General features: G+C 39.8%; 2 protein-coding genes and 1 pseudogene across 6 annotated transcripts in view; 1 reads left to right on the top strand and 2 right to left on the bottom strand.

Moving 5' to 3' along the window:
* Positions 1-36,584: 36,584 nt before the first annotated feature.
* Positions 36,585-124,211, bottom strand: PIKFYVE (phosphoinositide kinase, FYVE-type zinc finger containing; the record flags this gene model as incomplete). Of its 3 annotated transcripts, none has more annotated exons than XM_080933372.1 (41): positions 36,585-39,576; positions 40,085-40,159; positions 40,535-40,796; positions 41,833-41,961; positions 42,656-42,759; positions 43,772-43,948; positions 44,499-44,558; positions 46,475-46,639; positions 48,985-49,082; positions 49,883-49,966; positions 50,992-51,087; positions 53,452-53,572; positions 54,609-54,746; positions 55,516-55,576; positions 56,880-56,970; positions 57,465-57,619; positions 57,722-57,830; positions 58,187-58,300; positions 59,813-59,991; positions 62,444-62,615; positions 63,253-63,324; positions 64,616-64,716; positions 67,511-68,667; positions 68,912-69,038; positions 69,795-69,935; positions 78,568-78,675; positions 81,333-81,407; positions 82,013-82,193; positions 82,605-82,734; positions 84,796-84,855; positions 91,766-91,913; positions 92,862-92,973; positions 95,381-95,538; positions 105,113-105,251; positions 112,437-112,526; positions 114,979-115,186; positions 117,795-117,966; positions 118,729-118,847; positions 121,840-121,872; positions 122,106-122,255; positions 124,040-124,211. In XM_080933372.1, the coding sequence occupies 41 exons, from the start codon at positions 124,209-124,211 to the stop codon at positions 39,461-39,463; spliced, it is 6,159 nt and encodes a 2,052-aa protein (XP_080789498.1). The 3 variants fall into 3 exon arrangements, with proteins under 3 accessions (XP_080789498.1, XP_080789497.1, XP_080789499.1); XM_080933371.1 differs by lacking the exon at positions 121,840-121,872 and adding an exon at positions 91,096-91,263; XM_080933373.1 differs by lacking the exons at positions 36,585-39,576; positions 40,085-40,159; positions 40,535-40,796; ... (28 more) ...; positions 118,729-118,847; positions 121,840-121,872 and adding an exon at positions 91,085-91,263.
* Positions 76,270-78,182, bottom strand: LOC308432988 (NADH dehydrogenase [ubiquinone] 1 beta subcomplex subunit 4-like; annotated as a pseudogene). Its single transcript has 2 exons — positions 78,132-78,182; positions 76,270-76,609 (listed from the first exon to the last, which is right to left on the bottom strand). The product of its transcript is annotated as an NADH dehydrogenase [ubiquinone] 1 beta subcomplex subunit 4-like (transcript).
* A 9,298-nt stretch (positions 124,212-133,509) lies between the features above and the next one.
* The window catches only part of IDH1 (isocitrate dehydrogenase (NADP(+)) 1), a 17,665-nt gene continuing 6,995 nt past the window's right edge, over positions 133,510-144,179 (top strand). Inside the window, exons 1-5 of one of the 2 annotated variants that reach the window (XM_080933276.1) lie at positions 133,510-133,602; positions 137,266-137,403; positions 139,523-139,814; positions 142,330-142,435; positions 144,092-144,179. The exon at positions 144,092-144,179 is cut by the window's right edge and continues 90 nt beyond it. In XM_080933276.1, the coding sequence (XP_080789402.1) occupies positions 137,282-137,403; positions 139,523-139,814; positions 142,330-142,435; positions 144,092-144,179 (608 nt within the window). In that variant the 5' untranslated portion in view covers positions 133,510-133,602; positions 137,266-137,281. The remainder of the gene's footprint in view (positions 133,603-137,265; positions 137,404-139,522; positions 139,815-142,329; positions 142,436-144,091) is intronic. The other variant, XM_080933277.1, reaches the window with a different exon arrangement.

Raw genomic sequence — 144,179 nt, 5'->3', positions numbered from 1 at the left:
AAAAATCCTCAGTCATTAACTTGTAGCTTTAGAAAATGGAATGAAAGGGAAGCCATAGCAAATCTTAAAGCTTCTCTATTGGGGATTAGAGGACATAACTAATAAACACAGTGCCCACGATAAAGCCTGAAGAAAATTAAAAAGTCAGACAAGTGTGCATTTGGCAGACCTCCCTTGAATCCATATCTGCCCTAACTTCTGAAATAACAAATGCCTTGGGTTTGTTTCTTCAGTAATTATGTAAGAAATCTCTGTTGCTGGCTAACAAGCCGCCCAACACCTCAAGCTTGCTCCCCTCAGAAGGCCTCCTTCTACCTGTTGTTTCTTCTTCGTTCTCCATCTATAGTTTTCAAATATGTCCTCCAAATCCTCTGACACATACCTCCCCCCGCTCCCGGCCCCCGAGAGCTGGTAGTCTGAGCCTGCTCCCTATCTGAGCTCTTAGAAACTGCAGTAGAATTTAGCTCAGCCATAAAAAACCATCAGCTTCCAAGTTGAACCTTTAGGGTCCACTTTCATGATCAGACTTTCATGACCATGCTGTAAGAAAATGGAAAATGTCCACAGAGAAACCGAACAGAGGCAACCAACGTCCTCATATCTCCATCCTACTTTCTGTGGGCTAGAGTAGAGAGGCGGCTCAGTGGTTAAGAACACTGGCTGTTCTTTCATAAGACAGGTTTAGTACCCACCTCCCCTGCAGGAGATACAGAACCCTCTTCTGGCCTCTGAGGGCACCAGGCACAAACGTGGTACACTTCCCTATATGCAAGCAAAACACTCATTCACATGAAATGACTCAAAATGAAAGGAAATTGATCCTCTCGTTCAAACTGAACAGCCTCAACTAATGCCAGTGGAAGCATCAGTGCTGCCCGAATCACAGGTGTTTGAGCCCTGTGAAGTTTGGAGGCTGTATGTTGTAGAGACATATCTGCTCCTTACAGTATTTGGTGTATTTAATGAAGAAATTGGACATCTCTACCTCCAGGTGAGGTATGCTTGTGGCTAGGCAGCCACTGGGCAGAAACTGCCTATCTCATCTGCAGACTAATTCTGTCCAGAAAGGGACACATTGTGCAGAATAGTCGACTGATAATCTTTGCTGAGCCAAAATTATCAGCCCTTCAAGATTTCTACATTTCAAAGTCTGTCAGTGATCCCAACTGTTCTGGCTGCTTTTGTGTCAACTTGAGACAAGCTGGAGTTATCACAGAGAAAGGAGCCTCAGGTGAGGAAATGCCTCCATGAGATCCAGCTGTAAGGCATTTTCTCAACTAGTGATCAAGTGGGGAAGTCCCAGCCCATTGTGGGTGGTGCCATCCCTGGGCTGGTTGATCTGGGTTCTATAAGAAAGCAGGCTGAGCAAGCCATTGGAAGCAAGCTAGTAACTGACATCCCTCCATGGCCTCTGCATCAGCTCCTACTTCCTGACCTCCTTGAGTTCCAGCCCTGACTTCCTCTGGTGATGAACAGGGATATGGAAGTATAAGCTGGATAAACCCTTTCCTCCCCAACCTGCTTTCTTGGTCATGATGTTTGTGCAGAAACAGAAACCCTAAGACACTGAGCCAGAAGGCTGAAGACTTGCTCTCACAGGTTACTAACAGGGAACTGTTAATGGAGATTTGTCTTTACCACCTCTCTCAGTTCTGGAAACTGTGTTAGACATCCTATGTTTTTAGATATTTGGCCATTCTCAGCTTTCTGATGGAGTTGAAGACTAGTTTTATAGCCTACCCAAGCTAATTAACTTTGAGAAAACATAGTCATTTAGAATATTTTCAAGTGGTAGTCGTTGTGCACAGCTTACATTTGAGGTTTTTTTTTTTTAAGTAATCAGAAAGGGTGATCTGTAGGTTGCTGTTAAGTCAATACATGATTGGAGAGTGGAGAGGTAGATGGGGGAAAGGCTAGGAAAATGGGAGAGGGGGAGAGGAGGGAGATTCCGGGAGAAACAAAGATGGAGGCAGATGTTTATTTCTCTCTTGGTGTATCTCTAGTTTAATGTGGTTGCAATTATTATTTTTAAGTATCAAAATACCTGATCCAGAGTCCTTTGTATTTTTTTTCTCTCTCTGCTGTTCAATTCAGAACACTGTGGTCCTCTCTGATTTTTTTATTCCCAGAGAGGGGCTTCTTCGGGTTGTAGCTGCCAGTGCTTGCTTGTGTGCTGGTCTCGGGCAACCTGCAGTCCGGAGATCCAGTCTGACTGTCTGTTTCCCATGTAGACTGGCGGGGGGGGGGGGGGTTAATATGGAGCCACGAACACAGCAAGGCTTTCCAGAGCGTAGATGCCCAAACCTGCTCACTGTGTCTGCTGGACTGCTGGAAGACTACCTCACAGGCAGTTGTGCCCCCAGGTCTCCTGTCCCTCCCTGCAATTCTTGATGCTGCCCCTGGCTGTAGCTCTCTCCCTGGGGTTCGGGGTAACAATCCTTTCTGCAGTTCTCTGTAGTCCTCTTAGATCCACCACTGCTCCTGCCCAGATCCCTGCCAGAGCCCTATGTGGGGGCAGGGAGAGCAGTGAACTTTAGACTCAAGTAGGTGAGTTCTAATCCATAGTTTGAGCACCAAAGTCACTGGAGACAGAAGCTAGAAATGACGCTAGAACAGGAATTCCTTAAGTTTATAGATGAGTCTGAGCAACAGAGAGATAAGCTTAACTCTTGACAACATGGCCTAGAGGAAACACTAGAGCTAAAGGTTCAGGACTTCATAGGTCAAAATAAGCAACAGAAAGAGGAGAGGGGGTAAAAAGACAGAGCTAAAACACATGGCCTAGAGAAACCACAAGCTATAAGAGATCTCATAGCCTGGGAATAGAGTAGTATAGTGGTAAATCTGCCCAATCTAGATGTACAGCTTGTATTTATACTGAGTTGTGTTTTCATTGAACAGGCTTATTCATGTTGGAGAGGTTACAACAACACCCATAGGGGCTCATAGAGTCTGAACCTTCAACCAGGGAGCCTGCATGGGACTGACCCAGGCCCTCTGTACATGTAACAGTTATGTAGCTGGTCTTCTGGTGGGACTCCTACCAGTGGAAACAGGAACTCTCTCTGACTCTGTAGCCTGCTTTTGGGGCCCTTTCCTCATCCTGCCTCAATAGAAGAGGTGCCTAGTCTTACTATAACTTGATATCAATGGTCCAGAGGCCTGCCTTCTTCTGAAGACAGAAGGAATGAGTTGGAGAAGGGGAGGAAGAGGGAGGTTCTAGAGAGGGATTGGGCGGGGGAGGAAAACTAGTGGCCAGAAGAAAGAAAGGAAGGAAATAAGGAAGGAAGGAGAGGTGTGTGGTCTTATTGGAGGAAACATGTCACTGATGGTGCACTTTGAGGACAGTGCTCAGCTGTCAGTCTGGTGCCATGAACGCACTAATGGACTAAGCCTCTGTAACTGTAAGCCAGCCCCACTTAAATGCTTTGCTTAATAGAGTTGCCTTGGTCACAGCGTTTCTACACAGCAGCGAAACAGTGACTACCACGGTTTCCGAGAGGAAATGGAGATGATTTGAAAGGCTTCTCAGCTGGTGTGCTAAGGGAGAGCATTTCCCAAAGAGCTTGAGTTCAGCATTGAGCCTAGTGTAAAAAGTGTAAAAACAGAAAGGCAAGTTCCATGTCAGGAAGAACAAGATAAGAAGTAGAAAAGACTGGAGGTCCCCCACTGCCTGGCCAAGAAGGAACTTCTCTTTGTAAGAAAGTCTGTTCTCTTTGCTCTTGTAGACCAGATCTAAGTGGAGCAGAAGCAAGTATCCAAACGAAGGAACTGTAATCATGAGCACAACACAGCAGAAGGAGAAGGTGCCTGTTCTGTCCCAGTGTGCCTGCAAGAGGGGTCCCTGGAAATGGTGGGCATCCTTTTACCCCTGTGTAGGTAAGAGAGAGGAATTCCAGAGGAAATATCAGAACTGAATATAGACAGTGGCTATGTGTGGATCAGTGGATCCTGAAGAAGCCTTCAAGATAAAGGGAAGAGCATTTGCAAATGGAGAACTTGGGGGAACGTGATGGACTCTGAAATATCAGTTGGTCCAGAGGAGGAAAGGCAGATGTAAGCTCTGAGGATAAAGATAAATGGAGAAAGACAGAAAATGCTGAAAGGACTGGTCTGGCTGGTATTGGAGGTCAAAGGATGAAAGAAAGAAAAAGAAAAAAACCAAGATGAGACTTTAAACCTGTGGTTAGTCTTTATACTGTCTTAGCTTTATGTTGTTTGACCATGACCAAAAGAAACTTGGGGGCGGGGGAGACGATTTTGTGTATACTTCCATATCCCAGCATCATTAAATGAAGTCAGGGCAGAAACTGAAGCAACCAGTGAGCTGGGCCCTCACACATTAATTATCAATCAAGAAGATTCCCCACGGGCTTGCCCAAAGGCCAATCAGTGAGGTTACATGAGGCCATTTTCTCAATTAGGGTTCTCTCTTCCCAGACGACTCTAGCTTGGGCCAGATATAAAACTGTCCAATGAAGACACCAAAATGAATGCTAGTGGTGTCAACTATGTTAAAACAAGTGCCACTGCAGGACAAGGTGTAATCTCTACAGGGCACAAGCTCTCCATAACCTGCCTCCACACACTGGCCAAACTCAAGAGGACCTAAAGACTAAAGAGATGGCAAAGTTGAAGACTGGGGGCTAAAATAGATGCTCAATAAAAATTTTGGAATTTTGGAATTGATCGTGAGACTTTGAATAAGCTCTTGAATGAAAGAATATGGGTGATTCCCCCATAAATATATATGCACATATATCTAAAATTTCATACCATAGCTTCTTCTAGAGCACAGCACCTAAGTGCTGGTTTGAAGTTCAATGAGCTAAAGAGTATAATGTTTATGAAGCAGGTCTCCTAACTGTATCAAATCCAATTGATTTCTATTCTCAAACTATGAGGTTAACTATTGTCAAATACCTGTTAGGATCCATTGTGAAATTTTCTTCACAAATAAAACTTTTCTGATTATAGAGACACATTTAAACTGTATAAATTCCATAATACCAAATCCCCTGACAAAATAGCTTACCTAGTTAACAATAACATACATAAATTGTATCTCCAGAAAAATATAAATATAGTTTAGAAATAAAAGAAATGATGCCTAGAAATTATAGATTGAAATCTTACTGACATAACTGCAAAATATTTCGATTAAATGAGTGATTTTTAGCCATGGATAGACGCAGTCTCCCTTGGAAGCTAAAAAAAAAGAAGCAAAGTGAATTTCAGACCAACCCGAACTACACAGGAACCTTCAGGTCAACTTAAGCTATATAGCAAGGCCCTGTTTCCAAAAAGAAAGCAAAATAAATAAAGCAACTTTTGGTTGACGTTTCCATTTCTAAAGTAAGTTTCTCTGGGTTAAAAGGAAGCAATGAAAGCTGCTTTAAGCGTAATAGGCATGCTCGCTTCAGGAGCACATATACTAAAATTGGAATGACACAGACAAGATTAAAATGGCCCCTGCGCAGGGATGACATGAAAATTTGAGAAACATTCCATATTTTTAAGAGAAAAAGAGTAATAGGCAACATTTTTTTAAAAGACCAAAATAATCACTAATACAATCTACTTGAACCCATCCCTTAGTGATCTGTGTGGCACAATTTTTACTAGATTTCCTAGTTAAGATAGGCATCTGAGTAGATCTCCTGAAGGCCCTTCAGTGCAAAGAGCTGCTGCTGTGCCCCCAGACAGAAGCACAGAGCACTGAAGAGTAGGTGGGTGCATGGCTCCACTGAACATAGTCTCAAAGAGAGATACCGATGATTAATTCAATAAATGCAATGTTTCAGTGATTCTCATGACACAACGGCAACCTATTGAAAAAGAGAAATGTCTGTCTGTAACAGCCAACTCCAGGTGACATTTGAGGGGTGGAGGCATTGTTGTTTAGAATTCACATTTCCTTCTGTTTTCAAAAGCAGAAATGTGTTGCTAGTTTAGAATTCACATTTCCTTCTGTTTTCAAAAGCAGAAATGTGTGCTAGTCTCTGGGTGTATTAACCATGATATCATGTTAATGTCATTAAGCCATTTTCCAGCATCATCTGCAAAACCACGAGTCACGCAAGACGTTGGGCTTTAGGAAGAGTTTGATTTTTTTTTTTTTTTTCAGGTAATAAAACTGAAAGCCGAATGAAAATTTTTATTTTCCTCAGAACCATTAAGGTAGGTTTAAGCCTCCCCTGAAGAGGCTTAAGCAAATATGAGGAGCTGGAAGGGGGGCAGTATTGGCATAGACATTTGTAGTTCCACTGTCTAATGGGGAGAAAGGGAATGGGGTGGGGAGTGACCTCAAATACATCGCTCTACAAACATTAAATATTGGGAAGGCCCAGGACTACCACTTGCAGTCTGGGTGATGAGCAAGAACTCGGGAGTCAGCAGCTCCCTCTGATTATGCTCAGCCATGGTTCATTGCAGTAAACGGTGTAAATTAAATGCAACATGGGAAAAGCAAGCACATGGGATGATCTACTTGCCTCTGCCTCCTGAGTGCTGGGATTAACTCAGCCTAAACTCACATTTTTAATGGGACACCTAAGGTGATGAACTTAGTCTTAATGCTTGATTGGTGTGGCTTAAAGAACATTAGGAATCAAATTCCCAATCAATTCCTACAAGAGGATATTTTCTTGGCTGGATGAATAAACTGCTCTCTGGTAATACATGGAATGCATCATTACTCTTCATTTTACATGAGCATCCTCTGATATACCATATGTGGAGACCTAGGAAAGTGTGGACCCTGCCATAAGTAATACTTATAACGAACCACTCACTTTTCTAACAGATACCTGTTGTGACAGATTCTTGGCTAGGATGTAACCAAACAGTAGTTAACACAATGTGTAGAGGCTGCTCCATCAGCTCTTCTGAGCCTAGCACGGTACATAGGCAGAAGGACCGGAATTCAGATCCCTCCCAGCTATTTTTAAAGCTGATGACAATTTGCATCTTTACTAGCACTGGAAGATGAGAGAGGTCAATGACAGACAGGACTCTGCAGCTACTGCTGGACAGCTAGCAAAGACAAGACCATGTGTTCAGGTTCAGTGAGGGACTCTGTTTCAAAAAATAGGGAAGAATGGTCAAGGAAGACACCCAATGTCACCTCTGGCCTAAACACACAGACATATACACATAGACATATACATATATTCTTCTCTCTTCTCTCTGTCTCTCTCTCTCTCTCTCTCTCTCTCTCTCTCTCTCTCTCTCTCTCTCTCCCTCCCTCCCTCCCTCCCTCCCTCCCTCCCTCCCTCCCTCTCTCTCTCTCTCTGTCAGTTGAAACATCTTCCTTCAAGGACCTTAAATCCTTAAATTTTCTCACATTAATGGTTTATGATAAAACATCTCATACTTGGTACCCTGTTTAGAAGGTTAGCCATGATTCACAACTTTCCTGGAGGGCCACACGTGTGCACAGCAGGGAAAGACACCATCACAGGGTGTGCACATTGATGAAAACCTTCCAACGCAAGATAAATTCAATTTATAGGCTAGAAATTAAAAGACGCATTTAATTATCAGTCCTCCAGCACTTCCATTATCTTTTGGCATTTTTGAAGATTAATAAAGTGCTATGTTTCTGCAAATATAACTGGCAGTAATCCACAATTGATCGAGCTAATTAAGCGTAACAATCGTCAAGAGCTAAAAATAATGAGAAGGGAGAATTTTAATGAAATGGTGAGTAACACCAGAGAGCTGTATCAAAAAGTATGGGTAATCTAGAGACATTCCCCAAATTGACTGTGTGTGTGCGTGTGTGTGTGTGTGTGTGTGTGTGTGTGTGTGTGTGTGTGTGTGTGTGTGACTTTGCTTTTAATACATCATTCTAACAAGGTATGGAATACTCTAATGCTCTGAGCAACAGAAAACAAGCTGTGAGAAAATTATTCTTTTCCACTCACTCAACAAATACTCTAATACTTAAACTCAGATATAATAAAGATGTCCTCACAATGGGAACACATAATTATTATTCCTCAGAATCAGTTCTGAGAGGGGAACAGAGATTTGAGTATTAAAGTCACTTATTCAAGTCAATACATTCATGAAAGGTTTAAATAATCTTCCATTGCTTTCTTATACATGTGGTCCAAGAAGCTTGTGGAGCATTTGCTGCTTACATTGGTAAGTTCTTAATGAGCATCAGACACTAGTATTCTCTCCCCTGGTACATTGCCGGTTAAAATTGCCTGTGAAGAGACTGCAGCAGCCTGCACGGGTCTGCACCAGATAAGGACCTAGATCTAAAAGAAGAAATGGACACACGCCCCATCTCTAGCCCAGAAACAATCTCCAATTGATAACCACTTGCAAATGAGAAAAATAGTTTCTCCAAAGCAGTCTCACTGAGGAGACAAATTACTCTTAAGGGTAGGCTACATGCCCAGAAAAAAAAAAAATCAACAGCATCTTGGAGGTTCTTCGTTTCATAAAGTTGTGTCAGGGTAATTAACCTTACAGGTTCTTTGCATATACATATACACACACATGTACACATACATGTACTTATGCATACTATCTTCCAGTTTTATGCTTTTATGGGATTTCTGTGTGTATCTCTGTCTCTGTATCTGAATTTATCTTATTTACCTGCTGAACTTCTTGTGCTTTGTTTTGTCCTCTGCTGATGGGCTTGTTTTTGTTTTATCATATTATGTTTTATTGTATTTTATCCCTTAGAAGTCTGTCTGTTTTCTAATGAGAAACAGAAAAAGGTGGATCCAAAAAGGAGAGGGAGGAGAGGTGGGAAGGAACTGGAAGGAGTGGGGGGATCATAATTATGCGGGGCCACCAGACAGAAAAACTAATAAGGTTGAGTTAGCACAAAATCCACGAAGCTCAGAATTGAGTACTGGCTAGGTGTGGGGCCAGCTCCCTGCCAAACTCTACCAGCTCTGAAACACATAACCATGACACCGCACTGAGAGGACCATGACTATTAGTCAAGTAGGGAGTGGACCTGAAGTCCACTCCCGTGCTAATAGAGCATCACTAGCATCTCAAACTGAACCAATGGGAGAAGCATCTACCCCTGGACCCCACCCTATTCCTCCACATTTATAAAGTCCCTATCTACATACATCTAAGAGCGTCTGCTTTACTGAGTGATAACCCTTTGGGCAAGAAGTTTTTTCTCTCGAAGCATTCATCACTGGACCTTGGACCCTCCTGGCAGGCTAGGCTCATGCCCCTGTGACCTCTGTCACTGGCATTGGTGCTGCCATGGCAGTGAGCGAGATCTGGGACCCAGGGTTCCCTCTGAAACCTGTAATGCTTTGGCCTTTTCCAGCAGGACAAGAGACCGACAGAATCCCTGGTTCCTCAGAGGACAACATGATTAGAAAATATTGCATGAAAAACAATTTTTGGTTAAAAATGAAATAATGAAAATAATAAAATTGCCTGTGAAGGTGCTGGGTGAGACATGATAACCAAATATCAGGGGAAATGCAAATATTGGGAATTAGGCAATGAGCCAGTACACCTTGCATCCTTATGACCAGGCGCCTTGACAGATTTCCTTAAGTTGTACTCTCGCTTTTTTACTATTTACCTATAATAATTCTTATCTCAACATATCTTTTTCATAGTAATTTCTAAGAATATAAATCTATGACAATGTATTTAATGTAAACAGAGGATTTCAGGAGTCATAGTATATCTGTACCAAGGTTGAGAAGGTCAACGAGGAGGTGAATATGGCCTAGCAAATAATCTCCAAGTCTTTTTTTTTCTCTCTCTCTCATTAATTTATTTATTCTCTTTAACCCCAATCACAGCTCCCTCTCCTCTTGGCTCCCTCCATACAGCCCCTCTCCTACCCCTCCCTGTCTCCTCTTAGAACGGGGAGGCCCTTGTGGGTTGTATCACCCCAACAAGTCACTGCAGGAATAGGTATATCCTCTCCCACTGAGGCCAGACAAGGTGGCCCAATTAGGAGGACAAGATTCACAGGGAGGCAACAGATTTAGTGACAACATCCACCCTACCACCACCCTACTGCAATTGTTGGAGGACCCACATGAAGAGTAAGCTGTATATCTGCTACTTATGAAGGTGGAGCTAGTTTCAGCCCATGTATGCTCTTTGGTTGGTGGTTCAGTCTCTGGGAGCCCCCAAGGGTCCAGGTTAGTTGACTCTATTGGTCTTCCTATGAAGTCCCTGTCCACTCTTGGCCCCTCAATCCTTCCCCCAATTCTTCACAAGACTCCCTATGCTCCATCCAATGTTTGCCTGTGGGTCTCTGCATCTGTTTCAGTCAGCTGCTGGGTGGATCCTCTCAGAGCACTCCTGTCTACTAGGCTCCTGTCTGCAAACTTAACAGAGCATCATTAATAGTGTCAGAGATTGGGTCTTGACCATAGGATGGGTCTCAAGTTGAACCAGTCATTAATTAGCAATTTCCTCTGTCTCTCTGCTCCATCTCAGTCCCTGTACTTATTGTAGGTATGACAAATTTTGGGGCAAAGAGATAGCCCTCAACTAAAGAATGGATAAAGAAAATATGGTTCATTTATACAGCTATTAAAAAGGACATCATGAAATTTTCAGGCAAATGGATGAAACTAGAAAATACCCTGAGTGAGGTAACCCAGACCCAAGAAGACATGCATGGTATGTACCCATAAGTAGTTATTAACCACAAAGCACAGGGTACCTCTGTGTCTCAGTCAGGGGTTCTATTCCTGCACAAAACATCATGACCAAGAAGCAAGTTGGGGAGGAAAGGGTTTATTCAGCTTACACTTCCTCATCGCTGTTCATTACCAAAGGAAGTCAGGACTGGAACTCAAGCAGGTCAGGAAGCAGAAGCTGATGCAGAGGCCATGGAGGGATATTACTTTCCGGCTTGCTTCCCCTGGCTTGCTCAGCCTGCTTTATTATAGAACCCAGGTCTACCAGCCCAGGGATGGCACCACCCACAGTGGGCTGGGCCCTCTCCCCCTTGATTGCTAGTTGAGAAAATGCCTTACACCTGGATCTCATGGAGGCATTTTCTCAACTAAGGTTCCTTTCTCTGTAATAACTCCGGCTTGTGTCAAGTTGACACAAAACCAACCAGTACACCATGCTATAATCCACAGGCCCGAAGAAGCTAATTAACAAGAAAGAAACAATCAAGGATGCTTGAATATCACTCAGAAAGGGAAATAAACTATCTCCAAGTCTTGATGGGTGGGATTCAGCAGTAGTCACACTAGAAGTGATCCCCTGTAATGTCTGGAGTGTGGTGTGGTAGACCATTTGAAATGAGACATCTCTGGAATATGGGACTAATGTAAGTGGATAATGGAATCTAAAACCACTGTTCATTCTCTCCAAAGACATCTCCAAAGAACCATGGTGTGCCCTCTCTCCATGGAAGCATGGTGCAATATTTATGGACTGCAATGGCTTTGAATAGCAGTCAAACTAATCTGTCACTGCCCGGATCCTCTGTGGTTCTGAAATACATGACTCAAGAATACCAATTTCCTGCTCCCTTTAAAGAAGAAAGTGGAGGCAAAAGAAGGGGGGTGGAGAAATTGCTCAGCAGTGAAGAAGGAGTACCACCTGCTCTCCCAACAGACCCTGGTTCGATTCCCAGCACCCACATGGCAGCTCACAGCTGCCTGTAATTCCAGTTCTAGGGAATCTGGTGCCCCCACACAGATATACATGCAAATGAATAAATCTCTTTTTTTAAAAAAAGGAAAATTAATGGTGTGCCTATAATGGAGTTAGCCATAATGATGTAATTTCAGGCAGATGTGATCTTCACCCTTTAAGGATTAAAGGATCAGCACCTTGATAGATTGTATCATCTGTAACAAAGAAGCACTGTAATCTAGAAACACTGTGACACTGTATAACCCAAGGCGCAATCACTTTCTCAATGGACAATGATCATCTGGTTGTAAAAACAGGGCCACTATTAAAGGAAAGGCTAATATTACACCCAGTTAAGCGACTTTTTTCTTGCAAGAGTTTACCCCGAAGAAATCACAGTAACAAATCAGGCAAGTATATAGACAAAGAGGACGGAGTGGCAGAGACTGAGCAAAGCCCATGATCGCTGAGTATGGTAGTGAGTGTGCTACCTACTGGGTGGATCATTGTGATGGCCTTGGGTGAAGATGCCTGAATGTGCATTTGGCAGCGCAGCCCGTTCACCGAGCACTTAGCACTGCTGGGTTCTAGACATAAATTATGAGTCTCCCTGGAGCTTATCTGTAAAATAAATTATTCATAAAAGGTGTTTTGAAAATTCAAATTAGGTATTGCATATAAAACTGTTTTTAAAATGTAAAATCTTATCTCTGGAAACAAGGTACTTGGATACCCATGATGCAATGGGGGCAATGAAGGGGGAATATTACAAAAGTTTCTCTTTAAGATTTAAAACAGAAAACATGAAGTGCAGTTAAGTTTATGTTTTTACTATTAACAACCTCTCGTATAGAAAGCAGATCCTTGAGACTTGAGAATGTCACTTGTGTAAATGACATGTGTGTCCTCATAGATTCACATTGAAGCCTTCATCCTCAGGGCACTGGACTTTGGACACTGAACTGTCTAGAGATACGTCATAAAATCCTCTCATGATGGGATTGGTGTTTACGAAAAAAGTGTTTTTGCTTGCACACAACATGTCCCTCCCTTTGCACTCATGGGAGGAGGCAGGATCCGCAAAGACCAAGAACAGAATCTGCTACGTGTGACCTCGGACTTCCGTAAGTGTCTCGGTTTAAGTCATCCATTCTATGGAATTTTTCCACCAGATCCCAAGGTCCTTCCCATTCCCTGCCCTTGTACAGGCACAACTGCTGATTCACTGCAGTGTCCCAGGAGCGCTGAAAGTTTCATGTGCATATTTACCTATTTGTGTCTACAATGCAAATATTGATATAGGTACAGTCCAGATATACATGGAACACAGATGAGATTATAGCAGCACACTGTAACTACATCAGTGTTCTAAGTGCGGCCATCTGCATCACGTGCGTATGGATGTACGTTTGTGTTATCTCTCATAACACAAACATATTACGACACATATGTGTTCAGAGCAATGTGAGATATCTGACTATATCTTAGGGCTTAAGTGGCATCAGCAACACATTACAACGACAAGCTAAAGTTAAAGTCTGACTCTCTGCAGCATAAGGATGTTGGGATGCTTCCTTAAGCAGATACATGAAGCTAATTAAAGTTTAATGATCCAAATATCTTCTAGAGTTTTTAATGTTTATAAAAATAGTGAAAAAGAGCAGAGAGTAGTACTATACCCGCTTTACAAATATTTCCCATGGACCAGCAATATGGCTCAGCCTCAGTATTTGCTGCCAAGCCTGAGGACCTGGATCCAATTCCCAGAACCACAGTATGAAAGGAGAGAACTAATTCCATAGGTTGTCCTCTCTCTGGCATCCTTGCAACATGCAGCGGGTGCCTGGACACACAAACACATTAAATATATAGTACATAGATTAGATAGATAGATATCCAGATAGATGGATAGATGGGTAGATAGATAGATAGATAGATAGATAGATAGATAGATAGATAGATAGATAGATAGATGGATGGATGGATGGATGGATGGATGGATGGATGGATGGATGGATGGATGAATAGATAGATAGATAGATAGATAGATAGATAGATAGATAGATAGATAGATAGATAGATAGATACATAGATACATAGATACATAGATACATAGATATCCAGATAGATAGATAGATAGATAGATAGATAGATAGATAGATAGATAGATAGATAGATAGATAGATAGATGGATGGATGGATGGATGGATGGATGGATGGATGGATGGATGGATGGATGAATAGATAGATAGATAGATAGATATCCAGATAGATAGATAGATATCCAGATAGATAGATAGATAGATAGATAGATAGATAGATAGATAGATACATAGATATCCAGATAGATAGATAGATAGATAGATAGATAGATAGATAGATAGATAGATAGATAGATGGATGGATGGATGGATGGATGGATGGATGGATGGATGGATGGATGGATGGACGGACAGATGGACAGACAGACAGATGAATTCAAGGACAAATGTATAAAAGTTGTTTTCTTTTTATAAATATCATTCTTAGATGTCTACATCTGAGTCAAGACAGAAGACAGCAGTTTCTTCCTATGTGTCTCAGTTGGCAGACCCATTCATTTAATAAAATACTTAAAAGTTTTTCCTCAGTTTCCCTATTATTTAGGCAGTAAGTTCTCTTGGGGTGCTTGAATCTTCTGTGTTTTATTCTGTGTCTATGACTGTGTCTATAACTTTATTCTGTGTCGATGACTGTGTCTATGACTTCAGATATGTGTGTGTGTGTGTGTGTGTGTGTGTGTGTGTGTGTGTGTGTGTGTGTGTGTGTGTGTGTTGGAAGAAGTCCCACCACCAAGTCTGAAAGTCTGATTGTGTTGCAAACCTTAAGCCCTGCTAACACATCCTAATACATCTTACCAGGAAGTTGACTGACCATGTTTAGTTAGAAACTGGAGAATGGAGAATGGAGCTGTGCGGTGGCAGGAAGATCAGGAGTCTGGAAGTAGTCCCTGGGCTACATGGAGCCCAGTCTCAGAAAACAAAAACCAAACTAACTAAAAGGATTACATCTAAGACCAGGCTTGCAGCACCCGCCTTACTGTGCCTTGCTCCAATACCTTAGCCTCAGTGTAGATTGGGTTTTTTTCCAGAGTGGCAATAAGTCTCAAGCAGCCAGGGCTTTGAAAGGTCCCTTATGCATCGTGGACACATCAGAATACTTCAGCGCTTCTGTTATGGACATTAGAAGCCCAGAAAGGTGAACTGGTTTGCAGTCCTATCCACAGTCTTCAATTTTCAAGTGTTCATTTGGGAGGCAGAGGGAAATCTCATCATTTGAACCTACATTTCTCTGAAGTGAAGGAAGCTTTTTTTTTTTTTTTTCTTATAAGGACATTTAATTGGGGCTGGCTTACAGGTTCAGAGGTTCAGTCCATTATCATCAAGGTGGTAACATCCAGGCAGGCATGGTGCAGGAGGAGCTGAGAGTTCTACATCTTCATCAGAAGGCTACTTGCTATTGGAAGACTGAATTCCAGGCAGCTAGAATGAGGTTCTTTTTTTTTAATTCATGATGTCCTTGTTTTTAATAACCGAATAGTATTCCAATGTGTAAATGAACCACGGTTTCTTTATCCATTCTTCATTTGGGTTGTTTCCAGTTTCTGGATATTACGAATAAAGCTGCTATGAGCATAGTTGAGTGAGTGCCCTTGTGATATAATGGGGCATCTTTTTGGTATGTGCTCAGGAGTGGTATAGCTGGGTCTTGAAGTAGAGCTATTATTCCCAGTTTTCTGAGATAACCGTAAGGCATTTTCTTAGTTAGTGATCAATGCAGAAAGACGTTGTCTATTGTGGGTGGTACCATCGATGGATTGGTGGTCTTGGGTTCTAGAAGAAAGCAGGCTGAGCAAGCCATTTGAATCAGGACAGTAAGCAGGACACCTATGGCCTTTGCATTAGCTTCTGCCTCCAGGTCCCAGCCCTATTTGAAGTCCTGTCCCAACTTCCTTCAGCAAGGGCCTGCAATGTAGAGGTAGCTTTTAAACACACTTAGTGATGACTTTCACTGGCTGCTTTTTAAGTGGCTTGCTCATACCTGTTAATCAAATGTTCGTTTTTAAAATAATCACAGCATGGGTACTTAATTGAATGTAAGGACGGTTTCTTAGAAGACACCTTTCCAAGTATATTTGAAGTGCTAGGTGAAAGTAATAAAACTATCCAGTCGTGAATGTAACTTGGAAACTACCAAGTGTAAATAAAATTCTACCATTGTGGAAAGCACAGACTTTGGTCTGTCCTAAGCAGGGCAGGGTGGAAGAAAGATGACTCTTAAGTGCTTGTACTATTTTTGACTATGTATTTTTATTCCATTTCTAAGCATCAGTGTGTGATACATGCATCAGAATCATCTCTCTTTGAGGAGAAACTACATTTATAGTTTTTTATGGGACTATATGATTTCTAAACTATTTAACAGTTCACCTAAGAAAATCTTCCAGGGAGCTGGAGAGATGGCTCAGTGGTTAAGAGCACTGACTGTTCTTCCAGAGGTCCTGAGTTCAATTCCCAGCAACCACATGGTGACTCACAACCATCTGTAATGGGATCTGATGCCCTCTTCTGGTGTGTCTGAAGATAGCTACATGTAGTCATACATAAAATAAATAAATTCTTTTTAAAAAAAAAAGGAAAGAAAATCTTCTAGCGATGAGTTGCTGTGTATGTAAGAAGACAACTACCCATGTAAGAGCCAGGCATGGTTGTGTGTGCCAGTAATCTCAGCTCTGTAGAACAGAGATCAGTACCGTCTGCATCTGTCTGGCTAACAAGCCTAGCCGAAACAGTAGGCTTCGGGTTCAATGTGCTCTGTTTTAAAATATGAGTTGGAGGACAAAAGGGAAATGCCTTTTGTGGACTCCACATTCCAATTCTTACATATCACACACACACACACACACACACACACACACACACACACACACACACGTGTACGCACACACAGATAAAATTATTTCAGAGAAAAATTCATGCATAATATGTGCATTTAGAGAAGGCAATATACAATAATAGCAATGAATTAATATCTTTGTACTAAACTGATATTGAGGGAATCATTCTGGGGCAGGAGCATAGAGACTGCAGTTCAAAAAGTTTTGTATAAAAGCTGTAAAATTAGCAAATGAAAGAAAGCCATTGGCAAAGGGAGAGGAAGAGCCCCAGCCCAAGCCCATGGGTAGGGCACAGGTTTCAGAGACGGGGCAGAGTCTAAAGGTGACCTAGTGCTAATCCTAATGCTAAATACACACCAGTGAGTAGAGGTTTAAGAGTCTAATGAAGCATTCAGTGCCTGAACATATGTGTGTGTGTGTGTGTGTGTGTGTGTGTGTGTGTGTGTGTGTGTACACCTTGGTATAAAAATTAAGACATTAGCACATCTAGATATACACACAAAGGAACCTTAATGAAGATATAAAATAGGCCTAGATATTCGCCAACAGATAAACAGATGGTGAAAATGTAGTATAATATACACAACGTGTTTTATCTGGCCATAAAGAAGAAATGAAATTGCATGTTTTTCAGAAAGATGAATAGAACTGCTATCATTAAGCAAATTAAGTCAGACCGCCCGCCTCAAAAAACAAATATTGCATATTCTTCCAAATGCATAATTTTTTAAAAATCTATCTCAAGATGGGTGAGATGGATCGGTGAATGATAGTACTTACTCCATGAGTCTGATGGCCTGAGTTTCCCCCCCAGAAACTGTGTAAGATGGAAGAAATCTAACTCCACAATTTGTCTTCTGACTTCCAGACTCTTGCCATGGTGCGCTTGCACACACACAGGCACAGGCACATTTGTGCACACACACACACACTCTCTCTCAGATACACACACACTCACACTCTCTCTTACATACACACACACTCACATGCATACACTCACACACATACACACACACACACTCACAGACTCACATACACACATACTCTCTTACATACACACACACTCACACACATACATTCACACACACTCACATACTCATACACATACACTCACACACACTCACACACATACACTCTCACACACACACACACACTCACACACACACACATACACTCACATGCACACACTCACACACATATACTTACACACACACACACACACACACGTGCACTCGTGCTAAAGGAAGAAGACAGAGAAGGTGGAAAAAAGAGAAGGAGCATGAGTAGGAACAGAATTCAAGGCATTCACACCGTAAGGAACCCATTAGTTTATGTTAATATTTTATTAATAAAAACTAAAAGGAAATTAGAGGTATGGGTGATACAGTAAACTGCCCACTCAGGTAATAAGGGAAGATTGAATGTGCCAGTGCACGGGTATCATTATTAGAAAGAGATCAATTTGATGGTTAGCTGCAAGCATGCTCAGCTGTATCTATATGACTCTAGCATAGTCCCTGAGAAGACATCTCTATCTGGTTTTTGTCAGTAAGTACTTCTTGGGATCAGCTATAGTGCTTGGATTTAGTGACTGCATATGTGGTAGATCCCAAGGTGAGGCAGCTTCTGAGTGATCTTTTTATGACCCCAATGAGGTTGCTAAAGAGAGAACTGAAGGAGCTGAAAGGGGTTGCAACCTCATGGGAAGAACAACATTATCAATCAACCAAATCCTCCAAAACTCCCATGGACTAAAACACCAACCTTTGTAAACACATTGGGAGACCTATTGATCCAGTTGCATATGTAGCTGAAGATAGCAGTGTCTAGCATCAATGTGAGAAGAGGCCTTTGGTCCAGGGAAGACATACTTTTCCAATGTAGAAGAATGCCAAGGCAATGGGGTGGAGAGGGTGATTAGGAGGGAGTGCACCTTTATGAAGACAAATGGAGGAGGAGGGGGAAGGGAGCAGGGAAGGAGAAAGGGATAACATCTCAAATGTAAATACAGAGTATCTAATTAAAAAATAGGAGGAGAGGCCTTTTGTCCAGTGAAGGCTCGTTTTCCCAGTGTAGGGGAACTCCAAGGCGCTGAAATAGGAGTGGGTGGTTGGGAGTAGCATCTTCATGGAAGCAAGTAGAGGGAGAGCGGAGATGGGAAAGGGAAAGGAGAGAACATTTGAAATGTAAATACATAGAATATTCAATAAAAATGGTTAAAAAAGAAAAAAGAAAGAGATCAATTGTGAAAACAATAACTTAGTCCTTACAGATCAGCCAGGCATGGGATTCAGAGTCAGGTCGGTGCAGAGGGCCTGGCTTTATAAAGTAGGGCACAGTAAGAGCATCAAGTGAACCTCGGAAAACAGTGCAGTGTGCTGGTCAGTGCTGGGCTGGCAAATCCCCAAACTGAGTTGGTAGCTGGGGTGACACACACTGCTATTCATAGCATAGAGTAATACCAGTAAATCCTGGAGCAGTCTGAATCCTACCTGTCTCTATAGACATCACTAAGAAGAGGGACCAGCAGAGGATGTCACTCTAGTTTTAAGCAAAAGAAAAGACCAGACCAAGGTGGGATGAGAAACTAAAGCCAGAGTTTCCAGTGTACCGGCCTCATCCACACCTTCCCTGCTCTCACTCACCAACCCCACACTGGCATTCTGAGGATTATTAAAGTCTCTGAGAATATCAATACATAACACCAAAAGAGTTAACAGGGCCTCTCTGTTTAAAAAAAAAAATTAAGCCTGAATGAACTATCTTGGGGAACAAACTGGCAATTTCATTAGGTTGTAGCTACACGTACCTTTGTGCCCCAGCAGTTCCCCTGTGTGTTTCCCCGGGAGAAATGCAGTCCGGAGTCTTCACAGAGATGTATAGGAATGTTTTATAGAATGTTTATTTCAAACCACTAATACAGGAATAACTACATATCTGTGAGTACACAGGGATAAGTCCACTGGGTGGATTCTGACAATATAATGCAACACAAAGCAAACAGATGCACGCAGCGGCACAGCTGCAGTACAAGAGCATTGTGCCAATTAGACAGCAAACCTGCTGGGATTGGGTCACTCCTGTAATCACAGCATTTGGGAGGCCAGCCTGGGCTACATGGTGAGGCTCTCTCCTTGGCTGTGTGTACCTCCGCCCTGAATCTGTTTTAGTAATGGGACAGAGACACTGCATACACCTTTGTTTCATGTCTGTGCTCTTCAACAAATTCCTACCCAAGATCCAAGAGTCGGTTACACGTGCTCCCGAGTGAGGTAACCAGTCCCAAAAAACATGCATTGTATGCACGCACTTATAGGTGGACATTAATCACAAAACACAGGTACCTTGTTACTCTCCGCAGATCCAAAGAAGCTAACTAAACAACAAGGAAGGGAAGCAAAGAAGCTTGAATCTCTTCGAATGGGGGCTATAGTCTCAAGAGGCAGACGGAGGAAGGGAACTGGGAGGGAAGGGCATGGGGAGGGAAGGGCATGGGGAGGGAAGGGCATGGGGAGGGAAATGGGTTTCAGGATCCAGAGCAGGAAAGGACAAGAGAGATGGCTGATGGCCGTAAGAATGAATGGAATTCTGCAACTGACAGGGTTGATGGGGTGGGGGCATCTCCAGGACAAGACAGAGACCTAGCATAAGGGAGACACCCAAGAATCAATGGGGGTGACATTTGCTGTGACACACAACACTGGGGATATGGAACCTGAAGAGGCCATCTCCTGTGGCCAGGCTCCTCCAGTAGAGAAATAGAGACACCAATTCACCCAAAAAAAACAAAAAAAAAAAAAAACAAAAAAAAAAAAAACTTTCAGCCTATAATTTACCCTGTATGCAGGCATGGAGGATGGAGCAGAGACGGAGGGAATGGCCAACCAATAACCAACCCAACTTGAGACCCATCCCATGGGCAAGCAGCAATTCCCTGACACTGCTAATGATGCTGTCATGCTTGCAGACAGGAGCGCAGTGCCCACTGAGAGGCTCCACTCAGCCGCTGACTTAGACAAATACAGATGCCCCACAGCTCCACAGTGGATGGAGCTCGGGGACTCTAAAGAGTAAAAGGAAGGATGGCAGACCCTGAAGGGTGTAGGAACTCCATAAGAAGACCAGCAGAGTCACCTAACCTTGGGACCCTTGGGGCTCTCGGAATCTGAACTCCAACCAAAGAGCATACACAGGCTGGACCTAGGCCTCCTGGATCATATGTAGCTGATGCAGCTTGACCTCCATGTGGGTCCCGAACAACTGGAATGGGGGCTGTCCAAGCCGTTTCCTGCACGGGGGATATATTCTTGTAGCTGGGCTGCCTTGTGTGGCCTCAGTGAGAGAGGAAGCACCTAGCATCAAAGAGATTTGAAGTGCCAGGGTGGGATACCCGGGGGCTCCACCCACTCAGAGGAGAAGGGGTTAGGGATGGGAGGATTGTGGGTGGAGGTACCAGGAAAGGGGCAGTGAGCAGGATGTAGAGTGAAAAAATAAAATTATATTTTTAAAATATCCTTATTATAACCACTTGGCTTTTTTTTTGTCAAAAGCTAACAAAATAAATTGTTTGTAGCATTAAAAAAAAAAAAAAAACAGACTACATTACCACCACATTTTGTTTGTACAACTTGAATCCTGGTTTTCTTATTAATTTTCAGTTGGTTGGAATGGGGGATTGTTTGGTTGCTTGCTTATGGGGAATCACATGTTTGTCTTTTATTTTTCCAAGACAAGGTTTTTATGTGAAGCCCTGGCTATCCTGGAGCTCACACTGTAGACCAAACTAGCCTCAAACTCAGAGATCTGCCTGTCTCCACCTAAGTGCTGGGATTAAAGGCTCGAGCTTTCATACCCAGACAAATCCATTAGTTCTAATCAGGATGGTTCCCCTTTGGTTGCCTTAAAGTCAACCAACAGGAATACGAGCTTTTGTGAGTCACCTTAGAATTCCACCTTCACCAACTATTCTTAGAAAGGCCTCCCTGTGCTGTGCTTGCAGACGTGGTAGTATATTGACTCACAACTGTGATTTAAAATTTAAGTAAAGAACATGTTTATTATAAAAAAAAAACTTTTAAAATCTATAAAAGTATATACTTAGCCATTAACCGTTATTTTAAAAAAAGATGTCAGCTTCTAGTAAATATAAAAATGGGTGATAATAAGCATGTAGTGTGGTGGTTTGAATATGTTTGGCCCATGGAAAGGAGGCACTATTAGAAGGCATGGCCTTGTCAAAGGAAATGTTTCACTATATAGGTGGGCTTTGAAGTCACCTAGTGCTCAAGATCCACCCAGTGTCGAAGAGAGCTTCCTCCTGGCTGCATGCCCAAGGCATCTCCTGACTGCTTTCGAATTAAGATGTGGAACTCTTTTCTTTTCTTTTATTGTTTTCTTTACTTACATTTCAAATGTTGTCCCCTTTCCCCAGGTTTCCCCTCCAGAAAACCCCTGTACCATACCTCCTCCCCTGTCCTCTATGAGGATGCCCCCCTACCCACCTACCCACTCCCTCCTACCTCCCTGTTTGGCATTCCCCTACACTGGGGCATGGAGCCCTCACAGGACCAAGAGCCTCTCCTCCCACTGATGCCCAACAAGGCCATCCTTTGCTACATATGGGCTGGATCCATGGGTCACTCCATGTGTACTCTTTGGTTGGTGGTTTAGTCCCTGGGAGCTCTGGGGGTTGGGGCTGTCAGATGTTGATATTGTTGTTCTTCCTATGGGGTTGCAAACCCCTTCAGCTCCTTTAATCCTTTCTCTAACTCCTCTATTGGGGACCCTGTTCTCAGTCCAATGGTTAGCTGCAAGGATCTGCCCCTGTATTTCTCTGGCTCTGGCAGAGCCTCTCAGGAGACAGCTATATCAGGCTCCTTCTTGGCATCTACAATATTGTCTGAGTTTGGTCACTATATTTGTGATGGATCCCCAGGTGGGGCAGTCTCCTTCAGTTCCTTCTCCACACTTTGTATCTGTATTTCCTCCTATGAGTATTTTGTTCCCCCTTCTAAGAAGGACTGAAGCATCCACACTTTGGTCTTTCAACTTCATGAGCTTCAGGTAATCTGTGAAGTTCTATCTTGGGTATTCTAAGCTTTTGAGCTAATATCCACTTATCAGTGAGTGCATACCATGTGTGTTCTTTTTTGATTGGGTTACATCACTCAGGATGATATTTTCTGGGCATATACCCAAAAGATGTTCCAACACATAACAAGGATATATGCTCCACTATGTTCATAGCAGCCTTGTTTATAATAGCCAGAAGCTGGAAAGAACCCAGATGTCCTTCAACAGAGGAATGGATACAGAAAATGTGGTACATTTGCACAATAGAGTACTACTCAGCTATTAGAAGCAATGACCTCATGAAATTCTTAGGAGCTGTAGAACTCTTGGCTCCTCTAGCACTAAGTCTGCCTGCATGGTGTCATGCTTCCTTCCCATGATGAGAATGGACTGAACCTCTGAAATTATAAGCCAGGACCAATTAAATGTTCGCCTTTTGTCTTTATCAGGGTTTCTATTCCTGCACAAACATCAGGACCAAGAAGCAAGTTGGGGAGGAAAGGGTTTATTCAGCTTACACTTCCACATTGCTGTTTATCACCAAAGGAAGTCAGGACTGGAACTCAAGCAGGTCAGGAAGCAGGAGCTGATACAGAGGCCATGGAGGGATGTTACTTACTGGCTTGCTTCCCATGGCTTGCTCAGCCTGCTTTCTTATAGAACCCAGGTCTACCAGCCCAAGGATGGCACCACCCACAATGGTCTGGGCCCTCCGCCCTTCATCACTAGTTGAGAAAATGCCGTACAGCTGGATTTCATGGAGGCATTTCCCCAACTGAGGCTCCTTTCTCTGTGATTAACTCCAGCTTGTGTCAAGTTGACACAAAACCAACCAGCACACCTTTATACAAGTTGTCTTCATCACGACGTCTCTTTGCAGCAATGAAACCCTAAGACACGTAACAGTATCTGCAAGGTTCAAATAGCCTTAATGTTTGCAACAATCCTGGTTGTCAGGCAGCATTAACTCCACAGTACAGATGAGGAGACCTGGTGACACAGAGCTCATATGTAGTGATAAAAGTTTTTAAATCCCATGTGTGGACGAAAGCAAGGTAAATATGCTAGGTAGATATGCTACAGAAAACACAAGGTTGTGTCTGAAGATTTGGGTTTCATAAGTACACAAATGAGTGACATCATGTTTCTCATCTTGGCTTTCCTAAATTGTGCTACAGCTCAAGAACACAAAGGACCCCCTTGTTTTTCTCTCCAAAATGCAGAACCAATAAAGACCTGCTCCGAAGACAAAGGCAGGACCTGTACCAGTGATGAAGCTAATACTGGATAGGGAGCTCAGGTATGCACCAACAGTGCCTAGTGGGGCTACACACCAACAGTGCCTAGTGGGGCTACACATGGGAAGGCTCATTCTATAGATGATCCCAGCACCAGGTAAAAAGAAGAGAAGACAACAAATGTGTGTGCTTTCATCAGCTCCACCATTTAAAAAGCTTGATTTATGAGTGTACCAACCAATCCAGTCCCTTGCTTCAGTTCTAAAGACAACAAAGGGGTCGAGAAAAGAGAAGCAAGAGGCTAGGGGTGTATAGGGTGTGTATTTGCTCCTGTAGAAAAATTAATGATGATTCAGATAGGACAGTGTGTAAATGATGCTTGCAGGATCTATTGAACGTATTTACAATAGCATATGAAGGATCTCCCTCGCAATCACGAGAAGACAGCTCATTACCGATAAAGTCCAAAATAAGAAAACAGCACGCCTGAATATTAAAGAGCACCATCATCGTTGGCTCACAAGAATCTTATGAACAGAGAAAAGCTTACACCATCATGGACCATACCTTCTACTTCTACCAAACCATACCTTGTCATGCTGAATGAGAACTTGTGAAAGGAGGTGCTATTCACTGGGAAGTTATCCTATGTTAGGGAATGCTACATATGAACTCACTGAGCCCACACGGCTGTCCTGTAAATAAAGAGATTCTCTGGTCACATGATTTACTCGAGTTCACACGGCAGTACAGACAGAACTGGAACATTCTAATGGTGACAGGATTGGATTGGTTGAATTTTTCCAGTGTTAGAAACTGTGGGTCCAGTAGGCTTTGTAGAGAACTTTGTACAGAACTCCTCGAGTCTCTTTGTGTGAAATTTTAGGGTTATTTCCATTACTAAAACACAAATGTGTTCAACTTCACAGATTTATCTCTTTGACAATATTCTTTCTAATGAGCAGAAAGAAACTGTGTTTTAATTACTGCATTTATTAGATAGTAACAAAAGAACAAAGAACGAATTATCCATTAAATGCTCCACTTAGTCCAGAAATCTTTAATAAGCTGTAAAGCTTTGCCCCCCGGACTGAGGAGATAACTTAGTTGAAGAAGCACTTTCTGGACAAGCAAGAGGACCTGAGTCCCATGTCCAGAAGTCATGTAGAGGTGAGCCAAGCATGGTCGTAAGACATGACTTAGGACAGTGCGTAAAACGGGGTTAGAATGAGGACTTGAGTTCAGATCCTTTAATACACATAAAGCCTGGTGTGACAGTATGCATCTCGAACCCCGGCGTTCCTTTAGCAAGATGGGAAATGGAGACAGAAGAATGCTCACAGGCCAGCTAGTGTAGCACACACAGAAAGTGCAATAAGGCCTTGTCTCAAACAACGTGAAGAAAAGCAACTTAACAAGCTAGTCTCTGACTTCCTTTGACACACATGGGTCTGCACTCACATGTATTATATGTACTTGCATATGTATTACACACACACAGAGAGAGAGAGAGAGAGAGAGAGAGAGAGAGAGAGAGAGAGAGAGAGAGAGAGAGAGAGAGAGAGACTTGAATAATTCTGGAGGGCAAAGTCCAAGATAAAGTTGTGGGCAGATCCAGTGCCTGGTGAGGTCCACTTCTGGGCTCACATCTGCCTTCTCACATAGCAGAAAGGATAGAGCACTCTCTGGGATCCCTCTCATAAGGACAGTAATGCCATGTATGAGTACTCTCTTACGACTTATCTTCCAAAGCACTGTCTTCCTAATGCCACCATCACGCTGACAATGAAGACTTTAAAGGATTTGGCACTAGGCACAGGCTTCTGTTGGAGCCAGTTACTGCCAGGCTTTCTGTAGATGCAGAAACCCATCTATCTCACTAATGGGATGAGAGAAAGAGCACAAAATAAGAGAAGCCAGAAGGACAGAACTGATATGGCAAATGGTCTTAATTAGGGCTTTGATTGATGTCAAGAGACACCATGACAACAGCAACTCTTATAAAGAAAAATATTTCATTGTGACTGGGTTACAGTTTCAAAGGTTTAGTCCATTATCATCATGGGTAGGAAGCATGGGAGCGTGCAGACATGGTGCTGGAGAAGGAGATGAGACTTCTATATCTTGATCTGTAGGAAGTGGATGCTTCACTAGGCCTAGCTTGAGCATCTGAGTCACCAAAGCCCACCCCCACAGTAACACACATCCTTCAAGAAGGCCACACCTCCTAAGAGTGCCACTTATGATAGGCCAAACATCCAAACACATGAGTCTATGGGGACCATTCCTATTGAAGCCACCATACGAGCAAAGACTATAGAGCTGCCGTTCTCAACCTTCCTAACGCTGTGACCCTTTAATACAGTTCCTCATGCTGTGGTTACCCCCAACCACGAAATTATTTTCATTGCTACTTCATAACTCTAGTTTTGTTACTGTTGTGTATCATAATGCAGATATCAGTGCTTTCTGATGGTCTTAGGTGAGCCATGAAGGGGTCATTTAACCCCCAGGAGAGGTCTCAACCACAGGATGAAAATCGCTGTCATAGAGGAAGATGGCTGAAATATACACTTGCTATTATGATGTCAAGAAATAAAATGATGTGCTATTGAGGAAAATTCATACAGGATCTTCTTCTTCCTCCTCCTTTTCCTCTTACTCCTCCTCCTTCTTCTTCTATTTCCTAATTGCCTGTGTAGGTTTTGAGTCAAGTCTAAAAACGATAGCTAAATCTCTGTGCATTCTCTCGGAAATCAACTTAGGTCTTTAAAATAAAATTCTGTTGATTAACTCATGCAGTAAGAACATAAGCCATGTTAATAGAAGGTAACAGACAAAAAAAAAAAAAAAAAGATCCCTGTGCTGTGACACAGATTGTGTTACCAGCAGCTGCCATGTGTGGCTGAGCATTCACCCCCTACCGTAGCAGGAGAGCTTGGATTTCTCAGCAATGTCCCACCCAGCCTGTTCCTCACATTTGCCAACAAAGGACGGACCTCTGAATGCTTGAAGTTCCCACAGAAGGTGCTTGGAGAGGAACACGTACAAAGCACATCTGGGCTCCTAAACACGAACAGGACCCACGAGAAGAGATGCTAACAGAACTAGCACTTAAGGGGCATGGGGCAGGCTTTCCCTTCCCCATCTGGTGACGCCTTCCCAAGATGCATCACATCTAAAATATACACGAGGAGGGTGACAACTCTCAGATTCTGGGGAGCTGGAACCGCCCAGTGGTTTCTCGGAGATGAAGTGGCATATGTTCACAGCGAAGACACTGATCAAGTTTTAATTAAAAAAAAAAAAAAAAAAAAAAAACACATCTAAATATACCCACCCAATCTTTGCTAAAGGCCATCCGATTATGTGTGGACATTCTTGGAAATGCAAGCTCAATAGCACATTTTCTCTAATTATGTTATGGTCGATTCTGATTTGTTGCTGGAAATGGCACTTCAATTAGAAGAAAACTAGATTCTTTAAAACTTGACTTTAAAATAGTCACAAATAAAGAACTATTGCTTCGCCGGAGAAAACATCAAATATTCAACAGCACATTTAAATATAAGATTTTATAAAATCCCGTTCCCACAGTGGCATTTGTGTCTGGTCACAGCATAACAGAGTAACGGGAACCAGAGTATCACCCAGTAAAGGATGGAAATCTTTCACCCCCCCCCCCCAGGAAACATTTTACTTCATGAGCTTGTCACCCTCCCCCTAGTCCCATGATGACAAAGGACTCAGCCACAATAATGTTATTGATAGGGATGTGGATCAGTGTCACAAAGAATCCAGTAAATCCCATGGTAGCAAATCCTACCACTGTGGTCATGGCGATCTTCTGGAATTCTTTTCTGTTGGGTTTGGTGCATCTTTTAACCAGCCGAATTGAGTCCTTTACAAGCTGCCGACTTGGCTCAACAAACTTACCCATGTTTGTGGGAAGGTGGTTTGAGAGGTTAGAGACACGGAGCTTAGGAGGCTTGTGCCCTAGGTGTATGTTTGCCCACAGCTACGTTCACAGAGGAGAGGAATTAGAGGAAGGCTTTATACTTCCTGGGCACAGAGACTGAGATGAGAGATCAGGCAGTTCAAGTTCACGAGACCGGCCTCTCCAGTGACAGCCAGAAGTCTGCTGGGAACTGGCCAAGTAAGAAGTGTCCAGCCTTATATTGTTGTGACAATTATCTAAGGAAACAGTTTCAAAAGAGGAAAGGTCTTATGGGGACCAAACCCACAACCCCAGGCTTTGCAAATAGTAAGCAAGCACTCGACCACCAAACCACATCCCCAAAGGTTTATTTGGGCCCCCAGTTTCACAGGGTCAGCTGGCTTTGTTGCTTCAGGCCTGAGACAAGACACTATGAGAACAGAAGAGTCCGGCAATAACTTCCCACCTCATGGTGGCTGGAAAGCAGAATGCATTGAGGAACCTTTAAAGGCATGTCCCAGTCAATTCCTTCTTCCAGACAGGCCCCCTACCTCCAAAGTCCACCACCTCCAAAAGTAGTGCACCAGCAGGGGACCAACCCTTCAACATATGAACCTAGAAGGTCAATATAAATTGAAATCACAGGAGTGAAGAAACTAGTCAAAGATTGATTTTTAAAACAAAGAAACAAAAAATGGATGTCTTTGCCCAGAAGTGGTAGTCCATGCCTTTAATCCCAGTTCTTGGGAGGCAGAAGCAGGCGAATTTGTGAGTTCAAGGGCAGCCTGGTCTACAGACAGCCAGGGCTACACAGAGAAACCCTGTCTCAAAAGCCAAAAAAAAAAAAAAAATCTGCAATGGCAGTGGGCACTTCATGTCTACAAATTCCACATCTGAGGATTCAGCCCACCACAAGTCACACTTATAATAGCCAGAAACTGGAAAGAACCCAGATGTCCTTCAACAGAGGAATGGATACAGAAATTGTGGTACATTTACAGAATGGAGTACTTCTCAGTTATTAAAAACAATGACTTCATGAAATTCCTAGGCAAATGGATGGAACTAGAAAATATCATCCTGAGTGAGGTGACCCAGTCACAAAATAAGACACATGGTATGCACTCACTGATAAGTGGATACTAGTCCCAGAAAGCTCTGAATACCCAAGAAGTAATTCACAGACTGTATGAAGCTCAAAGAGAACAAAGGCCAGAATGTGGATGCCTCAGTTCTTCTTAGAAGGGAGAATAAAACAATCACGAGGAAATAGAGGAACAGGGATTGAAGAAAAGATTCAGAGGCTGCCTCACCTGGGTATCCAACCCATATGTAGCCACCAAACCCGGCACTATTGCTGATGCCAAGAAGTGCTTACTGTCAGCAGCCAGATATAGATGCCTCCTCAGTGGCTCTGCCAGAGCCATACTGATACAGATGAGGATTCTTGCAGCTAACTATCAGACTGAACACAGGGACCTCAATGAAGGAGCTAGAGAAAGGACTGAAGGAGCTGAAACTGTCTGCAACCCCATGGAAAGAACAACATTATCAACCAACCAAACCCTCCAAAACTTCCATGGACTAAAACACCAACCTTTGTGCACACATTAAGAGACCTATTGATCCAGTTGCATATGTAGCTGAAGATACCAGTGTCTGGCATCAATGTGAGAATAGGCTTTTTCGTCCAGGGAGGGCATGTTTTCTCAGTGTAGGGGAATGCCAGGGCAATGGGGTGGAGAGGGTGATTAGGAGGGAGTGCACCTTCATGAAGGCAAATGAAGGGGGAGGGGGAATGAGAGTAGGGCAGGGCAGGGGTGGGGATAACATCTCAAATGTAAATACAGAGTATCTAATTTTAAAAAATGAGGAAAAAAAAAAAAAAAAAAAAAAAAAAAAAAACCCAAAATGGTCAACTAACCAAACCCTCCAGAACTCCCATAGACTAAAACACCAACCACTAAGTAAACATTGAGAGACCCATGGCTCCAGCTGCATATGTAGCAGAGGACAGCATTGTCTGGCATCAATGGGAGAAGAGGCCTTTAGTCCAGTGAAGGTGCGTTTTCCCAGTGTAGGAGAAGACCAAGGTGGAGAGACTGATTGGGAGAGGACGCACCTTCAAGGAAACAAGTGGAGGGGGAGGTGGAATGGAGCTTGGGGGGGGGCTGTGGGGGAGAAGGGGATAACATTTGAAATGTAAATACAGAGAATATCCATTAAAATAATTTTAAAATGATCTGTGTTTGTCCTGCTGCCATTTACTATAAGGAAACAACCTATCTACATAGCAGGCATTTTTCCTCAGATATGAGTTCCCTGTGAGTACCCTGGCATTAAAAATTAGGGCCCTGAAGAGACTGCTAACTTTTGGGGTAGGCGGTCTTGGACACAACCTCCAAGGCCACCAAGGGACAACTGTAGATGTTCCTTAACTCACACGTTTTACTGTAGCTTCATGACAGCCAGTCCTTTGAACCGGAGAGCATTTCCGTATGATAGCATCAGTAAAGGCTAACACATGGTCCGACTGCAGGTTAGAGCTAATGAAAACCAACACCTTGAGGGCTGAGCTACTGTTGTCACAATACAGCCCACTCATTCTCACACACGGCTTTGGATCTATTTCAATGCTATAGTGCCAGCAAATATAAAAATTTCAGTGTACTTTAGAATTAAAACAAACAAAAAACCTTCAAGGTAACTTTTTCTGAAATGGCTACACTTTAAAAAAAAATACAACAGTTAAACCAGCATCTGGGGTTCAAACCTCAATATAAGAACAAAAATTTGTGAGAAAAAAAAATGTTTAAGGATAAGGACTGGGCTCAACTGGATTTGAGGTACCGGCTTCCTCTGCTCTAGACGTTCCAATGAGCAAATACTAGATCCAAGTGCTTTAGGGCCCTCTAGTGGCCACTGTCTGGTCCTACAACTTCATTTTGTTGCTGTCTCTCCAACGCCCCCATACTCCTACCCTCTGAGCAGGGACAACCTTTATAGCAATCCACTGTGTCTTACAAGAGCAGACAATGCTCTAAAGGTAAAAGCTACCAATTTGAGATTTCTCTAGAAAAACATGAATAATAAGGAGCAGATGGCAACCAGGAAAATATGGTACTACAGTAAAATCACTGTTTTTATTTCTAGAGTTTAACAAATTAAGAATACTGATTTACCCAGGGTAAAGGTGAGGAGTCTTCCCATTCTTCTGTTTGCGGCTTGTCGATTCCCTTCCCTTGGGTCTCCATCTTCCATTTTAGCCTAGGGCACCAGGATTTACATCCGGCAAAGAACCTGTTCTACTGCATATAAGCCTTGGGTCTGAGCCTTTCTCTTATGGATAATGGTCACACTCAAGACCACTAATTGTTAACTAAAATGCCAGTTCTCCCTGGATTTCACACTATGCTTTTGGGTGATAGCAATATAACATCCTTCCTATTCGTAGGTGTCTGTTTTTCAAGTAATGCATCATTAAAGTCATAGACCATGTTCTGTTGCTTTAACTGGAATAATGCATGCCGAACAATTTATAAGAAAATAAAGGTTTACTCGCTTCACAGTTCCAGGGGTAGGAGAGTCAAAGGCAAGGGGCTGCCTCTGGGAAAGGGCTTCATGCTGTTTTACTCCTCGGAGTTCTGAGGTGGCAAAGGACACTACATGTGACAGAGAAGCTCAGAGAAGGCAAACGCAAGCTGGCCTGGTGAGTTATCCCAGGGCACTCATTAATCTAGCAACAGACCAACCCATTCATGAGATCTGTGCCTTTGGGACCTAATTATCTCTTAAATCCTCTCCCATCCCATCTCTTAATACCTCACAATGGAGATTAAATCCAAAATGGGCTTTGGCGAATCACCCAAAGCACAATAGTTAACATTCTTACTGCACTCACTTATCGTGTGGGGATGTGCATATGTGCAAGTGTGTGTGCCACAATGCACATGGGGAACTGAGAACCCATGCACTTCCTCCTTCCTTCCATCAGGAGCCCCGGGATCAGGCTCAGGTTGTGGGCCTGGTGATGAAACACTTCTGTCTCCTGAACCACCTCGTCAGTCCAAGAAATTAACATTTCTAAAATTCCGAACATTTTAATTATTTGCTCCAAACTTGATCATATTTAAAGAATATCACTACAAAGTATTCTAAAGACGAATATTTATATGCGACAGTATGCACTTACGTCATTCTTACAACTTCCCTTTTACAGCGGTTGGGATGATTCATCAAAACTCATTTTGGATTTAATCTCCATTGTGATTCTGCAGCGTAAGTGGAAACACACAGGGAGAATATGGAAGCAAAGCTGTTGCCTCGGCCTGTTCCCACTACCAGACCAACTGAACAGAGTGAGGGGAAGAAACCTAAAACTCTGTAAGTAGAGATAAGCCAGGAAGTCACTTTATCTCATTCAAGGTCCCCAATAGTTTGGTAGTTTCTGCAAGTTAGCACAGGCCTAATAAGTAAACACAATGTTGTATTCCCAACTTTTGCAGAAAATACAGTTTACCCTGGTCATGTTGGGAAAAGGACTTTTCCTCTTCCAACTTGGATCTGAGTGCTTGGGGTCTGCAAACTGGCATAAGATAGACGCTCATTATCAGGGAAGGAGGGAGCAGCCGACAAGGCATACCAGCCAAGGCCTCGGAGGGCAAGAAGGGACATTCCTGATCTGGCTCGTTTTTAAACAGCCAGTCGTTTCCCTGTGTGGAAAACTTGAGTTGTTTGTAAATACAGAACCTATGAGGTTCTGCTTCGAGTCAGATAAGGCTTTCTACTATGGCTGCTTCACGGATTTACAGTTTAAGGTAATTTCATGACTTTCTGGTGGGTGGTTGATCTCTTTGTTTCCTCTATTTTATTAAATACCACATGAACCTCTTCACGGAGCTATGTTGCTTGCTATGAAGACTTGAGCTAGAAGTTTGGAGAAAAGAAACCAACAAGTCAAAAAGGAAGGCCTAAACACACTGCACACCAACCCCAATTAACTTTTTTCCTTTATAAAAGTTGCCATGGTCATAGTGCCTCTTCACAGCAATGAAACCTAAGACAGAAGTCTAGCAGATACTTGTACAGGGAGACTGAAACTAGGTCAGGTTCGGCTCCATCAGTCAAGATGGCCAGGGTTTGGTTTAGTTGAGGTAAACCTCGTTCATGAGGGTAAGAATATCACATAGAAATAAAGAATAAAATAGGTTAAAACAGTAATATTCAACCCTCCTTTCTACAAATGAAAAAGGAAGATATCTGTTAAAATTTCTAGGTTAAAGAATTCTTCAGGGGAGAAAAAGGAGGTTATAAAGAATGAAAGATGGAGAAAAAGCTGTAGACTTGTGATGTTGGACAAAGTTGCCTAGTTCATGGTGACCAGGGTGAATCCAAAGGGCCATTATTTTAGTAACAGTGCATATCTCTTTCTAGAAGCTCTGACATATAGTAGTCTGCTGGCCAAAAGGCACAAGACCTTTGTCAGATGGTGAAAGCCTTGTTCTTTACACGTGTACATGAATGGCATTTGTCAGTTTTCATATATACGGGAGTGCCTGAAATCATTTACTCAAATCCCTGTAATATTCACTAATACAGAAATAAAGAGCTTCAGCATGACGGCAGGCATGAGGCAGCCAAGATTATTTCAAAGGGGTCTGTATTAGTCAAGCGTTCTCTGACAGAAACAAACAAACAAACAAACAAAAAAGCATTCTACTAGGCGGTGTGACAATGTAATTTAAGAGGCTCACTAGCGGTGGCTGTGCTAGTCCAACAATGGCTGTCTACCAATGGAAAACCTACGAATCCAGTAGGTGTTCAGTCCACCGGGCTGATGTCTCTGCTGGTCTTCACTCTACACCAGAATCTCCAGGAAGCAGGCTTTAATGACAGTGGAGGAATGGGCTTGCTAGCCAGAGTGAAGGCAAGCAGGCAGAGAGCCTTCTTCTTCCATGGCCTTTATATAGGTTGTTGCCAGGTGTAGCCCAGATTAAAGGTGGATCCTCCCCCCTCAAAAGATCCGAGCTATTCCACTTCTGGGCATATACCCCAGAGACACTTTAATACACAACAAAGATATATGCACCACAATGTTCATAGCGGCTCTATTTATAATAGCCAGAAGCTGGAAGGAACCCAGATGTCCTTCAGAAGACGAAAGGATACAAAAATTGTGGTACATATACACAATGGAATACTACTCAGCCACCAGAAACAATGACTTAACCAAATTCTTAAGAAAATGGCTGCATCTAGAGAAGATCATCCTGAGTGAGATAACCCAGTCACAAAAGAACAGACATAATATGCAGTCACTGATAGTGGGATGCTAACCCCAGAGGCTTGCACTCCCCCAGAAACAACTCACAGACTTTATGAAGTCCAAGAAATAAAGAAAACAAAAAATATACATATATTCACAAAACAAGAAGACTTTGACTATTTCCATGTTGCGTTTTGTTTTGCATGTACTTTACGCTTATTGCAACTAGTACGTTTTCAATGCATACTGTCAAGCCCTTGAAAAAAATCAAGTACTGACTAAAAAACATATTCACATGGTTTTATGTAAAATTTATTTTAATGTCTGAAAAAACAGTACTGACAAAAATGTATAATTTTAAGCAAAAAATGTTTAAAATCTTTACATTTATCTTTGTTTTGCAAAATAAAGTCGTTTAAAAAAAAAAAAAAGAAAAAAGAAAAAGCCAAGCACTGACACAGTTGTATTTGTATACATTTATGCAAAAATGTTTAAAATTTTTTTATCTTTGTTTTTTAAAATAAAATCTAAAAAAATAAATAAATAAAATAAAATAAAATAAAATAAATGGGTCTTCTCATTTCAAATGATTTAAGGGGAAAAAAATCCTCGCAGGTGCCCCAGTTGCTTGTATTTAAGTTAATTCCAGATATAGCCTAGTTGAGAATCAAGACTAGCTATCACAGGATCGACCCATGGCTCCAGGTCTACATATTTCCCGAAATTTAGTTCAGAGCTATTTTCTGTGCATACACACACTAAGGTGATCAGAGGAAATCCAGCAGGAGTGGGGTTCTCTTCTTCCGAGTGTGCATGTGTCTGTGTGTGTGTCTGTGATTGAAATTCAGGTCTTATGGGTTTGGCAGCAAGCACTGTTACTCCTGAGCTATCTCTGCTGGGTGCCCTTGCATTTCATGTCACAGGAGGCCTTAACTGGCCTAAGGAGAATTTCTGCTACACTCTTTGCTAGCTGGGAAAGGTTCCCTGGTGGAACAAGCCCTCCTTATAGAGCTGAGGCATTCTTGAGTCAAAGATCTAAAACAAGTTCAAAACAGACTTCAGAAGCCGGCTGGACAAGGAAGAACCCATTTTCCTCAACAAGTTAGCTGATCTACAGGAGGCTACTCGTACGACAGGTAATGATCCTATAGCCACTCGGGCAGCACTGAGGACTCAGTAGGTTTAAAAATATGACCCTGGGAAGAAAGATGTAGGGAGGGAATAGGGAAAGATTGAAGGGGAGGAGAAAAGGGGGTAAATTTGATCAAAGCATGCTATATGCATGTATAAAATTTCCAATAACAGACACACATTAGAGATAAAGAGAACAAGACTGCAGAACTGACCTATTTATTATATCTTGTCTCCCAATGCTGGAAACCTAAACTTTCAGTACTTACCAATTACATCACTTTGCAAACAGATAGGCTCCCAACACCAGAAACAAAATCCCCAAAGCATTAGCTACAAAGTGAACTCCATGTCCCCCAAATAGGGTCCAACAGTTGTGGTACCATCCAACCGTTGTGTGGAGTGAACAGAAGCTCCTATCCCATCTCCCAGCTCCAAAACCCCGTTTAATATATTGTTTTGAATAGAGGATGTGTTGGATATTAAGCTGGTTAACACTTGTAATAATGTAACTGAAGCATGAGAAACACGAGCGCAGCAAGAGTCACAAAATCTTCCGTACGTGGTAACTTGGGATGATTACATTCTTACGAGTCAGACGGTCGTTGCCTGGGATTTGGGAGATATGATAGTGCCTCACCCCACTGAATTTTAACTTAGAATTGTTGTAGATGGTAAATTTTGTTCTATGTATCTTACTATAGAATACAATTGCTGAGACAAAATTAAAATTCCTTAATTTCCTTAATCATTGACCCAGGAATTTCATAACTTCTAGCACAAAAGCCATTAGGTGACCGAAGACTGGAGAACCTAAACCTACTCCTTCCTGTGTCTCTCTTCCTTTCCAGGCACGTCTTCCATCCTACAAGACGAAGGTACCCGTACTTAGGTCTGTGACCTCCCTACTTCTCCACACAGCCTAGCCACTGGCATCTCTGGGGCACACTCAGTGTGAACCGTTCTACCTAGCCATTCTCAGCTTTGCCCTCATGAACCTAAGGAAAAATGAACCTCATGGCCTAGAGACTGCAACCCTGAGTACCACACAAGCCAGTATAGCATTTGCCTTCACATTGATAGAGTCTTATCCACCCACACAATTTGCAGATTCTGTACAGAAAAGGGGTTCACTTCCCTGAATACTTTATCAAGAAAACTGACCATTGGAAGGGCCATACAGCCATGGCCATTACTGGTCATGCAAGACTGAGGGCCCGGTGCACACCCTTAATCCCAGCACTTGAGATGTAGAGGAAGGTGGCTCTCTGTGAGTTTGAGGCCAGCCTGGTCTACAGAATGAGTTCAACTTCTCTCATTTTGTTAATTTCCTCAAACAGATCCAAAATCCAGTAGAGTAAGTAAATTCCGGTTTATTGTAGTCCTCTTTATTTACAAGTCTCTCAGAAGCTATAGTATCATCTTTAAATAACATGTCAATCATATAAAACGGCTGGAAACAAAGTTAGAGAAATATATACATTATAATACATTAAGTACTCTTGAGTTTTTCATATTAAATTAGGAGGCTACTGTGATTTACAATGTTATTTCCTCTAGTTTAAAACCTGTTGAAAGACGTTATGTACATTTTCTTTTACAAAACTGACAAAGCAGCATTAAACAAAACTGCTCCTGATTGTACTTTTTTTCCTATAATACACTGCACCCGTTACAAAAACAACCCCCCAAAAAAGGCATTGCACTAAAAGTTTGAATACTGCATAAGTCACTTTGGAGACTGAGTGTCTAGTAAGACTCAGCACCAGGCTTTCTGCTTGAAACCCAGCTGACTTGCCACGGGCAGATCACCTCCTTGGCAATTCCACAGAAGCCCACGGCTAATGGCTAAAGTGCCAAGAAACCATCCCCACAAAGCCACCTCAAGCCAGTGCTAATATGAATGACCCCATTGTTTACACAGAGGTCAGAGCTGGAAAAGTCCTGCTCAGTCCTTCCCTAGGAGATCTTGAGGACCTGTAAGTACTGAAGAGATCACAGAAGGGCTCTCCAGCTTTCTGCTTTCTTTACTCGGGCAGACGAGAAAAACCCAAATTCTATTTCTTAACATTTTATGTCATCAAAAAGCTTAATATTTATAAACAAGATTTTTATAATTGCAACATGTTGACATAATTTTCTCATGTTACTATCAGTTACTTTGGAATTCATATTCTACTTTGAGTATGAAATTTCTTCCTTATTCATAACTTTTCAGCATTAACATTCTCTAGGCCATGAAAGGGAGTATAAAGAGGACAACAGCCTCTCAATTCAAAGCACTCAGAACAATATACACACATATACACAACAGTTGCTAATCACAAGCAGCCGGAGTCACACATTTGTACCACCCAAAATATTTTAATTATGTGTTTCCCCTTCATCAACACCTGCCAGACATTCATTTTAAAAGAACAAAGCAAGCTTTCAAAGCAGTTAGTCACCAAAATACCCTAATATTTACTTAACCAATTCTTTAGAAAGCAAAATCGCTTTTCCATCAGGGAACAAGAGAAGATGGACATGCCAGGTTACTATCAGGAGTGACTCCCCTGGAGCTCAGCTCAGCAACGCTCTGTACTGAAACCAGAGAAAAACAGAAACACAACCCCGGCTCGGCAAGGCCTCTCTCTAGTCCTACAGAAAGCACGGGGGTCCGATAGCCTAATCAATCACTTCAAACCAGACACAAAAGCCTTTGTCCCTGGAAGCACAGAAAGTGTGTTCCACACAGTCTTCAGTCTGTCCACTTCTTTCACCATCTTTACCATCGTGGCTGGACTCTTCAGTGTCTGGTCCGACTTCCCCAGGCACAGATGGAAGACTGAAGAGGCCAAGGCCTAACATCAGGCAGACATAACCCTTGCTTAGCCACACACTCAACAGGTAACCAACAGCCAGGTACTGCCTCATTGTCTATAGCAAACCTGCCACGCTGTGTTGACTTGGGTACAGACTATCCGCCCTTTATGAATATGAATGTGCTAGTAGATGAAGTCTGAAAAAAATGGGGTCCTTTTCAACTTTATAAATGCCCAAATATCCTGTTACAGAAAGGCCAAGAGAAACACTCACATGTTATGCATTTCCTCACAGTTCAGGATTCCCAGTCACTTTTTAGATGAGACTGCTGACTAGCAAACTACTCCTAAGGAGTAACTTTACCTCTCAGCATTTCTCAGCAGCACTGGCCAGTGTGGTGGAAACTTAAAAATGAGAATATCTAGACTGAAAAACTTTTACATTTCACAAACCCCGCATAATGGCTACTATGTTGAAAGATACTTTACATTTTACATATATAAAGAGCAAAACCACATTTTTGATTCTTACCCAGTTTCTCCTTTACCCTTAAAAATCATTATTAGTTCTTCACTTAGGGCTTCATTTCCTGCTTATTTTGTTTACCCAAAATGAGAAGGAAACCTAGACTACAAACACAGATGCAGACTAAGTACTGTTTGGCACGTTACACAAATGTTTTTAACAAGCTCCTTAAAATGCTCTAAGAAAGGCTTTCAAGCTAAGGGCTGTGGGTTCTTGTCACCTGCACAGAGGGCAGAACGGGAAAGTATCAAACACAGGTGGAGAACACCGACTATGGTGGGATTCCGAACTTAAGACAAATTCCTAACAAAGCAAGCACCATCTGTTTAAGTGGCCATTAATGGAATAAATCAGATTTTTTTCCTAAATGTTTCAGATACTATAAAAACAAACATAAAGTTATTACACAGGAAACATACACCAAACCAAGGTGTCTGTAAGTACCTTCTCATAGGAAAAGTTAACAAATGTGATACCAGACAGCCATAGCCTACCAGACAGTCACAGTCTACAGACAGCCACAACCTACCAGACAGTCACAGCCTACCAGATACAGTCTACCAGTCAGACTAGCACAGTTATCTATCAGACAGTGCTTTCTTCTTCAAGTGACTGGAGTTAGTAAATATAACAACTCAATATCTTACTCTGTCTATAAACTCATCTCTAATCACAGCCCTTTGAAAAAAACATTGTATTTAACTTGTACAATTTCCCATTTTACAGGCAGATAATAGCAAATATCAGAAGCAATTCACAGGCCTTTTACCCTGCAGTCATGGGCAGTTTAAAGCCAATCTATAGATAGTCACAGAACTGAAAGGTCTTTGTGTTCAGTGGTATATATGACAAAGAAATAAAACACCATATAGTCTGGGTTTCTTTCTTCTTCAGACCCATTTTCATTTAGTCTTTTTCAAATCGTCTGTGTGATTTCAGCAATTCAGATCCAGCCCTGTCCAGTGGTCTGGCACCATCAAGAAATATTTGTCCATTGCCTCACAGAATCTAGTCCTGTACAACTCTGGAGAGACCACAGTTGGCATTTTACCTAAGACAGTGAAAGACAAAAGGAGGAGTTTTAGTTCAGTTGGGCAAATGACTAAATCAAACATAAGCTACCATAAGCTAAAGCGCTCAAAGGAGGCAGTCTTTTTGAAGATGAGTTCTCTTGAGGTAAGAGATACTAAACTCAGAAATGAACTAGAGACTCTAGAAGACACCAAGAGTTAATTAAAGACAACCTTTTATTCAAAATCTCTGGCTTTTGAAAACCTCTGGCATTTAAATCCACCATTCCTTACTTATACATTTCCTTATATTAAAGTCATTTTAGAAACAACAAAGTCACAGACACATTGGGCTTATTTTGTTTTGTGTATATGGACAGGGGTCTTATGTACCCAAAGCTAGCCTTGACTTCATGACACTCCTACCTAGACTCCTAAGCACCGGGATTACAATATGCCACCATGCCTGGCTACCATGCTTTAGGGTCTTACATAGTCAAGGAATATATGAGAACAGTGTTAAAGATAAACAAACCAACATTTCCTCACCTTGTCCTCCTAAAATTCCTGTTGACTTCACAACCATCTCAAGTTTTTTGTCCCATGTAAATGTTCGAATGTAATCTAGGGACAGAAAGAAGGCAATATGAACAGAAATGCTGTTGTGAGCATAAGCCAGATCAGCAGCAATACCTATTACTACTTAGACAGCATCTTTACAGTGCTGCTCCAAAGGCTCTCCCCACATTACTGCTTAATTCTCACAACCACGACAGTGTCTCTTTTTAAAGTAATTATCATTACCTTTTAATTGATATATTTTTAGAAATGAAGAAACTGAATAGAAAAGACTAGTATGAAAACTTGTTAAAATTACAAATGAAAACCTCCAAAAATACTCATTTTTGGATTATATCAATAAACCAATTCAACAGAATCTTTGAAACTCTACTCTGGTTTTAATCCTGAGCTGTAAACAGGGCACCACTATTGACGTACCTATGATTCCAACCACTAGCTCATTGCTAGTGTCATCTCGGCCAACCAGCAAAGAATAGTCTATAATAAGGTGGCTGGAAAGGAAGTGGGCGTCGCTGTGGATGGAGGTTCTCAGCACAGATTTGGAATGGGAACGAATATATAGAGGGTTGTCTCGAACCATCTTTAGGAGGTTTTCATCCAGCAGAACCACATCGCAGCTCTCCTTCCCAGTGTCAGTCTTTACATTTCGATTCCTAAGTGAACCCTTCAAGTCAAAAACCTAGCAAAACAAAAATTCTTTATTATTTGTGCAAATTTGCCCAATGGTTAATTGGTGCAATTAAAAGGCAAAAGGATTCCTCGTAGTTACTGTTATAGTATGTACTTTTACTATATTTTAATTTCTTTCAAAATTTAACTTTTCTAATTTAAGTCATAAGCATGCAGCAGTGTAATTATATAATACATAAAATACATGGTATATGATACATTAAGTTTATGGTGATACAATAGTATCATACAAAATATTACAGTTACTCGTTATTAAAACTGTTCAGAAATAATCTGTCAACTTAACCAATTTTAAAATATATTAACTCTATCATTAGATCACCCAACAGTATTAAAGAAAACACAACACTCTTAGAAAACTTAAAATGCTAAAACTCTATACAATCACTTAAGGCACTTTACAATCACAGTGAGAGCATAAATTTCAGACTATCTGGGGGTTAAGAAATGCCATCAAAGCTTGATGACCAGGACCAGCCAGCCCATCCTCAAACCAGTTAGCCGGCTCGTCCCAGTTCATGGAAATGCTGCGGCTACTGGCAGAATGTAAGGGCGTTAGCACACAGTGTATCTCAGCCGGTGCTCTCATACGAAGACATTCAGTGACAAACTATGCTGGATTGGGGGTAAGCGTACGTCTTCCTGACACAACAGTAGGAGAGGCACTTTGGAAAACACTGGTTAATGTCTGGACTAGTGCCTTGTTATCTGCAGTAGGTAGCAATGTCATGCTCACAGCATCTAGACCAACACAGAATCTAAAAGCAGACAAGTGACCGACAGACTGTAATCTCTACATGTCTCAGATAATTCGATTTTAAAAAGCATCACTACCAACAACCTGATTCTAGAATGCTGGATATGTTCAATTTTAGGATGAATTACATACCAATGTTTCTTTGTTCTAAAAATAAGTTAAATGTGCACTCCTGACTGACTAACATGTTCCTCAGATTTACTACATTCAAGAACCAAAGGACAAAAGTCCTCACAGCCAAATGCTACACATAGTGCAAGGTCCTCACCTGTGCCATCTTTCTCCCATAGAAAAGATTTTCCATGACAAGGAGATCTAACTTCTTCTCAGTGTTGTTCTGAGAGTTCTTATAACCAATTCTGTACACACCAAGAATTTTAGCCAAGGCAGTGGGCCTCTAATCAAGAAAAGAGCAAAATAAACTATTACTAAAATAAGAGTATCTGTAAGTCACATATACCTGATTTCTTGATGTAATAGCCAGGAATGGTTTTCTACTGGTATAGCAGGAACAGGCCCTGAGACTCTTCAGTGTCAGAGATTGCAGTTGAACATAACAGCAGCCGGTCCTTAAATTGTACAGTGTAATAACCCTCCACAGCTGCTCAAATCCAAAACCTTTATCGTCATAAGGACATTTCCCCCAAATATTCTGCAATAAACTATTACTGGACAACAATTAACTTGTTAATTGAGCCTACACTGACAGCTCAGTGACAAGAGCACAACCACAAGCTGCTCACTGGCTTCTCTTCTAGTCCAGGAAGCGTCTCCCACTTATCAACACATTTCATATTTTTGTCTCAATGAAAATGTCAGCAAATGGCACCTAACTTCATCTGGTTTCCATATCTTACAGTAGCTTATATATGTTTACAGGCATTATATACCAATCAAAGGCTAACTGCCTGAGGCTGTATGGCTCCTCAATAGCAGAGGTAGGAGAAATATCTCAAACTGTGCTCCATCACATCCCAATGGAGCGAGAGAGCCCGATACATGCGACCTGCTCTTACACTTCTATCAGGACAGACTGGGGATATCAAAAGCCCAGTGCACTGTGACCACAAAGCACGATTTGGGATCTCTACCTTTTGCTGAACAGCATTTGTGATGTAATTGAAGTAGTGTGGTGCAAAGTCAAGGAAAGACTGAACTTCCAGACGAGGCATTTGCTTCAAAATGAATCTATCATCTACAAGGAAGAAATTCAGCATTATTTATCACAGTACATATCATCTGTTGTTAAAATGAAAGTAAAATCATCCCAGAAACTCCAAATCATCTTTTTATTTTCAGTTTCAAGGTATTCTTTTAAACCACAGTGAAATTTTTGATCAGAAAGCAATTCTCAAGTAATTAAATCGCTAGGAGCCCTGAGGATACATGAACAAAAACATATACTTCTCAAGTCTACCCTCAAATCAAAATTCATAGCATGAATTCATTCACTTTTTAAAGCTCTCAAAGAAAATGTTTAACTTCATTTCAATGACTCATGAAAGTTACTAAAGTTTTTATCAAGCAACAAAAGTAGACTTTTTTGCATTCGGTATACATGCACAAATGTGCACACGTTAGCATTCAATAGGTATGCAAAGCAGAATACTGAACATCAGAAGTGTCCTGCTATGCTGTTTGCTATGCCTGTGTAGAAAAGTTGTTCTTCCTATATTCTGGCCAAACGTTTCTACTTTCCCTTTCTCTCATCATTTCTGCTTTAAGACGTCTTCCTTTTGAAATGTGCCTGCAGGCCCATGCTTTCCAGCTTGTTCAGCCTGGTGGAAAGGTATGGAAGTGGGTGCCAGCTGCTCAACAGAGAAAGACTACACTCACCCATTCCGGCCTCACTTCTGCTCCTGTCAGGATGTGAACGGCTATCTACCAGAGCATGCTCCCACTACCAACCACTCAGGCTGAAACATGAGCTGAAATAAGCCGTCTATCAGGTAAACTGATCAGAGATATGAAAGTAAGGAATACTTTCTACATGCATTTGGCAAACTTAGAACTAGAAAGAGCTCAGCAAATGTCTGACCTATGTCTGACCTTGTATAGTCTTTTAAGATTTCATTACTCTTCTCAGAAACAGAAACTAGAGAACTTTGTTTGCCAACAACTAGTACATAATGTCACTTCAAGTGCTTCGTGAATTGTCTCAAGGTGAAGGACAGCAAGTGTTCTTCACTGGTGAGTCAAAGAATTACCTTCGGTGGCATAGAAAGCTGCTCCTGACTTGCCTCCCCGGGCCTGCCAGGGCGATGAGTGAGAAAGGGAACGAATGAAATCTTCCTCGCTGCTGCCCAGAATCACTTCACGCATCCTATGGAACTCTCCCGCATAGTACAGTCGACAGTAAAACTTGGCATTAGCATCAGAAAACTCTACAAACAAATGGAGGAGGAGGAGGAGGAGAAGAAAGAAGAGGAGGAAGAAGAAAAGGTACATAAAGCAGAAAATCTCTCCTTCCCTCTCCAAACACCAAAGACAGCCCTTTAGGATTCTCCGTTTCTACTGAAGACCTGGCCTATCTCAACCGCGTTACGGTGGGCTTCACAGTGTCAGGGAATATCATCTAACCATCTTCTTATCTTCAAACACCTCAATATACAACTGTTCTACTTCTACACTGGCTACTATATTTTCTTCATTATACTTTAAAGCAGTTCTTAAAACACTGGCTTTTATAAGTATATGGTAGCAAGGATTTAGCCCAGGGTCAAAAATGTGCAGCAGGTAGCACTTCATCCTCAGCCCTAAATAAACATCTTAACGCTGCTTGCCAAGCTTTGTGTCTCTCCATTACATAGAAGAAAATATTTAAAACTTTAAATGAAAATAAATGTCAATCAGTTTTAATTTAAATGGTGAAAATAAATAATACACATTTTATGTATTGAATTATAGATTACATAAAACTCAAAGCATACTTACGGAGTTCCACGTGAGGATTTGTGAGTTGTTTCTTCTGTGTGTCTCCTCCATCCACCTCATCTAAAGGTTTAATGTCATTAGTAAAAGCAAAGCATTAGGTAGAAGTTCATTTTGTCCTTTTTCCAATATAGCAACAAAAGTTAGCAAATAGATAATAAAAATATCCTAATCAAATTATTATAAAGCACACATTAACCAGACAAATTGTACAAATCACTACAGTAAAAAATGTATGTTCTTTCCTGGGATTTCAACATTTCAGGCTGGATCATTTTTCTTATGCATATCCAAGTGACTTCCGTGACAGCAGTGCAGTTACCTCAGCTTCTACACCAAGATCCCCATGGCTTCTATATCCATATTTATGATATTTTTTCTAGGTACATATATAAAAATTGCTTTTTCAAGCAGAATTTAACTACAATATGGCTGCTCAGTGCTGTGTTGTTGTTCCCCTGCTCAGAACAACTGTTTCTTAACTACACCTGTCTGCTGTCCACCTGTAGCAGCTTGGTCTCATAAATAATAAAAAAATGCACTTTCAATACTACAGTCTTACTAGGCATCCTAATATGCAGACAAACAAACCACCCCCTAAGTTTAACATTTCAAAATCACTTGTTAGCCCTTCACAGCCTTCCAAGGGACACACTAAAGATGCCTACAGTCCAATGGTAACATTATTTATTAAACAGATATTTTCATTAATAGTAAAATTTTTCAGCTGCTTTTTTTTTGTTTTGTTTTGCTTTGTTTTGAAGCAAGTTCTTACCATATGACCTAAACTAGCCATGAGCTCACAATCCTCCTGCCTCATCCTCCTGAGTACTAGGATTATAGCTGTGTACCCACCAAGCCAATTTGCAGTTTTGATTTTTTTCGTTTTTTATATACAATGTATGTTGGTCATACTCTTTCTCCACCTTCAATTCCTCCATGATCCCCCCAACTCCCTACCCACCCAACTTCATGGTTGTATGTTCTCTTCCACTTTTTCAAAAAGAAAAAAGTAAAGAAGAAAAAAGAAAAAATGGGAAAAAAAAAAAACCGCAACAAAAAACCCAAAATGTGAAAATCAAGACCAAAATCTAAAACAAAGCATGCACACATACCGAGAAAAAAACAGAGTCTATTTTATGTTGGCCAACGATTCCTGGGCATGGGGCCGACCCTGGAATGTGGCTGACAAACCCAATAACACTCCACTAGAAAGAACTGATTTTCCTTCCCCACCAGGAATTAACTGCTAACAACCTCTTAGAAGTAGGTTTTTCAAACCAGAGAAGATCCCTACACGAAAAGGAAGTACAATTGCTACCTTTTTTTTTTGTAATTGCTATTTTTTAAACTATTCTTCCATGATCTAACTTCCAAGACACCAAACAATCACTCTAAAGAGTCAAATAGTAAATACTTCACTAAACTACAACTTCTCAACTGGCCAATTTAATGTGAAGCAATGAGACAACAGGAAATAAATGCATATGGTCCTATTCAGTTAAACTTTTATTTTTAACCAGGTAGCAGAAATGGTCAAATTTGCCAAATCTAAACATAATTAGGCAAACAGAGTCTTTAAAGATCAAAATGAAGGTGCATATAAATGACCACAATCTTACAGGGACAGAAAAAGAAAGAAAACATCTGGAAGGGCTGATAGGGTATTGAAAAGATGAGTACCTATGAATTATATTTACATATATAAAAATGTTACTTGGCTCTAAAAGATGTTGCTTTTCCTTCTTTATAGCTACATACAGTGAAGCTTTCTAATTCTAACACATTAAATGTAACAGTGCAGATATCTAAAGCCAGACAGACTCCAAGTATCATGCTATCTCTGGTCCATTACACTAAAGAGTTAAAACGGAAAGAATGCCCTGGCTTCAGATTTACTTAAAACCATTAAAAAATACACAAAGCTAAAGAAAATAAATTAAAGCTTAAAATAAGCACATATGGTCGACTTAACACACCTTGAGGCTCAAGGCCTTGATTCTCCATCCCCTCCTTGCCAGTCTGCCCAACTTGGTAGTACGCACTGTCTGCCCCACGTAAGGTCTCTCTCTTCTGAGAAGACAGATCAGGGCTCTTCCCCGCTGTTCCTCTGAAGAAGGACAACATTCCTGAAGCTTTTTTGGCTTAAAAATAAAGGGTACCATATTAAAGTAAGTACAGGTCACTGAAACTGAAAACTACAAGTTTCCAACCTCTTGTTGGCAATCGGCACTGTGTGGTGTCACTGAGTCTGCAGTCTGCTCTCGTTTACAGGTCTCAACGCCCACGCTGCTGCTGTCTCTAAGTACTTTTCCCACATTGCCCTCATCAAAAACAAGACAAATGTTCTGCTAACTGAAGGTTAACATTTTAAATTCTCCAGAAAGCCATTCAAAATCCTTTTAAAAGCAGTCATATTCTAAGCAGTGGAATGAATTACCACCAAGTTCTCAATATTGCAGCAGTTAAAAAACATAAAATAATTTCATAAGCTAAGAGAGTTATAGCTCAGTTACAAGATCTCTGAACCTTAGGTGTTCTGTATTAAGATTTATTCTTATTCTGTGCATGAGTACTTTGCCTGCATAAGACACTACGTGCATGAATACCTGAAGAAGCCAGAATCCCCTGGAACTTTCAAGTTACAGACAGCTGTTAACCATCATGTGGGTACTCAAAAATCAAAGCCAGGTTCTCAGGACTGCCCTGGGCCAATTAACCAATTCCTATGTTCGGCACTTTAACATGGGAAACATGGGCAGGAGAGATGGCTCAGCAGTTAAGAGCACTGACTGCTCTTCCAGAGCTCCTGAGTTCAATTCCCAGCAACCACATGGTGGCTCACAACCATCTGTAATGAGATCTGATGTCCTCTTCTGGTGTGTCTGAAGACAGTGACAGTGTACTCACATCCATTAAATAAATAAACAAAAACCATGTCCCAAATATTATATTGGTAAGGACATGATTTTTAAAAAAAAGGAAAACATTTTGTTTATAGCATCTTTCAAAAAATAGATAGTGTCATGTATCATAGAGGGCTGGAAAGACAGCACAGCTGCTAGAGCATTGTTCTGCTCTTGATGAGGACCTGAGTTCTATTCCCAGTACCTACATCACACAGCTCAAAACTGCCTGTAACTCCAGCTCTAAGAGATCTGACACCTTCTTCCTACTTTATGAACATCCGGACTCAAATGAACACACCTGTATACAGAGGCATACATAATTAAAAATAAATAGCTGCTGGAGACATGACTCGGCCGTTCAGAGCACATAGTGCTCTTCCTGCAGACTCTGCTTGGTCCTCAGCACCCACAGAAATGCCTGTAACTCTAGCTCTGGAGGATCTGACACCCTCTCTGTCCTCAAGGAAACACAGCATATGATACACAGACAGATACATGAATAAAAATAAAATCTTTTCAATAGGATGGCAAACATTTATCACTTTCAATAGAGTATCACCCATAAAAGTGATCCACTGGTGCACAGTCTTTGCTAACAAAACAGCAATTTTTGTAGGGATAGCCATGTATAGAGACCCAAAAAGCAGATGGTGATTCGTATAAACAGAAGTAACTGGCTCTAAGACTGAGTCCTGACCAGTACAACTGAAGGGCACAGATGTACTTGTTACAAAGTGAATAAAGATACCACTGTTCCTTCCCTTCAACACAAAGTTGGAACAATATGTCTTTACAGACGATGAAAAAAAGAAAAATCAAAGGAAAGGAAACCCTCTATTATCAAACAATGCTGAGCAGCTCAATCCCAGTAACTGCCTGCCTGAGACAGATGTTCCCTGGGAAATGAAACACTGACCCAGTGTCAGCAGATAGTTAAGGCAGCCATGAGTCTGAACCTCAGCTTCCTTCCTAAAAACATGGGCACACCAGATAATTCTTATGTGAGTATGGTACAGTTTAAAAAAGACAAAACCAAAAGAGTTTTCATTATGGCAATAGGAACAAAAAATTTAAAACTGTACATTGCGGTTGTTTCTTAGGTTGTGTATTTTAAACTGAAAGTTTAAAAAAAAAAAAAACAAATTCTCTTTCTTCACAAAGGGCTTCTACAAGTTTTAAATTCTGTAATTTGAATGCATATTTCAAGAAGACCCAAAGAAAAAGCAAAAGATCTTAAAAGAAGATGTTAAAAATGTTTATTTTTCAAAGACCATTTTCTTATGGTTTTGTTTTCTTCCTCAAATCATGAGCCATACAGACATATCTGAATGTGGGGACCGTGTGGCTCAATGATAACAGGCACCTGCCTCTCTGGGCCCAAGAACCTGAGAAGGACCGCTGAGCCCACTGTGGAAAAAGAGCACTAACTTCCACAACCTGTCTTCTGGTCTCCACATTCAAGCTGATACACACACACACACACACACACACACACACACACACACACACACACACACACGCACACGCACACGCACACATAAACAATGATGGATGAAGATAACAAAAGCCTTGAGTCTTACTTGGCTGAGGTTCTGCTTCTACTGCACGGTTTGTCTGTCCCCCGCTGACTTCAGGTATTCTAATAGGGCTGCTACTTTTTGGTCTGTTATCTAAAGCACTACCATGAAAAAAGAAAGAAAGAAAAAAAAAGATATTCAGATAAAAATAAAAAATAAAAAAAGCAAGTATTCTAGTTCCTAAACTACTGTATCCCTTACCTAACGTCACCCTCGATATCAGAAACCTGATTCATAATTTTGAAAAATATAAGTTAAAAAAATTTTGAAACATCAACTAGATTTTAAAAATTAAAGTACTAGAACTAGAAAAGTATATAAAAATGTTATAAAAAGAAAAGACTTTGATAAAAATTCCCCAAACTCAGAACTATAAGTCAATTACCAAAATATACCAACATCATTTTTTACTTTAGTTACAAAGATAATTCAGACTAAATCTTATGAGGTCAGTGAAACCATAGAATTTATTTCAGTAAGGATAAGCCTATGCCAATTTCTGCCTAAAACACAAAACATGCTAAGTAACTGATTTAAGTATTTTCTAAATATTAGGATCTTTAGTACTATAGAAAATTTACAAACACTTAAAATTATAAAGCCAAGCAATAGCACAAACTTTCAAATTTTTAAACAAAACAGCCACTTCTCCTTATCATTAAAAAATTGCAAGCTTTAACCTGCAGTACACAGTGACACATCACAGCAAGGTAAGACACTATACACTAAGGGTCGTGTACGTTTTACAAGACCTGAGTTCTGCTGCTCCAACAGTTGGCTGAGATGGATTATGTGACCCCTGGAGATTCTGTACTAAAAATGCTATCATAGGTAAAGTACGAGGATATATGAAACAATAACATAGCTCAATTTAAAAAGAATTTACTCAATTATGAATCACCTAGTGGTTGGAAGCCCTTCTTCAGCACTGTTCCACAGAGTTGCTTTGGACAATTCCTCTAAGGCATTTCGGTATTCTTTACAACTTAGGGCAGAAATAGGTTAAAAATGTTAAACATTAAGTTCTTCCTTAACAATAATAAGATGTAAAGTAACTTTTACATTATAAAAGCATAATCATTATATGTGCCCCCATAGTTAAACAAATACTGAAAGATACTCTCGTAGAACATTTGCTTCCAAATACTATAAAGAATGATTACATTTTTGTGCCTTTAGTATCTCTGGACTGTGATTCATCAATAAGGGAAGACATAAGTATCATCTTTATATTGCTAAAGCACAAAGAGAAAAAAATAATCACACATAGGCTCTTGTAAATAAAAGAATTCTTATCTAATGTAAACTCTAAAGTTCATGAGGCAGAATCAGATACAACCATAATGTTTACCTGGTATGTGCAATATCTATGTATCACATTTTGTTTATAATCAAGTATTTTTCAATGAATGGGATACTTTATAATCAATACATAAGAACTTTTTTTTTTATACTTTACAAGGGAAATTTTAAGTAAGCACCTCAGAGGCTATTTAAACTAAATTCACGGCTGCCATGATAGCTGTATAAGGAGATGCTGAGGATTTTAGACATTAGATATAAATATTTTTAAGGTGCACTGCTTCTTTAAGATCTTGGTAACTTCTAAGTTAAACATCCAAACATGTCTCTGGAACAAGATAGAGAAACAGCATTTTCCAAGTAGAAAATTTCAGTCAGTATGTGTGCAAAATAGGAAGAAAGTGATATTCAAATATTCCCAAAATGGGTTCACTGTTACATTAGCAACTAAATCACACAGTACAAGTTACCAGGTATAAATCAGACAGTGGTCAGCACATTCAAGGCTTAGTAGATCCTATACCAGGTCACATTAGTAACTACTTGCTTAAGAGCCATGCATTATCCCATTATTAAAGATTTTCAAATGCAAAAGACTCTCATGCTTAACAAACATACATGTTTGCTTGCATTTAAAGAGCCCTAAACAAGGCAACTAGCAGACAGACTTAAAAAGACGCAGACCAATCCAGGGGAGGCTTATGGTACCTGAGTGCAAAAGCAATGATGGAGCTGGGCTCTTTCTCACAGACAGCAATGGGCACCCGTTCATGTTCATACATTAAATAGTGTTTATCTGGATCACTGCCAAATTAATAAGAATATACTTTGAAGTAAATCAAATACAAAATTGATTAACCCAGTACAATCAAATCTCTGGACAATCTAAGATAACTAAATACTGAGCAACGTAACCATAATTAAGGACACCAAAATGTAATAAACATTAAAAATACCAAGAAAGGTTTATAAATCAACTGGAAAATTATCAGAAATAGGTTTGAGGTTTGGAGAGATGGCTGGCTCAGCAGTGAAAAGCACAAAGACCACGATGGGAGTCCTAGCACCCACGTGACGGTTTACAACTGTCTGTTACTCCTATCCAGGAGGAATCCAATGCTCTCTCTGGTCTTTCCAGGCACTAGGCACAAACCTGGTAAACAGACATACATGCAGGCAAAATACCCATACACAGAAAGTAAACGTTAAAAAAAGAAATGGGTTTCAAATCAGATGGTTCTAGAATAGTTACTCCAAAGCTTTACATACTGTCAAGACCTTAGCCATACTACTTTCAAAAAGGAGTATGCAATAAATAGTCTAAAATACATGTTCTATCTCCAACCCTCAGAGAATGCCTCCCAGTAATTATGCAGAAAGTGTGCTGATAGTTCCAGAGCAAATGACACAAAGCCACTCTACTGTCATCACGTGGAAACTATATTACTACTATGTCGTCACATGCTGACTATACTTCAACCCAACTTTTGTTCCCTGACTTCTGCTCCAACTCTGCTGGGAACCATTAGGTAGTCACTGACTTTACCTTAGATGTCACTTACTATCCAATGTAGAAGAGAAACAGTATTGAGAAAAACTCCTGTTTCAGTATTTTCCATCCATGTACATGGTTAACAATATAATGGACAGAATGAAACAGGTTAAATTTGTAGTAAACAGGGTAAAGAAACAATCCTGAAAATAAATACAATCACTCTTTGTGATAAGTACAAAGAGAATTGAAACCCTAACCCCAGTTTAACGGTATTTAGCAGACAGTGCCTTTAGATCATAAGGATGAAGACATCCTAATTGGGAGGAGTGTCCCTGACAAGAGGGACAAGTGAGCTCTCTTTCCACCGTGTGAGGACAGCTTGGACAAGGTAGGCCTCAGAGTCTACCCTACAGACATGAGCTTGATCCTCCACCTCCAGGACTGTGAGAAACATGTTTTTATCATTTATAAGCAAACCAAGATATAAAAACTCATTATAGCAGCCTAAACTAAGATACAAATCCTAACAAAACATAGAGGCCTAATTCGGCTAGTACTGGGGCATAAAAGGATCTAGTAAGTTGTCCTCAGAAAAAAAACACAACTTCCAAATTAAAAAAGATGGTGAGAACACAAAGGCCATAGAAAGGAACGAATGACCTGAAGAAACAGACATTGAGACCCCAAGTTGAGAAAAACGAGCCTTTATAAATGACTTCCAAGTAATGTATCCTAAACTGTCTGTGAGTCTCTTCCTGTCTCCTCCCTCAAGACATGGAGGGAGGTGAACAGTCACTAAATAAAAATGTAATTACTACTGAATAAAAACAAAGGTCCATATTAACAAATGAATTGGACAAACCTGTACCACCATAACAAAGGCAGCTTCTGGCCAGACAGATCAACCAGTAGAAAAAGAAACTTTTACAACCATTATGTATTTCTTTCTGGTCTGAGTGACTACAGCATCAAACAATATGAAAACATGCACAGGCCATTTTGTCTCTTATTAATATCCTGTTACAATGAATGCACTCATATATGCCCAACAACATGTCTTTTAGACAAGTGAGTGTGGACTGAAGAGGTGGCTCACATCACTAGCATCCGTATAAAAGGCCAAGTATGACTATACATGTCTGTGACCGCAGTACTAAGGGAGACAGAGACAAGAGGATCACCAGAGTTTACTGGACACCAGCCTAGCTATGGGTTCAGTGAAAGACCTTGTCTCAAAGAAATAAGGTAGAGAGTGATATGACCGAACACCTAACATCTTTCTCTGGCCTCTGTACATAGGTACCTACTTGCATCTACATATATAAGACCACACACACACCACCCCTCACACATACTGCACTCAGACACACATACACACGAGCAAAAGTTTTAAATAAGTTTTAAAAAAAATCAATGGATATAGCACATATCTTTACATAGATACATATATGTTGTGTATGTTTTCATAACTAGTGCCTTTGTGCACTAAACATTAACATTTTCTTCTTCTATTTGCTATGATATAATAATAAAGCATTCTAAAAATTACATGCCAAAAGCTGTATCTTTTACTAGGATGATATAAATTTAGACTTAAACATATTTGCAGATAAACTGATCTAAATAAGTAGGGAATAAGTAGCAAGAATGCCACTTGGTTGTGAAATACTTACAAAGGAAATGGAATGGGATTATAGCTGTTTCCTGGAAGCAAATTAGCAAAAATGGCTTTCATGGTTGATTTTTCCTTCACCTGGCTGTCTGTGGATCCCAGCAAATGCCCGTCAAATACATCTAGGATAAAACATATTCTACTTATACATTAACATTCAGGAAAAACAAAGACTAGAGGTGTCTGTTTCATTTTATTTTCTCTTCAGAATCTAGACAGATATAAACTACGGCTTCCATTTTCTGATCTAAGAAAGCAGCTCTTAGAACATGAAATGGCCAAGAGTGAAATCTACTCAACACTGGTTCAGAGTCATCGTAAGTCCTCACACCTGAAAGTGACATCATCCTGTGTCAGCGCTCTCTTCCGGCCATAGGACCCGTGAGGGAATTACTGTCTGACCATGTGTGAGCTGTCACAGCACTGCTATTCCACCTGAGGAAGGTGCGCTCTGGCTATCACACTGGAGCTTAGCAGCAATGGTAAAGTGACCCAAAGTTTAAAGTAGTTACAGCTTAACGAAAAAACAAGGAAAGAGAGAATGGGTTTTGTAATGTAAATGTTTGTTTAAAAAAAAAAACTGGCAAAAATTTCTTAACCTTAAAAAGCAATAATAATACACTTTACATACTTTAAGAAAGATGCTCCCCAAAAGGTAGATAACTTGGAATAATACTGTCTTACTAGAAAATTTACATATACAAAGTGATGCATGTCAAATAATACTACTAACAAAAGGGGGACAAAATGAAAGGCTTTGTTTAAAAAGGTACTTTAAAATACTTCATCATTTATGTGCATGAGTGTTTTGCCTGTGGGTGTATGTGTGCACCACATGCTTGACTGGTATCCAAGGAGAAGTGTCAGAAGAGCAAGTCAAATTCCCTGGAACAGGAATTACAAACAGTTGTTAGCTAACCAGTGGAATCTGGGAATCAAACCCAGTCCTCTAGAAGAGCAGCAGGTGCTCTAAACCACTGAGCCATCTCTTTAGCCCCTCAAAACTGTGCTTTAACCAAAAATAAAATAACAATTCTAAAGAATAAGGAAGCATTATGTCAAAGAAATTAGCCATGTTTCTCTTTTTCAGAGACATGTATAAAGCAAGGAATAATCTCAGTCTTAGATTCGATGAATAAAACACGGCCCACACCTTACCTTCGGAGCCACTGGCTGTATCTAGGTCTGAGGGCCCTCCCACTGACTGCTCAGCCAGGGCCTCAGGAGGAGTGGGCAGCTGGAGATGGGTGGAGCTTGTGGAGCTCTGGCTGGACAGGGTTGTCAAGAAGCGATCCTCTAAAGAAACACAATCTTAAATGAGTCATTAAAACAAAAGTCCATGTCACCGAATTAATGCTCACAATGTTTTTTAAATGCAAAATCATTTATTTCTACTTGTAAAAATAGAAATTTTACCTCTTCAAAAATTATACAGGTCATGTAACTCATGTCATAAAAATTGACACAAAAATCCAGAAAGATTATATGACTTAACCACAATCAAATTTTGGTGACAAACTATGTCAACCAATTCTGACCTCTACCCAACAATGCTACATTGTCTGCCTAAATATTACTCAGCTTAACAGAGAATGGAATTAGAACTCTACGGGGAAACTTACACGCTCATCCTAAAAGAGAAAGAAAAATTGTTAAAGTCAGCCTACGTACATTTCCCCAGCTCCAAGATATCATCAAGTTATTGAAGAAAGAAATCCTAAATCTAAAAAATAATTTACTGATGTAAAATATAAGTTAAGCATGCTAAGATGGACCTTGCCAGAGAATAGCGGGGCTGACCAGCATACGCAGGAGAGAGTTGATGTCAGGCTTTGTTCTTTTCCTACTGGCAGCCCTCAACCTGTTGTATGCGTTCCTCACATCCTAGTTTATGTTCTGATAGCACACTGTGTAACAGTCTCAGACCAGTAAGAATTATAAATGTTATACAGAAGAGGAAAATGACTATGGACAAGTGTATTAGGAAATAACATTAACATTAGCAGTTAAAAGCAGTTACAGAGCAAAAACGGTCCTTAAAGGCAAGAGCAATAGGTCACCATACCTTTTTCTCCGTTGTGAAGTCCTGGAGAAATATTCCTTGGAGATGTGTCCATTGCACTTATCTATAGAGAAATAATAAATAAGCTACTCTTAGTATGCATTTTTAAAATCCTATTTTAAAAATAATCTAACCCTGTGAATCTTGAAATTTTTGAACTTAGGATCTGCTTCCTCTAAACTACCTCTTAATAATTTAAAGTAGCTCTTACCACTGTAATAAAGCCTGAATACATTCTTAAATGGCATTTACTGTTCACTTAAAACAACTCTATTTATATAAACATACACATAAGAACTACCTGAAGAGTAAAGCTATTTTCTAAATGAAAACAAATGAAAAGCAGTAATGAAGAGTATCACTGCTTCACGTTGTCAGAATATCTTCGATGTCTGCGTAACTGTAAGACAGCTAGATTCTGTATTTACTCTGAGAAGTATTACTACACCAGCAAGCCTGGCTTTAAACAGATACAGTTTATAAAGAGAAACCGTCAGACACGGATCCATACTTTGAGAATATTGCTCTCTTGAGTTTGTCAAGTAAGATTACTCATCTCTTACAATCCATCCACTGAGCCTTCTCAGGTCCAATCACCCATGGACAACAGTTCCACAGAGAATTCAGTTAGGACTCATTTCTTATTCAGTAAAGATTACCATACCACAGAGATCTTTATTTGTACCTTACATAAATAACCCACTTTTATCACCCACTCTATCACCAAAATTCTCTTTTCTTTTAGGGTTCTCTACAATCTTCTAATAGTCAACAAATAGTCATAAATCCTTATGAGTACATGTGTTTTTCATATGACTCTGTATTTTCTATCAGTTTCTTTTTAACCAGGCAAATTTTTTATGAAATTGTTAACTATAGCCTGTTCATAAATGCATGGCATGTAACCTAGAAAAATGCCTAAACCAAAAAAGGCACTCAAAACAATTTATCAAAAGGCCGTGCAACAGAATTTCAAGTCAATTTTCTGCTTCCCAAAAGCAGATCACCAACTGGGTGATAATGTATTTTCAAGCTCAGGTCTATAGAACTATACTCAAAAAGTCTCACACTAGGCACATAAAGGTGCATATACATACATGTAGGCAGAAGCTCTCAGAACCCAGAGTTCTTCAGGTTGTATCTTCTATACTGTCTCAGGTAGAGTAGCCTTTTTACAAATGCTCAAATAAATTAATTACTACCAATTAAAATAATATGTTATAAACTATAAAAGTAATCCAGATCATGTCCCTGAAAATTCACACGAGAGAAAACTTTATGCATTAAACTACTAATCCTAAGTTTTAGAAATGGAATTAACTACATTTCTATCAATGAAACAGCAAAGACAATGCTACACTTGTTACCTTGCTTTCTTCACCTTGTCTTAGTCTCCCAGGACTGGGAGGAACCGAAGGCCTCTTTCTACCTTTTTCCTGCTGGAAAAGGTCCTGCAACCTAAAGCCACAGGCAAAAAGGACATGGTTTTGTTTTCAGTACCGTAAATTATACTTATAGACTTTAAGTTGTACATAGTCACTACTGAATTATTATGACAGCCAAAGGTCATCATGCACAGCACACTGAACTGGTTCAGTCTTACTTAGTGGCATACACATTTGAAACAGCAATGAGAGTGATTTCTGCTTATCTTAACAAACTATGTAAAGGCTGCGGTATGTTTTAAAGGATGATCAAAGGCCAAAAAAACAAACAAAACAAAACTTTATAACTAAAATAATGGAGCATCTATAACCAATAAGGATATTTAAATTTAAAAGTCTGGGATTAGGGATTTAGCTAAGTAGCAAAGCAAAGTATTTTAGCAAAGTATTTCCTAACAAATGCACTCATTGCCTTGGTTTGGTCCCTAGAAACAGAAAATAAATTTTGAAATACAATGGCAGAACAAATTTGGCAAAGCTGTCAACAAAAACCTGACAAAGCCATACCTGCTGTTCCACGCTTGGAGCACCTCACAGAGGCTTTGCTTCTTGGCAATGAGTGACTCAAAAATGGACTGCAGTTGCTGAGGGGTATCCACAGAGGAAGACATAAGCCTTGCTTGCATCTTCTCGGTCCAGGTCTTAAACTCACCCTCTTCCATCTGGAAGACAACAGATCCAAGTTTGGTAAGCTGAGACACCACAGAGACAGAAGGGTTTCTAGGAAACAGCAGCTCACAGTTTTCTATAAATGAAACAATTACCTCCTTTTGTGCAAAGATATCTTCCATCTTTTCCTCTCTAGTTTTGCTAAATGTATCTGTTTTCAGGGATGCAAGTCTTTCATCAACAGCTAGGTACACCTGTGAAACCCTAAATGTGATGGAAGAGCACCACACGTTAGGAGCTGAAGTCAAACTAGTTCACAGAAACTAGGGGGAACCACATCTTATATAAAACTGTAGCTAAACTGAATTCTCAGCAAAAATCATTTGGAATTTCGCAAAGCAAAACAAGGCAACGAAGCATTTACTTCAAATTTTTAAGCTGTTTTAGAGGTATTCACCTACATTACTTGAACTTTTCTTTTTCACACTGAGTACATACTATCTATACTTAGAAAAGAAAAATTACTCATATTTCAACAGAAGTGTTAACCTGATACTAAATTACCACGGATTACAAACATGACCAAGCAAAAATGAATGACCAAAACAACTAAAACCTACTTCTGAAAAAAGTCCTTGAGATCCTGAAGAAGAGACACCTTCAGTGGGGCTTGACGCTTAATGAATATTTTTGGTAGTGGAACACATACTTCAAGAAGCCGAATAGGAGAGTAACTGAGGAAAAACAAAAACAGTAACAGGAAAAAATGAAAACTATTTTAATAATTTATACAGAGCATATACATATGTATGCAAATGATCAATTAAATTCTAATGAGTATAAGAGAAAATAATGTCTTCTATAAAATTAAGTTTCATAACGACTAAAAAAGAGTAACTTTCAATCACCAGAAGTATCTTTCCCAATACTGAGAGGATTTTGTTTTATCCTTGCACTGTGATGCTCTTATTTCTCTCTGTGAGGAGCCATCTGCTATAAAAACAGCAGTGACTTCAATGCAAGCTTTTGCTGTGGATCTGAAGAAACATAAATAAAGTTTAAAAGGTACTGATTAACTCCCAGCTCTTGAGGGTTTTACATATGTCTTCACTTCCCTTCCACCTGAGGTATAGACCAGTAAATGCTTTACCCAACTAACCTACATCCTACATGTATGGTTAAAAGCCTTTGCTTTAAAAAGAAAATATGTTCTAATTAATAAATATTTCATGAGTATATTGTATGAGATACAGTTTTAAGTGCCTAGAATACAGCATCAAAATTACTGCCCTCATGACTTAGGAATGATGAAATGTGGCTGATAAACAACGGAAATACTTAAGTGTCTTTATCGGAGCTCTATGGAAGAAAATAATGAAGGCAGACTAAAGCACGGAGGACCTGACAGGTAAGGAAACAACAGTGGGCATCTGAGGAAGCAGCAGCTGAGAAGGAAGGATAAGTGCAAGGCTCCCAGGTGGGCACAAACCTGGCACAGCAGAGGGCAGGCCAGAGCCAGAGAGGCCCCAGCAGAATGACTGAGCAATAGGAGGTGAGAACACAGGCCTTGGGTAACCAGAGGTTGTAAAGATTTGTAAGCCAGAAAGTGGATTCTGGCCTCTACTTGGCAAACCAGATACCTGTGGAATTTCTAGAGCATAGTAGGGAACAGCTGATTTTCCTGTAACAGGGTCACTGCTGACTGCTGAACAGAGCTGAGAACCAGCTACAGGAGTAAGGCTTAGGGAGTCTGCCCAGAGCTACTGAGATAACGCCCTGCTAAAACAGAAGAGGCGTAGCCACAGTGGCAATGCCAAGGGCAGTGAGGTCTTGGCAGTTTCTGAGGACAGAGCTTGAGTCGTTCTCACATTAGACACTGAAACGGTGAGTTTGATCCCGTGAACGTGGAATAACTAATATCTCAACAAAATTCTCAGACTTTCAGATGCCAAAACAATGGCCAAGGGTGAGTCAGGAAGCAGAGAATCAACCAGTGCTCCATGATTCCCAGGGGTGACATTTCCACGGGTGAGATATACAAGATTATTTTCCTGGCTTCTAATAGAGTAACAATGCTACTTAGTTCTTGAGATAAAGGGTAACTAACACTGAAAGCTCCTAAAGTATAGCCCTCTGCTTTTGCAAGGTTAGAGAGGGGAGGACATACATGCCCACATTCAACAGTGGAAGTGCTCTATCTATAAGGAATGTGATAACACAATACAACAATCCCTTTGCCTACTTACCTGAAAGATGCCACCATCTGATTATAAGAGAAATACTGGTGATAATCATGGTGGATAGAGTGACCGCAGGGCTCAGCATTGGCTCTGCGTGTGTACTGGTGGCCATAAAATCGAAGTTCAAGGTACTTTGCGAATGACATAGACCAGGATTCATTTGAAAGAGCAACTACTGGTGTTACCTAAAGTTTAGGGGGAAAAGTAATAAATGACAGACTTAAGAATATCACCTTTGAAAGATGCATCTCTATTTTTCAAGACAAACAACATATTCTGACTGAAGGGGAAATAAACTCTTCACGCTGGATTTGACTGGGAGAATGAGAAGAGCAGCTGCAGTGGGCCCAGGCACCGCCAATCTGCCTGCACGCTGCTTACTTTCCTCCTTTAAACTTTTTAAACAGCCACAGGCCCAAGGTCACAGACTGCCCTGGTCCCGGCTGACTGGCATTTGAGAGAGATAGGTCTTCCTTATCAGCACACTCCGAAACAGTCATAAAGTACTCCCTTAGAATAAAATCAGTAATGGTAGGCAATGAATGACCCATCAAAAAGCAATGGTCATTTTACCATACTTCCTTCCAAATCAGGTGCGTTCATTTACATACTTTCAACAACAGTAACTGAAAATACCAACTCCCTCATTTTCCTACCAACCCTACCAGTTAATCATCTTTGAAATGTTATTTCTTTTTTTAAAAAGGCATTTTCTCATTTCATTTACATTTGGATTCATTTATGCTTCAACTACATTAATGAATACATTTTATTGCATATTTACTGCCCATTGTATTAAATTACTTTCTTGTCACCTTTGCCCACTTTTTCTACTACCGTGCTTACAAAATTCAATACTACATTTTCCTAAGCTAGAAGTTTTTATTATGTGTATAACACTTTTTTATATGTATAACCACATAATTTTTTAAAAAATCTTAAATGCATAAACCAAAGCATGGAAAACAGACTAAAATTTAACTATTTACTTAATTTAACTGTCAGTTGTGTCACCTTTAGAGTCACCGGAGACCACTGAAAAACACAGATATTTACATTACAATACCTAATAATGGCAAATTGTTAATGTTGTTAGGAAGCAGCGATGAAAATAATTTAATGGTTGGGGGCAACCACAACATGAGGAACTGTATTAAAGGGTCACAGCATTAGAATAGTTGAGAACCACTAATCTTTAGAGTTCACAACAAAATGGGACCAAGATCAAAAGACCTATGGGTATGAAAATAAGGCTGGGACCTAGCTTAATGGTAAAGCACTTGCCTAGCATGTATAGCCTGATATCCACTAACACACACAGAAAGTATAGAAGACTCTGATGACTACAAAGGACTACAGGCCAATAAGCCCCCAGCTCATAAAGAACACTAACGTCCCCATTCTCAAGAGCTATACGAACAAACACACTTTTATGTACAATTCTCATGCTTTCCAATCTCACTTCAAAATACATCAAAATAATAATGAAGGCATATTCACTTAAATCTGAAGAGTGTATATGTAAGGTGTCATAGGAACTGAAGAGATGGGTCGGCAGTTAAAAGAGTACTGGCTGTTATTTCAGAGGGTCCAGGGTTTGATCCAAGCATCTGCACCATGTTTCACAACCACTTGTAACTACAGTTTCTGGGGATTCAACACCCTTTTCTGGTCTTCTTGGACACTAAGCACACATATGGTACACAAACATACATGCAGGCAAACGTTCATACATATAAAAATAAAAGTAAATTTAAACCACACACCACACACACACACACACACACACACACACACACACACATCCCATAAGACTGGTGCTGGAGAGATACCTTAGCAGTTAATACTCCACATAACAACCACCTCAACTCCAGTCCCAGGGATCTAAAGCCCTCATTTATCCTACTCACGTACATACAAAGTTAGCCACACAATATACACACACAATTAAACACACATACACATACACACATGTATATATTAATTTATATAAATAAATAAATTGTAAACCTAAACCTATGCTACTTCTCCAAAGATAGATTGAGCCCACTTGATAAAAGCCAAGCAAATAAAAAAAAAAATATCACAACACTGACATCTAATAATTTTTTCAGAGTTAGAAGAGACATGCCCATGTCATTTTTGTAAGACTGATATAAGAACTTATATAAACCTTTTTCAACAAAGCCTCATCTACATTTTTTTCAGAAGTTGTTGATAAAGACTCAGATTTGTTAGGGAAATAGCTTAATACACTGTAGTTACTGCTTTATAAGTCTATTTCCTTCTCTGCAAGTCATTCCTTATTCTCTTTCTATTCCTAAGGTGCAAAATAGTACCTAGAACACAGAAAGAACTGTCTGCTAAATTAACATTTAGTTATTTATCATTATATATGTTATCAAAATATTATTTCAATATGCTTCTTGGACAAGGCATACACATTATACGTAATGCCATATATTCCTTCAGTAAAGTTTTAAAACATATTAGGTTAAGCATATAGCACAAGAAGGTTATGTGAAGATCAGAATGACAAATAACAAAGTTCAAAACCCTACTGAGTGTACATCCCCCAAAGACTTGTCTACAAGCAGCAAGAAATGTCACAGGAGATACATCAGGAGCAGCACATACTTGTTTGCAGACTCTGCACCAGGAATACGTGAGGATTGTATGTTGGTATCCAGGCACTGGAGAATCCAGCTCCTTCAGGATTATCTGTACACATCCTTGGCCATGAACAAAGCGTCGAATGTGATGCACCATGGGGGTATCACAGAACATGCTAGGACACTGGTAAGAAGACCTGGATAAACAGGAGAATCTCTCTCACATTAAATATGAAACAGTCCACATAGCAAGTGCTGAATGATCACAGCCACAACCAAGACAGTTCAGCAGCAGCTCTAGGATAACACCAGCAGTGCACAATCTGAACAGGATGCACTGCTTAGAGCTGTCTAAAACTGAAGCATGGTGACAGTTCCCACTTGTCATACAGTTTCTAACATCCAACTCCAAACAACAGTAAAACCAGACATTTCTAAGGACGATACTCCCTCCCTGCAAAAGGAGCTGGTAACAGTTAATCACTCATTCCATACTGTGAAACTTAACTGGAAACACCAATAAAACTTAAACTGGAAGTGTATAAAAATAACACAAGTGCTCCCAGTAAAGTATAAAACAGACTATGTCATTGTAAAGATGTACTCTGACATGTGGTATAAATATGAGAACCATCAATACCTGATACTCAATGCAAAATGTTTAGCTTGCAATCTTGAAGTTCAAAACTGAATAATAATCCAGCTCTTGGGAGGCAGATCTCTGTGAGCCAGACCAGCCTAGTCTACAGAGCTAGTTCCAGGCCAGCCAGGGCTATATAGAGAGACATTTTCTCAACAGCATAATAAATCATAAAGGAAGAAATCGGTTTTTACCTGAAACAGTATCTTTCTAAAAATATTCCCAGTGTAAGGTCATTCTTTCCATAAAACTCCATTGTTACAATCCTAAAAGAAGAGATGATTTCTTAAAAACATGAAACATTACCAGCAAGACCATATTCAAATTATTAAATATGCCTATGATGAAGTACTGAAGAAAAACACATCTGATGGTGCTGTGGAATAGGTTTTACCTCATCCTGTCAAACAAGTACAGACTAGCCTTAACACAGCATTGTTTCTACTCCTATTCCATTAGTATCTTAAAAATCATTTAATGAGAATGTATCAACTATAAAATAAATTGAATAAAACTGACTTGCATTAGGAAGAGGTAAAATCATCTTTCAGTTTCAATCCCTATCAACACTGGGGAGAAAAAAAATGACAGTGCCCTTCTGTCCTCTAGTCACTGAGTATGGAAAACAGTTCTCACTCTCATTAAGAGCCAATTCCTAACTGTACCTAACTCACAACTAACCAAAATTAGAGAGTCTGCACGTATGCATGTTGAAATCTGTATCCTTAGTATTACCTAAGGAAGCCATTAATTTCTAAAGGGAAAAACCTACAAATTTTCAGAAAGTCATGCTTAAAGTTGTCCTGCAACTACACAAGTTTCTAGAAAAATCTTGTTGTTGGAAAGAAATATTTTACTATGGAGGTAACACTAGCAAAAGCAAACAGACAACAGTGAGAAAGGAGTGGAGCTGAGCACCAGCATCCAGGCACGCTTCCATGCTGTCTGCGACCAGTTACTTCATCTCTAGCTCCTGGGACTTTCCCTGCCATGACAGACTGACTGTATCCTTGAACTATGCGCCAAATAACCCTTTCTCCTCTAAGTTGCTTTTGCAGATAATTTTTTAACACAACAACAAAAATCTAAGAAATGCATGTAAGGTCTTTATGACTATCATTAGAAATATTACAACATTATAAAATGTGTTTGTCTCTATAAATTTACTTAGATGTTTGTAAGAACACACTAATGAGACAAAAAGTAGGAGAGCTCAGTGACAGAACTACCAACAATAAGAAAAAAGGCTGACTGTTCTTATAAAACTTATGCAAAAGGAAAATTTGCCTTAATCTGTACATGTTATAATCAAAATGTAGATTCTGTGTCTCAAAAACCAGCTTTTGTAATATAAACATTTTTCTTTCTTCTCTCAGGGTTTTTTCATTCTTAAGATACAATTATTCATCCATGAACAAACACATTCACAGTTAACTCATAAGTTTAATATCCTATCAACTGACAGTTGACCGTCAACGTGTCAGAACTAAAGCAGGCATTATTTGTATGTTGCTGGAATTCCACAACTAGGTTGAATAGTGCAGACGAGCATCCTACCAAGGACTGACACAGGCACTGGGCGCATTGCTGGACTGGGCAGAAGAACTGCTGAAGAGCACGCAGAGCCTCTGGTGGTTAGCAGGATTCAGACAGTCTACCTGCAGAACAAGCCGCACGTGAGCATCTGAGTCGAAACACAGCACGTTCCACTCTTGCTCCTAATCTGTTATCACTGTCGGGTGCTTGTGAAGACTTACAAAAGGCTAACAATAAGAGCAGCTGGGTTTTAAACACAGACTATTTCAGAACTCTAAGCATAAAGGAACTGGGGTTGGAGTGTAACATAAATGAGGCCCTAGTTATACCAACACTGAGCTTGAAAAGGGAAGAGAACAAGTTTGTTTCTTAACAAAAACATTCCATTCTTTCAAAATTGTATTACATTTTGGAAAAACAAATTAGTTAAAATATATTCCTATGAAACAATAGGACCTGACAGATGGATATGGTATCAATCCATTATGTCTAGATATCTAAATTCTAAGATATTTTTCACCTGTGCTTTTTCCTGTTACCTGTTAAAATTCAAGTAGTAGAGGTACATAGGATAAAGTTCCTCCACCATAGATGCCACTCCATCTATCGCACTATGCTAACTATAGAGCCACTCAGACCACATGGTGGCACATGCACTTGGGAGGTAGAGTCTAGGGGATCAGAAATTTAATGTCCTCAACTAGATCTTGACTCTGATGCCAGCCTATAAGAAACCTGATTTCAAACCAGCAAATACCAAAAAAAGAAAAAAAAAAAAAAAACTACTCTTTTGTTTATTCACTGTTCAAATATACATGCATGCACAGCCACACATATTCATACATACATACACATACAAAGGTGATTGTATTTTCGTTGAAATGATACGCTACAAAAACAAATTAATATAACTTGCTTTTTTTTTTTTTGAGGACATGCTAAAATACATCCAGCCATAGTATTTTATTCTAATATAGCAAAACTTTAAAGTTGTATTTTTTTTAATCATTCATGGAATTAATTCCATTACATGCTTTTTGTAGTTCAGAAGTTATCATGGGTTTTATACAGATCATATATGGGACCAACCTATCCCTTTGACATGGGTTGAATATGAGTGATGCCCATGCCCAAGAATCCTGGATTTAAAGTCTGTTCCTCACCTGGGATGCTATATTAGATGTTCTAGAAACTATAATGTGGGGCTCACATGGAAGTAGGTCACTGGAGGAGTCTCCCTGGAGGCTATATCTTATCGCAGGCCCTTTTATTTCTCTCTGCTTCTTGTCTGTTGTGAAGTAAATAACCTCTGCCAGACTCCAGCTACCATGAATGACCATGAATGATGGAGTCAAGGAGTATGGACTGAAACCTATGAAATCATGAGCTAAAATAAACTCAAATTGCTTAATGTCAAGTATTTGTTACATCTGCATATCATAATGTGATCCTTTTAACTACAAAAAATGTATACAAAAAAGTGTTTCCACAAACACTCTTGTATATATATTCCTACAAGCAAGCATCCTCACACAGATATATTTAAATCATTCAAGAATAGAGAAGCTGGAATCCTGAGTCAAAGGTGTATAAATATACATGTAAATATTCTCATCACTTTCTATAAATTTATACAAAAGCACTCGAAATTTCTTGACTCTCACTATGGTTCTGTGTGTGAGTCTCACAATTGTTTAGCACCAACATTTAGCACTTCCTTGACTAACAGTGAAACTAGATTTCTTTGTATTACAGAACTGCATTACATCTAATAAAAGATTTCTTCATAAGTTTCAATATTAGTAATGTATACATCCACAAGTAAGTCTTCCTTAAACATCCTTAATTTCTGTCTAAACAGATATAGTTAACTAACAATATATAATTTTCACATATATATACACACACACATATGTATATATGTACATACGCACTTTCTTAAAACAAGTCCATATCCAATATCAAATTTCCATCTCTCACAATGACTATTATCAAAATAATAAAGCTAGCTGTAATAGTACAGAGCTATACTTCTAGCATTAAGGAGGTACAGGCAAGATTATAAACTCAAGATCAGCCAGGATCACATGAGACCTGTAAAGATTAGCTTGGTCACCTTGACACAACTCAGAATCAACTGGGAAGAGAGTTTCAATGAAGGGTTATCTACACTGGGTTGGAAGATGGACATATCTGAGTGATTGCCTTAGTTAAAATGTGAAAAGACCCAATCCACTATGGATGGCACCATTCCCTAGCAAAAGGTCCTGAATAAGTACTGAGAAATAGAACTGAGAACAAGCAAGCAGGCAGCATATATGCATTTCTTTCTCTTTGCCCTTAACTGTGGTGTGGTATCTTAAGTTACTTCAAGTTCCTGCTACCTTTATTTGCCTTTATTGATGGGCTGTAAGCCCAGAATTACAAGCTAAATAAACTCTTCCATAAGCTATCTTTTTGTCAGGGTATTTGGTAACAACAACAACTAACACATACACACACATACACACACACACACACACACACACACACACACACACACACACACACACACACACACACAAAACAGAAAAGAAACTAAAACAAAAACAAGACCTATCTTTAAGCACTGGGAAAGTCAAGTGCTACATCATTATCACATATAAGCAATCAGACAAAAACTTTAAACAACTACACACTTTCTCTTAGTTCAGGCACTTCCTACTTTATTACAAGTACATATTAAAATCCAAAATCCCAGTTTTGTAACCTTATGAGCCTAGTTTTCTACTTCATATATAAGCCACCAGACTCAAGAAGAACAGAAATAAACAGAAGAGGAAATATTTAATAAGCCTGTATGTAATTTGTCATTATTTGTTTTAAATCTTGCCTCAGTAATTGTTCAACAGACAAAACATTCTAATGGCGTCTTACCTTTGTTGGCCATAAGACATCATTTGGAATCAATCCCCTCTCTTCATCACTCTCTGTTTTGTTTCCTGATTTGCTACCTGAAGTACATGATGCATCTTTTGAATGGACAAAAGGGTCCAAATGTTTTGACTGAATTCTTCCTCCTCTAGCTCTGTAATCAGCTAGCATTCTACCCAAGCTCTGGCTATCACCGAGATGCTCAGCAATCCTGGTGCTCACTAGTTCATGTGAGGGTAAGACTTGAATAGACTTGGCCTGAACACTGCCATTCATGCCCTGAAGTCCAGAGAGATCTCTGAGCAGCTGTTTCTTCCTCCTGCTCTCCATTTCCTTCACCTCTTTGTTGAGAAGAGGAGACCAGTAAATCTGCTCTGGAAAATAATCTCGAGTTGAACACCTCATCCCCTTTTCAGTTAAAAGGAAAGGTTCACGGAATGTAATAACTGGAGAGATACAGAGGATCACGTCTTTTAACTCCTGTTTAAATGTCAAGGAGTAAGTCTTCCGTTTATCTTCAGAGGAGGTGACTTCCTCAGTAACATACATTCCAGTGTCATCCTGTAGAGGGTCTCTAAAAGCTCTCATCTGGCTTTTGGGATCCTGTTGTTCATCCATTTGCTGTGATGTCTCTGGCTGTTCATTTCCTACAGCATCCTGTGGATCCATATGGAGAGGCAACAATGACTCGGGTACCAATGCAAAGAGAGCACAGGGGATACCTGCTGGGCAAGTGGGGGTGGTGTAATCTTGATGCTTCAAAGAGGCCACAGCCTGTGGAGCACCTTTATTGTCCAGCTCACCCTTCTCAAGCACAATCCTTGATTCCAAGGAAGTGCTATCATCAGAAGACAGAGCATCAGGAGGGCACTCAGAATCCTGGGGAAGGGAGCTGCCACTGACCTGCTCCTGAGAAGTGCCCTCTTCCCCTCGTCCCTCCGTCAGAAAATGGAATGAAGGGCTTTGCATTAATGTTGGAGGCATAGCAAACTCATCCATAAGAAAGGAGATTTCTAGCTGAGAATGATAAGCTACACAGATCATAAATATTAGGATCTCCTTAACACGAGCCAGCTCATAATCAGAGCCTCCTCTGAGCTTGATTGTGCAGCCTAGGTGCTGTGGACAGCCTTCAAAAAACATCAGTGTTTTGGTTTGTTCTACAAATAAACAAAAAAAAAAAAAAAAATTAAGAGATTTAGATGACAATTTAGAGGACCAAATAAAATTTACTACCCACAAAAAAATCCATATAAGAATAAAACCACCTTAAATGTCTCCCTCTTATCCAGTGCTATCAGATATTAACACTTCCCTGAGTAAACAATGATATAGTTAACTAGGAGATGATTCACTCCTCCCTGAGGTCCCCAACTGAGTGAATGTATGCTAAAGATGACTCACCATTAGGCAACTGAAATATCTGCATATAAAATTTGTGGCAAGTGCCCAGGTGGGGTTTGGTGAGCAGCTGGTCCATGGACACCACTAAATCACCTTGGGTCATTCGACCGATTCTTTCTAAAACTTGCTACAAAACAGAAAAACATTGTATTACAGAATTAAATTAGCTAGGAGTAAAAATCTGAATAACCCAGTAAGTACATGAAATATTAAACAAAATAATTTTCACAATCAATTTCTTTAATTTTAATAAATTGCATGACAAATTTGTTTATTCTACATTTGGCCAAATTTTCTTGCTAAATAATCAATGTGTGGCTCAAAAGCAAACCCTGCTCATGGTACTCTTATTCAACATGGGTGTGGCATGGTGCTACACTTGTATAACTCTAGTACTTAGGAGGCAGGGGCAGGAGGGTCAGTGAAAGTTTGAGGTCAGCCTGGTTTAATAACTGAGTTCCAGACCTGCCAGAAGTACAATGTGAGACAAATTATTTTTATTCTTACTTTATTTTGTGATTATCTTTTGTTAAAAGAGCATTTGGATAGCATGTATTATCATAAGACACTTTGGGAAAACAAATGCAAATCAGTTTCCTTAAAAAGTGGCCTGTTTTATAGAATAAGGCACCAATAAGTACCTGTGGATGGATAATGACCTTTCCACCTTTGGTCTCATAAATACCCAAAAGCTAGTTTATGTAAACATAGTTACACTGTCCTCCAGTGTGAGTCTAGTCTTAATAATGTAGCTGCCACACCCGGGCCCCACTTCAATAAGTGCTACAGCAAATAAAAATATTACTGCATACCTACCACACATGCTTATTAATTTAAAAGTCATGATTTGTAAATGAGTAAAAATAGACAAATAAACACTCACTGACTTTACATTAATAACCAGAGTAATGCCATGTTCCAGTAACATGTCCTGTGCAATTCGAGACACTGTTTTCTCAACAAGAACCAATGTGGGTCGAACATCAACTATTCGCTGAACATAATTCTTCAAGAATTCCCTTTCCTAAGTAAGATAAATCAGAAATACAAAACCTGGTATTATTCAAGATTCTGACATTAAAATATGAGTCTATATTTAAGTTAATAAATACTATATTGAGTTAATATTCAATCTATAATTTTTATTCACAAATAAGCCTAACAAATTCAAATGCAACAAAAAAATTTAATCATAGTTCTCAACTATACATTTTACTTAAAAGTTTTAGGAAAAGTTCCACTCTCCAATAAATACTATTTTGAAAAACTTTCAGATCCTAATAATCTATAATTTGCCGAAGGTACTCAGTGAGACAGTACATGACAAACACATTTAGGGTCCAGGGGTTCAAATACTAGCAATAACGTGTGGGATTTAAAAAAAAAAAAAAGCAGCAGCAGCAGATGTGCACATGTGTCTGAATAACAAGCACTAAGAACACAATACGAAATATCTGCAAAGATTTTAAACTAGACTTTCAAGCAAGAAACAGCCTACTCCTACAACTAGCACCATAGAAGCAATTTTACATGTATATGATTATGAATTTTCTTCTCCATCTGTAATCTACAAGTGTATCTTTTCAGGAAGTCAGAATAATAACCCTCTGACAAGTTCTCTTAACTCCTACGTCCAGTTTCCTAACATCCTATTATACCTGAACAAATATAACTCGAGTTCTAAAACATAATGCTTAGTATTATTTCACCATAATAGCTGAGTGTGATGGCGCACGCCTTTAGTCCCAGCACTCAGGAGGCAGAGGCATGTAGATCTATCTCTGAGAGTTCAAGACCAGCCTAACCTGGCTTCAAATAGAGTTCCAGGACAGGAAGGGCTGGTTACATACAGAAACCCTGAATGAAAAATAAAAATGAAAAGAAGACTTTCACCACAATGAAAGCTTCATTTCTTCTGGTCTCCAAACAGGAGACAAGGGAAAGTGAGCATGTCTGCACTTCAACTCCATGTTTCCAAAGCATTTCTCATGCAAACCTGAACAACCATTCACACCTCCAGTAAAGGAGACTCTTACCAAAATAAGCTCCTTTTTATGAAGGACATTTCCTCTGTCTTTCTCTGTCTTACTTATAGAAATTACACATTTTTGCCTAGCAAGTTGGCATATGCCTACTATCCTAGAATGCCAGACTATGAAGATAAAAGACCTTGTATTTAAAATCATCCTAGGATATGTAGCAAAACTATTTCAAAAGCAACCAACAAACAAAAAGAAATGGCAACTATACATTCTCAAATTCTCCCTTTATTTGTAAAATAATTTTTCTTGAAATACATTAATTTCCTAATCTGCTTACTAAAATTTAAAGACATCTGAAATTATTTTGTTTGTGCAGCTCTCCAATAAAACTGAAACATAAGGTTAAGATATACCTGTAATATGAGCATTTGAAAGGCCAAGTTACTTAAAAGTCCAGGGTAGCCTAGGTTCTATAAGGTTCTCTCTCTCTCTCTCTCTCTCTCTCTCTCTCTCTCTCTCTCTCTCTCTCTCTCTCTCTCTCTCTCTCTCTCTCACACACACACACACACACACATAGTCTGTCTCTGGTACAATGCTGACAAATAAATTTTCTCCCAGGTTGGTCCTTGCTAATCCAGGAAAAACCATCAGGTGTGTCCCTAGTATGGCTTAGAGGACTACAGACCAATTATGGAGTGTAAATGAGGTCACAAGCTAATTATATCCTGTTCCTTATTTCTCATCCTTTTTCTGACTACATTTGTTTCTTTGGTGATTATTTTATACTTGGTCATGGTAGGAAAAACAGAAGAAATGGGTGGGAAAAGGGGGAGGAAAAAATTACAAATTATCTGATATTATTTTTTCAAGCTAAGAAATTTAACAGAACTGGCATTAAAGATTTAAAGAAAATGTTTGAAAACACAGATGAACAAGCTGTCTCATGTTATCAGGATTAAATCATGTTAACTACAGAAGTACCCAAACCATGACTGACAAATAAAAACAAGTTTGTTAACTAGATTCAGAGAATTGTGGATTATTATGATTAGAATATCTACAGATTTCAAATACCATGGTTCAGGAAGTCCAAGGCACAATTTTACACATTTTAACAACTTCTATAACCAAATAGCATCTTATACTCAACATGGCTGTGATTTAATCCTATGAAAGTATGCTAGTATCTGTAAAACCACCCAGAACAGGGACGCACACAGAGCAGTGTGAGCCCAAGGAGCACACACATAACTGTGCTTCCTCGGGTTCCCCTTAGGTTCACTGAAAACTCAGATTCCACATACCTGGAAATGCTTAACTCTAAACAAGATCTTGCATTTTTATTTATAAAAGCAGAAAGCTTAAAACAACAGGAAATAAATTTATTAACTAATGCAGAGAATTTCATTGACTACAACTGTGTTTTGCTAGATCTGAATGAAATATAAAGTGGTTGCTTCTCTTCTACTTGAAAAAAAATATGACTATCTATGAATGTAAAAAATATTTTTTCCTAAATATTTCTGGTAGTGTGTTATAATGCATGTGACATATATTTTGAATGATCACAAACTAAAATACCATTCATAGGAGAAAAAAGCCATAGCAAAATAAAACAAAGAACACCAACACCTGAAATCTGTGCAACTTCAGATCAAAGGCGACTGTTCCCAGGGCAACAATTAGCTGAAGGCAGACTCACACCTCTCCAACTACTCCTGAGACACTATTCCCCTAGTCTTAGCCCAGCTCTGTAGCTGGAAAGCTGCTGTGGCTTCCCTTCCTCTTTGACCCAGTCCCCAAAGGATCACAAAGACCATCTCCCTCAACCTTACTTCCCCCAACTCAACCCAATATCCTAACCTCCAACACCAGCAACCACTCTGTGAACACACCAATTCAACAGGCCAGTAAAACAAGCAAAACATGGCCATCAATCACTCTCCAGAAATCCTCTGAGGAAACAGAAACCAAGGAACAGAAAAACATCTACCCAACACCCAGAAATCAGCACCTGGCCTATAATCATCCCAAACCCAGATGCCTAGACCCAGTGCAAAAGCACAGTGACAACTAGGGCATGTCTCCATTTGAACCTCCCAAGCAAACTCTGAATGTCCCTACATAGCAGAAGCACAAGAAAGACATTAAAACCAACTGCACGAAGATGATTAGAGATCCTTAAGGAGGAAATGAGTAAATTCCTTAAAGAAATCCAAGAAAATGCAAACAGTTAAAGGATAGAATAGAAGCAGTAGAGAAAATACAAACTGAAGGAACTCTGGAAACTGAAAATTTAGGAATGTTAACATGAACTACTGAGGCAAGCTTCCTCAACAGAATACAAGAAATGGAAGAGAGAATCTCTCTCAGGCACCAAAGATACATTAGGAAAGAAACATGTTAAATCTAAAATAACCCTGATACAAAAATATCCAGGAAATCTGGGAAACTATGAAAAGATCAAACCAAAGAATAACAGGAATAAAGGAAGGAAAGAAATACAGTTCAAAGGTCCAGAAAGTATTTTCAACAAAATCAGAGAAGAATGCGAAAATAAAACTATAAAAGATATATATAACAAACACGTTGCAACATCAGGAGTAGACATTTCCTCAGGGAAAGGGGTAATAAAAAGATATTCCAAGCAAATAGACCTAAGAAGCAAGCTGGTGTATCCATTTTAATATCAATCAAAACAGACTTCAAACCAAAACTAATCTAAATAAATGGGAATGACGCTACATATTCATCAAAACCCAACAAGAGGACATTTCAATTCTTGACATCGATGCCCTAAACACAAGCACACCCAACCCTCACACAATGACAGCGATGGACTTCAATACCCTATTCTCATCAATGAACAGGACATTCACACAAAAAGAGAGAATTAACAGAACAAGCACATATAAACAAAATGGACCTAACAGATATTTATAGAACATTTTGCCAAAAAAAACAAAAACAAAAACAAAAAGAAAATACCTTCTCTGCAAATCATAGAACTTCCTCCAAAACTGAGCACGTACTCAAACACTAACTGTTGTGCCCAGATTGTAAAAACCCCCAAGAGCACCAGGAATCACAACCCAATATAATCGCATAAGGGTCTTTATTCAAGCCCATATTTATTTATGGGCCACCCTTCCTAATGGAACAGGAAGGAAAGTGCACTCCAGGTCTAAGTGAAGGGGGCTTATAAAGAAAAAAGACCACAAGCGGAGTTTCCAAGCCTGGGCATTGCATGAGAAGGTAAAGGAACGTTGGTCTTTCAGCTAAATGGTTTACAGCATCAGGTTAAACCACAAGGAGGAAGTATACATCAAAAAGGAGTACCTTGTGTGTTCTTTTGTGACTGGGTTACCTCACTCAGGATATTTTCTAGTTCCACCCATTTGCCTAATGGTATGCACTCACTGATAAGCGGATACTAGCCCAAAAACTTGGAATACCCAAGAAACAATTCACAGACCTTATGGAGCTCAAAAAGGAGGAAAACCAAAATGTGGATGTTTCAGTCCTTCTTGGAAGGGGGAACACAATACTCACAGGAGGAAATACAAGGTCAAAGAGTGGAGCAGGAACTGAAGAAAAGATCATCCAGAGACTGCCCCATCTGGGGATCCATCCCATATACAGCCACCAAACCCAGCCACTATTGCTGATGCCAAGAAGTACTTGCTGACAGCAGCCTGATATGGATGTCTCCTGAGAGGCTCTGCGGGAGCCTTAGTGATAGAGGATGCTTGCAGCTAACCATCAGACTGAGAGGACTGAGCACCAGGACCCCAATGAAGGAGTTAAGAGAAAGGACTGAGGGAGCTGAAAGGGTTTGCAACCCCATAGGAAGAACAATATCAACCAATCAGATGCCCTAGAGCTCGCAGGGACTAAAACACCAGCCAATGAGCACACATGGAGAGACCCATGGCTCCAGTTGCATAGGTAGCAGAGGATGACATTGTCTGGCATCAATGAAGGCTCCTCTTACCCATGTAGGGGAATGCCAGGGCGATGAGGTGAGAGTGAGTAGATGGGAGTGGGAGCATCTTCATAGATGCAGGGGGAGGGGAAGGGGTTGTGGGAAGAGGGGAGCAGAGAACTGCCTGGTCTGGTCTCAGTGAGAGAAGGTGGGGTCTAACCCTTGAAAGACTTGAGGCCCCAGGGGTAAGGAGGAAGAACATCCTATTAGAGACAGGTGGAAAGAAGAATGGGATGAAGAAGTGTGGGAGGGCAGACAAGGAGAGGGGCAAAGATTGGATTGTAAAAAAATTAAAAAGAAATCAGAAAAACAACACTTTCACAACAGTCACAAATAATATAAAATATGGGGTAACTAACCAAGCAAGTAAAAGACTTGCATAATGAAAACTTCAAGTCTTTGAAGAAAGAACTTGAAAAAAATAATCAGAAGGTATAAATATCGCCCACAATTATGGATGTAAAATTAACATGGTAAAAATGGCCACCTTACCAAAAGCAATCTACATATTTAATGTAATTCTCATCAGACCTTGACAGGACAAGTTCTCAGCTTCATATGGAAAAACAAAAACTGAGGATAGCTAAAAACAATCCTGTATGATAATAAAACTGCAGAAGATATGTCCACCCCTGATTTCAAGTTGTACTACAGAGCTACAGAAATAAAAAACACATGGTAATGGCATAAAACCTGACGTGTTAACCAATGGAATCAAACTGAAGACCCTGACAAAAATCCACATCATATAGACACTGATTTTAAGAAACAAACAATATAATAAAACAGAAATACACACTGGAAAAAATATAGTATCTTCAACAAATACTGCTGGTCAAACTGGATGGCTGCATGTAGAAGAATCTAAATAGATCCACAGTTATCACCCTGCATGAACTCAAGTTCAAGTGGATCAAATACCTCAACATAAAAGCAGATACAATTAATCTGATAAAAAAGAAAATAGAGGATAACCTTGAACATATTAGCACAGGAGAGAACTTTCTGAACAGAACACTGATAGCACAGGCAACTAAGATCAACAATTAATAAATTGAATTTTATTAATTTGCTCACCAAACTGAAAAGCTTCTATAAGGGAAAAAAAAAAAAAAAAAAAAAAACACCATTAATCCAACAAATCATAAACCTACAGAATAAAAAAGGATTTTTACCAACTTGAAATTCAATAGAGCACTAACATCCAAAATATACAAAAGAAGCCAGATATCAAGAAGCCAAATAATTCAATTAAAAACTGGGGTACATGTCTAAACAGAGATGTCTTAATAGAGGAATCTCAAAAGGCCAAGAAACAGTTAAAGAAATATTCAACATCCTTAGCCATCATAGAAACACAAATCAAAATAAGTTTCCATCTTTCACATCTCTTTTTTTTTCACTGATTAATTAATAGGAGATTTATTTATGCAAGAACAGAGTCATCCTTGCTTAGCTTAGTAGGAGAGGTTAAATGTTCGGTCCAATTTTCCTTCCTGGATAAGTCTTTCCTTTCTGTCCCTGTCTGTTTTGAAAACATAATACCAGAAGATGAGGGGCCCAAACGCTACCAGAGCTCCTAAAAGTGAGTTCTTGGGAGTGGGCCTAAAATTAGGATAAACATTTGCTGATCTTGCATACGTCCAGCCTTGCCTTTCCGGTCTCCAGAGACACGTCATACTCGGCAGGGTCGAGGGTACTGGGCAGAGTGGCCAGGGGCGCAGGCTTATACTTGGAAGCCAATATCTTGGTTCTCTTTCACATCTCTTAATGGCTAAGATCAATAACGCAAGTGAGGCTATGGAACAGGAGAAACACTTCTCCACTGCTGGTGGAATGCAAACTTTTACAACCACTATGGAAATCAATGGCAGTTTCTCAGAAAACTGGGCATCAATTTACCTCAAGACCCAGCTAGAGTGCTCTTAGGCATATACCCAAAGGATGTCCCGTCCTATCACAAGAACACTTGCTCAACTACGTTCACAGACGCTTTATTCATAATAGCCAGAAGCTGGAAACAACCTAAAGGTCCCTCAACCAAAGAGTAGGTAAAGAAAATTTGGTACATTTGGGCTGGAGAGATGGCTCAGCGGTCAAGTGCACTGACTGTTCTTCCAGAGGTCCTGAATTCAAATCCCAGCAACCACATGGTGGTTCAAAACCATCCGTAATGGGATCTGATGCCTTCATCTGGTGTGTCTGAAGACAGCTACAGTGTACTTATATATAATAAATAAATCTTTTTTTTAAGTTGGTACATTTATACAATAGAGTATTACTCAGCAGTTTAAAAAGTGACACCATGAAATTTGCAGGAAAACAGATGGAACTAGAAAAAGATCATCCTGAGTGAGGTAACTTAGATCCAGAAAGATAAATATGGTATATAATCACTTATAAATGTATATGAGCCATTGGTTATCAATTGATAACCAAGCGACAGTCTGGTTAGACCCAGAGAGATTAAAGGAAGAGGAGGGGTCTAATAGGGATGCATGGATTACCCTGGATGAAATAAACTTACATGTAGACTCCAAGCAGTATCAATGGCATGTTAACATATGGTGGAAAGTTTCATGAGGTCCCACCCGTAACCAAAGAACTACAAGCAACTAATGACTGTTAGAAGAAGGAGAATTAGCATTTTCCAGGTTTTCCAAGGAATGAACCCCACTACTGGTTGTCCAATGCAGAGTGGTCAGCCTTGAAATCATATATAACATAACAAAAACACTTAGCATGTTTTGTGTGTGTGTGTGTGTGGGTGTGTGTGTGTGTGTGTGTGTGTGTGTGTGTGTGTGTGTGTAAAATTCTGTGTACATATACATTCATATATATTATATAATTATACATACATAAACATCCATATATATTTATGTGTTCATATATGTCATATCTATTATATAATTGTACATACATACATGCAAAAATAATTAAAAAAAGAGGTTATCAATATGACAGTGGGTGGGGAATGGGAGGGGTTTAAGAGTAGGTAGCTGAGAGGGGCTAGAAAGAGGAAAGGAAAAAAGGAAAGTGATGTATTTGATTCTATTTCAATTTTTTTTAAAAATGTTTTAATATATAAAACAAACTGCAAGAGTAGATAGAGATGAACAGTAAAGTTCTCAGGGGCCAGCCTTGGCTAAGAGTACAGCTTTCTGTGGACAGAGCTTTGTAAGCACTTCTTTAAGCAGAGCAGAGCTAAGAGAACTTGTGCCTGTGCAGCAAAAAGGCTGAAGTTATAACTTACAGCTGTTATCCTGGTGCCCTTCGCTTGGGAAAAGCACAAAGAAACCAACATATACCCCCATCCTAAGTTAGTCCTCTGTTTGCAAACTACATACAGACTTTTTCTATTCTAGAAACAAGTATTAGAGAAAGTCTATATTACAAAATGGGAGGTACCATTAACCTGAGAAGTTAGAGAAACTCTCCCAGTAAAGCAATGGCCAAAGCATGGATGAGAACTAAACCCAAAGCTGAATTTTTACTTTCTCTTCCATACATTCCCAGCCCTTTGTTCTCTTCAACGCTCTGAAACCTTAAAGATGAGTGAAAGAGATCTGGTTAGGCTGCATGGCTCACATACTTTAATTCTGAAACGTCGCACGGTTTCTGAAATCAGAGGTGACAGGCAGCACAGAAGGTAAAGCATCCATCAAATGACGTCCTCCAGAAACTCTTACCTGGAGCACAATAGGATCAATGCAGGTAAACTTAGTTTCCTCTCTGTAGAGATACTCAATGGAGCACTTCAACAGGAGGATTTTGGGGTTTTTAATACAGGAATTCATCTAAAAAAAAAGATTGTGTTAAAGGTTTAAAATTATAGACCTTTAACCATAATTCTAATTCATATTGCTCATAATTCCTATTAGTATTATCAAACTCTAATTTATTACTTTTGGCTAATTCCCTTTTTTTTCAAAGCAAGTTCTTGAAAAATAGCTTTTTCTTATCCATTCCTCTATACTATTCATTGTATTTTTGTTTTATAATTTCTCATACTAGATCAACAACTTTAAAACTGTATTTTAGTCTTTCTAAACTTCAAAAGTAAAAAGGGAAGAAAAATTAATATTACTTGATAATTTTTTATTGGATATATTTTATTTACATTTCAAATGTTATCCCCTTTCCTGGTTTTCCCTCCATAAGCTCCCTATCCCATCCCCCCTTACCCTTGTTTCTATAAGGGTGCCTCTCAACCCACCCAACTCCTCCCACCTCCCCACCCTCACATTCCACTACACTGGGGCATCCAGACTTGGTAGGACCAGGGGCTTCTCTTCCCATTGATGCCCAACAAGCCCATCCTCTGTTATTTATGCAGCTGGAGCCATGGGTCCATATATTTGTACTATTTTGGATAGCAGTTTAGTCCCTGAGAGTTCTGGTTGGTCGGTATTGTTTTGAACATTATTCTAAGAGAATACATTCTCCAACAATCCTAAGTTGGCAAGCCCAATGGATAATAGGAAGTTAAAAGAGGAAACATAAAATTGTCAAAAGCAGAAATCCATGCCAACATTCCAATCACGAAACTGAATCCATAGACAGAGCAGTTTGTGTCCTGTCTTTAAGGTCCCAGTCTAACCAAAGTCACACAGCCCAGACTGGCAAACAGTTAAGAGGACAGCAAGTAAGTGGGGTAATACATTTGAGGCTCTAAAATTAGAGACTATGTCTAAATATAATCAGTGAGGCAAACCAATAACTCATGGATGTGTTTCTACCTCTCCTACACATGATTTTTGTCAACTGAAAAGGCATAAAATGTTTAGTCCTTCTTTTGTTTTATTTTGTTTTGATTTCTGAGATAGAGAGGCCCTTCCTCTATAAACCAGAATGGCCTCAAACTCGGAGAATCCACCTGCCTCTACCTCCTGAGTACCAGGATTAAAAGTATGAGCCACCACCATCTAGCTAAAATTCTTAGTCTTAATTCTGTAAAAATCACTTATTCTGGCTCAATGCTGTACCTTAAAAATATAATATCCTGATTTACAAGATTGTGTGTGTGTGTGTGTGTGTATACATATATATATATATATATGACAATTTTCTGAAGGCTAATGTCTTATAGTCAGCCCTCCATACCCATAATTTCCACATCCTGGATTTGACCCTACTACAGATAGAAAAATATTTGCAAACTGGGGAAAGAGTCTGTGTGTCCTATTTTTTTTTCTCACTTAAATCCATTAGGGCCTAAACAATATAGCAAAACAACTATTTATACATTTACATTGTAATAGCCAGTGTAAGTCATCTAGAGATAAATTAAAATCCACAAGAAAGTACTCAATAGATTATAGGAAAACATTAAACCATTTTATATACAGAGCATTGAGCACCTTAAGACCCTGGAACCAATAACCTGCAACAACTCAGACACAACTGTATTAGTCTATACTAGAAATAGTAAAAACAGAACTATACATTTCAACTATTTATTTTCTCAGACTTCCCAGCAACAAGTCCAGTGTCTCCTGTGATGAGAGCAAACATTCCTTAGTTTTATGTGGTTTCCTTGATGATTGTGAAGTAGAGCAAGATCTGAGAATGGTGTTATACTTTCTCAATGTGTGAAGACCAGGAGAACTCAGCGGGAAAGTGCACTTGACATACAACTGCCAGCACTATGGCAGCTCATAACCATCTGTACCTCCAGTTCCAAGACATCTGATGCCCTCTTCTGACCTCCATAACATCAGGCACACACACAGTACACAGATATTCGTCCAAGCAAAAAGACCCATAGAAAAACCATTCAATAAAAATGTATTTGAATGTGATGACCAGCAGACGACACCAAAATCTCCGCAGTGCCCACTTAAATGAGATACGACCCGTCACCCATTCATCCACCCTTCCCTACTCCCTTAACCAAATGAATGAGACAGTCTAAAGAGCTGAGGGATCTTGCCTGTATTTAACACGGTTTCCAGGAAAAAGCCCTCAGAAGTCCCTCTCAAGACTTCAATATCAAACGTTCAATATCTAACCTAACTCCTTCTCTTTGTGCTAGTGCTCAAAAGAGGCCTTGGAGCTGAGAGTAGAGGTAAAATGGGTGAGAAGCATAAGAAAATAATAATGATAATTCTGTAGGAAGACCAGTTATAGAAAGCTAAACCATTTGAAAAACTGCTGCTTGCAGAAAAACTCTGCCTGGAGACAAGGTCTAGGAAATAGGATACCAGTATCCTGGCCCTCTACTGGAAAACTAACTTTCCCCCCTTCCTTTTTGTCTTATGAATTACCATTATTCAAATTCTGACACATCATCAGCTCTAAGAGATTTCCCTGGAACTCTGAACTTTCACCTCTATGGACCTTATGGCTAGGTACCCATCACCATCTCCTTCTCTTTTATAATTAAGAAATCCCCACTTGTGAGTTTAGCACATAGCCATGGTCTACTCACTTTACTGCACAACTGAAACATTACCTTTTTATGTGCAATGTTCTTGGTACAAACAAAGCCATTGACAACCAAGGAGTCAAATTTCTTTCCACCTGGGATCTAATAAAACAAGAAAACAATAAAAACCAGTGATGTGCCCTCAGACTTCATCAGATGGTTATTATTATGACTAAGCATCTCTAACCTAAAACATAAAGATAGAAAGATCCAGAATATAGTTCATTTCATGTCATGATTATCTATGTTATCATGACTGTTTTCCTTCCTTCTACTCTCTAAGTCATATATGCTACTCTAAATAGTCACTGACTAAATAAGCTGGTATCTACGGCACTATTTTTAACATTCAATATTACAAGTAAAACAGGCATTCATTCCCAAGTTAACATTAGCTAAAGAAAGCAACTGCTCACTGCTTTTCCTCAAGACAGTGACAGCAATCTATGAGAACAGACTTTCTCATAAATGACATGCTAAGCAGCGGCATTAAAAAAAAGGAAGCAACTGTTTATTTTGGTTCTCACCACACACCCTATGCACTCTTTCCATGCACCTCTCACTTCCCATAAGAACTACCGAGAGCTCTCTGTACTGTTGACAGAGCAGACAACTTCATGGGAACAGCTCCTTTCAGAGCACCTATGAGACGGCTGTCAGGCCTGCCCCATCAGGTCCTAGCAGCAGCAAACAGTGGCAGAACTCACCTTCTTGATATGGACAAACTGACGGATATCCATGTCATCGTCCTGGTGCTTGACATCAGGTCGGACGGTCTGAACAACCTGGCAAACTAGTGACACAATGATGTCCCTCCAAGATGATGACAATGACTCATTTTGAAGCAACTGCTGGAGTAGGGCCATCATGTGGTTATGATTAGCTGAACTACAAAATGTTACAAAAACAAGTTTGTACAATTAGCACTAAAAACCCAAGAAGCACTCTTAAAGAAATAAACATTCCAATTATGGCTCACAGATAAGATCTTCCATGTCAATTTTATTCTTTCAATGTATATCTTTATTTACCATAATGATTCTGCACATAAATGAAATCTGTGAGTAGCTTTAAACTAACAAATGAACTTACTTCAAAGTGCTAAAATAGAATTTTAACACATAAATGAAATGGAGACAATCAACTTGGGACTCGGCTTTGTAAGATATTTCATCAGAACTCAGACTACACTTTAAATTAGTATTTTTTGCTTTATAAGGAAGAGAAATTATGCATATAGTCAAGTCATAGAAAACTATAAAAACTATTAAGAAAAAAAATAAAAATTGAGTGCCTTACAGCAGCCTTTCCATGGCTTGCTTCTCCTCATTCTCCTCCCGTAAGAGTTCCAGGTTGTTATGATGCCAGCCCAAAGGGGTAAAAGGCAGCTCTTTAGATTTTTCTTCTACTCGGCGATTAAATAAGGACTCTAAACATAAAATAAGTTAGTAATCATTGTCATACTTTATACCATCAACTCATATACTTAGAAAAATAAAAATCTTGAAAGATGGCCAATATAAATTATTGCTATAAAACAGCAAAGACCTGTAATCAACACACAATTAAAATACATAATAAAATATGCAATCATACATAGATGCATACATCAACATGCTAAAATACAGAAGCAGGGCTTGAGGTACAGCACTTCTCTAACATGTGCAAGACCTAGTATGGTGGAGGAACCAAGAAACAACTCTCATCAGGAAAAACCTGAGAACAATTATGAAAAGTAACCTAACCTAAGCAACAAAGACTTTCAGGCCAAAACTATCAACATGAATTCTGGAACAAACAGAATGGTATTTTTGCATCTTGCTTGCAGTGGGTCTCAACCTTCCTAATGCTGTGACCTTTTAACACAGTTCCTCGTGTTATTTTTATTACTACTTCATAACTAATTTTGGTACTATTATGAATCATAATGTAAATATGTATGTTTTTTGGCCTTAAGTGACTCCTGTAAAACTGACCCCCAAAGAGGTTGAAACCCATAGGTTGAAAGCCACTGTTTTAGAGAGTTACTAAGAATACAAAGTTTCTACATAAAATTATAGACTGAAAACCACATTCAACTGAATTCTGAATGGTAATAGTAACATAGTCATGTGGGCCCTGAACTCTCAAGAGAGAAACTCTCAGGGACATCCCTAGTCCCAGATGACAGTATAAAGTCACTCCACATAATCCTCCACTGTATTTTACACATAGGCTTTAAAACAAAATTTTAACAAAATTAACTAAAAATAAGCTATAAAGAAATTATACTAAATAAAACATAATAAATAATTTACATATGATTTTAAAGCCTTTAAATTTTCAAATGGGTGAAATGATTGGGTGTGGTGGTGCACACTTTTAATCTCTGAACTCAGGAGGCAAAGGCTATCGTATTTGAGACCAGCCTGCTCTAAGCTGCTTTGTGGGCTAAAGAAATGGTTCATAAGAGCATTTGCTGTTCTTCCAGAAGACTGGAGTTCAGTCCCCAGCTCCCAGATGAGGCAGCTTACAGCCATATGTAACTCTAGTTCCAGGAAATCCAGCACCTTTGATTTCTGTAGGGCCTCCACTTACATGTGCATAAACACATGCAAAATGCAGACAGACAGACAAACAGGCACACACACATAGACACACAAACCTTAAATGACTTAAGAAATAAAAATAGAAATTTTTAGAGGGATAAAAATGAATTAAGTAACAATGCTTTACAAAACATGCCGCTCATTAAAAATCATAGACTATGAGAGAGAGAATATGGAAAGAAATAGGTAGGAAATTTAGTACTTTCTCTTTTAAAGCAAATCAATTTCTATTAAGCATGTGTAATGGTACCAGAGGCACAAGATTGGCACTTTTCAATTACATGAACAGACATCTAACCAAAACGGATGTTAGGTGAATTTTGGTAGCCTGCCTAGCCAGAGCAGCTGCCTCCCTTGGTCCAGCTTGCCTCGCCTCCTCTCTTTTTCTAAATCTCCAGGAACTAAGAAGACATGAGAAAGACCCTTCCATCCCTTTTCCTTTTCTCCTCAGCAGCTTAAGTTAAGGTAAGAAAGGTTTGTATTCATCTACTCTTCTTTAGTCCCAATGAAATTGACAGTGAATTTCATGCTTTATTCTCTTTTGCCTACTTTTCTTCCCAGCTCTACAGGGCAAACGGCAAGTGAGGAGCTCACTTGTGAGTTCTCTAATAACAATATGTATATCAATGTTTACTATTATATAATGCCTTCAAAAGAATAAAACACAAAGTTGATTCAAAAAAACTTTAAACAATTCACTTTTACATTAAAGGTCTCATCTCAAACTAAGACCAACTGTATAATCTTAAATTCCAACATACTCCAAAGTCATTCTATACATTTAAAATCATGTTCCTATGATACCAAAATAATCAAATACAGCTAGCACTTACTATCAATCAATGTGCAAAGACCTCAAGCACACATCAAGCAGACATCACTTTCAGTACAGTTAAGATTACCTTTGATGAAGGCATCACTAATTGAGAGCTGCTGTCCTCCAGTGTCAGAAACCAAATACTCTGCAAAACAGGAAGAGAATAAGAGAAGAGGAAGGAAAGACATATGATGTCAATACGTCACCGTAATTATGCAGCAGAACACACCCACAAGGGTGTGTTACTCCCACAAAACACATCACTGTCCAGGAAGCTTTTACATATGTTCTACAAATTTCATACTAAACTATTTTCAGGAGACTTAAATTGGCCACAGAACCATTAAACAACATTCCTTGGTTCAAATGTCAGACATTTTAACAGATATTTTTCCAAATGACCTTAAGTTGCCAAAATTATTAAACTGCTTCCATGCTGAGACATGGAAATTGGAGAAACCTAAATCAATGTTCCTGGGCCATGGTCACTCAAAATGGTATCAGAATAAGCTCTCTCGTATTCCTTTAAAAAAAAAAAAAAGAGCAAAAGTCTTTAGTAATTAGCAAGATAAACCTTAAAACATTAGCTCACTTACCACTTTCCTTCATGTATTACTACACTGTTTAACAAATGACTGTCTATAGGCAAGGTACTTTATAGAAGCCAAGAAAACTGTACACAATACATGCAATAAAATAAACTCATATGGCAGAGGATAAAAATATAATTAAAGGAGTCTTTGTTAAGTTTTAAAATCACAGTGTTTGGTTTTTTTAAGCTTCTAGCTTATTACCACATCTTTGCACTAAAATAACTGGTGAACACACTCCTAATCCTTTCAAAGCATCTTAACTGTAAATGCTTTCCTACAAGTGACATTGTTTAAAAGAGCTTTCCCTGAGGAGAGCTCAGAGGGCTCTTTCTACTATGCAAATTAGCCACAGTGCTAACTGCTTCTATGTGAAGATCCCACCAAACTTTTTCTGCATTCATCTCCAAGACAATAAATTCACCCAGCCCGGTAGCAGAGAAAACCAAACTATACCATACAATACAACCAGGTATGTATGCAAGATAGATATAATTTGTTTCTATATTTCTGGCAGAAAAAAAGCAATGCCAAAATCTGTAACTCAACTAATGCATTATTATTATTTAAAAGCCCTACTTCTCATACTAAAACTTAAATATCAAATTACAAAAATTAAAGTTTTTTCCTCTCTTTATGGAAACATTTAAATCCACAAAAATCGTGTATACTGTCTACTTAAATACAGCAATTGTTGAAAACTTGTCATATTTTATTTCCAAATATATCTGCAGATGCCTCTGACGGTCCCCTGGGGCTAGAGAAGCAGCTCCAGACTTAACAGCATCTGCTGCTCTTCAAGAGGAGCTGAATCTGATTCCCAGCACTCACAGGATGGCTCCCAACTGCCTATAATCCCAGTTCCACAGCACCTGACACCTACACTCACAATCATACACACATACACGTAAATAAATTTCTACTGTAAATTATTTCAAGTTAAGCACAAAACTCTGCAAGTAGCACATCAGTATGCATTATTTTAAAACAAGGGCACTCCTCTATAGCCATCTATTATTTACATTATTGTGAAAGCAGACAATACTGTAACAATCACAAAACTGATCCATATTCAAATGTACCTGTTTGCACATTATCTTTCAAAAACTTGTTCCTGAAAACTGGATCCCACTAAGTCACGCATGGCATTTGCCATGCCTTCTCATTCTCTACTTAAACAGACTTCCTAGTTCCTTTCCACGGTAAGGAATTCTCAAAGAACCAGGCAAATGTCCAATGCAATACGCCACATGCTGGTCCGCTCTCTCCATGGACTATTTTACCTGCTCCGTAATCACGTTTTCTATGCCTGGGAAATCCACTCAAAGCACTCACAGAGACATGGCTTACACCTGTGTCTCAAATGTTAGTCTTGCTACTAACATTGAAGAACATTGCAGAATTTTGCTTGCAACATAAAATAAATTCTAATACCTGGGTTCAATTCCTAACACCCAGATGGTAGCTCACAACCATCTATAACTAGTTCCTGGGGATTCACTACCCTCTTCTGACATCCAAAGGCACCAGGCAAACATATGGTATACATAAATACATTCAGGTAAAACACTAACATACATTTTTTAAAGTAATTTAAAATGTTTATAAAGTATTTAAAGTGTCTGCAAAGTGCTTGCCACACAGGCATGAGAACAGGAGTCCAGATCCCAAGTTCTCATATATAAAGGGCAAATTTAGCAGCACAAGCCTGTAATCCCAGCACTAAGGAAGTAGAAACAGGAGGATCCCTGGGGCTTGGTGGCCAGCTAGTCTAACCAAATCAGTGAGCTCCAGGTTCACCTTGTCTTAAAAAATAAGGTGAAGAGAAATAATGAGGAAAATACTCAGTGTTGACCTTTGGTCTCCTCCATACATGCATGTATACATGTACACACACATACACACAGAAAGTGCTGAACAAGCTGACCAGAGCCATACCAAGCTCTACAGCATAATCTAAGAACATCCTCTTCTAGCTGGTCTCAAAACTGATATTAATCATTTTAGTATTTTACAATCACTTAAGCGAGCTGCACAGCTCTATGTCAACATTCATAAAAGCACTGCTCAACTCCTACACTTGCAAACACACGATGCTTTGAATACTTCCACTCAAAAAACCAGAAGCTCACAGAGAGGAGAATACCGGGTGTCAGAGGCAGCAGGAATACAGAGAGAATAGGCAAGTGCTGCTCTAGGAAGTTTTGGTTGGATAGAGGAACCGAGATGCGCTTTACAGCATGATGACTGCAATTAATAATGTGTAGTAGATATTTTTAAATTACAAGAAAGTAAATCTTGAAGGTTTTTGTCATCAAAGGACAGATGTTACCTAATTTTACTGACTCACTCCTTTAGACGCACATGCCACTGAGTCATTTTGTTCCATATGATACAATCTATGAGTGTGTGAAGAACAGCAATTAAACCCACTGTCCTATGCTATTAACCTGCTCCAGTAAGTGCTGAATCCTGACTACAGCAAAGCCCTAGGATAACTTAGGATATTCTCTTCTTACTGGCATCAAATTGATAATGGCCATTTAAACAACCATTAAAAACAAGCAACCAGTTGTTATAAAGCTAATTCAGACTCCATAGCCTGAACTATCTTTTTTTGTTCACATTTATTTATTTACTTACTTACTTGGGAGGCAGGGGACATGCCAATACCACAAGTCAGAAGGCAACTTCCTTGAGTTGGCTCTTGTTTTCCACCATGTGGGTCCCAAGAATGGAACTCAGGTTGTTAAGCTTGGTGACAAGTACCCTTACCTGCTGAGACATCTCCCAGGCCAGCACAGCACAGCACAGCTTTTAGCCAATACATAGGACCACTGACGCCAACTACCTCTTTTACATATTTCATTGTTATCTCACCCAAAAATCTAGTAATGACAACCAAATGCTTTATTAACATTAAACACACACGTGACACTCCTCTAACCTACCAACTTCTTATCACCATTAGGTGGGATTAGGTTCATTTCAAAGTGACTTATTTTAGCTAAGCAGCACAGGCTCCCTGTCACCACAAATCCTTAACACCACAGTGTACTTTACTCACTAAACCTCTTACAAATTTGTTACCTTCCAAAGCCCTATCAAGAAGCCATTTTAAATTTTATATATATATATATATATATATATATATATATATTGCACAATATATAAATATATATATATTGCACAATATATATAAATATATATATATATTGAGGGGTGGTGGTGCAAGCCTTTAATCCCATCATTTGATTTGGGAGGCAGATGCAGGCAGATTTCTATGAGTTCAAGGCCAGCCTGGTCAGCAGAGTGAGTTCCAGGACAGCCAGTGCTACATGAAGAAGTCCTGTCTCGAAAAACCAAAAAATAAGGAGCTAGAGAGATGACTAAGGGTTAAGACCATTGGCCCTGCTTCCAAAGAACCCAACAACCACATGGCAGCTCATAACTGTCCATGTAACTCTAGTTCCAGGGGTTCTAACACTCACACACAGACATTCAGGCAAAATATCAATGCATTAAATAAATAAATAAATGCCATCTAGCAATACAGCAGTCTAGACCCCCTATTCTACCGGATTCTTTAAAGACAGTAGAGTCTAGCTTCTTGATCACACATACAACTTCTTTTAATAAGGTGGCACACAATCTAACTTCATCCAGGCACAATTATTTGGACTAACCATGCACACACATTCTGTTTCCTTATTCTCTTAGGCTTCATTTCTCCTTATCCATGTATTTTCTGGATAAGATTAATTTAGACAGAGAAATACATCTACTTTTCTAATAACTTGGATTTTTTTTTCTTTCTATGATATCTGGGCTCTGTTCTCAGATATCCTTGCCCTTTACTCCAACCTTCAGTACCATGTGGATTTTACAATCCTGTAATAAGTATGCACCCTTCTCTCAGAACTTATCTTCACATGACAGTTGCTGCTCATAACTTTTACCATTTTTTAAAGATTTAAAACCAGAGTTTCCATGAAGAATGATGGGTTTTTCAACTGCAGGAACTTCCCCTTTTATTCTGCAGGACTTACACTGAGGTTGGCTGTAAGATGTCAGTTATGAAGCCTCCAGTTCTATTCCTCACCTAACACTCTCACTTAGGTTTCCTAAATAAATGTGTGCCAGCTCAGCAGTATGAATTCTGTGATCAAAGGTTCCTGTTTTCAAATTTTTCAAAACCTGTTTAACATTCCAAGAGGTAAAATCACCAGCAAACAAGTATACTTCACACCCTGCATTCAGCAAATGGACCTGCTACCTACCATGCATGTTTAGAGGACAGACGTCCTTCCTGTCACCACATATTCTACTGCTGGCCTACACCTCTATTAAAAGCCTAATCTCCTCGTGTAACAGCAGTATTATGAACTCTCACAGGGTCACATCTGCCTCACTGTCCTTCACACTCATCCAGATCGTCCCCATGGAGTTGCAAACTTCATACGAAAAGGATGCCATCACCATGTGGAGGTTAGACTCAGTAGCAGTCAAATATGTTTTCTCTCCCTCTTTCTCAATATCTTATTTCTTAAACAAGAAGCACTTTGTATTATCATGATTACATTTTATCACATCTTGATAATAGCTTACATTGACAATTCTGAGAAATTTGTTGAGGAATGTAAATGTTTCAAGTTATAAAATAAACCTAAATGTCCTTTATGTTATTTTTAGGTTTAAAGCAAAGAGCAGCAAAGAGTTAGACAAGCATTTCAGAAGCAATTCTGTTTTAGAGAGTTAAAAGTTTAAAATTCAAATTCTGGGTAAAACCATAAAATTAAGTGCTCTATTATAAAGATGTTTTGGTTATTATTATAATGAGCTGCCATAATTAATTACTCATTATATTTTCTTTTAAAAATGGTGTACTTGGGCTGGAAGGATGGCTCAGTGGTTATGAGCACTGACTACTCTTCCAGAGATCCTGAGTTCAATTCCCAGCAACCATATGGTGGCTCACAACCATCTGTAATGAGATCGGATGCCTTCTTCTGGTGTGTCTGAAGACAGCTACAGTGTACTCATATACATAAAATAAATTAATAAATCTTTACAAAGAAACTCAAAAGAAGAACTGCACAATTTTTTAATTGTGTACTTTGATTTATAATTTAAATTAGCTTATAACTGCATCTAATAACGTACAGCTCATTTTTTAAAAGGAGCAGCCCACCTATGCTGCGTCAAATGTTAAAAATGGTTTGCTGTACCTTTTACATCGTGTTTTTGCTTTGGGAGTTTGAGTTCACAAACTAAAGCATCAAATAAGACAACTAAAATTACAATGGAATTCATTGTTTACTAGAGACAAAATTTTAAAACAGATGTAATGAACATGAATGAAAAATTTCCCCCAATCTAAGTTCAAAAATCTACACTGTCTTAAAGAAACTGTTGTTGCAGAATAGCACAAGCAAAGAGGCTTTGTGATGTTACATGAAGAAAAGACAAAAGAACAGAGCAGAACGTCCATGTTATAAATGCAAAGAATTGCCACCTTGGAAGTTGCACATTATGGGAACAGCAATCAGAAGAGTGCCTTTTAAAGACTATACTTTGAACTGGGCATGGCAGTGCAAAGGGTTAAAACAAGAAATAAAAAGGATCAACCAAAAAAGGTGTGGGGAGGAGCACCAGGGAAGCGGGAAAGGGTGGAATAAAACCCACTCCAAGCCCTCAGCCTTATGGGACAGAGGAAGCCAGGGGACAGGCTGTAATGAGAGTCCAGGGCCCAGCTTTTCAGCCTGTTTGGAGTCCAGTTAGTGACTACCTCCTACCTTTTTGGTCAGCAGGGTGAGGGGGCACATGTGGGTACTTGGAGGGCTTCTTGATATGGAAGTTCACGTTGTCCAGCTCCACGTTCAGGCTGATGGAGGCGGCTGAGTCACTGTCCACTGTGGACTGGAAACTGCTGACTGAGGTGCGCTTGCTAGGACTGGCAGAATCTTTTAGTGTTGGGAAAGGGAAAGAAATACAGGGAGAGGGGAGTAAAAAATGGGTTTTATCAGGGCATTGGAGGAAAGGAAAAAATTGTTTTAATATACAAGCCCAATGTGCAATACCAAAATGGATACAGTATTTTCATGAACTTCTGGGTAGACTTAATAAATTTAAGCAGATGAAATTTAAAATGAATTTTTAAATGAGGCAATATATTGGAGGTTCTGCAGAGAGAAAGTCTGATACCACAGTGAAGATATAAGAAAGCTGCCTGCTAAGATATTAGCTGGAGTTATTTTAAGCTGCTGCAAACTACAGGCTAATGCAAAATCCAGAAATGAATGTCAGCTGACTGGCTTCTTGAGAAAATACTGTATCTAAGACAAGAATCGCTATCAGATGATTTCATCAAATGAGAACCTTCGATCATAAACAAGACAAGCATTTGATCGTACCAACACAGAAAAAAAAACCATAAAAACTAAAGCATTAGAAAGTCAAACTTACTAGCCAAATTGTCGTCACCTTCTTCAGCAATCTGTTCGGTGTCACTGTCATCAAATTTTATGTCTTTAAACCAGGATGGCTCAGAGTGTCCTTCCACAGAGTTCACCGAGTCACTGTCTGGAGAGGGTGTCTCAGAAAATTCTGTACTCTGAAAGGACCAAAGCACGGCAAGCAGCTGGCTCTCAGTGACAACACACTAGTGCACAGAGGCGGCGCGGCCTGTGTCTCCACAGCATTGACAGCTCAACAGATGTACACAGACACAACCAAGTAAGAGGAGCAGAGCAGTGTCATATTGTCATGTTCACTAACTACAGAGCTTAAGTAGCATTTTACAAATGAACATTTCTGATCCGTGTTTGGCATGGCTTCACGTCATCCTAGTTCTAAGTGAAGATAGCATTAAATGTAGACTAACCCTGACAACTCTAGAACCCCCTAAAAAACAACCCAATTTTAACTAACTATACCACACCAGTATGATGTTGTCATTTGTAGTTCACAAATATAAGTCCACAGCTCTTTAGAGTTTCATCATAAGGGTGTGTGTGTGTGTGGGTGTGTGTGTGTGTGTGTGTGTGTGTGTGTGTGTGTGTGTGTGTACATTCATGTGTTTATATGAATGTATACATATTGTTTTATACAAACTAAAAATTAAATTATATTTCTTTAAAAATCTATAAATAATTTTTATTATCATAAAGAAAAAAGAAACTTAAGTTTTTGATCACTAGTGTACAATTTGTATACCAAGAGTCAAAACCTAACTCAATAACTAATGTTAAATTTTCCAATCATTTTATTATATACACTTCACTCCCTCTTAGCTCTAAAAATACAGAGATTAAAACTGAACAGCAGTAAAATCAAACAAATAACTAAGTACCAGAAAGCCAAGTTTAACAAAGCCACAGCAAGCTAACAGTGTTAGATCCTAGAAGCAGCTAAGTCAGTGGGGTGCTTCTCTAGCATTGAATCTCAGAAGCATTAAAAACAGAATCTTTGGGTGATTGGACTACTTTAATTCCCACCAATGAAAACACAACTTCAAAATAAGCTACGACCATTCTCATCAGCAGCATCACTGCACGTTTACCTGCAGTGGTCTATACAGTGCATACTCGTCCCTGAAGAGCTGGTCGTGATGACTGACACAATCCAACCAACGCCCATCAACCATTGCTTGTCCAATTGCTATAGCTTGTGCCCTAAATCAAGACCAAGAAAAATGAAAGTTTAAAAGGTTATATGAAGTAACTGTGTAGGCACATGATAAAACACCTCTTCATTTTTTTGTCATTTTTAATCAAAGAGGAACCATCAATGGTCTTTAGACAAGTAAGGGATTTAAAAAAAAAAAAAAAGAAAATTTGAAACATACTCTTCTAGGTAGCAAAGTAGAGAACCTACTGGTAAGGTAGCCCTTTAAGTAGCTCTTGTTTTTAAACAAGCTAATTTTAATTTAGTAATTTTAATCGGTGAGCATGCACTGAGTACACAATGCATTCACACCCATTCTTAGCAAAGTAAGCAAGACTGAGAATGGCACAGTCCCTACATTCAAACAGCTTACAGTCTCAGTAAAAAGACAACACAAGTATCATGGACACAAAATATATGAATGAAACAGATAATTATAGTTTGTGATATCTCACGAATTAATAAAATACCTAGCCAGCATTATTTTGTTCATGGCTTATTTCAACACCAAACATTCCCCTACATTGAACTAAGGTGTCCAAGCTTCAAAGAAACTGAATAATTTATCTAAAGACACAAACTAAAAATGATACAGCCAAATTAAGACCCAGAGTTTCCCTGCTCAGATACTTGTTTCTTTACCTATTTAGAATGACAGGAGGCTCATCCAAGCAAATTTCAAAAACTACGAGATAGCTTAACTTGAAAGGTGTTTGAATGAGGATGTCCCCATAGGTTCAAACACTCCGACATTTGACTGTGTGGCTCCCAGTTGGTGGTGGTGTTTCGGGAGGTTTAAGAGACAAAGCTTTGCTAAAGGAAGAATGCTAATAGAGGCCAACTTTCAGAATGAAAATTTGCCCTTCAAGATGTGAGCTCCAAGCATCCGGTTCTGTCACCACGTCTGCTGCCTGTGGCATGCTATTACTATTGTCCCATTTAGAGAGTTTCTGTTTGGCTGGTTGGTTTGGTTTGTCAACTTGACACAAGCTAGTCATCTGAGAAAAGAGAGCCTTCATTGGGAAAACTCCCCCCACTCCAGTGGCTGTGGGTAAGCCTCTAGAGATTTTGACTATTAAGTGACTGGGAAGGCCCAGCACACTACAGGTCCCACCCCTTGGCAGGTGGTAAGAGGTTATAATAAAGCAGGCTGAGAAAGCCTGGAGCAAGCCAGTAAGCAACATTCCTCTAAGGCTTCTGCTTCTGTTCCTGCCTCCAGTCTTGCTTGAGTTCCTGCACAGACTTTCCTCAGTGATAGAGTGTGACCTGAGAATTGTAAGCCAAAGGAAAGGGGAAAACAAAAACAAAAAAAAACAAAGCCCTTTCCTCCCATGGCTGCTTTTGATCATAGTGTTGTGTTTTGCTTAATTTTGACTTATTTTCATTTTTTGAGATTGTTTAAATAATTGCATTATTTTTCCCTTTCCTGTCCACCCTTCAAACTCACCCATATACCCCTTCTAAATCTCTTTCAAACTCATAACCTCTTTTTCCTAATTAATTGCTGCTATACATATATGTGATGTTTTATTATAGCAATAGAAATCCTAAATAAGATACCCTTCCTTATGTACTCTAACTCCATAACCTTATGCCACAATAAATTCTTTCTTCAAGTTTCCCTAGACATTGTATCATATCACAGCAATCGAAAAGAAGCTAAGACAAAAAGATAACCGAGACTGCCTGTGATTTGTTTTATACATGTGTGATCTGTGAGACAGATTAGGTCCCTCCAGACATTGATTATGGATGCAATCTCAATACAGGTTTGAAGTTTAGATTTTAGTGACAAGAAAATCCCTTGACTTAGATTCTAGCTACTCTCTCCCATCCGCTTTTCTAGGGATGCATTTGAAGAATTGCTACATATTATGTGTGTCTGTGTGCACATGGGTGCTAACATGTGGAAGGAGCAGATGGAAGACAGAACATGGAGGGTCGTCCTCGACTGGTCTCCACTTTACCATTGAGACAGGGTCTCTCACCGGAACTGGAGTTCACCAACTACACTTAAACAAGCTCACCAGCAAGCTGAACCTCTGGCCTCTAGGCCTCTCTGGGAATGTGTGGCTGCACCCAGTTTTTTCCATGGATGCTCTGCCTCCTCTTATAGCATATAGATTCTGGATTCTGGAAATCCAACTGAGGTCATCAGGCTTGGGAACAAGTGCCTTTGCTCACTGATTCATCTCACTAACCACCAGTCCTTGTTTTTAATGAGGGAGGTAGACTGTGACCCCAATCTGGTTCGTTACATTCTCACCAAATGCAATTAAAAAACTAGTTCCCCCAAACCACCAAATCCCTAAAACAGTAATTCACAAAAAAAGTTACCTTTACACTTTCAAATATACATCCTAATCATTAATTAACATTAGCTAATAATTTCAAAATGTTTTAAAATTAAAATACCTTGTGGCGATGTGCCCATTTCTAATTAGCCAGTTGACTAATTCCTTTCCTACAATGCAGTTAGGATGTGTTCTCAACCAGTAACGATGATCCTGAAATTCCATTCCACTGGTGTGATGGCAGATTTTCTTCCACAGATCCTTTAACTGAGCACTGTCCTGCAATCACATCAAAAGCAACATTACTCCCAAGAGGGATGCTGTGTTCTGTTCCGATGCTGTTCTAAGATCATAAAGGATCTCAGTTTGGATTTCTTCACATTAGCTAACTGTGATATGTTAAATAAAAATGGCACATACATGGAAACAACTGAATTTGACTCATTACTTCCAAGCATAACTTTTTTCTCTTCAAAACAAAATATCCTAAGTCCTTTTATTTTCAATCGATGGCACATACTACTGGTCTCTTAGTTATGTGCAATATAAAATCCTTCTTTGGACACAAGCCAAGAAAGACAAAGATAGTAATCATTACTCAAACCTAAGGTAATTATGGTAGTCCACTCTGCATAGATTCTAGGCATCCTCCCCTATTCTCAACGGCTAAGTAAATGTTTCTTAAGAAAGTCTTTGTTGAATAAATTCTGGCCTTTCAGCCTCAGAACTGGCTGGGGGTCATGCTACAGTGTTGTCTAATTGTCTCTTTCCTTTTAATCCTCACCGCTGCTAGAGAACCCGGTCAGATGGCACCTCAACATCCAGCTCCAGTAAGGAGGATACAGTGAAGGGTACCACGGGAAAGGAAGGGAGTGCAGAGGGAAATTTGGGCCAGTGGTAAATAAACTCTGTAAGAATGGGGCAAGGGAATGGCAGAATGCCATTTGTATATATGCTTAAAAATATGCTAAAGGCTAGACGAGCGAAAATAAGTCAGAAACAAATTATCCAGGTTTTGGTTTTTATAGGAGAAACCTGTCCTTGGTTCCCTGAGAAAGGTACAAGAAGTTTGCAGACATGGGAAAAAGTGGGAGAAGGAATAAAAGGGAACTATACAACACATGGACCTGAAAAATATCCCATAGAGGCTTTTAGCCTTTGGACCCTAGTTAGAGATAGATACTTAAGATCCTAAACACGAAAGTATAAAATTAGTTAAGATATTGGAAGATGCTGATAGTGAAAGGAAGGATGAAACTTTTCCATGCACACCTCCTATTTCCAAGATTTTGGACAGGCAGGAAAGAGTGGTGAGCCTCATGATCCCAGAGGCAAAAGTGAACTAGAGGAAGGGGTTGCTAAGTACCATGATGAGGACTGGCCTCTTTTTCCAGATTCTCGTAAGGTATTTTTTGAAAAAGAACAGGCAAGCATATCCCAAAGACAGAAGAAGTTGAAATAAAAGGAGCTAGCTTGGCTTGTTGAAAGTTTGAGCAACTTCTCCAAGAACAAAAAGAGTAGCTCAAGTTCAGATTCAGAGGAGGACGTACCCCAAGTAGTGCAAAAAATGAGGACTTTGCCTCCTCAAGTGACTTTAATGAGTAACAGGAATGAGGGGAAACCTCCTACTTTAAATCCTAGGGTTGCTGTTATCACCTCTTCAGGCAGAACTAGAACAGGCTGTAGAGTGAGGGGAAGACATACAAGGATAAGTTTTGCAATGCCCTGTGTTTGAAGCACAGGACCAACAAGGGAATTCTGCTAGATATCACACTCCCATTCCCTTTCAACAGCTAAAGGAATTAAGAACTGCCTGCACTCAGTATGGACCCACTGCTCCATTCACCGTGGCTATGTTAGATGTCCTGACTGAGGCTCTTCCACCTGCAGACTGAAAGCAGTTAGCTCGTGCATGTTTGGGGGGAAGAGATCATCTGTTTTGGAAAACAGGATTTTTTAAAGATGTCAGCAGACAACAGAGTTAAATGCTAGAGCTGACAATCCAGTTACTTATGAGACAGTAAAAGGAGAAGGTCAGCATTAGGTTATTCAAAATGTTACAATTTAATCCGGGTATTTATGCTCAAATTGCTCCTGCTGCTTGTAGGGCAGAGAATACCTTGCCTAACAAAGGGGATTTGTCTCAAGATATTTCAAAAATAAGGCAGGGACCTGATGTAATGAGCCTTTTCAGGAGTTTGCTGATAAACTGATTAAAGTATCAAAGTATCGGGGAGAGTGTTTGGAAATGCTAATGCTGGAATGTTTTTAGTAAAGCAATTAGCTTATGAGAATGCAAACAGGGCCTGTCAGACCACCATAGGACCTTATAGAAGGATTGGAACTGTTACAGACTATATTAGATTATGTTCCAACATTGGTCTCTCTTATGTGCAGGGTGTGGCCATAGCCACTGCCACTTCAGGGAAAAACTATGCAACAAGTTTTATCTCAACAGACTAGAATAGGGAAAAAGAAAGTTAATGGGCCTCCTGAAAGTTGTTTTGGATGTGGACAGGACTTCTAGTGAAGAATGTCCAAATAAAACTAAGAAAAATAGTGAGGGGAAAAAACAGGAGTCTGTCCTAGATGAAACGGGGGGGGGGGGGGGTATGCATTGAACTAGTGGATGCAAGTCTATGAGAGATGACTTAGGAAGTCTTCTCCCTCTGGGAAATGGGAGAGGGGGCCAGTCCCAGGTCCTAAAACAATGTTATGGGGCAATGCAGTTCATTCCTCAGCAAAACAATCCTTTCAGGATCTTTTGCTAGTCACCCCAGGCAGTGCAGGACTGGACCTCAGTAATTTTAAAGAAACCATAAAGCAATATCATTGGAAAGTTTTGCCTCAATGAACGGCTAATAGCCCTATACTGTGCCAAAAATTTGTCGCTGCTTCAATACAAGAAGTCAGGACTTTGTATTCTTCTGTGTATATCATTCATTATATGGATGATATTTTATTAGCTGATCCCTCTGAAGGAGTTTTACTGCAAGCCTTTGCTCTTATACAACAAGCTTTAAAATCTTGGGAATTAGTTGTTGCTCCTGAAAAGATTCAAAGACAATATCCTTTTCAATATTTGGGTCATCAGTTATATCCTAAACAGATTGTGGAACAGAAAATTCAAATAAAAAAAGATAATTTACTTACTTTAAATGATTTTCAAAGTTGTAGATTTATGCTAAGCCAATACATGATTAGACAGGGAGAGGAGGTGGGGAAAAGGAGAGGAAATGGAAGAGAAGAGTCAGAGGAGAAGGAGCAGAGGACAGAACGGGAACAGGAGGACAGGAGGACAGCAAGTGAGAGGGATTTCTTAGGAGGGGAATAGAGAGCTTAGTGGCAAATCTGCCCAAGATAGACTGCAGCTTGCTTTCCTAATTACTGAGTTGTATTTTCATTAAATGGGTGTATTTGGGTTGAAGAGAAAAATGCAACAAATTGGCCACTGGTTTGAAAAGGATATTGCAACAAAAGTTGTTAGGAGATTCTAGTTGGCTAAGACCTCACCTTAAGCTCACCACTGGAGAACTTAAACCTTTGATGTGCTCAAGGGGGATGCAAATCCTAATTCCCCTGACAATTAACTGATGAGGGACAAATAGCTTTGCAAAAAGTAGAAAAAGCTATTAGTCAACAACAGGTATGTTATACAGACTATGGCCAATTGTTGTCTGTTTGTGTTCTTGCTACTTTCTCATGTGCCCACAGAAGTTCTTTGACAATAGAGACTATTAATGTGGATTCATTTATTTCATCTCCAAGTAAAGTTTTAACACATTATTATGAAGCTGTTGCTGTGTTAATACAGAATTGTAGGATAGGATCATGAAAATATTTTGAGGAAAAACTGATGAAATAGTCCTTATTACAAACAACAATTAAATTGGTTATTGCAGAATGCTGAAATTATAATCAGGCAAAATTGATAATCATTATCCAAAAGACAAGTTGTTACAATTTTTCCTCTAGGCATACTTTTGTATTTCCTGTAAATTTACACATGCAGCCCTAGAGTGTTTGCTGTATTTACAGATGGCTCATCTAGTGGGAAGACAGCATATGTGATCGGATAACATGTTCATTCTCTTGAGTTTTCCCATGCCTGCTTCAGCACAGATAATTGAACTATGTGCTGTAGCTGCTGTTTTTCAAACACTTGATATATTTTATTAAGCTTTTAATTTGTATACTGATAGATAATATATAGCTAATGATTTGCAATTGCTTGAAATTGTCCCTTTTTTAAATACTGCTAATTCTCAAATTTTGCAATTCTTTATGCAAATACAACTCAATTTAAGAGAACACACTGTTCCTTACTTTATAGGACATTTAAGAGCCCATACTGGATTGCCCAGACCCCTTAATGAGGGCAGTGCCACAGCATATTTGTATACCAGGCAGATTATAAGCCTTACACAGGAACAATCAATCTCATTCTTTACACCATCAAAATAGTAATAGCTTGAGACAACAATTTGATATTTCTAGAGAATGTGCACATCAAATTGTAAAGATGTATCCTGATTGTCTTCAATTTCTTCCTATCCACATAATGGTATTAATCCTCAAGAATTTATACCTCATAAATTATGGCAAATGGATGTTACTCTTATTTCTCGTTTTGGAAAATTAAAATATTTATTTGTGACTATTGACAGCTTCTCAGGCTTTCTAGTTGCAACTGCTTTAACAGGAGAAGCAACTAAAAATTTAATTAGTCATTGCCTATGTTTTTCTATACTTGGTGTTCCAAATCAGATTAAAACAGTCAAGCATTTGAGATTTTTTTTGACAATGTAATATTACCCATATTACCAGGACTCCTTATAATCCGCAAAGACAAGGTACTGTGAAGCAGGTGATATGGAACTATTAAAAGCTACATCTTCATAAACTAAAAAAGGGGGAGTTATAACCCCATACACCACACAATTATTTAAATGATGCTCTTTTTCTTTTTAAAGTTTAAAAATTTGGATGCCAAGGAACTCTGAGTGTCTATGACACCCTACAACTAGGCATACTTATGCCTAGGTGAAATGGAAGGATCCACTTACTGGCATATAACATGATCTTGATCAGGTATTTAATATGGGGAAGAGGGCATGTTTGTGCTCTTTCCTCTGCTGTAGAAACGTGCTATCTGCTAGAGTGACGGATGAGACATTCTGATGCTAGGAAAATGATGCTGACTGTCAGCTTGCCAAGTACCCTGATGATAGTGACAGGAAAGCTGTACTGGGCATATGTTCCTGACCCACCTTTGCTTTCCTATATCCCAGACTGGACAAGCTGCCTTGCTTTAAGCTTTTAGACTTTGTGGGACAGAGAACATAGAGACTGTGGAAACGAACTTCAAAAACTTAATCAAAAACTTATGATGACTCTTCTCTTTCATATGACAAGTTATTCTGACTCAATCATGGACTGGTTTAGAAATCAGTCCAATATTGGAAAAAAGGAAATGACAGTCTTCATCTGGAAAGCTGATTCTGGACATTTTCAGAGACTTATTTGGAAGTTAGCTGCAGTTCTTTATGAAGATATATTAGCAATAGATTAAATTAGAACAGAATCTGGATTTTGAACAAGTGTTAGAGCATGTGTTAAAGGTTCCCAATCTTTTACTAATAGGTCATGTTAAAATTACTTTTGTTTCTTCCACAGTATTTAATGTAAGTTGTATTGATTGTACACTTTATAATTAGTGTGTTCAATCTGGCATGTCTGTTATGGTGGTTTATCAACCAGCTTTTGTTTTATTTCCCATGAGTATTACAGGAAATGGTTCAAAGACACTCACAGGGTATTTGGCATAATACTAACACCTCTCTAGATGTTTTGACTTTGTATACTAAGATTATGAATTTAAAGAATGCTGCTTCACTGAGCTTTGATGCTGCAGATACTGCTAATAAAATTATTCATGGCTTAAAATCAATATTTCCATCTTGGTCAAGTTTTAAGAATGGCATATATAGCTTGATCATGCTAGCCCTCCTTATCCTGGGAATACTTTTGTTCCTGCCCATCGTGATAAAGCTTGCCTTTAACAACATCAATATGTTGGCAGCCAAAGTACATGGCTTGAAACTAAAAATGGACCCCCAGAGTTATTAACAGGCTGGTAGTCAGAGACAGGTAAGATTCTGCACAGAGCCTTACCAACCTAAGAAGTGCATTGCTTTTGCTAATACATATTCCAAGAGGGGTAAGGAAGGCATTCTTGTCAGAACAACCTAAGACAGACGCAGTCTTGTTTAGGAAATAAAAAAGGGGGAGATGTGGACAGCTTTTGTGGCCACTTGGCAGAAATTTGACATTGGACCAGGACAAGCAAGTAGGGCTACTCCAGGCAGGGATTTGACATTGGGCCAGGACAGCAGAGTAAGCTCAGAAAGGAATCTGATTTTAGGCTAGAACAAAGTAGGCTTCGGGCGAAAATATGACTTTGGCCTAGGACAGAGAAGTAGGCTCAGATATCTTGGTCATTCTTATAAGCCCTTAGAAACAGTGATCATGGGGACTTTGTTGTCTTATTTGTTCCTTGATTATTTGTGTTTTATTGTCTTGTTTGTTCCTTGACTATTTGTTTATTACCTTGTTTATTCCCTTAACCTAAAACTGACCGTATCACTTGCATGCAATTGAAATGGTATAAAAGCAGACTAGGAAAAAATAAATTTGCCTTTCAGTCTCAGAACTGGCTGTGGGTCATGCTACCAAAAATTAAAATAAAATAAAATAAAAATTTCCTACCCCAAAAAACTTTCAACAATGTTCCTCAGTTATAAATTCAAACTTAAACTTGTAAGAGTAGATGTTGGAACACAGTCCAAATATGGAGCTGAGTTTGTGAGAAAACTACAAGAAAACAAGGCATGAGTCTTATAACAGTTTCTTCAAAGCATTGAATTGTTCTTGGAATGTGTTTTCATGCTCCTCCCAGGCGTAGCAGATAGAACTAACTTTATTTATTAAAACAGGCTATGGTTATTTATATACCTCTATGAAAAAATAAGATTTTTGCCACATGTGGCTTGTCCTTCACATGCAGCTTGTTCTTTTGACTGTCCACTTTACTCATATGACTTTCTTAACCCTCAGAGTATAAACAGTCTGATGCTTTGAAAAAGTTGGCTCTTGCATGAGACTTTAGTCCGCTTCATTCATCACCTTCATTCTCCCCAGTTCCACCACCACCTACAGTACAGGGACCTGAAGTCAGCTCTGAGACAAGACAGCAGGGACCCTCAGAAGGAGCTGAGAATAATGGGCAGAAACCAGGGAAAGCTTCTTAGGTCAAGCTTGTACACCATTTTTAAAGTAGGGACACGAGTATTAAAGTCACAACTATTTGACCACCATCAAGTTATAACTATAATCTCTGGTTTCCAAAAGGAACTCTAGATGAAAAAATATGGGATAGAGTCCAAAACAACACTTACTCAATTAACAAATCAGGGGCAAACCCAATGTCAACAATTATGTGAATTTGATCCTTAATATAGTATATTACCCATAAGGTTTTTAAGAGCAATTCAGAACTCTATGGATTTGTCAAATTTCATTTGCAGATTATTTGGGAAAGATAAGTTATTATCCAGCTGGTAAGCTATACGCTTTCTCATACAGACTGAAGTTGTGGTTACAAAATCTGTCCACCTTTCTCCCATTCCACTGACACATACTTATTTTACTGGTGGCTCATCTAATAAAATTCAGCCCAACAGGTAGAATTGACTATTCTGATTCATCTACTACAGTTAATTCATTAACCCTTAAATATTGTTTCAGATTCTATGTTGTAAGATTATTTCCAGCAGTAGAAACTGTTTTAACTTCGTGTCACATTCTATTATGCTCTCATTGCTACAGGAACTACAAAATCCAATCCAAACCCACAAACATCTTCTGTTTATTTATTACTCATGCTCATGCACACTCTAACCTCCCTCATCTTATTGTAGAAGAAACAGGCAAACTGACTGGGAAGGGAATATATCTGTCATTACAGATGGATTTACTGAAATATTGTGGATTCCTCTTCAGCTCCTCTGGCCCAGGCCCTCAAGGGCAACACCTGAAGACAAAGTGGGAGTCACCAGAAAGATAGCAAACTTCCAGCTAAAGAGCAAAAGGATATTGACCCCATCATCTGAAGTCAAGTCGGCCCACCTGGGGTCAAGTTAAGACCCTAGCACCAAGGGAAAAGTTATTTTACACAGAGCCCTGTTTACACTGAGAATCTCTTTCTGGTGATGCTAACTGCTTTGACCTGTGCATCTGCAGTGAGTGCCTCTGAAATTATGTTATGTTCCTCAACCTCCTTGTTTCAACTAATGGATTAGATGGATCCAGTTTGGGCTATCTTTACTAATGACTCTATGTTCATGCTCAGACCTTGGGACCATAAAAGAGTCCTTCGTGCATCTGAAGACAGACTGCATTTAATTTTTCTTTGTTATTTAAATCACTTCCTATTTGCACAGGACATCATAACATCTGTGTTCCTATTAAAGGGCAAATACTATGGGGTTACATTCTACAAGAGATCAGAACTACTTCATATGGGTCTCTTTTCAAGCTACTCTCTAGATTTTTCTGATGAATATAATATAACCAATAGTAATGAACATAGTTTTGGATCCCTGTTCTTGGTGGCTAAGTATTATACAACAATACTTAATGACAACTAGATTTATCTATAATATCTCAAATCAAAACTACTCTGGATATCCTGCTATTGAAAAATTTTAAAAAGCAGAAATATCACAACACAGTCAATTATTGGGTACATTCTATGAGGTCCCACTACTCCTAGAGCAGTGAACAGAAAAACTGAATGCATTGCTTCCCAATGGGTAGACCCAAATAACTTTCCATTTTAACTGACCCCACAGATTCCAACTAAAACTCTGTCTCAATGTATAAATTATACTTCTGTCCATGGAAAATGCTTTGATCCAAAATCTGTACCTTTTGTCATATACTGAAATAAGATTCACATTCTGCCTAAGAAACCAATTTCAGCCTTCAGATTTCCTGACTCCCTCACTGTTACCAACCTTTTTATTTTTTTCTCTATGACATATAGGTGTGGTACACATTTTACAGATTTTTTTCATTAAAATATTACTTCAAAGATAGGCATAGTGGTGCACACCTTTTAATCACAGCACTTGGGAGACAGAGGCCAGGCGGTTCTCTGTGAGTTCAAGGCCAGACTGGTCTACATAGAACCAGGGATACATAGAGAGAATATGTCTCAAAAAACAAAATAAATAAAAAAGTAAAATAAAATATTAATTCTTTCACTAGTAAGAATGTTCCCATTGATCTTACTTCTACCTTTTGAATTATAACCTTTATAACAAAAGAGTTCTTTTTCATTTCTTTGAGTTGGTCTTAGAATTAGGCAAATGTTTTTTATATACATAAACTGAGGAAAGAGTGGATTATTATGTCATATAAACATAGTTGGAATTAAGTTTCAAAGTTTAGATACAACAATCTAACTTGAAGTTCAATTCTTGTGTTAAATAAATTCTGATTTGGACAAATGAAAGGAAGAAAGAAATAGTAATAGAGTGTGGAAAAAATATGCTAGTAAATAAAAGGTTAACCTAAGGATTTCCCTGTTTAACTGATATACTTTTTTTTAGGACAACATCCCACTTAGCTCAAGTTGGTCTCAAAGACAAGGTTCTCCTGCCTTAGCCTTCCCAGGTTACTTTACAAGCTTGCATGTCAAGCCCAACTGACTCTCTCATGTATGTGTCTTTAAAGGAATAAAAAGTCAGTATTCTTTACATTCAAAACTAGTAACAAGTTAGATGCTGACCAGAAGAATTTTGCGTTCATCCTCAGTAGTCTCTGTCCTGATGTAGTTTCGGTTCGCCTGGGGACTCACAGATGACTCGTATGAAGGAACCATAGGAGAACCAGACCGATCCAGTGACAGATTAGTAATGCTGGCTGATCTAAAAATAAAAACAAAAAATTAAAATCACAATTTTAAGCTCATCTGAGAACATAGTGCCCATTTTTAAATAGCCCAGGAACTAAGAAGAATCAGTTTTATAAATGAGCATTCTGTAATTAAACTGATAGGAACACTATTCGTGAACCCCAACTAAGCAGAATATTTGACTCAAGAATTTTTTTCTTCTCATTAGTATAGCTATACCATGTTCAAATATTACTATAAATTTATTTCATCAGTTAAAAAAAGTCATAGGAAACCTGTTTCCTCTCATGTAAATATTCACATGGATCCTTAATTTTGCCTCTATGCAAAGCTATCATACAACTTAAATCATATATCAATATTATCAAGCTTTATTCATTTTTAATGTAACTGGAAATTTGGTTAAAAACTACAAAAAGAACAACAATGAAATCAAATTTCTGCTTCAATGGAAAGGATGAAAAGAAACTTCACTAGACACCATGTAGTGGTTTGAATGTACTCGGGCCAGGGAGTGGTACTATTAGGAGGTGTGGCCTTGTTGGAGGAAGTGTGTCAATATGGGGGTGGGCTTTGAGAGAGCTTCCTCTTAACTGCCTGAGCATCCAGGCTTCTGTTTGCCTACAGAACTCTGTAGAATTCTCAGATTCTTCTCAAAGCCACGCCCACCTGGGTCTTGCCCTGCTTCTTCTCACCTTGATAATGGACTCTGAACCTTTAAGCTAGCCCCAAATAAATGTTGTCCTTTATAAGTCACCTTAGTCATGGTGTCTGCTCACAGCACTAAAACACTAAGACACACTACAGAACTCATTTCTGGGATAATATACATTCTTTTCACTTAATCCTCACACATTCTATGGAGTAACTATTACTAGCTCCACTTTACAGGTTAGGGGGTTAAAAATAAAAAATCAAGAGTCAGGTAAGGCGGCTCAGTGGGTAGGAGTCTTTGCCAAACCTGAGGACCTGCATTCAAACCTTGGAACCCATATGGAAGAGTAGGAGTTACCCTCTCATCCGAGTGTTTGTTGTAGCATGGTTATCGTGTGAACATACACATACAAATCATCATCATCTAAAACTTACTTTTTTGTTTTGTTTTAGTTTTCAAGACAGTTTGCCCTGTCCTAGAATTTTCTCTGTAGTTCAGGCTGGCCTCAAACTCAGAGACCTGCCTACCTCTATCTCCCAAGGGCTGGGATTAAAAGCATTTGCCACCACCACCTGGGTAAATGTAAAATAATTTTTAAATCAAGAATCAGGAATAAAGCTGGGCATGGTGGTTTAATTCCAGCCCTCGTGATGCAGAATCAAGTAGATTTCTGTGAGTTCGAGGCCAGCAGAGCAAGTTATGGTCAGCCAAGGCTAAACAGAAATCCCTGTCCTGGAAAATCATCATCATCATCATCATCATCATCATCACCATCATCATCATGGATAAAGAAATTTATCTAAAGTCAGTCCTCTAATAGTAAGAGGTCCCACTCAAAATCATAGAGATGAAAGTTCATTTTCTGTGCATTGTAAAAACAAAATCACTCTAAAATAAGAAATCATTCACAGGTTTTATTATATCTATTAACATAGAGTTAATAATAATCAATTACTCACTTCTTGATATTTTCTTTCAGTGAAAACCTGTAACTGTACCTTACTCAACTAATTTAAGTCCACTCCACAGTAAGTACATTTATTCATGCTGCCTGATTCTGTAACTGAAACACATCAGTTTCTATATACATGTTGTATGATTTCAAGTTTCTGCTCAATTTTACTGTCAAGCCAAAACTGCTACAAAAAAAAAAGAAGAAGAAAGAAGAAAGAAGAAGAAAGAAAAAGAAGAAGAAGAAGAAGAAGAAGAAGAAGAAGAAGAAGAAGAAGAAGAAGAAGAAGAAGAAGAAGAAAGAAGAAAGAAGAAGAAGGAAGAACGAAAAAGAAGATGAAGAGGAAGAGGAAGAAGAAGAGGAAGAAGAGGAAGAAGAAGAGGAAGAAGAAGAAAAGCAAAGAAAAAAGAAATCTCAGCTGGGTGTAGTAGTTCATACCTATAATCCCAGCACTTGGGAAGCTAAAATAGGAGATTATGATGTAGAAGCTAGCCTGGGCTACACAGTGAATTTCAGGACAGCAAAATCCCGTTTCAAAAATACATTTTTTTAATCTATTAACTGAATTTTTTTAATGATAGCATTACTTTTGAATGATCTTTTTCCTCAATTTATTAATGTATTCACTTTATATCCCAATCACGGTCGCCCTCCCTCTTCTCCTCCCAGTCCCATCCTCACAAATCCCTCATCTAAATATCTCCTCCCTTCTCCACAGAAAATACCCCCATGAATACCAATCCTCCCTAGATACATCAAGGTAGAGCAAGAGTAAGCACATCTTCTCCCACTGAGGCCCAACAAGGCAGTCCGGCTAGAGAAAGGGAATGCAAATGCCAGCAACAGGGTCAAATACAGCCCCCACTTAATTGTTAAGAGACCCACATGAAGACTAGGTGCACATCTGCTACATATGTGTAGGGGGTCTAGACCCAGTACATGCATGCTCTTTGGTTGATGGTTCAGTTTCTGTAAGCTCCCATGGATTCAGGTTAGCTGACTCTGTATTCTTGCTTGTGTCCTTGACCTCTCTGGCTCCCTCACTCCTTTCCCCATTCTTCCACAAGACTCCCTGAGCTCTGCCTACTGTTTGGCTGTGGGCCTCTGCATTTGTTTCTATCTGCTGCTAGATAAAGCCTTGCTGAGTCCTGCTTGCCCATGTGGAAGGGATGATGTGACATGGTTTCCTGCCCCTGAACAGAGTCAGCAGGGCATGTGACTCCATGAGTGTTGATGGTTGCTAATCATGACATTTAAAAATTGTTAAAAATATGTATATTTTACTTCATGCTCCTCCTTCCAGAAAAACTCTCCCTGCCAAAGTTATCGAAGAATATCCTCTCTGCCAAGGTTTATGACTCCATGATAATCAAAGAAAGACAACACGGGTCGGGGGTCTAGGATATGGCTGATGTCTCAGTAAAATGGTAAACACTGATACCTTTAAGACAGCCTTTAAGGCTGTGAGAAAGAACTCTGAAAATAATGAGTTTAAAAATATATAATTTCCCAATTATGCAAAATATAAAGATGTAATATGAATCGTACAAGGAGCTTCACAGTCCTTAAAGAACAGAGGCAGCTACACGGTGAGCTTGTCAGAAAGATATAAAGGCAGCCAGATTCCTGAGTTCAAGGTCAGCCTGAGACAGAGTGAGGTTAGGCCCAGTCATAATAGCAATGGCTGATCTCAGAGTGAGATCCCACCCAGTTAGCTTATTATCTGTGCTTACAAAGGCAGGCAGATCTCTGAATATTTGCAACATTTAAAAAAAAAAAAGTGTGTCCCATCTTTTTCTAAGAATCAGGGGGATGGGGCCATGGAAGGATGATTTATGGGATAATAAAAGGGAACTTCGAATAAATAACTGAATAGATATGTAAATAAGCAACTGGACCTTGGTCTGCAAGAGCTGAGCTGTATGAACAAACTGACTGGTTCTCTCCAGAGAAAACTCTCTTGAGCAGAACACGAGCCATCAGCTTGTAGCCACAATTTGACTTTAAAGTCATTCTTTTGCCACTCTCTAATATCACTTCCTCAGAACCTCTCTCTCTAAGCAAAGCCTGGTCCTTGGCAAAGCCTCACAAGAGACAGTCAGTCATCTTAGACTCCTGTCTGCAAGCACAGCATTAATAATGTCAGAGGTTGGCTCTCTCCCATGGGTTGGGTCTCAAGTTTGGCCAGTCATTAGTTGCCCATTCCCTTAATCAATGTTCCATCTTTATCCCTGCACATCATATAGGTAAACAAATACTGGGTCAAAGGTTTTGTGGCTCCGTTGGTGTCCCACTAGCTGTAGGGGGTGGCATTTTAGTCTTCACCAGCTGCTAGGTCACCCCCATAAACTCTTGAGAACTTTTCTGTCCCAGGTCTCCTGCTTGTCCCAGAGATACCCCACCATCAATTTCCATTTTCTTTCCCAGCCTATTCCCACCCTTCCCCACACCCAATCCCCACCCTTCTCTCCCACCTCCAATGTCTGTTTTATTTCCCCTTCTGAGTGAGAGTCAAGCATCCTCCCTTCGGCCCTCCTTGTTACTTAGCTTCTTTAAGTCTTTGGATTATAGCACATTTATCCTGTACTTCACGGCTAATGTCCACTTAAGTGAGGACATACTGTGCATGTCTTTCTGGGGTACCCTACTCAGGATGATATCTTCTCGTTCCATCCATTTGCCTGCAGATCTGGTATCATTGTTTTAATAGCTGAGTATTCCATTGTGTAAATGAACCACATTTTTCTTTATCCAGTCTTCAGTTGAAGGATGTCTAGGTTGTTTCCTGTTTCTGGCCACTATGAATAAATCTGCTATGAACATAGTTGAGCAAGTGTCCTTGTGCTATGGTGGGACATTGTTTGGTATATGCCCACAGTATAGCTGGGTCTAGAGGTAGAACTATTCCCAATTTTCTAAGAAACTGCCAAAATGATTTCCAAGTGGTTATTCAAGTTTGCACTACCACCAGCAATGGAGGACTGTTCCTCCTGCTCCACACATTCTCACTAGTATGTTTTTGATCTTGTTCATTCGGTAAGATGGACTCTTAAGAGTCATTTTGACTTGCATTTCCTTGATGACTAAGAACGCTGAACATTTCTTTAAGTACTTCTTGGCCACTCGAGATTCCACTGTTGAGAATTCTGTTTAGATCTGTACTCCACTTTTTAATTGGGTTATTTGGTTTGATGGTGTCTAATTTCTTAAGTTCCTAATATATTTTAGATATTAGTCTCCTGTTAAATGTAGGGTTGCTGAAGATCTTTTCTCAATCTGTGGGCTGTTGTTTTGTCCTATTGAAGGTATCCTTTACCTTACAGAAGCTTTTCAGTTTTATGAGGTCCCATTAATTAATTGCTGATCTTAGTGCCTAAGATACTGGTGTTCTCTGTTCAGGAAGTTGTCTCCTGTGCCAATGCATTCAAAGCAGTTCCTCACTCTCTGTTCTATTAATTTAGTGTATCTGGTTTTATGTTGAGGTCTTTGGTTCACTTGGACTTAAGTGTTGTGCAGGGTAATAGATATAGATCTATATGAATTCTTCTACATGCAAACATCCAGTTAGACCAGCATCATTTGTTGAAGAAGCTTTCTTTCATCAATTGTATGGTTTGGGCTCCTTTGTCAAAAATCAAGTATCCATAGTTGTGTGGGTTTATATCTGGGTCTTCGATTCTATTCCACTGATCAACCTGTCAGTTTTTATGTCAATACCGTCAATACCATATGGCTTTTATTACTATTGCTCTGTAGTACAGCTTGACATTAGGGATGGTAATACCTCCAGAAGTCCTTTTATTGTACAGGATTGCAAGACAGTCCATGATAAAACCATATTTAAACAATATCTATCCACAAATCCAACCGTACAACAGATATTAGAAGGAAAACTCCAACCCAAAGAGGCTAACTATACCCAAGAAAACACAAGAAATAATCCTACAACAGCAAATAGGTAAGTGTGTGCATGGACACATACACACACACACACACACACACACACACACACACACACACACACAAAACCACCAACACCGTAAGTAACAGGAATTAATAATCATTGGTTACTAATATCCCTCAACATCAATGGATTCAAGTCCCCAATTAAAAAAAAAAAAAAACAGGCTAACAGAATAAATGCAAAAAATAGGACAGATCACTCTGCTGCACACAAGAAACATACCTCAGCAACTGATAGATATTATCTCAGAGTAAAAGGCTAGGTTTTCCAAGCACATGGACCCCTAGAAACAAGCTGGAAAAGCCATTCTAATATCTAATAAAATAGACTTTCAACCAAAATTAATCAAGAGAATAAGGAAAGACACTTTAAACTCATTAAAGAAAAAAATCCACTAAGATGATATCTCAAATTTGAACATCTATCCCCCAAATGTAAGGGCACCCACATTCAAAAAAGAAATATTACTAAGGCTTAAATCAAACTTTGAACCATACCCAATAACAGTGGGAGACTTCAACACCCCACTCTCACCATCAGACAGGTCATCAAGACAGAAAATTAACAGAAGTTATGAATCAAATGCCCCTAACAAGTATCTATAGAATATTTTACCTAAACACAAAAGAATATACCTTCTTCTCAGCACCTCAAGGAACCTTCTCCAAAATTAACTATATACACTAGTCAGAAAGCCAGCAGCAACAGATACAAGAGAACTGAAATAACCCCTTGTATCTTATCAGACCACAGTGCACTTCAACAGAGATAACAAAGAACCTACACACTCATGGAAACTGAACAACTCTCTACTGAATGATCACTAGCTCAGGGAAGAAATAAGGAAAAAAAGACCTTCTAGATTTCGATGAAAATGAAGCCACAACATACCCAAACTTATGGGACATAAAAGCAGTGCTAAAAGGAAAGTCCATAGCATTAAGAACCTTCACAAAGAAATTGGAGAGGCCCCATACTAGCAACTTTTTTAAAAGCATATCTGAAAGAAATTACGTCCCTAGTAATAAGAACAAAACAGAAACAAAAAAGAAGCAAACAGATACAAGAGAAGCAGATGGGAGGAAAATAATCAAACTCAGGGCCGAAATCAATCTATTGAATGATTTTTTTTAAGTGTGTATTATATAAAATGTGTAGTTAAGTTTGTCTTAATGGAGACATTATATAGGCATTTATTTCTCTATTCTTAAATTTTTTTAAGTTTTACAAAGCAATTAAAAATTTTTAATTCCAATAGCCCCTCCTCCTAGAATAGATTAAGACATTGACCACCCTTGAGAGACACTCTAGTGCAGCACATTGGGCCTCTTATATTCCTGGCCAGGTGTGCTCCCTCTTCAGAAACTGCTATTTTGTTTTCTTGTGCACATTTCCACAGGAATGCCTACATGGCTCATTTTTTTACATCCTTCAGGCCACCATACTAAGCTAGAAGGCAGAAGATGATTCCAGTGTCTGACATCATCAGAAAATATCTGAAAGAACTACCAAACAAAGAAAATATAACCTACCAGAGCTTTGAAAATCTCACCATTTGCTTGTCTGTTCTTATTACTAGGGACGTAACTAAAAGTCAGACAGAGTAGTTTCTTTATTGGCAGTTTACCTGTTTCGAGCAGGAGACTTCCCAGCATCCTCTTGAACAGATACAAGCCTTGTTGAAAGAGCACTATTTGAGGAATCCGGATGAATCAAACTATAAAGAAAATTAAAATACTAGGGTCATTTCGGGCTATAATAAGTGCTTTAACATTTAAAAGCAAATAATTTTCCCTACAACAATAAGATTATATTCAGTTTATTTTCATCCTCACTTTAATGCAAAAAGTACAGTTTCTCTGGGCAGTGGTGGAGCACACCCTTAATCCCAGCAAAGGCAGATGGATCTCTGTAAGTTCAAGGCCAGCCTGATCTACTCCAGGGCAACAAGGGCTACACAAAAAAACTCTCTGGAAAAACAAACCCAAAAAAAAATATATAGTCTCATCTCTAGTATATTAAATATCAAAAAAGATAATTTTAAGCATACTGAATGTCAATAAAACTGCAAATTTGATTGGATAGGTGATTTGTAAACCTCATTCCCCTTTCACATATACAAGATGAAACTGATCTAAGTAAAAAACAAAAATCTATATTCAAAAGTTCTCTGTCTCCCCAACCCACAAGAAGAGCAGCAAAAGCAGCAAAGAGTCAGACAGACCAAGGTCCAAGTACAGCTCGATCTCTTACTAGCTGTGTGACCGCAGACTCATTAACCTTTCCAAACTTCATCACCCACATCTGTTGAAAAAGAAAATATTTCCAACCAGAAAGTGAACTAGTACTCAAGGTCTGAAGCCCATCTTCTGTCTCTCACATGCTTTCTAAATCTTACTTGTCAAGTCTGAGTTCAGACACCTGGACCATATACAAATAAAAAGCATTGTTAACTAAAGTGATTAAGAAGCTGAAAAATCTGATCTCCCTATAAGTAAATACAGAATCATTTAAGTAATAAAATGTAAGGTATGTTATACCTATAGTGCTACAAACATCAAAGGAGCCATCAAGCAACTTAAAAAAGCTCCACTACCACCATTTTCAAGGGCCTCGTTCCCCTACCTTTACCCTAATTCCAAGGAAATCATTATTATAAATTTTATGTTTATCACTGTTATGATTAATCTGAGCTGCCAGTGGCCACTGAAATAATCTCCAGGCATGTCTGTGAAGGACTGTCTAGAATATGTTGACTAAGGTGAAAGATCCATGTAAATACCAGCAGTACTGTCTCATGCACTGGGGTGCCATACTGAAAAGTCTTTAAGGTGCTTCTGTTGGGCATCCTGTTACAGCAACAGACATGTAACTAATGCTTAGCACATTTGCAACTCTGGGCATTTACCTTCATTTATACATTTCTCAACATTATACAACTAGAATCCAAGTACATATATGATTGTGACTTTCTTTTCTATGTCCCTAGGCTCACATATGCTGAATGTAGTTATAATTTATTTCATTCTTTCTAAAGATACAGTATACTTATTCTTCTCTTTGTTAAGAAGTAACTAAGAAAATCACTCAACAGAAAAACACTGAACTGTGTGTGGTAGCACAAGCCTTTATTCCAGCACCTGAGAGGCAGAAGCAGTGGATCTCTGTGAGTTAGAGGTCAGCCTGGTCTACAGAGTGAGTTCCGAGACACCAGGGACTATATAAAGAGACCTTGTCTCAGACTCAAAAAATAAAACAAAAAAAAAAAAAAAAAAAGAAAGAAAGAAAAAGATTAGTTAAATTCTAAGCTCATTAGGAATTATATATAAGATTATTCCACTAAAGAAAACTTCAGAACTGATGAACATTATATTCTAATATAAACAATTCTAATTAACTTGTAAAGAAGTTTGTGTCTACAATTTGCCAGCAAAGCATCTTCAAACATAAACTTGTCAAAAATTCCTTTAGAAGGAAAGAAAAAAAAATCTAAATTTGCAAACAAATCCAGATTTTAGAGGAGTGTTCTCCTTTCTCAAAGACAACTACACTAGGAATTACTAATATCAATTCTGTTGCCTATTCAACAAATATTGCAAGGATCATGCACATTTGTTCTTGGTTTCAATAGTGCACTTATATTTGAATGTTGTTAATGTTAGCATTCTGTCTAAGCTCCGCCCCACAGTTACCTAGCAATAGCCAGGTAGGCTCCGCCCCACAGAGTGCCTGAGGGGCTGCTTGCTCCCTCCTGCCCTCCATCTCCATGTGTTCATGACCGGCCTCTTCTCTTCTATTTCTCCCCCACACCCGGCCTTTCTCTGCCTCTACTACCCTCTTAACTCCCCTCCCCATGCCCTGCATAAACTCTATTCTACACTATGCTGTAGTGCAGCCGGTCCCTCAGGGGGAAGGGATGCCTTGCCATGGGCCAGCCAAGGCACCTCCCTCCCCCACACCTGACTACACCTCCATAGAATATATTCCCCTCTCTGTCTTTGTATAAACATATCAGTTAATATAACCACTATCCACTAACATCTATAATTCTTCTGCATGTAAACTGGGGAAGACAGTAAATTTAAAGATAACAAAAAGAAATGTTAATGAAAAAAAGGCCCCACAGGACTAAGCATTTCTCAAGTTGAAATCAAGTTATATTCATGTACCTTTGCCAGGCTAAATCATCCTCTAAGAATATGTTACGACTGGCTTTCCTACTCCCAACAGGTGTCCGAGGTTCACTTGGATCAAGTATAGACACAGAGCAAGTTGAATCTGAAAGAGCATTCAAGTCCTCCCCAATGGAGTTACTGTCTGTGGAATGAGCATAGCTTAAGGCTATTTTTCTACAATATGTGCATGCTCGGAGGTCTCCTAGGAGGAAAAGGAATAAGGAAATATATTACTTAATAAAATACTCTAAAGCTGTGTTAAAATGTACTTTAATAAAAGGAGTATCTTCAAGTAAAGCCTATCAAAAAGACATTTTAAATAAGGAAAATACTTGACTCTGCTATACATCTTAAATTATTACAATAAATTCATCCAAGCATCCCTAGTACTTCAAATACCTGTAATACATAGGAAAATTTGATCCAGTAATAGTAACATAAAACCATGGCTGTAAAAGCATTTTTTCAAAATCTTATTCATGCAGTGAGGGATCTATCAGAGTTGATGGATCCTATTACAGGAACCTAATCAAAGTTTTGGTCAAACACTAGGGCTGAAGCTCATTTGGTTTTGTTGTTTTTCCACTGTTATTAACAAACAGCAGATCAGCACCCATAGTATGACTCTCCTCAAATCAGCTGAGGCCTCAAGTACAAAGATTAAAGTTTCTAAAAGCAAGAGAATTCTGTCTCAGCACTGCACCCTGCTGACTACCTTTGGTAACTCCAGACTGCACAGGCACTTGAGTTGGTTCCTTGACTACAGGTAACTGTTGCCCCACCCACTGGGCCCACTTCTGTAGACACCTCACAAATACAGATTCAGCTTAAGAGATTCAGTACATGAAGAGTTTTATAGACACAACATCTTAGGGATAAGTTTCTGGGATTAGCTCTGAAATTGGTTCTCTCAATATATTCAACTTAAACCATTAATGAAAGGGCTGGAGAGATGGCTCAGTGGTTGAGAGCACTTGTTGCTCTTGAAGAGAATCTAGATTCAATTCCCAGCACCATCTGTGACTCCAGTTCCAAGGGATCCAATGCCCTCTTCTGACTTCTATGCACACTAGATATACAACTGGTACACATACATACTTGGAAGCAAAACACCCATACACATAAAATAAAACACAAATAAATCTTAAAAGAAATTTAAAAAGAACAATTAGTATTCTAATAGTAACAAGAAGACAGAAAGAAGTGGTAGGGAAACAGGCAAATATAAGAATATAACCTAGATATTCCTAATTGAGTATTGACAGTGCTTGGGTTAATACTTGACAAACCTGTCAAACTAACAAGTATGAGATTAGCTCACTGCTCCTTAATGAAGAACACAAAGTACAAAAATGGGTGAGCTTAAAAGTTCAAGTTCCCAGATCATGAACTGTACAAATGTAGCTATCTCTATGGACAAGGCTGAATTTGATTCCACAGCTATATCAAAATAAAGCAACTTTTAGAAGGAGGAGGAAAAAGAAGAAGAAAGAAAAAGAAAGAAGAAGGAGGAGGAGGAAGAGGAAGAGGAAGAGGAAGAAAAGGGAGGAGGAGCAGGAGTAACAGCAAAGCTTACTTTGTTACCTTGGTGACTGCTAAGCTAAGATGCCAAGAGTCTCAAACTGCAAGTAGAGATCTGCATATGAGGGCAGACAAATCAGTGTGACACACCCTGTGTGATCAAACTAGCACACAAAATGTCAACTGGAGTATGAAAAGTGAATTCAAGATAGGGAAAAAGTAACAATAAAAGACTATAGTAAAAGTAGAAGTAGAGTAATAGTAAAAGACTATAGTAAAAGTAGAAGTATAGAAATAGTAAAAGGCTAAAAATATGACCACAATTTAGCTAGAAGATTATGAGATTATGTACTCTACAGCACCTTAGATAAAATAAACAATAAGGAAGAGCTTTACAATATCTAAAATAGCATGAGAAACAGGTCAAGCACATTCTCTTGAGCTGAGGACATAACTCGGTGGGACAGTGATTACCTAAATGCAAACGGGTCTGGATCTGATACCCAGAACCACAAACAAACACAAATAAGTAAATAAAATTTTAAGCTGCCAGGGTGCTGACGTATCTGTACACCCAGCACCTGCACAAATAAAATGGGAAGAGTGTATGGTCAATACTAGTTAAAATCAGAAACAGTCCCAAACTTCCATTCCCAAGTCACTGCCTAAAGCCATTCCCCGCAGCTCCTTAAACTTTCCTCATTACCAGAACTTGACTGCATTTCCAATGAAAGAGTATAAACAGAGGACAACTTGACAAAGTGCACTCTAATGTAAGTCTGAGCAACCTTTACTTTGTGAATAAAAACTCTATAGGAACATAAAATTTAAAATCTATATTATCATGCTAGAGAGATGGCTCAGTGGTTAAGAGCACTGACTGCTTTTCCAGAGGTGCTGAGTTCAATTCCCAGAAACCACATGGTGGCTCACAACCATCTGTAACAGGACCTCTTCTGGTGTGTCTGAAGAGAGTGACAGTGCACTCACATACATAAAATAAATAAATCCTTTTTAAAAATCCATATTATCTTATATAATAATCACAATGCTACTATAGATTTTTATAATACCTATATTTTTACTCTAGTTATTTATACACATTCTCATCTCTATTATTCAAGCAAACATTTCTTGAAATCAAAGCTGTCTCTCCCTCTCTTGCTATTATACCCCACTACCTTAGATGTAAAGCCCAAAATGAAAACTGTCTAAAATATTGGCCTTCTATTTAACTATTCTATAATTTGGTTTTAAATTTATAATAACTACCATGGAAATGCATTTACCTGTATAGCCCATAAATTTTCCAGGGATTTCTTGATTACAGCAACGGCTGCAGAAAATCTGCCCACACAGTCTGCAGTGGTGTCTGCGCCTGAAGGTGGTGAACTTCTCACTGCAGTCATAGCACTCTTTGCACTGGCTGTCTGGCATCCAATACTGCTTCAGGTCACTGTCCTACAGCAAAAAAAAAAAAAAAAAAAAAAAGTGTGATGGCATCTCTAAGATAATGAGTATCAGGTTACGATGACAAATGAAATCTTAGAAGGTGTCTTTTGCAGATGACAAGCTAGTTCTAAAATTCACATGGGATGCAAAAGGTTAAAATGACCAAGACAGAGCTGGGTGGTGGCGTACACCTTTAGTCCCAGCTCTTGGAAGGCGGAGGCAGGCAGATCTCTAAGTTTAGGGCCAGCAGAGTGAGTCCCAGAGAAAACCCTGTCTCAGAAAAAAAGAAAGATCAAAGCAATGTTGAAGGAAAACTGGACTTCTGTCCCGCTCTCAGAACTCAGGCTAAAGCTACAGTGACTTTCCACAGAGTGTTAGCACAAGGACACACTACAGTGGAACTCTAGCACAGGAAAGAGTGGCACGCTCGCACGTCTGTGGACTTATGAGTTGTACTGCAACCACTAAAAGAAGGGATTCTAAAAACAATGTGCTAGGTTCCCTACACATCGAAAGGACAAAAGGAAACTGAAACCATATTTATGAAGAAAAGCAATAAAGCTTGCTAAAGAATATGTACTAACTTTAGTCTAATAAACTTACACTAAGATAGACTATATACAAAAATAAAACAAGATTAAGAATCTATGTGTAAAACTCTGGTATTCACAAACAGAGGAAGTAATGAACTTTGACTTAAGTGACAGTATGCCATGGCATGATCTCCATGAATGCTAAATAAAGAACTCCCCCAAAGCTTCTCTACAATACCTGGCTTTTTCCTTCCATGATTTCCTTGAGGCGTTTCAATACTGTGCTGAGGCTTCGAAGCTGAACAGCTGTACGTGGGTCATGACCTCCACAGGCTGGTTCTGCTTTCCTTCTGGAGTCTGAGTCAGATATTTTTAAAAGAAAATAATTGTTTTAATATCTTAGTAACTATATCAAGCAGCATATGTGTGTATGATATAATACAAATCATCCCCATTGTTAGCATAAATGTGTTCTCCCAGCCATTAATACTGACCTGAGAATTAAAACTGGCTTTTGTGAAGAGTAACTTATTGTTGAAAGTATGTATCACATAGAAACCATTATTTTACATGTACTTAAGTGCTATGTAAGAACTATCTGAAATACTTAATGGCTTTGAAGGTTGAAATGGAAGCATTGCTCACATGTTCAGAATTCACTAATGATTTCTTGCACACTTTATTACCAACAAAACAAGTAATAAATACCTTGTAGACATGGAGCAGTAGAAAAAGTAATCCCAGAGAATTCATTTAACTTGGTCCGAAAAGTTAAATAGGCAAGTAAGCAATAGGACCAAACTGTTCAGTTCTATAGCAGATCAGAAAGAAACTTGACAGAACAACCCTCCAAAGATCCCACAGGCTTTACATGACAGACTATGACCAATGAAGCCAAAGCATCACCCTAACCCTCCCCCACCCACACACATACCCACCACACTCCTCAATCCTGCAGTTCCACACTGAAGAGATCGCTTACACTTGAAATAACAATATGAAAGTAAATATATTAATAATAAAACAAGCCCAAATTTTAGCTTTGTGACCAGAATAGAACATGAGGCCACCATAGTTGTCACCTATTCTTATTTAAGGTGAAAATCACAAGTGAAGTTTCTGTTTATTCCTGGCTCAGCAGTTTCAAAATCTCAGATTAAGGTGGCTTGACAAAACATAGAACAAGAAAAAAGTCCTTTATTAATTTAATCACATTAACCTGGCATATTTACATAACTCCTCCCCTATCTCAGTTTTACTTCCCAAGGCTTCAGTTATCCTCAGTCACATAGTCTGAAAATATTAACATCTGTCTTAGCTCAAGAGAAACAAATCACATTCGTATGCCTTGATTACAGCTGTGCTAGTTTAGCATTACTGACAGTAATCTTTCAGCCAAATTTATAAATTAAACTTTATCAGGTTTCAATGTATAGTGGAAAAAGCTTTAAAACTGCCTATGGCTTTAGGCATCTACCTAGGGACCTAGAAAGTATCTTCTATAAGGTAAATTACTATAAATGGAAAATATCCCACCATGAATCTAGCTCACTATTTACTAGTTCCCTACTAAGCCTTTTGTCTTGGTTGGGAGAGGAGAAAATAGTGACTGCAAAAAATGAAAGACTGATGTATAAATCCAAATGCATCAAAACTTCAGGCAGTTTAATCACTAAGATAATAGCTCATTTAAACTGCACCTATCTTAACTGCAGCACATATCTCAGACGTGCTGTTGCTAACATGTATTACAGCTAAAGTTTTTCTGGAGTCTCTAACAATGATTAAAACAGTCTCCATATTTATAAGTCCTGAAAGGAGACACAAAGCTCTAAGAATCGTAACGGCAGTGATCCCTGGCATAGCCAATAGTAAATGATAAACGTGTTTGCATTCAGCTGCTTGGAAGAGAAGGGTATCAATATGCTCCTCCACTGGGGAAGAATGAACAATTAGACCCTGATTGACCCCAGTGAAAGAAAACGACTGATGCTCTTAGACACATAGCGTTAGCTACTGTTCTGTAAGATGGATGCTAGAAAATCAAGTAACTTCCTTAAGATAGGAGAACTACCAAACTGTAGAAGTCCAGTACTGAAGAAAATGTTTTCCACTAAGCAGTCCCAAACTTAAGTTCAAAGGCCTCCAAGGTAAAATCCAAGAACTGGACTCTATTAGACAGTAGGGAGTGTGGGACCAGTAAAGAGGGTCCAAGCTCTGCCTATGCTCAAGTTTATCATCACAACAAAAGCAAATTTTGGCAAGCTACAACCTGCAACCCCTTCAATTGTGCAGGTGAAGAAACTAAGACTGATCTTTGGCCCATCTTTCCTCCCTCTGCAGCAAAGGATAGCTTAGCATTGTGTGAAAAACCAAACACTGAGTTTAGCAAGAGAAGGAAATGAGACTTTTAGGCAGAAATGTTTTATTCAGCATGGAGTGTATCAGAAGAACACTCTCTAGCATAGCCTTGGGTGTTCTGCTGCTGTGATGTTTTTGCTTCCTCACATGGAGGGTCTCACTGTGTATCCTTCACTGGTCTGAAACCCTCTAGCATTTCCTGGCTAGCTTTAAATTTGTACTCCTCCTGCCTCATCCTCCTTAAGCCATGGGTCGGGGTTAATAACTATGGGAAGTTTAGTAAGGTTGAGGTGAAACTTGGATAATCTGAGATGGAAGAAAATCTTCTGCCTCCATCTCCTAACTCTCCCTTTCGAAATGAGATAACCTGAACTGATGTGGCTGGCCTAAAAAACATGTGGGGGTGACACTGCCTGTCCATTCAAGCCAGTCAGCAAAAACGCCCCTTCTCCTAGCTTATTCTTCCTCCTTTCAGAAAGAAAAACCCTAACAAGCAGTAAAAGACTCTTCTGCCAACCACCACTACCCAACTATGGTTCACTCAAAGTACCTGGTGGAAGTGAGTGGCCACACAGGACAGATACGAGGTTTAGGACACTTGCTTCCCAATGCTATCACCTCTCTACAGATCATTGCCTCTGTCCTTCTACCACCTAGGGGTGGGCCAACCACCTCGCCAAGTTTAACAATCTAACAAGTAAAACACAAACTACCTTCAGTCCCCGACTGAGCAGATTCCCAGCCCACACCTATGAGGAAAGCAGGGAAATGCATGAGGCGACTATGCAGTAGAACAAGATGGAAAACAAGCAAGCAGAGCAGTGCATCCAGCCACACTGACAGTGTGCACCCCAACAAAGACAAAGGCCCGGAGCAATCAGCAGCCCACCAATGGAGTCTGACGGTGTTCTGCAGCCAGAGCATGCACATCACACTTCATTAGCATACAAGAATCGGTGCAGAACCCATCTATAAAGTCGGAACTAACCTGTACTCTCCTGAGGATTTGGCAAAGCGTTCTCTGCTGAAACCCAAGCAAGTAATTAATCAAAACACAATCAAGACATCAGTGCTTGCATAATCAATGTTTAATGACATGATGAAGAACGTTTCAGGAGTTGAAGAATTCTTTTATCACCTAAGTAAGTTTTATTTATTCTAAAGAGTACTTGACTGCTCCAAATACTGTTCCCAACAGAAACAATAAGTCAGCATATCACCTAGAAAGCACAAAGTGGAGTAAGAGCTGTTTACCTAACACTGAAGAGCGCCTGTGGAGCTCCTCATTAAGCTGCTTTTTATAAGGGACAGGTGACCTCACAGACTGTGTCCTTGAAGGGATCTGAGGGCTGGACCAACTTGAACTCGGAGACTGCTGCTCTCCTTGGCCCCCTTCTCCTCTCTCTGTGACAAAAAAAAAAAAAAAGGTATTACTTGGAAAACTGAGGCTCAAAGTTCAACAAGAAGAAGGTGATAGATAAAAATCCTTCAGATAATATTCACATATTCATAACTGAGTGTATAACACTCTTGCAAAGGACCCTAGATCAGTTCCCAACACGTGAGTCAGGCATAATCACCTGTAACTAACCGTGTTCTTACCTCCTCAGGTACTCACACACATGTACATAAAACACATGCATACATATAACTGAAAATAAAAATAATTTTTAATTCTTAAATATTTTAAAGAAAAAGTAAAAAACCAGAATGAAATTCCATTCCAACAGCCACATTCTGTGTACATGAACTGTGTGTTTTCTTCTCATTTGTAAGTTTGTGAACTGCTAAAGGAAACACAACACAAGCCCCATATCAAACCTTGACTTTTTAAAATCAGCTTATAGGAGAGATCTCTTTTTACTACTGAAACAGCACCCAGCAAACCAGGTGCTTTTCAAACCTTCCTGAATACATAACTTACAACTAAATGTAAGATGTTATCCTGGATAACAAAACTGTTAATAAAACTGAGCTAGCACTATTAAAACTCCTACTAACAGCCAAGTGTGGTGGCCCATACCTTAAATCCCAGCACTAAGGAGGTAAAGACAGGTAGTTAGCATAGGCTAAAAACTCTGTGAGTTTGAGGCCAGCCTGGTTTACATAGTAACTTGCAGGAATATAGAGTAAGACCCTACCCCCCCCCCCCCAAAAAAAAGAAAGGAGCTGGAAAGATAGCTCAGTGGTTAAGAGCACTGACTGCTCTTCCAGAGGTCCTGAGTTCAAATCCCAGCAACCACATGGTGACTCACAACCATCTGCAATGAGATCTGATGCCCTCTTCTGGTGTGTCTGAAGACAGTTACAGTGTACTCATATACGATAAATAAATATTTTAAAAAAGAAGAAGCCTTGCTTTTAAAAAAAAGAAAAAGAAAAAGAAAAGCAAAAGAAAAAAGGGAAAAAAAATAGAAAAAAATGAAAAATTCTACTGAGTGAAACTATCAAATTCCTAAAAATAGGTTCAATCTTCTAACGCATTTCAAACAATAAAGACAAATAAATCAGGCATGGTAACTCATGCCTGTAATCCTAGCTCTCAGGAGACTAATACAGGAAAATGGCCTCATGTCCAAAGTTACACAGTGTTTCAGGTTAGCATAGGCTAAAAAAATGGACCCTTGCATCAAAAACAAAACAAAAAGGCAAATTAAGAACAAGATACGCTGTATTTTAAATTCTGGTTAAAAACAATTAACACTGTATTCAGAACCTCATCCTTTAAATTATCTGTTCATTTCATATCGATTACAACTCAATCCAATGAGTCTAAGTCCAACATGCCTGCTGTCAGCTTCTAAGTTTTAAACATATAAACCATATACCACTATTTAATATTATTGCTTCAAATTAAAATCTTTTCATTACCAATGCCTCCCTCAAAACAAGTGTCATTCTGTAAGCTTCAGTAAGTCAAAGCACACTGATAGAAAAATATGTGGGAAAAAATGCTTCTTATTAAAAAGGACCCCCCCCCCAGCCATTTTAAATTCAATTCGCACAAATAATGAATCACATTAGAGTGAAATGCTACTGTTTCCCTCTTAGACAGAAAGACTTGGTGACCGGTGACTGAAGCTGCCACCTTGTTAATATTTCACATCCTCTACCCACACAGCAAGACATGAAAGAAGGAATCCAACGAATGCAAACCGCATTCTCCCAGGTTTAGAGTGAAATCTTACCTTTGTTAAAACGGAAAAGATTTACAAAAGAACTATATGCCGACTTGAAGGGGGGCTCATCCTGGTCAGGAGTCAACGGTTTAAAGTGAGTGAGGTGAGACGGGCTGGCGGGAGAGTGAGGTAAGTCATGGGCAGCGTCCAGTGTCGGGGAGCTCTTGTCATCTGTGGCCATTTCATGAGTCTGGAAAGGCGGGGAGGGAAAGAGACTCCTCAGAAACCATCTGAAGAACAGGTAAATATCCAGACAGCCCCCCTGCGTGGCAATTCTTACCAAAAGAATAAGGAAACCCATGTCCAAATATTCAAATTCAGTCTTAAAAAACACTGCTGTCTAAAAGAAAAGAGCCTCGACACTTAAAACCATGGTTATGTGCCTAATTTTAAATATTACCATTCTTATTCTTTTTACAAGTAAAGTTAATTTAAAATCTGCAGGTAAGACATTAATATAAGCAGGCAAAAAAAATTCCCATTACTTATAGGTGTCCAAGGTTTTTTGTAATAATCATGTTTTAAAGTTACAGTGGAAACTGACTTCATAGTATATAAACTACTCAGCCTTATTTTATGTGTGTATCTCAGGAGAAGAAAATCAGTCACCTTGTATGACATGTCTATGCAATCTGAGCAAATAGCTTTGGTAATACCTGTGACAAGTACTCAAATCAACAAGCTGCCTGCTCTCTCCTCTTAGGCACAGGAACGTGGGGTTTCCACAACCACCTTGTAAGCCTAAACTCATAAGATATTAAGATATAACTGTCTTAAAAGATATTTTTGTTTATAAGTAGCCAGGAAAGCATAACTGGTCAAAGCATTAAGTCTAGTCCCGAAATAAAAGTTACAGGAAGGGACTGTGGGTCTTTCCCCCTCAGACTGAAAGTTTAAAGACAGGTATCCTTTGCTGTGTTAGTAATGCAAAAGTTTGTAAGCTATCTATACTTTACAAGAAAAAAAAAGCATTATATTTTTCTAAAAATGTTTTCTCCCTCAAAAGCACATCTATTGTTTCATTTTATATTCACAACACTCCTAGAAGTTACATAAGTATTATTACTATATTTAACAATTGAGGCAACTAAGGTACACTGAACCTAAAACAGCTTTCTTCTGGGTGGATCAGAGATGGCAATAAATAGACTTATTTCATACTACAAGTCTTGCAGCAGTCTTCTCCAAAAACAAAAAACAAAAAACAAAACAAAAAACAAAAAAACAAACAAACAAAAAAAACCCTGTATTCTGCACAGACTTCTAGTTCTAGCCAGCTGTATCCTCTTAGTGCTCAAGATTCTCTTCCGATCACTAAATTAAACAGAAATGAAACCACTGACTTGGATGGGATTTTAGCAACAAGTGCTTATTGGAAAGAATGGGGAAAGGAAAAGAGGAAGGCAATAGAGTAGGGAAAAGAGGGAAGACAGGGAAGGAGGACCTCTAGATCTCTAGTACCATGAAAAGCATTGTCTCAGTCGGGGTTACTACTGCTGTGATGAAACACCATGACCAAAGTAACTTCTGGAGTACAGGGTTTATTTAGTTTCCACTTCCACAGCACTGTTTATAATCAAAGGTGGTCAGGATAGGAACTCAAGCAGGGCAAGAACCTAGAGGCAGGAGATGAGGCAGAGGCCATGGAGAAGTGCTTCTTACTGGCACGTTCCTCATGAACAGCACTCAGCCTGCTTTCTTATAGAACACAGGACCACTGGCCAGGGATGCGCACCACCTACAATCAATCACTAATTAAGATGATGCCCTCCATGCCATTTTATGAAGGCAATTTCTTAACTGAGGCGCTCTTCTGTCTGAAGACTCTAACTTGTATCAAGCTAAATACAACTATGACCCTACAGCATAAAGGAATAAGATGGTGACTGATCAAGTAAAAACTTTCCAAGTTTTGTTTTCTTTTAAAGACCACTAGAGGAAAAAAAATAAAAAAAGATGCACCGGCAATAAAAACCTTCGTGCTTCTAAACACAACCTATTCTACTTCCACAAAAGTACCAATGAAAGCACAGAAACCAACCTGCTTACAAAGTCTTAGAATTACTTCCAAAGGTCTTCTCTATCCACACTGTCATTAAGCTTTGGACATGTGAAGGTAAAACATTACCACGAAAACACACATCAAGTGCAGTCTCTAAACCATAAATACAACCACATAGACTTAATCCTAATAATTACATGCCAGCAGCATCCAAAAGTTTACAACTTTGGATTTTAGCAGCATAATAACTGTTTATGCTGTAAAGCCTAGCTCTTTCTGAATACATGATTAGAAATATTAACCTGCTTATCCAACAACTTCTGCAGTGTCTCTTTTTATCCCAAGGCTACTGTGGTATATGCAGATTTGCAATAAATGAAGCTCATCAGAAAATGAATCCGATATTAAAGTGTAGGAAAAAACCTGACCTATCAGCTCATACGAAAATTGTAGGTGAAACTCCAAACAGCAGTGTGGTCAGTTTTTGGTTTTTGTTTTTTTTTTTTTGTTTGTTTGTTTGTTTGTTTGTTTCCCCTTAAATACAATTCTCAAACTTTTATGTTAATGCAGGACAGCTGGATACAAGCAATGTTAGCTTGTATCCATCAAAAAAAAAAAAAAAAGGCTTATTGTTCGTTGCAGAAACAGAAACACTAAAGGAAAACCAGTGTGATCCATGTAACTTTTCCAGAAAGAGGCGAAGGGAGGGGGAGGACTCAGGAAGTTAGTGTTGCTTCTCAGAAAAACTCTGACCTTTGTCACAAGACCTAATGAATGGAAGAGAAAAAAACTAAGACTATCGCCCCTCTTGCCGCCACCCCACACGTGTGTCTCTCTGTCTCTGTCTCCCCACGGTGGGGGGGGGACGGGACAGAGTGGGAGTCCTGGAGAGGCAGAAAGATTCAAATAAATTTAAAACAAGACGGTGCGGTTTGCTGGGCACCTACATCTACAAACACAAGATACACCGAATAAAGCAACCCTTTAACACATTACACACGTAAGATGCAAAGAAATAACCTGCTTTATGCAGAATGTGCACCTTCCCTGAATGTCCTAAGAACCTAAATAGGACAGAAGACCCTAAATTCCTAAGTGCATCCATCAAATTTCACTTTCAACCTTTCTTAGGAATTTCTTGGGAAAGGGAAAAGGACTTATTCGGAAATAAAGTCTCCTCCTTTAAAAAAGGACTACGTTTAAGTTTTTTTGTTTTTGTTTTTTAAGCCTCAAATAGCAGAAAGCAACATTTAAGCTGATGGACACCCCTCAAGCTTGGAATGGCTTCTGCGGGTCAGAACTTTCTCTGCCAGTCTAGTGCTACACCCCTGAGACTTGAGCTCACCCGCTCAGAGGAAGAGATGGCATGGTCCACCTCCGAAATAAGTTCGGGCATTAGGAAAACAGAGAGGCAAGAAGCCTTTGCAGGAGATGGCCCGGCCGGCCCGCATCCCGTCTCGTCACACAGGGCCGGCGGGCGCTCAGAAGCCAGCCGCTTCCCATCGGGTCTTCCCGGCTCCCCGGCCGAGCCTCGGCCGCAGAGACCCGGGCCCTCGCCATCCCTCAAACCGGTGCTCCACAACCCACGCCGGCCTTCCTCCCACTGCGCGCCCTGCCTGCCCCATGCCTCGCCGTCTTCCTTACCTTCGCCTCCCGCCCCGGCCCCGCGGGCCTCCCGCCTCCCCACTCTCGGCCGGGAAGCCGCAGGCAAGCGCAGCGCCGGCTTTACTCAGGGAGCCGGCGGTCGCGCCTAGAAGCTCAGAGGCTTACGCGGCAACTGCGGCTTCTCGCTTCCGCCTACTACCCCGAGGCTCCGCCCAGTACCCCTTCCAACCAATCATTAACCGGTCACAAGGGCAGGCTCCGCCCACTCCTCGCCGCCCTCCGGACCTTCCGATCAGATGTTCAGGCAGAAGGAATCCGACCCAGAAAGTATCGTTCTAGGCCCCCAGAGTACTTAACGCTGCCTCAGCCTTCCTGAAGGAAGAAGGGAGGACAGTGCATGTGAGCATCACGCGCGCCAGACACTAGACGCCAGCTGTTACCGTATGTGTTCAGCACTGTGAGCACTCATAATTTAGGACGGGTCCCCGAGCTCGCTTGGACTGACTTCCACCTGTGTAGCTGTTTTGTTTTTTGTTTGTTGTTGTTCTTGTTTGTTTGAGGATTGGGTAATGCACTGCATGAAAAGCAGTTGGCACAGAGCCTGACCCAAGTGATGTTGACTATAGCTTTTTTTAAATTCGGGTTTTGTGTTGCGGATCAGAGTTATCAAGCCCTGACTTGCTCAGCTTGGTATTAACGTGACCAGTTATGTTTGTCCTGCTGAAAGGGCTGTGCTGTTAAAAGTAGAAACCATGCTTACTGGGTATGTAGGGCTTTGCAGGGGAGCACTGAACAGAATCTGAAGGTTCGTGTAATTCTGAGAATTCTTTTCCTCTAGAACTTTGGCATTCCCACCAGCTTTGGTTGGTTGGTTGGTTGGTTGGTTGGTTGGTTGGTTGGTTGGTTGGTTTGGTATCACCAAAACCTGAAACTAGGGGACGCTGCAGCTCCTGGTCTTGTCCTCAGAGCCCTCTCCACGCCTTTGGCTTTCATTATTGCTGTGCATCTTTCCACTCTCGGTACCCTCACTTCCACCCTGGGAGCTTGCAATGTCTCTTCAACCAAATCTTTGCCAATAACTTCTCCTTGGCCCACAAGCACACGCAAGCATCTTCCTTAAGAAAAAAAAAATTTTTTTCTTAAACTAGCCCAACAGACACTAATATCCCATAAACGTACAATAAATTATAAAATAAGCCAAGAGAACACAATAAATAATCCAGCCAAGAGGATAGCAAGATACAGAAGAAACTCTACATACAGAAACACCTGTTCAACTAACACTTTTTTAAAAAGATATAGTGGGCTATGCGGACGCTCAGGAAGGTCAGAGGGGTCAGATTCCTCTGAAATTGGAGTTATCGGGTTTGCAGGATTGAAACACCATACTCAACTCATTTTTGGATTCTCAAGGCAGTGGGGGGGGTGGTCTTTGTGCAGTCTTCACTGTCCTGGAACTAGCTTTGTAGACCAGGCTAGCCTCCAATTCTAAGCATTTTAATTTTGCAGTATTACAAGTAAGATTGTTTTCTTGATCTCTTCTGAGGAGTTGGCTGTTAGAGAATAAAAAGACTATTGACTTTTTTTGATGGCTGCATGGCACACAATGCTACTGAATTTCAGTGCTTCTAAGAGGTTTTAGATGTTTTTCTGATCTGACATCATATCACCTACAGGCGGGGTCTGTTAACTTCTTCCTCTCCCTCCAGATACTGTTTATGCCTTTTTTTTCCCTTGCCTAATTACTTGTTAGAGAGTGTTGATAAATGGCAAGAGCATCCTCACCTGACCAGACACAAGAGGCTTTCAGTTCGCACAATTAACAGTTAACAGCTGACCTGTGATGTACAATCGCTCTCGACCTGACATCTTTGTCAGCATTTATTTATTTTCTGGCCCAATGGACTCATTTCCAACATTACCTGTCTGGTGCCTATAATCAATTGACTGTATAAGAAACTATGGTTTCATTTGGTATTTAATGCAAAGACTGTTTTCGGTTGGTTTTTGTTTTGGGGTTTGTTTGTTTGTTTTGGTGGTGGTGATAGATGTATTGTCTGTTTGTTTACTGTAAGACTCATTTCTAGCTACCACAATGAAATTATGGCTCTTTCACAGTGCACGTGAAAGTATAAATGGGTATATGTTTCAGCAAAATGATTTGGTGGATCTAACAAGCACTTTGGAAATGTTTATACTGCAGTCCCACTAGTCCCGCTAATCCAGCATTAAGAATTGATAAAGAACATTTTAAACGAGCAAGATAAAGATGGGTTTTACACTGTTATTGATTCGATACGGAAATAAAAGAAGAAACAAATCAAATCACTCCAAAGTAACAATATAGGCCCACTTTACTCTAGGCAAATGGCCTGCAAGTAGCCAGATGATGGAAACTATGCAACCATTGACATTATGTTCTCTAGCTAAGTACAACTCATGCCTGTGACCCAACACTTGGCAAGTAGAAGCAGGCAAGAAGATCAGGAGCTCTAGGCCAGCCTCTTCTACATAACAAGTTTACGGTCAACCTGGAATACATGAGACAATCTTTATTAAAAAGTGCTTTCTTCGCTACGTTCTTACCTCCCTTCTAAAACCATGTAAGTCTCCTTCAGCATGGCTCCAATCAGAATGGATATAAAAGTTTGTCCATGAGGTCTTCCTTCTCTTCTTTCCAGGCTGTCTTTTCCTTACCTTTCTACAGTACTTCTTCTATACTTGGAAGCTTTTGAAAACCCCCTGGGCTGTTGGCCTCCATCACATCAGACTCGGTAATTCTCCTACCTAGTTCTGCATTCTCTTTGGGGGTAGGAGGCTCTAATCTTCCATCTGACACTTAAAGATTCAAAGGTGCTTCAGGGTTCTTGCTGGTAGGCTGTTCTTCAGTACCTCTAGATGATCTCATCACTATCTTCAGTGCTATCATTAACACACACACACACACACACACACACACACACACACACACACACACACACGAGTCCCCAGCCCCATCATCTGTTCTGAGCTCAGATTTATGTGGCGAGCTGCCTCCTGGACATCCCCGTTTTCCTGTCCCATAAGCATTCACCTTAAATAGTTCTGGAGCTAAACTCATTACCTGTGACTCTGTGCCTTCCTGTTGAAGGGTGTCTGTCACTCAAAAACTAAGTGCAACTGTTATCTTTGCTGCTCTCTGGCCAGTAATCTTAAAGGATAAGTGATGATGATGATGATATCATTTTACTTCCCTTCATTGTATTTATTGCATTGTGTGTGTGTGTGTGTGTGTGTGTGTGTGTGCACTCGAATATACAGATACATACCATACCACATGTATGGAGGTCAGAGGACAACTTGCAGGAGTCAGTTCTCTCCTACCATGTGGGTCCTGGGGATTGAATTCAGAATATCTGCTTTGGTGGAAAAATACCTTGACCTGCTGAGCCATCTTGCCACTCCACTACCTCATTTTCTTTTTTTTTTTTTTGTTTGTTTTTACTTTTTTCGGATCATCAACACAAACACAGGGTAGCATTGGAGCCTTATGAGAATCCCATCATCCGGATGAATGTCTCATGGACAAAACAAATTTTCTGACCCGGGTTTTCTACTGATGTTTACAATAGGGTTCGGACCAGACCTTATTCAAATATTTAGATGATTATTTCAAGTAAATGAAAACATGACAGCAAGTCATAAGAATGGAAGTTCAGTGAGCTACGTGAATCTGAGCTGTGAATGTCACATTCACATTTTTAAGAGAAATGTCATTTCAGCCAAACATCAGTTGTTAAATCTAATTGTTGCTAATAATAGTGATGTATTGTTTTGTGAGGCTAGAGGGGTAGCTCAGGAGGATCAAAGCTCTTGCCCTTTGACCTTCTGACCTGCTTTATCTCCAGAACCTACAACTCTAAAAACAGTCCTCCGACTTCCACTTCCCTGCTGTAGTGCACATCCCATGCTTACATATCAGACACAAATAATGATTTTTTTTTTGTGTTTTTAAATTTTTCCAGTCATTTTGTTTATAAGTTTATTGTTTTATGATTCTATACGAGCTTCAGCATAAGAACATGGATGGTTTTGCCCATATATTTATTTGTGTGTAGGATATTGTTTGTTCTTGGTTTTGAAATGGAGTCTGGCCAACCTGGAGCTCATTATGTAGATAAGGCTAGCCTGCATCTTGTGGCAGTCCTCCTGCTTCTACATCGAGGGAATAAAATGTGCACTACGGCACCTGCTTTGTTTGATGATAATGTAATCTAATCCAATACCAGGCACTGTACTGAATTAGATTACATTATGCTATACATATGCTCTCTTCAGAGATTGTAGTGGAATTGAACTACAGACACCAACAAATACCTTGCTATACAGAGACTATCCATAGGTTCTGTGACTCTAGAGAACCCTGGCTAATACCAATATATCAGCTCATGCACTATAGACCTCGGAAACATGATTCCAGATGGAGATATGCCCATAAGAGACATGTTTCCTATTTCAGTGTCTTACAGTCAGATAGTCAGCTCAAGCTTAGCACATATTTAGAACTTGGTTGAAGATGTTTATATTTACCTATATATATATCACCTTGGCTCTGTATGATATCCTATGCATTCTTCTTACTTTTTCCATCATCTGTAGCCAGTACTTATTGCGTTATATTCTGCATTTCTTGAATTTATTCTAAAATGCTTTCTGGAACAAGAATGGATCCAAATACTTACTTTTAGTAATATAAACAATGTGAGCCTGGTGAGGTTAGGAAGTAACATTTACATTCCCACGTGATTTAAAGTGAGATTAGAGGTGAAAGTATAAACACACATACTCCTAGGAACAAACGGAGGTCGCCACTAATACCCAGTTAATCTACATAACAGCTGACACCATGTATGTGATTCCTTTTCCACCTGGCGCCCTCTAGCGCCCTCTAGCGTCCAAAATGAATTTACTCACTGCCGTGTATTCATAACTTTACAACACAATGCTGGGTGTTTTAAAAGCGAATAATGGAGCGCTGAACCTTGAGCAATAGAGGATTATCTATTGTCCTACAAGTCATAATATTCTCCACTTTAAGACTAAGGAATACTGACCGTAAAATCTATGGAAAGATTGGAATATTTTTAACCCATTCAGAATTCTAAGATCGTGTATCCTGTATCTCTAGTGCAGCTTCATCGCAACCTAGAAAATAAACCTTGTTGTTTTCCATGGTAAATGGTGAGTATGTTTTATTTATAAATAGTAACAGTTGGGAATACTGATCATTGGTACTGGAGGGAATTTTTGGGGTGAAGCTCTTATAGAGCTTCGGTAGGAGAATATGAATGGTTTTACTCATATATTTGTGTGTAGGGTTTTGTTGATTCTTGATTTTGAAATGGAACAGCGCTCTGTTTAGCCTTTGCATTCTAGCAGAATCTGTAGTCCTCACACTCCTTTTAAAACAAAACCAAAACACCCAAACCCACATTTTTCAAAGGGCACAGTCCAGCCCTAAGACTGGAGACGCCAGGGAGGGATACCAGTCTAGGGAGCGCTCCCTCTTTTGTACCTTAACTGAGAACCTGGATACTCAAGGCTGGGATTCCTAGATGGTAACGGAAGCCAGAACCCTCGGCCTCAGCGCGTCCGGTAGCCTACCAGTAGGTGGCATTCTCGCTCCTCAGCTGCAGGGTGTTCCCGAGGAATCCCGGCGGCGTGGCAGTTCCATCCCCCCACCGGGAACACCCGAAGGCTGCATCCCAGACTTAATCTATGGCCCCGCCCACCCCACGAAGCCCTCGACGACCAATGGCGTCGCGGAGGGGCGTGGCTACGGGAGGTGGGCTGAGGGGGTGGGGCCTGGGAGGAGACAAAGCCGGGAAGAGTTAAAAAACCTTGACCCTGCCCCTTGGGCGTCTGAGCGAAGGTTGTGGCGGCTGCTGTTCTAACTGTGAACCGTTCTAACAGCGGGTGTGAACCGGTGAGTAGCTGGGGTGCCTCCGGCTGCCAGCGGTCGCTCCTTCCCCTCCCTGCCGGTGCCCCAGGGCTCATAGCGGCAGCCGCCGCCCCTTACTATCAAACTATTCCATAGAAGGATAGAGTGAGAAAAAAGGAAGAAAACCCAGGTCTCGGCTGTGCAGAGATGAACTCAGTGGCAAGGCCCTGGTGAACTCAGGGACACTTCCAGAGTTTGGGAGTAGGGAAGAGAAACGGGAGTAGCAGAGTGCTGCTTGCCTTTCTGTATAGAAGGGCGCCCCTGAGGGTGGGATCGTACGATTGGGGCGGCGAGGACCTTGCAAGCAGTGACAAGTGGCAAGGCAGATCTATCTGCTCCCGTGGAGGAGAATTTAGTTTGAGGTGGACACACAGAACTCTCGAGTGCTGGGTGTAGAAGGAATAGGCAGGAAAACTGGTTGCAGAAAGGGTGAGAGCCTGGAATTTAGGCGTGTACCCCATCAAGATTCAGGGGTGGGACCTGCCTTGAGTGCTAATGAGTGAGGGGGTGAAGGTAGGCGGGCCTCCAGCTTGAGGCTGGAGTGTTTGCTTAGCCACTTGGGGGCGCCCTGGGGATTCGATTCCAGAGGAGTTCTGCAGCCATCTCAGAGACCTCGAATTTAAGGTCCTGGCACCTCTGAGAGGAGGGGCTGGCGTAGGGATCTGGAAGGAGGTACCACGTCAGCTTCATTAGCAGAACTTGCGCACAACACCCACAAGGATATCTTCTGTCTCCGAGTCACCTGAGGTCGAGCAAACCAGAGACCCGCAAAGAGCCGGTTGACCTTTATTTGGAAGGCTCCTGTGCAAATAAACTTCTCTCCTCCCCACCCCTTACACTCAAGCACTGTACTTTAAACCAGATAAACTGGGCTGTCAGGCTGGTATTAAATCCAAATAAATCCTTCTGGCTGGGGCAGTTGTATGCAAAGGCTTCTGGTTCCCGATTTTGCTTTGTTTTAGGAGATAAATTGAAACTACCGTTGTTTAAGTCATCAAAATTGAGAGGCCTTGTTATTACTGGAAGTCGATTCACCATCAAGATGAGAATTAGCAATTTTGCCCTCTACTCTGATTTCCGTAACGTGGCCACCCTGTATGGTTAATCGGGCGTTAGTGCACGTGTAAGCACCACAAAGAGGGAAGCAGGACTTTTCTAACTACTGCTGCTACTACTTCCTTAGCGTCCCCACATGTTTTGCAACTTGAACTTGGCTGAGGGAAAAAAAAGGATTGGCTCAAGACAGAAACTTGAGATTTATGGAAGTATAATTAAGTATGGCAAAGGGTTCCGATTGCTTAACTAGTCTATTGTGTTTGTTTTCTGGAACTGCGGAGACTGTCAGGTTGGAAGCAGGCTGCCTTCAGACTGTGTAAATAAACTGGTAACTGTTGGGCTTGGATCACGCTTCAAAAGTTGCCGTTGGGTGGAGTCAGAAAAAAATGTGAGACCCAAGAAGTCAGGGAATCTAGGGGTACCTCAAGCCCACACATCCCATGGAAATCAAACCTAGAAGAAACTCAACACTCGTCACAATCCAGCTTTACTTCTTGAATTTACTGGTCCTAAGAAGCCAACAGATAGATAAAGCAAAGGAAACCGGACTTGACTCATTCATTTGGTGCATTCTGAGATATAGAAAGATTATAGCAGAATTTATTCACCAAGAAGAAGATAACAAAACAAAAATTGCAGACATTCCAGGCCCTGGGGGGGGGTCTTTTGTTAGCTGTATCTGCCATCACAGAAAAATAGCCTCGTCCTAACAGTTGTGTACTGCTGGGTAGGAACATGACCATGACGGTGCAGTTTCGAAACCCAGCTAAGTTTGCTGTCTCTTGTTTGCCTTCAAAGCAAGGTCATGTGAAAATGGTACAGATTTTGAACTTTATGATCTACTGAAAGTTAATCTTTAAGTTGTATCTGATGGGTATTGGTTCACCCATACCCGTTTGTTGATTACTTTTAATTGAGTTTCAGAAACTTCTCGGTAATGGACTCAGGGTACCACTTCAATACTAGAAGTAGGATTCTAGAAATGCAAATCTCAAAGGTAAAAAATGGGACTTGAGAGTTGGGAAAATATTCCTGGCTTCTTGTGAGGAGCTGAGACCTACTGTCTAATAATCATTAGCTTTTTTTTTTTTTTTTTTAATTTAAGGATCAAATTAGTTTAGCTATACTTTCCAAGACAGCTTTGGGTTGTTATCTAATTGCTTTAAAGTCTCCCAACTTTTCTGGTCCTCAGCTATAACCTCAATAAATCTGCCACTGCATTTCTGGAAAGAAAGTTCCCCTTATAGTGTCCCATTGTGTGACAGAATGGGGAAATTCAACACATGCAGCCCATACAGGGATTCTAGGATGAAGTAGAGACATGACTAAAGTCCAACTTTGCAAACCAATGACTTCTGTTGGGTGACTTACAGGAATATGGGTAAGATTAGCAAAATGGCTCTGCATCACCTCACCCTAGCATGGGTGAGAACTCCCAAAAGCTGGGAATCTGGGGTAACACTGCACAGCCTGCTGGCAGCTCAACAGATTTCAGACTGTCCTTTCCAGGCGGCTGGTCTGGGTCTGATCTCACTTGTCTTCTTCAAATGTCTGAGAATCTCAGCTTCTATTGTTTACTCTGGGGGTGGGACCTAGAGACTCTACTCAGTTTCAGGGACATCCTGAAGATACTTTGAGTTGTTTACCTGCCCATTTTAAAAACTTGGTATAGGTTAGAATTTCAGCCACCAAGGAAACAGTTACACAACAGTGTCTTATAAGGAACAGATATTCTCAGAGGTTTGGGGACCTTTTTGCCTATTGAGCAACAATCATGTTGTTCTTTAAAGCCTTGAAGTTTCTCTTTTTCCAAGCAGTTACCTTTGCCCTTTATTGGAATCAGATAAATTAATACTTTTGGTTTGTTTTGAGACAGGGTTTCTCTGTGTAGCTCTGGCTGTCCTGACACTTGCTCTGTAGACCAGGTTGGTCTCAAACTCAGATCCACCTGCCTGGCATACGACATCAGTGCCTGGAAAATCCATACTTTTTAAAGTGATGGCCTTCCGAGAACAATGTAGTGTCCTATCAGACAAATAGCTGTTCTTGCCCCCGAAAAGCCAAGGGAACAGCGCAGGATTTGAAATATCAAGAAAAATAACTTGGATAAGCCTGTGTACCATGCAGGGGCCTTTCTGTATCCTGATTTCTCTATCTGAGAAGAAATCACTTCAGTAATATAGCCCCACATTGAATCATCTCTGTGATAACAGATTTGCTCTTGTAATGGTTGAGAATAATGATTGCATTATTAAGAGTGTATTTCAGGATCAGGTTTCCCCTACCCTTTAGCCAGATGTCCTTGGCAAAGCTATTCCTCTCTCAAGTGGAAAAATAATCTCTTACAGACTCATTTTATAATCCTGATTCAGAAGCCACACAGAGAAGTTCTCAGTCATGTTGGTAAATGTAATTATGACTATCTAGATAACTAGGCTATTATAAATTGTTTTCTATAATAGTCACCAATTCATTGATACTTCATTTCTACTTTATAACATGACAAGGTGCATCTCTCTCTCTCTCTCTCTCTCTCTCTCTCTCTCTCTCTCTCTCTCTCTCTCTCTCTCTCTCTCTCTCTCTTTTAATTAGAGTTATAGAAGTAAAAATGTCCAGAAAAATCCATGGCGGTTCTGTGGTGGAGATGCAAGGAGATGAAATGACACGAATTATTTGGGACTTGATTAAGGAAAAACTCATTCTTCCCTATGTGGAACTGGATCTGCATAGGTAAATACTTTGCTCTTCTCTGCAGCCAGCAAACTCGGAAACATTGTTTCACATTGTACCTGACATTTTGTTACATTATAATCCCTGTGCTTTGTGATAAGAGGTTTAAGGGTTTTGTTGTTGTTTGAGTTGGGTTTTTTTTGGGTTTTCTTTAAGACATAGAGACTCGCTACTTAGCCCAGATTGGCCTTGAACTCAAAACAGTCCTCCTGCCTCAGCTTCCCAAATGCTAGGGCAACAGTCATATGCCACAATTCTTAGCCAAAGCTCATTTTTTTATCTTAAATATATACAGATGAATCTTTTGTTTTAATTTGTGTGTGTATGTGCACACATTCCACTGTGTCCATGTGGAGATCGGGACAACCAACTTATGGAAGTGGATTCCTTCCTTCTACCATGTCAGCTCCAAGGATCTAACTCTCAACCTCAGATCATCAGGCTTAGGAGCATGAATATTTACCCCCTGAGCCATTGCTCCTATCTCAACATACTGTTAGAAAAAGGGAATCTCCTATTTCAACATACTGTTAGAAAAGGTGGGATTGACATTATTTCAAAGTTAAGCCCTATAAGAGAAACATGGCGATTTTGGGGGCCTGTCTAACTTTGTTTCCCCTGTGAATAGCTTAATAAACCAGCAGTCTGGAGCAGTTAGTATATGACTTGTGGAAGGAAAGAAAACAGGGGACGAGAGGAAATGTGAAATGTTTGTCCTTTCCAAATGGCTCTCCTGCTTATCTGCTGAGTCAGTGGGTGGGGCTTCCCTTCGCCTCCTGCATCTTCAGGCCACTTGCCAGAGTGCCCACCCTCCAGAAGCAGCTCCCTAAGAGTCCTGTGCCCTTCCCCCTGTTGGCTGTATTTAGAGGCAGATTAGGAAGAATGTTATTTGTTCTGTCCTTTTTTCTTTTTGTTTTGTTGTTGTTTGATTGGTTGGTTTTTTGTTTTGTTTTGTTTTTTGGGTTTTTTGTTTGTTTGTTTGTAGCCCTGCCTGTCCTGGAACTTGCTCTGTAGGCCAGGCTGGTCTCGAACTCAGAGATCTACCTGCCTCTGCCTTCAAGTGCTTGTACTAAAGGTGTGTTTCACCCACCTACTGGCCTGTGTGCTCCTGGTGTTGTTCATAAGCTTGCCCCTTGCTTTTGTGCACATTTGAGCTACGTAGAGACAATATTTAAAGGGTGAAGTGGTCAAAGGCTGGCATGGTATAATGTTGAGCAATATATTTAAGGCAAACTATCAATGTCTGCCTTTGCCTTGACCCAGAACCACTCTGTACACATCCTGTTGCTGAGTTGGGTACAGATACTTGGTTCACATTATGTCATTAGCTACCCTTTGATTGTGTAAATCTAAGCCGCTGATATTGTCTATATTACAACCAAAATAAAAAGCTGGTGCACCTCCCAGCTTGTGTTACTTGTAACCAACCACTACATACTTAAGCTTTATGGTTATTTCTTATGCTCCGTGGACAGCCAGCATCCATTCCTCTGCCAATAGTCTGCACTATGGGAGCTGGTGCTAAATACGGTGCATACAAGATAGTTGGTAGGTTCTATTGCTTCTCCAATAAACTTCAGGCTTGTTTCCAGAACAAAGAGACTTGCCAAGAAGTAGGGGAAGGTTCACCGTGTGACTAACTGGCTTTAACAAAAGAGTTCTCCGCACTGATGGGCAAGAGCTAAGCTTCCTAACACTTCCATGCAGAAATGCAGACCAGCCCTTTAATCCTTATAAAGTATGCAACTTACAGTGGGAAAATAAGGTTGACCTTGGCTTGAATTTGTTTGCTAGTTGTATGGATGGAAGCCAGGCTGAAGGGTTGCCTCTAAGCTGATGCTGCCTTCAAATGGTGAAAAACAGGAGGCAGTTTAGCAGACTGTACTGGCTTCAGCTTAGTTTCCTGATAGGCAGCTTCCACTATAAATGAGGGAGACAGGACACAGCCTCCTAGTGTAGCTTCCCTTTTTCTTTTCCAAGTTAAGCACCCATCTTTTGTTTGATGCTAAAACTTGACATACATGTTTAGGGTCTTCACTTTGGCCCAGCAAGCTCTGCATTCAGGTTGCAGCCTGTCAGTCTGTCTGCACAGTTGCCCTGACATCTCTCCCTCTCCAAGCTATGATTTAGGCATAGAGAATCGTGATGCCACCAACGACCAGGTCACCAAGGACGCGGCAGAGGCTATAAAGAAATACAACGTTGGCGTCAAGTGTGCAACCATTACTCCTGATGAGAAGAGGGTTGAGGAGTTCAAGTTGAAACAAATGTGGAAATCACCTAACGGCACCATCCGAAACATTCTGGGTGGCACTGTCTTCAGGGAAGCTATTATCTGCAAAAATATCCCCCGGCTAGTGACAGGCTGGGTAAAACCCATCATCATTGGCCGACATGCGTATGGGGACCAGGTAAGTCATTTGAGTGAGCAAAATTGAGTTTTCATGTTTATTTTTCACAGACCTTAGCTCCAATATCTTTGTTCATTCTTTGGGCATCTATGCCTTTAAGAGAGGTCTAACATATATTATACACAAACTATCCATTTACATATGTTTAGGAAAGGGCAAAAATACAGATACACTTTCAAATAAGTACCCATCTTAATACATTTTTCCCCCCAAATATCCTTTTGTTAAGATATTCCACACAATATCACCATTTTTGCACTGGTAAGAATGTATGCTCAGATCAGAGGGTTTCAATGTTGGCTGCTCAACGGGACCTTCTCATTTTGCTACTGGTGGTAATGGTGATGGGTTTGTTGCATTGCTGCTTTGATTTGTTTTGGGTTTTTAATGTCTGTTTGTTTGTCTTTGTTTTGTTTTACTTCTAGTAGTTGAGCCCCGTCTTAGCACAGTTGAAATTTGATCAGTGTTTTTTTTGTTTGTTTGTTTTGTTTTGTTTTTTTCTTAATCCCACCTATTCTAATGTGCAGCCCCATGAACTACCAGGCATTACATCAAATTGATCACTTCGTGGATAGAGAGAAAGTCACCTGGTAGTTGCAATCAGTCTTGTGAAAACATTCTGTACTGCTTGGAAAACAAATGCCATTCATTTCTGTGCTCCTACAGTTGGTCTCATTGGTGAACTGAGCAGAAAAGTTGCCAACAACACAGATTACCTAGTCTGTAGAAACTGAAGTTCCAGGTTTCAATAGAAAGTAGCTTGTACACCAAAAGGAACCTTAAACAAAACAGAAACATGTACTGCTAACAGGCAGAGGCTTCTATGAACTCCTTCCCTGAAAACTGTGGCCACAGCAGATGTCTGTGTTCCTGGGGGCCGGGTCACCAGCTTGGTCCTTGATGTGTCACATGGCTTTTGTTTCACACTGTTGTTCTTGATATTGACATCCTGGCCAGCCCTTCACAGATGTCTCCTGGAGCCCTAGGAAGGGAATCTAAGTGGCAGAAGTACCGATGCCCTAATCATTGACCTAATTAGCATGCTGCCTGCTCTGGTATTTTCTGTTTGTCTTTTGATTGCTTAATTCTTGCGGTTTCGGTCAATTGGGGAATGTATTCTATCTTCTTTTTCTTTCTTTTGTTTTTTAAATAGCATGTTGACTCTGGGTTTAATGTGCATAAATCTGTACAAAGGGCAAATAGTGCCTTCGTGTCCTCACTGTTATCTGACTGACCTTTTGCACACTGTGGCTAGGATTACTGTAAAGCAGCAGGTGTAGCTGGCACCCACCCTGAGAAAGGTCGCATGCAGCAATGACTTGTAAGTACCTAGTGTGTTGAGGTCACATGTCTCCACTGCAGAGTGGCTCAGGCCCATCTCGGAGGTACCCATTCTTTGAACTGCCTTAACCTGGGGCCATCAGTCTGCCATTGCTTCCAGAATGTCTGCTTTCTGTGGACATGTGTCGGTATTAGTAACAGGGATCATCACAGAGGGAGACTGAACCCTGAAAACTTAACAGCCGGTCACATCCCCAGCCACTTGACCAGGTGTGTCCTTCCCTAGTCCCTTCATGAAAAACTGGTGCCAGAATCAGATGTGCCTCCAGCTTCTAATTAGCATCAGGACATGATGTCAGCTCTCTTCCCATCATCAGGACCACTGCTGGCATCTCCCTCAAGCATTCCCTCTGGACCATAACCAAGATTATCTTTTCCTGTTGTCTCACTCCACCCAGCATCCCCCACCCCACTTTTGACATGTAAAATTTCTTCAAGATGCTTCTGATCCACAGCTGCCTTTACTCAGCTACAAGCTCCCTGAGGGGAAAAAGTCTGTGGTGGATAGTTTTGATTGTCATTTTAACAGTCTAGAATCACTTGAAAACGAGTCTCAAGAAGGAATTGTCTTGATTTCTGTTGGCCTCTTGGTTTATCTATGAGGGATTTTTTTTTTTTTTTTTTTGAATCAGTTAATTTAAGAGGGAAGGTCCTCCCTGAACATGGGTGGCACCGCTTCCCACCCACTGGACCTTGAGTTGGATGAAAGAAAGCAGAGCGTAAGTGTACACAAGTGCATTGCTTTCTGTTCCTGACTGTGGCGGTGATGGGGCCTTAGCCCCTGCAGCTGTGACTTCCACTGTGAAAGTCACTTCCACCTGGAGCTGAGCTGAAAGAAGCCCTTTCTTCCCTGAATTGCTGTTGTTGGAGGATCTTATCACAGCAACAGAAACAAAGCTAAGACAGAGCTTTGTCGCTTTCCATCCTCTCTGAATTGATGCTCAAACAGCCGCTGTCTATACCATAGGCTCCTGATGAAGATGTGCCGACCTTCAACATGCATTATTACTAACTAGCAGACCTCCCTCAGAGTGGACCCCACCACCCACAACCCCAGCTCTTAAAACCCAAGAGCCTCAAGTTACACACCTGGAGTTTGGCTTCATAATCTATTTTTTGCCCTTAGTGGTTTCAGGTGGGGTACTTTTTCTAATGCATGTTCCCCTCTTCACAGTACAGAGCAACTGATTTTGTTGTTCCTGGGCCTGGAAAAGTAGAGATAACCTACACACCAAAAGATGGATCTCAGAAAGTGACATACACGGTGCATAACTTTGAAGGTATGTGAAGTCTGTCTCTCCTGTATTTCACTGTACTGATGCCTTAGGCAACCTTGTTACAGTAAACTCAGCTATGGCCAAGTGACAGTAGCACACACCTTTAATCCTAGCACTTGGGAGGCAGAGGCAGGCCAATCTCTGTGAGTTTAAGGTCAGCCTGGTTTACAGACTGAGTTCCAGGACAGCCATAGCTACACAGAGAAGTCTGGAAAAATCAGAAGGAAAAAAAAAAGCCCTAGTTATGGACTGCCTAAAAAGACAACCTGAATCTACAATGAGACCCTGCGGTAAACAAGATGGAAGACCAACACCTGAAGTGGTCCTGATCTCCACACATTGTCTATGCACAGACGTGTGCATGCAGTCACTCACACATACACAAATTTATCTTAAACCATGTCCAGAATTTTAAGCATTCACACAAACAGGAAACCCAGAGCCTCCCCAGCATTTGCATTCCTTGCCTCCTCCAAGTGATAGTGTTTTCATAGATTCTATGTCTTCATAGATTCTAGTTCTACGGGTTTAGTGTTTTTCCCCATTCTCAGCCAAGTTAGCCTGGGGCCTTGGCATGGCTTCAGGTTCTGACTTTCAGTAATAACAGAGGTCAGTTAATAAAGAGTTGTGAAACACTGATGATTCCATGTGATGTAATTATTTACCGCAATTATCACAGGTGGGTTCAGCATCTCCCAGAAAGTTAGAAGATTTTTACCCAGTAGTTCAAATGCAAATCTTTCTCCATTGTGTCTACCTAAGTTTAAGATGCATGCTGGGAACTGAAGAGATCACTCACTGAAATCCTCAGATCCCACACACGAAGCCAGGCACAGAAAGTAAATATTGGTAATCCCAGTGCCCCTACAGGGACATGGGAAGCAGAGACAAGAGACTTTGGAGCTCACAAACTAGCTAACCTGATGAATGCAGTAGTGAGCAGTAAAGGAGATTCTGCCTGCAGCAGCAAAGGCTGAGGTTGTCTTCTGGCCTATGAGTGCAGTGACACACACACACACACACACACACACACACACACACACACACACACATCGTATATGTACAGAGTTAAAAAAAATAAAGTACAATCAGGAAATAGTGCATGCCTTTAATCCCAGCACTCGGGAGGCAGAGATAGGATCTCTGTGACTTTGAGGCCAGCCTGGTCTACAGAGCAGGTTCCAAGACAGCCAGTGCTACACAGGGAAACCCTGTCTCAAAGAAATAAACAAACAAACAAACAAGTAAAGAGTTCCAACTTCCTTGCCCATTCCTGAATACACTTCTAGTTCCCAGGGGTAGTTTTCCATATTTTGATATCTTCAGGATCTTTTGTTTTTGTCTTTGAGACAGGTTCTTGCTGTGTAGCCCGTGTTGTACCTCAGTGCCTGCAATCTTTGGGACCTTAAAGGCCATATTATTTTCTTACTACTGTTGCCTTTCTAAAATACATTAAGACATTCTTATCTAGAACAAATGCTTCCCCTCTGTGCCTGGGCAGTGGGCTGTTTAAGTTGGAAGTTCTCCTGGGATTTCTCAGTCCTGAGCCCATGGTGGCTGCTGAGAAATTGGTCCTTATTGTACATGGTTTTAGCCTAGGTACAAATACTACCATCCTAACATTTCTTCTCTTTGTTCTTGGTGATCTGCTCTCCACAGAAGGTGGTGGTGTTGCCATGGGCATGTACAACCAGGATAAGTCAATCGAAGACTTTGCACACAGTTCCTTCCAAATGGCTCTGTCGAA

This window comes from Micromys minutus (genome assembly GCF_963924665.1).
Source record: "Micromys minutus genome assembly, chromosome: 19".
Taxonomy (NCBI): domain Eukaryota; kingdom Metazoa; phylum Chordata; class Mammalia; order Rodentia; family Muridae; genus Micromys; species Micromys minutus.
The sequence above is the reverse complement of the archived record's forward strand: the minus strand, read 5'-3'. Positions and strand labels throughout refer to the sequence as shown.